Raw genomic sequence first — 144179 nt, forward strand, 5'->3', positions numbered from 1 at the left:
GAGGCTCCTTGTCCATCTCCTGCAAGGTCCAGGGAGAAGAGAGGGGACTGGGCAGTACAAAGGAAGAAACTCACTCTTGTTGAATGTTTACTGTTCCAGGCCTCCAGATGCTTCATATTTGTTATCTTGCCGAGTCAAATAATATGAAGATGGCACTAATGACTGTGAGGTTCGGAAAGATTAAGTATAACGTTATCAGCTAAAAAGGCCTTCTCCATAGTGGATGCTCCATAAATACCTGTTTCTGAAATAAATGGATGCCAGAGACAGGGTTCGAACCCAGTTTTAATTCAACTCCAAAGCCTGTGTGTTTTTCACGCTGCATCTTCAAGCCCAGCTTGGAAAGGAAGATGGTGATTGAACTTCTTCAAATGCTGCCCATCTCTGGCAAGCTTTGTCCAAAATGTCATTCAGGAGAAACTCTTTTGAGGCCATGCACCAAATAATCAGTGATGACCTCACTTTCCCTCTCCACTGACGAAGGATTCTGCAAGGCACGTTGGTTGATTCAAACAGAAGGAAATTTAAAAAGCAAGTATGTTGTGGCACTTGTGGTTGTGTTACAGTAGGTAATTAGTGAGACATGAGCAGGGCAGAAGAGGACCCCCCACTCCGCCGCCCCGACCACCAGGAATGTCAGGCGACCATCAGGTGTTGGTCAGGCGGTTGTTAAACTGTCTCTTTAAAATAATAATTGACCTCAGCCAGCACAAGGAAAAGGCCAGTCTCCCAATAGATAAAAACATCTGAAACTGGTGATGAGCAGCTTCTCTATGCGATCTCAGGAGATGGGCAAGTGGGCTCGAGCATGTGCACTAAGAGGCAAAATGGTGGCATTTAATTGGCATATGACCTTCTAGGAACATTTGACTAGTAAGGGAAGAAGGCCTCAAGTGAACAGGCATACAACTTCAGAGAACACTGACAGTGCGGCTCCTCCCAAGTTGCAAGAGATAGAAGCCTACTCAAACTAGCCTTAAAAAAAGGTGGGGCGGGTGAGGGTAACTATAACGCTAGATATTGTTCAGAATTCAAGGGAAGCGCAACAGTTATTCAGGAAGGGCAAGAATCAAGGAAATCCAAGGACTTTGAAGGATTGCAAAGACATGTACGAACCTGCTATTCACTCCTCCACTGACTCATTTTGTCCCTCTGTGATTTTTGGTGGTGGTGTTTTGTTTGTTTGTTTGTTTTTTGTTTTTTTGAGACAATGTTTCGCTCTTGTTCCCCAGGCTGGAGTGCAGTGGAGCAGTCTCGGCTCACCGCACCCTCCGCCTCCTGGGTTCAAGGGATTCTTCTGCCTCAGTCTCCCAAATAGCTGGGATTACAGGCACCCGCCAGCTAATTTTTTGTATTTTTTTGAGATCAAGTTTTGCTCTTGTTGCCTAGGTCATGCAATGGCGTGATCTCGGCTCACTGCAACCTCCACCTCCTGGGTTCAAGTGATTCTCCTGCCTCAGCCTCCCAAGTAGCTGGGATTACAGGCGCCTGCCACCACACCCAGCTAATTTTTGTATATTTAGTAGAGACGGGGTTTCACCATGTTGACCAGGCTGGTCTTGAACTTCTGACCTCAGGTGGTCTAACCGCCTTCGCCTCCCAAAGTGCTGGGATTACAGGCGTGAGCCCCTGTACTCTGTGTTGTTTAGGGGAGAACTTTGCAATCTTCAGTGTGCATAGGAATCATCTGGAGATCTTGTTAAACTAGAGATTGTGATTCAGGAGTCTAAGACAGGACCAAAGAGGCTACGCTCCTGAAAAGCTTCCAGTTGATGCTGATGTTGCTAATTTGTGGACCACATTTGGAGAAGAACTTTGATCATGAGTTCACAAGCTCCAAGTGTAATCACCTGGGAAAAAAATTTTAAACTATGCCTGAGTTCCACCCCTACCCCATTCCCACCCCTCCCATTTTGACTCAGTTGAATGCAAGTATGACCTGGGATTCGCATTGTTAAAGTTTCCCAGGTGATTCTAATGAGCAGTAAAGTTTGAGAGCCACTATCTTAGACTTCAGTTGATGCAGTGGAGTGGCTCCTCTGGGCCCAGGTGTCCCTCCTAGTCAGGCAGCTGTGGATGGAGGTAGTGCTCAAATTATAAACACATCAGCCACACTCAGGAATATATAGGACAGGTGGTCAAACAGGAAGCAGGAGTGGGCAGGCAGGCAAAGATCAGCACATCTAGAACAGGAAGGGGCTTGGAGTTCAAATAACTTGGGTTCAAATCCTGGCATTACCGTTTCCCTAGTTACATGCTTTGCTCCAGGAATTCTGATTTCAGAACCCTTTGAACTTTGGTTTCTTTAATGGAAAGATGAAAGCTACAATTCCTGACCCATATTCCTCTCAACCAGTGAGTGCAGAGTAGAATGAACCGAGAGAGCTTTCTAAGGAAAATGGGCCGGCGTTCCACACCAGAGTCTGCAAATTCAACAAGTCGCAGGCTGATGCCAGGCATGAGTGTTTTTGCAAACTCCTGAGAGGATCCTTATGCGCATCCCTGACAGTGAACCATGGATCGACTGAGATCATGGAACTTAGAGCTGTCCTTGACTCCTTCTACTAAACCCTGCAGGCTCAACCTTCCTAGATAGCTCTTGAATCTATGCATCCACCTCATCCCTAGAGACTTACTCAGAGACTAAAGTAGAAATCTCCCTCACTCTTCCTAATTCTGTGCAATCCGTCTTCCTCATAATTGCCAGTATAACCTTTCTAACATAGACACCTGCTCATGTCATTCTCCTGGTCAGGCTAAAGTCCAAAGGTCTTAGAGCAGCATGCAAGGAAATTCATGGTCTGGTCATACTTCATTTTTTACCACTCATCTTATACCCTTTGCACCAACCATGCTGTTGCCTGTAGGAGTGTTCTGGTCTCTTCTCTTACCTCTGTGCTGCCACCTGGGATATCCCTCTCCATCTCTCCTGACAAGATCCGGCTCATATTCACTCACCTCAACCATCACCTTCTTTCTGGGGACTCTCCAGACCCATCCTGTGCCCCATCAGAGCTTATGGGAGGCATGGGGTCAATTCTATTTTAGGGGCTATAAGAGACATTTCAAAACATATAGAAATGCCAGAAGAAAGTTACAAAAAAAGTTGTTATTCTATCTTTAGGAATATGTATATTCACTTGGAAACAAATCAAACATTCTAATTTGAGCCCCTTCAAAAATGTTAGAACTGGCCAAATAACCCTTCTGCTCTTTCACCTCCATCAGCCCCACTCTAATGCCCTGCCTTAAGCCAGCAGGACACACATCTAGTGGTGCATAAAGTATATCCAAGGGATATGTTTGCATAGGCAAATCTTAAGGGAATTTCTAGGTCCTCAAATTCTATATGTATTTTTTCTTAAAATTGACCTACCTGAGATAGTGGTTGCTGATGAGGCCTCATGCTGGTTGGTTTTTTCCTTTCTTCTCCTTTTGCAATCACATTTCCCCTCGTTTTACAAAACATAGGCATACTTCCTACCTATCCTAAACCTTACTGTAGCTCTGGGCTCCAGTTCCAGGCATAAAAATGTCCGGGGCAACAGACAAAGGGACAACAAGGAAGTTTGTTGTCTGTGAAGTCTTTTTCTTTATCTGTTATCCAGCACCACTCCCATCCATCTTCCTAGATTTGTAGTTCTGTTAAAGTTTTGTTTTTCATGGATAATAATTATTTAAAAATTTACCATAGATGTGGTTTTGATCATGCATATGCTAGCAATGAAGGTAACCATAAGTCATACCTAAAGAAAAAAAATTTTTGTTTTATGAGCCTTGTTTTATTTTCTCTGAAAATAATAAGAATCTCAGTCTACAGTTGTTGTTTTACGACTGAGAAATATGATGGGGGGCAATATAAGACTTTCAGGCATAAAAATATATTACATAAGAAACAAACTCAGTGAGGAAACAGAATGTAAATAATGATTTCAACAAAAAAAGTGGTATACAAATTCCAACTCTACTTTTCAAATGGATGTTGGTTGGTATTAAATCACTAGGGTTTTAATAGTTCATCAGATATATTAAAAAGAGTCATGAAGTAGCTTATTTTTAAATGCCAGTACTTAGAGCAGCTATTACATCCTTTGCAACTATTTAAACTTGTGATAAAAAAATTTTAGTTGTCAACTTTATAATGTGCAGTGTGGATGCATGGGTTAAAGAGAATTTTAGGGAGCATGTGAACAAAAAAACTGAAAGACCGGTGCTCTAAAAAATGGTAGGCCTCATCTTGAAGTGAGTATCTGAATAACTGGGGCTGGGGATGAAGGGGGCACGAGTGGCCAGGGAGAGAATTTGGACTCAGGAGAGTATAATGAGTAGAAAAGCTGATCTGGAAGTAGAGGCTAGTTCCCCTGTGATATGGTTTGGCTGTGTCCCCACCCAAATCTCATCTTGAATTGTAGCTTTCACAATCCCATGTCATGGGAGGGACCTGGTGGGAGGTAACTGAATCATGGGGGCAGGTTTTTCCCATGCTGTTCTTGTGATAGTGAATAAGTATCACAAGATCTGATAGTTTTATAAAGGGCAGTTCCCCTACACATGCTCTCTCTTGCCTGCTGCCATGTAAGATGTGCCTTTACTCCTCCTTCACCTTCCACTAGGATTGTGAGGCCTCCCCAGCCATGTGGAACTGTGAGTCCATCAAACCTCTTTTTCTTTATACATGACCTAGTCTCAGGTATATCTTCATAGCAGCATGAAAATGGACTAATACACCCTGAGAGCAACTGAACAATTCTGGACAGTGTTCAAATGCAGGATAAATGGAGGGAAGAAGTAGGCAGTGATGTTCTGAAGGTCCAACCCAGCAGGCTTAGCCTAACCGGGGTGGGAGGTCTGTCCAGAAGGTGGAAAAACCTCAAAGTCATGTATGTGAGGGGTGATGAGCCTAGGTTGCAGTTGGGAACCTGGCAAAGATGTCAAGACCTCAAATTAAGGACACTGGGCTTCAGAAGAAGGTTCTCATATTAGCGTTAGGCTAAACAGCAGTTAGGCCATGCAACAAGCAACCCCAGTATCTCAATGGTTTAATACAGAGAAGCTTTTTCCTCCCTTGTGTAACAGTTTGATGACTCAGTGTCATGCCAGACCCCTATTAATCTCAACAAGCAAGGTACCATGTTTGAGAGGCAGAAGAAGAAACCCAGAGCTACCAAATGAGACATAAATTATTATCAGAGGAAATTTACACACAGGGATGGTCCAGTGGCAGTGGGCCAGACAGGAGAACCACAACCACTTGCAAATAGCATGTAGTTTAGAATATAGCATTTCCACTTCGCACCCTCCCCTTAACAATCTCCACCTGACAACCTTCATTTAACGCAAAACAAAGGGCTTTGATCCCCTGTATGGCTCGTGGTCCTTGGGACAGGCTGGGGGTTCAGATGTTCATCATAGATAAAAAATGAACCTCCAGGCTGGCCACTCCCAGATTCCTGAGCTTGGAACTCTGAGCACATATTCCGCTGTGTCTGCCCTACAGGGTCATTCTCAGAGTATGCTTAAGCTGTTGCTGTCAGGTGTGTTTGCCATACACTCAGGATCAGGGTCCTGTCCTTCTTAGTCTCCATCTTCTCCAGGAGCCAGAAAAAAGGAGAGAGAGGTGATCAGGTGGCACTGTTTATGGGCCTTTCATGGAAGTGACACCTGTGGTTACTTCTGCCTATGTTCCTTTGGACAGAATTCAGTTGAATGGTCATACTGGAGGCAAGGGAGCCTGGAAAAAGTGGTCTAGTTGAATGTCCAGAAGGTGAATAAAGAGGTTTGGTCAACTCCTGATGTTTCCCACCCCTGTCAAACTCTGGAGTCAGGCTTTGGTCTGGGCTAAAATGCTGATTACTGGCCAGGTGTGGTGGCTCATGCCTGTAATCCAGCACTTTGGGAGGCCAAGACGGGCGGATCACAAGGTCAGGAGATCGAGACCATCCTGGCTAACACGGTGAAACCCCATCTCTACTAAAAAATACAAAAAACTAGCTGGGCGAGGTGGCGGGCACCTGTAGTCCCAGCTACTTGGGAGGCTGAGGCAGGAGAATGGCATAAACCTCGGAGGCGGAGCTTGCAGTGAGCTGAGATCCGGCCACTGCACTCCAGTCTGGGTGACAGAGCAAGACTCCGTCTCAAAAAAAAAAAAAAAAAAATGCTGATTACCTAATTTCCATAAGCCTATTTCTTTATCTGCAAAACAGGGATAATAATAGTACCTGTTTTGTAGTGTGAGGATTAAATGAGATGTGGAAGGCACAGGTTTAGGACTCAATAACTGTTATCTCTCTGTACCGTTTCCAGGCATCGTGCCAGGCTTTGCAGGATAAAAAGAAGTTAGAGACAGGGACTTTGGATCCAAGTCCTCCCTGACTCAAAACCCAGAGAGGCAGAGGATGCTTGCCACCTTTGACTAGTCCTATCTCCTCTAAAGGGTCTTTTTGATTTATTACCAAGAAGCTATCTTCTGACCACAAAGACAAGATTTCAATAATTCTCACCCGGTTCCTAGCTGAAGATGTCCGAAGAGACTTCTAGGCCAATGATTTTCTTTTTTTTTTTTTCTTTTTTTTTTTTTTGAGACAGAGTCTCGCTCTGTCACCCAGGCTGGAGTGCAGTGGCCGGATCTCAGCTCACTGCAAGCTCCGCCTCCCGGGTTCACGCCATTCTCCTGCCTCAGCCTCCCGAGTAGCTGGGACTACAGGCGCCTGCCACCTCGCCCGGCTAAGTTTTTGTATTTTTAGTAGAGACGGGGTTTCACTGTGTTAGCCAGGATGGTCTCGATCTCCCGACCTCGTGATCCGCCCGTCTCAGCCTCCCAAAGTGCTGGGATTACAGGCTTGAGCCACCGCGCCCGGCCAATGATTTTCAATGAGGAAGTTGAATTTGTATGCTTTGAAGAGAGTTGAATTTGTATGCTTTGAACATGCCAAATATAAAATCGGTTGTCCCAGAAGAATCTTAAGCTAAGGTCACTATTCTTATTCCTCTGAGAAAGGTGACAGGTGGGCTGGGTGCGGTGGCTCACACCTCTAATCCCAGCACTTTATGAGGCTGAGGCGGGCGGATCACGAGGTCAAGAGATGGAGACCATCCTGGCCAACATGGTGAAACCCTGCCTCTACTAAAAACACAAAACTTAGCTGGGCGTGGTGGCACACACCTGTAGTCCCAGCTACTCGGGAGGCTGAGGCAGGAGAGTTGTTTGAATCCAGGAGGCAGAGGTTGCAGTGAGCCGAGATCACGCCAGTGCACTCCAGTCTGGTGACAGAGTGAGACACCACCTCAACAACAACAAAAAGGTGAAAGGTGTTTGATGGGTGAAAATAGAGCTGAACCTAACTTGTAACCACTCAGTTTTAACTGGAGGTTGTCACCAAGTAAGAGATGCCCATCGACCTTGTGCACAAAGCTGCTGCTAGTCTATGAACTGTTGATGAAGTCATACTACGAAAGAACATTTCTAATGGTGTACCATCCGTTCTCACACCATCAGCCATCCTGCTCCAGCATGTGAGCAGGGGAATGGTTTTCTGTTCTCTTTGAAGGAACAAATGGTCTGAAATATTGAATAGGAAAAATGCTCAAGGCATACATTCTACTCCCGTGGGCCCCATGCAGTTATCTATTGAAGGCCTCGGATGTGCCAGAGACAATTCATTTGTTGTCATTAGTTCCCCCCACTACCCTCAGAAGTGAGTATACCTTCATTTTACAGATGAGATTTACGTTCGAAACTGTTTAGAAGCTGCTCAAGGTTGCATACCCACTAGGTGACAGATTTGAATCCAGAATTCTACTCCTCAACACAGAGTCCCCTTCTCACTATGCCAGAGATGCTGAGTTTCTTGGCCTGGGCTGCAGCCCCACGCAGCTGGTTTTGAGCTCCCCAGGTGAATCTATGGGCTTCGTGGCTGAGAACCACTGCTCCACGTCAGCCTTCTTATAGGAATCGGGGGTTTTACTCCCCCTTGCATCACAGGTTCCTTCAGGGAAGTTAAAAAAAAAAAAAAAAAAAAAAGCGACGTCTTCTCTACAGCAAAATAAATGTGTTTATACACCAAAAAGTTGCATACAATTTCAGATAATTATGGAATCTCTGAAGCTTCTGCATGGATCCCGTAAGGGTCATGAACTTGAATTAAGAGCCAAGTCTATAAATCCTTAACACCAATTATTTGGCTGCACATGGGAGTTGGCTGGGATCACTTTAAAAATTCAGATTTCCGGGCCCCATCCAAGAACTACTGACTGAGAATCTCTGGATTTATACTCCCAGATGTTTGCTGAATTTTTTAATATATATTAGAGAACGAGACACTCTGTGGACTGGCTTTTGGGAACCACCCCTCTAAATGATGCTCATTCCAGGGATCAGAATTCATCTCAGCCGCTTTTACCTCTGTAACATTAGGTAAGCTACTTAACTCCCCTTTCAATTTTGTCTTCTGTAAATGGGGATAGTAATTGTCCCTACCTCATAGAGCTAATATGGAATAAAATACTCCATCTAAGTGTTTAGCACAGTGACTGGCACATAACTACCCAAAAAATGTTAATTTATTACTAATTATATAGTATTATCATTTTATTATCTAGGTAATAATCTATAAATGGTCTCTTTGCTACTGAGGTGAGAACAGAATACCATTGCTAGCCAACTGTTAATAAAAATACATGAAAGAAAGGAAAAAATTCAAAGTTTATTCAACATTAAGAATAACAGACAGATAAAGGTTTGGACTTAACAGCATAAATACCACCAATATCATGGTGTACAATTAAACTAACCTCATGTCAACTTGTACCTGTTTAACAGATGCAATCTTTGTGGTGTTGCCAAAAGGATAATGGATTATCGTTATGTTTGGTAAGGTGCTTAAAATTAAAGACTTTATGTCGACTTATTCACACACACACACACACACACACACACGCACACACGCACACTTACACTTGGCCTCCTGCAAAATGTATTGACTTTAGTTGCTATATCCGATTCGGATAAGGCTTTGCTCATTTTTTAAATGACATTAATAATTGCAGAAAAAACCTGGAGGAGACCTTGGCCTTGCCAGTGGGAGTACCTAGACGCAGAAGGTGATCGCCACCTGGACGGTAGAACACTTAGTCTCAGACATCTGCAGGGTGCCGAGACCCCAGTGCTAAATCCAGATCTCCAACTGCCATCACACACAGGCAAGCAGGCCCGGTCCCCTGCCTTGGGATCGCTCTAATTAACTGTGATAAAGATTAAGTTTTCCTTAAAGGAAGATTAGGGTAAAATGAGATAAACTACTAGAAAAACCAAAGTATAGCTTTGCATTTCACAGAATGTCTATTGTTTTACCCTGCGACAGTGGGGAAGGTGCCACTGATGATTATTCTTGCTTCTTCCGAAAACAGACCCTAGACCTTCGAATGTACATTTGGAATTACCGTGAGTTCCCCACCAACCCAGTGGGTCAGAAGGAACCTCTGGGTTATCTAGTACAGGTTCCCACCCACCCCGCTGTGGAATCCCATCTGTATTCTCCTCAAACAAAGGGTCCTTCTGCTTCGAGGGATGGGTCCATGGAGGCCTGTAGTATTTGAAGACAAAAGGCCTATCACAGTCTTGCCAATAATGTGATAGTTGAGCGGTTCCAAGTGGCCACTTTCTGAAGAGAAAGAAGTAATGATTTACAGCCCTCCCCTCCACTAACTACCTCCTTAAGGCAGCACCAGCAGAAAGACAGGCTGGTCAATATTTGCCTCTCTTTGCCAAGTCTAGTCAAAAGAAACAACAATGTGACCTCATCATGAGGTCCTAAGCTGCTCCTTCCAAATCATCTCTAGATGATGTCAGTGTGATATGATTTGGATTCACGGTTAATGGCCAAATAATTAATCTCTGAAAGATGCTTAGGATGAAAAGGTGAAAAATGACAAAGGGACTCTCATAATAGCTGCAGTGTGCAGACATGTGTCTAACCCTGGTTGACCCAAATCACTCGGAGTCAAGCCATGAGCCCCCTGCTCCATGGAGCAGATCTGCCTTGTTTGCTAGTTAACTGCCCTGGATGGAGAGGCAGCCAGTCCAGAGGGAGTGTTCGTGTGTGTGTGTCGTGACAATGACTTACATATAAGGCACCTGTACAGACTCCAAACTGTTTAAATGTTTAAGACGAGGTAGGTTTCTGAAACCTCTCCTGGCACACAAGAGAATACATTTGATTAGAATCTTTTTATTTTTTTTCTGCAGAAAACATTTCAGATGCTCATTTGAGATAAACATCTAATTCCAAGAAAGACCAGTGCTCAAATATAGTTTTTTCAGCTACCATTTGATATGGCCATAAATTTGGATGGTTCATGTTGCAATCCTTCCACAATTCTCCACTTAAAGACATCATGTTTCTTTGTTTTTAATGACTATTGCCATCTAACAATTCTACAATTTGCCTCTTTGCCTGTAAAAAGGCCAACTCTACGTCCACTTGTGTCTCATATTGATATCTTTTATTTAGCTCTGCTTAAGATTGCAAAGGTTTTTGATTTTATTATTCACCTGAACAATGTATTGCAACTCCAATTGTACTGCAATTCTGATACACCCTCACCTCTTGCTGTTATCTATAGCTTGTGGCAAAATGAACACCTAGTGGAAATATCCTACTGGTTGGGTTTCCCAAGTCTACGACACTATGAGAGAAGCATTGCTGATGGACTGACAGGAAGACCACCAGATCATTAAAGAATTAGATATTCTGAAGGCAGGAAACTAGAAAATCCCATTGATGAAAGGATATTTTAATCTAGCATAAAATGTTTCTTTGTCGTAACAGCAGAATTTCTTGACATTTTACAACTTAATGAAACAAAAGAACAATCGTCTTTAAAGTCAAACATCTATCAAATTATAAACCAAACACATAGCACCGATATCGACCTCATAAAACGTGCGGGCCCGCAGGGTAGAACAGAACTGTCTGGGGCACTGGTAGCAACGTGCCATTCCAGGAACTCAGAATTTCGAAGTGAACATTTTTGTGGCAGATGCTTTTCCTAAAAAACACTGTATCATCCAATAAATATTTGACTAAAATCCATTTTGTGCTTTTGGGTGACGTTAACTGACTTCTTTCTGAGGCCTAATAAGAAACAAGAAAGCTCCTTGTGTATTTGAGAGCAGGATTCGTCATCACAAGCCTCGATACTGTCATACAATTTTAATTTAAAGCAGAAAATGTGCTGATGTGTCAGTGATAGGGCTTAAAATATTAAAGACTTCAAAAACCCCCAAGCGCTTCTTCTCTGTACAACATTGGTGAATATATATCTTTGCTATATAATTTTAAAACATGGAATAGTTTTCCTCTCCTCTTTTCTATATATAATATATGTCTTCCAAAATACATTGTCAGTATTTATATCTGAAAAATACTGTACAAAAAAGAACTTCCTATAATTACTCTGTATAAACATTAAACGATTTAATAATCTCTCCTTTTGGTCTATAGTAAACATTTAAATTGATTGGATTAACCACAGTTTGTGACAACACCATCCCCTTCTGAGATACACCAGTGTCTTTTACATTCATTTTTCAGAAGTCCACTTTATAAGAGCACATACGTTCAAAAGCAAACAGAGAATAAGAAACATAAGCTTCAGAATCATTAATTTATGAGGCATTCAAAAAGGACACCACTGGGAAAAAGGGCCTTAGAAAACATCAACTTATTAACTTAATCAACTGATTTTCTTTTTAAAAACAGCAAAGTATAATTCACAAAAATATATATATTACCAAAAAATGGGAAAACTGAATCTTAAGTAACTGTTTTGAATATCAAGAGGGATATGGAAAAAGTTAACTAGAAAATCGGGGGGCGAGGCAGCGTGTCAGGGAAGGGAAACAACAAAACCGAACACATCAATGTCAAAGGCTAATCCAAGACGCAGTTTTTGGCTCGTGTACTGATAAATTAACCCCTCATCCTTAGACCTCCCATTTCCCTCTGCTTCCTTGTCCTAGGGAATAGTCTGGCCATGCTCAAATGCATTACTTTACTTTTTGTGTTTTAAAAGACAGTGAAATTCTTAGGTAGGGAAAATATCCTACGTCCACTAGTAATACTCAGGCAGCATGCTCTAGCGTACAATAGGATTATTGCTTTAGGTACAGACAGTGCAAAAACACACTCTGTGTTCTATTAATAGTACTCTTACTTATCTGGGGTTGGTAGAATGAAAAGGAAACTTAGTAGATAGCGGGAAGTAAATATGGGATCTAATAAATCTAAACAGCACTTTCATTTGAAGACGATTATCACCAAAACTGAAAGTAAGAGAAAAGCAACCTGTGAAGGACTAGAGCTGCGGTGTAGTGCTAAGTTATTGTGTGCACCTCATTAGCATGGTAACTTATGGACTAAACAGAAACAAGAGCTTGTACTCTTAAAAAAACTGAGATCCACTATTTTACCAGGGCCCTTTTTAGTGAATCCAAGCAGAGAGTCCTGGAAGAGTAGGTAAGCTCGAACATGAAGCAACGCTGAACAGGCAGGAGTGAAGGAGGGAGGGGATGGGAGACCCGCGAGAGGGCTCCTCAGTCTAGTAAAAACATGGCACCTTTCTTTGTTGGAACTAAAAGACGATGAGAGGGCTATCTTAAAATGGCAAGAGCAAAGGAACACGCACACGCACATACCGCTGACCACACGCATAAGCACAAGCACATATACACGCACACACACACAGATGCACACCAAAATGGGAGCCAGTTGTGTTTATGCCTCTGGTAAAGTGCTGATGTCAGAAAGGTTGGTTTGGGTGTGGTGCTATCAGACAGGAAACAAACCGTCCATCTATTCCAAAGCCAGCCTGCAAAAATGCCATCCTACAGGGGCCCGTGCCTGGCCTCATACTTGGCAAGTATGTTCTTGCATTTGCCCAGCTCCTTCCTCAAGTCAGCCACCTCCTGGCGGAGGGCCGAGTTCTCCTTCTCCAGGAACGAGGCCCGGATGGCGATCTGGTTCTCCTTCAGCCTCCGGGCGTCGCGGGAGCGCTTGGCTGCCATGTTGTTCTTTCTGCGCCTTGCCCAGTACTTGTCATCCTGCTCATTAGTTACAGAAGGGAAAAAAAAACAAGATATTAGATTTCAGCAAAGTCCAGTGCCAGCCAGGGCACGGGCAGGCTCCAGGACTGTGCAGAGGCGCCAACCCGGGTTTCTTAGCTTGTGTCTCCTTCCTTGACAGTTTCTGCATGTCTGAGAGCGTGGCCCACGAGCCACACTTCCTTCCTGGAGCAAGGACCCACTAATCTGTCCCAACAGGCTCCTACTCTTTGCCCAGCAGAGGTGTGCTCAATGAAGCAGAGATCAGAGGCTGAATGGAAAGCAGGTGGCTCACCTCACCCTTAAATGACCTTCCAACTTTCTTTACTCTCCCTGCTTAACATTTTATTTTAAGAACCCTTTTCCTCCATGGGCACTCATATGCTTTTCTGGGTATGAGTTGGCGCAAAAATTTTAGAAGGCAATTTGGCAATATCGATCAACTATTTAAACGCATATACTATTGATCTAGCAACTCCACCTCCAGGATTTTGTCCTGTAGCAATCTTCATACATGTGCATATACACACAAGCATACACTGTTCACTGCAGCATTATGTGCAGTAGAAAAAATGAGGAAAAACTACGCCTAGGAGATTTAATAACCATGTTATGATAGAGTCATACAAAGGAATACTTGGCAGCTGTTACAAACAATGACCCACCTGCACCAGAAAGATGTTCATGATATGCCACTGTGTGACTATGTGGGTGGAAACAATGACAGTTTACACACAAATATGTATGGTCTCATCCCAGTCTGATTAAAAATCATATAACATATCCATAGAAAGAGGCGCAGAACGATTTATACTAATCTATAAAAGCAGGGCCTCTAGAAGGGGGATTGGCAGAAGCAAAGGAAAGAGGTAAGACTTTCTACTTTTTATATTATTCTGAACCATTACGATATCATATAATGGATACATACACTTTGGTAATTAAAAATAGAAATTAAAAAAAAAGGCTTCAACCTGCCACTAATCAAAGTACTCATATTGGCGGCCAGAATTTACATAATTTACTCTAATTTCCTGTTTAACTGTTCTCCAGGCCCTAATTAGCCTGAGTAATATTTTACTGTGGTCAGTGAAAAAACAATCCCTCCTTCCCTGCCCTCCACCCCGGCTGCTACCTCCCTGACAGAAAGGAAAACTTCTTAAGAAGACTCAGAAACAGGGATCTTCTTTTAGATCTTCCCAATTCATTGATGGTGCCACCTGGTGAATTTTGCAACTCCCCTTTTTCAGCAACTTGCAACAGCAAATCCCTCAGTCCTAGCAATTCTACTACCTGCAGTTACATGACACCCAGAATAAGTGGATCAGGCCAGTGCTTGCCCCCTCAGAATTCCAAGGGGCAGCTGGCATTGGGGGAGGTCACATGGGTTGGGGCCAAGGCTGCAAGGAAAGTCTAAGGTCAGCGGTCCACCCCCAAAACTGCCCATTACCCTCAACAGGCATTTGCCCTGCACAAATACAGAAAATGTGGGATAGGAACTGTGTAGATACCTCCTATCTGCCGGATGGCAGATCATCATCAAACCAGTACTATCATCTTAAATAAAGCACCCCCAGCTTTTTATACACTTCATAACTATATGTAACAGGGTAAAAAAAAAACAATTTTCATAATAGATGATACCAGAATTCTTCTGGGTAGAGGGAGACGGCTGCTCTTTGAAGAATACCTGGCTAAGCAAGCTAGGGCAGGTGTGCAATGGCTGTTGGCCATATTTGTTGTCTGTGCTTCTGAAAGCGAGCAGGGGAGCTGGAGGCAGGGGAGAGGCTGGGAGGGGCCAGGAGAGTCCATGACATCATGGTGGTGAGGGGGCCCAAAGGCATATTAACAATAGTGGTGAAGCCTCCAGTTCTGACGGAAGTTATTTGTGTTTTGATGGAAGCCTGGGTTCTACTCCCTTCACAGTATCAGTAAATCTATACCCAACAATGTGCCCGGGAGTGTGGTTTCCAAAAACATTCAAAAGAGGACTTGATTTAGGATGTATCAGAGTCTGCACACAGGGGAACAGCAGCCCAGGAAGCGAAGGAGTGCATAAGAATGAGCGCCTGGAAGACTGTAGAAACTGCATGTATGTGATGGGGGAGGAATGAGGAGGTCACACCATAGGCCACAGGCTTGGTGTGGTCTAAGATAATTCTGACCAGGTCTTAAAGCCCAGGGAGTCACCAGCTGACTTCAGGGTAACAACCAACTTCTCTCTAACTTATTAGTGCTCTTCTCACTTCTAAAGTGCTTTCGTTTCCCAGCCTCACCTGTCCACACATGCAGATGAGCCAGCCAAGGTGCGGAATGCAAAACAAACCTTTCAGGTGGGAGGGAGGGGAGCTGGGAACCGAGTCAAGAAGAGGATACAGAAGGCAGGAATGACAAAAGGAGTGTCCTGGACTAGAAAAACCAGCTCGCCTCCCTTTGTTATCGCAGAATGGTTGTGGGCAGGGGGAAGAGGGATTTTAAGCAGGGCTGATAAACTAAACTTGTCACTCCATCCCCTGCCCCCTTTCCCTCTATCTCCCAGGTGCTGATGCCATCTGGCTACTCAGTTACCTCCATGCAACAAGGGACCCACTTAGCCCTGCCGCAGCCAACAGGTCAACACTCCCTGTTTGTCACCAGTCTAGAAGTTCCATGAAAGCAGGAACAGTATCAGTATTGGCTCACCTCAGTATTCCCAGCCCCTGATACCGGGTTAGAGGGTTGGCACACACTAGCATTTGGAAAATATTCATCGAGTGAATGAATGGACCCTTAAAAGCATCAAGAAATCCAGGTGATTAAATGGATTTTCAGCTAGGTACCCCAGCATGTCAACCTCAATTCTCCCTTCATTCTCCAGGGTATGCATGCTAACCCTAATGACTGGCTCAAGAGAGGAAGTTCAGGCAGCTGCAGGGAAGATCATTTTTGGTGGGGGCCATTTCATTAAATTGGTTTCCTTGCCCAATGCTGGGGGCCAGAAACACCTTCTCCCCCACCTACCCTTAGCTCAGACCTTTCTGCCAGAAGGAGAAACATGCTACAGCTCTGCTTCCTGCTTTCTATTAGCTCATGGTCTTTAGCTTGAGACTTCATCCACAACTAAAAAATATCCAAGGACACCGGGCAGGACAATGTGCCAGCCCATTCCCCCGCTGCTATGTGAAAAGGTCAGGCCTGACCATGACAGCAGCAATATGTGTAATTCCAGCACAGATAGTTTTTGCCTGGCCTCCTGTTGCCAAGGTTACCTGGGTTATTAACTAATCTTGCTCTTTGGTGAATGTGGAGACCTTGTGAAGGTCTAGCTAGAAGTTCTATCTATCACTCATAGCAGCATCCTTTCAAACTACCCTCCATTCAAGAGGAAATCCGTGTAGAACAGGATCCCTAGCTTTAGTTTAAGAGGCTTTAAAATACACAAAAAATTGGATCACTAAGAAGACAAGACTAGGAAAGGCATCTCATTGAAATAAGGTACCTAACTGCCCAAGACCTGAGCCCATGGTGCCCCTTTCTTACCCCATCTCGGTCTAACCATCAATGTCCTGACTACTTTAGATCTTCTGGTGTTTTTACCATGTGATTTCCTTTTTTGATTCTCAGGGTGACAGCCACTGATTTGTCACCCACGGGCCCCTGTTATAGCCCTTGTCAGGGCCAACATGCTGCTGTGATCTTTTGTGAAGCTACATAACCTGGGAGCCAGGCTAAGCCTTCCTCTAATAGGTAGTGATCTGCTGACCTCAGCTTTCCATTTTCTGTGTTTTCTCAACTGCAAGGTGATAACTTTAGACAAATGAATCTCTAAGGTCCCCTTCAGCCCTGACGTTTTCCTATTCTGCATTAATTAAGGTAATCTCAGGAATGTGGATGGCAGCAGTGATTTAAATTGGCCAGGTACTTCTGCTTCCAGCATTTTTTCTAGATATGTAAAGCAGGAACAACTGGTCTAAGCCAGTTCAGATGATGTCTCAAATTCCTATTTCCCAGCCTACGAGTGTCTCTACACAGGAACCCTAGTTAGGTTTGAGAGATGGGGGGCAGACAGTAAAAAAGGGCTAATTATGTCTGGTTCCAAGGCCCTGACTATGTAATACTCATATCTCTAGTACCCATATGATTGGAAAGAAGCATGAAAGTTCTAAGCAATGGTTAATAAGAAATGGTTCTTTTTTGGCATTAGCAGACATGGCATAATTTTGGAAAGAATTTTCATCCTAAGGTATCGTTAAGTGTGTCTGGTTAATTTTCCTTTAAGCTGTATTTGACTTCCAAGGTAAATCTATTTCCCTTTACAGATAATGTGTCCCTTCAACACTTCAGAGAAAACCTACTCAGAATTAACCTAGCAGTGAGATATTCAAGTGATCATTACTTAAGATACAAAGTGAACAGTACATATAAATGGTGTCAGGGAATTACCAGTTTCCTTCACAAAATCCGACCCTGGTCATCCAAGGTTGGCAATATGGAGGAAGGACCTGTCTCTGGCTGTTATTCCCCGCAGCCTACAGGGAAATGGCAGCACCAAATTATCACAAATTCCCTAAAAGGAAGGTAACCCTTGGAGGGAGATGAGGTTCAGATGCCCTTCTCAAATGATTTCCTTTCTCTTTCCAACCTTGAAAGATTTGGGGTTTGATTGTATTAGACTTTTATGGGTTTGCATGCAGACAAGAGCACATTTGCTTCCTTTGTGGGCTTAAAATCACTCCATTGTGGACTTTAAATCCATTTTACCACTTCTCATTGTTTCTGTTCAGCATCAAGACATAAAAGTGTATTTCAAAAAATACCCAGACAGGAAACAACTTGCCTAGAAGTCACATGCCAAGAAACAGGAAAATAAATCAGAAATCCTTCATGCATTAGCTTCTGGGATCTTCCTGGGGTCACCCTTTTAATTTGTCTGCAGATACCACTCTCCATTTGCCCAAAGACTGATTACCAGTTCCAATTTACCTTCAGGTCATCAGGGATGAAGACTTTGCGAGCTTTCTTGATCATGGGCTGCGGCTTCAGTTCTTCCTCAGAGAACTTGCGTTTGCGAGGGTCAAACATTTCCTGGCCAGGGATGCTGGAGAGGGCAAGATCTGCTGGGTCTGGTTCATAACCCACTGGGACCTGGATGGTGTCAGGATCAATGGGACTCGGTGTATTGCGGTTTGCTGGCAACAGCTGACCTGGAACAACACAGGAGTTTTAATTCATGAACACCCTAGAGAGTCCCAGTAGGCAGCTACTTAATGATGGTCTGAGATGAGTGGTAAGAGTCTTCAGCTCACTTATATATGGTCCTAACATGATTTATCTTACTCATCCTCACTGCATTTCTGAGAACACAGCAGGTTGAGTATGACTTGACTCACGTCACATCAGGCAAAACAGAAACCCACATACACATGTTCAAAAACTAGAGAGGGAGAAGCCCAATTTAAAGATACACGTTCATTCTTTCCTATCACACATTTGCCAGGCACTCTGCAAGATGCAATGAACAGAACTACGGATTTTTCACCTTAAGGGTGTTTTCCAGGTGAGTTAGGGGGACAGATCAATAACTAGTCAGTTAGCGGAGAGTGTAGATGTTGGGATGGAAGTAAATCTCATGTGCTTCCACAGTGTGAGGAAATGGTACGTAACACAAAGGAGGTTAGGCAGCATTTCCTAGAGATGACACTTGGTACAGCTGCATCTTGAGACAAAGAGTAATTAGTCAAAAAAAAAAAAAAAAAAAAGGGTTTTCTAGGCTCCAAGACAAGACAGAGGTTTGCATTTTTGCAGAACCACATAAAGTCTTGGGTAGCTGTCACATTGAATCAGAAGAAACCATGGAGTAGGGAGAGGTGCGAGCACAAGAGACGTGGCCAAGAAGGTGGGCAGTGGGGATATAATTTTTAAAAATCCAAATGTCACTGAGGGATGCTGAGCAATGAAGTGACAAACAGCTGATGTTTGGAAGGAAGACTCAGGCAGCATGATGAACGGATTGCATGGGGCACGGCTGCGGATTGATCAGATACAAGGCTGTTGTGATAAACAGTGCACATATTGACAGTAGCAATGGAGATAGTGAGAAGGGGATTAGTTCAAGAAATATTTAACAAATTAGAAAGAACATAATAGAGACCATCTAACTTCCACTTGAGGGTCCTATAGGCAAGACCACTGAAATGCACGAACATCCACAGAACAATGGATTTCTTGTGTTTCTCAATGTGTCTTACTGGTGAAAGTGAACTTCATACCAGACCCAAATGTGTATGCTGGGAGCTCTGAATTTTAACTTCTAGTTTTCATCTGAATTTTACAATCGCTCCTCTCGCACCCCATGAATAAATAAGAGGATGTAGTTCAGCTGTGTTTGGCGCATCTCCTCCTCTTCCTCACTGCCAATGGTAGGTCAATGTGTGAAGTATTCTTTAGGTTTCATTAAAACCTACCCCAGGTTGAAGCATGAAGCCACTGGCTTGCATTCTAGCAAAACTGTAAAACTGTGCTCATCTGCCTTCTGGAAAGGCCTGGTGGGGAGTTTGCAAAATGAATGCTCTGGGTGACCTTCTAGGTCCCCACTCTGCTTTGCGCTCTCTTTGTATCCTGCTTGCCAAAGAGGAAGAGATGGGCCCTGAGGCACTGGCAGAGGATGGAGATTTCTCATTAGCCAATCTGTCGCTCAGCTCCAGCTTCTAGAGACTGCTGAGTTCTGTACTGGATGGTGTCAAGCTAGATTTGATCTTGTGCCTCTTGAGATTACCTCAGAAAATGAACCACATGTGATTCAAATGGGGATTGTATTTTCCCTTTAGAAACTCTTTGAACTTAATAACAAAGCTACCCAGTGCCATCACTGCAACGTCCCCACCTCCCCATACTTACACAGGCATATGCACCCATCTCCTATCATCATGAAACACCTCTTAATACTTCCCAAATCTAATTGCTCCAAGATCCTCCTTAGTACTCCAATATTGTTTATTATGCTGTATCAAAATGTTCTCCTTTATTGCTTTATAAATGTTCTTAAGCTGTACACACACACACACACACACCTCCTCTACCATACCACATGGTCTTTTACATTTTATTCATGTATCCCCACCTGACTCCTCACCATGACGCATACTTCAGAGTTCAGCTTCTACAAAGAGTACTCCTCATTTAATGGTGGCCTCTGAGATGCTGGACTCTGACATTCATTCGTGGACATTCTAACAATAACACTTTCCATTCAGGTGGAACCTTTCTTGGCATTCTTTCTCTCTAGGATTTTCCTCCAATGGAAGTAGGTCAGCCCTACCTGCAGAGTGGAGGAAACCTAACTGGACCACAGACAAGGTACGTGGCTTCCTCAGTATCAAACAGCAAATGGCAAAGGACCTGAGAAACAAAACCAGGTCCCGTTTCTCCCCAGAGATACCTTAGTGCCATCTTATTTATTTATATTTTCTGCTGAATTAACTCAGCTAAACTCATCTTTTCCTTTCATTTCAAAATGTCAATAGCATCACGAGTAAGGGGTATTTTTTTCTATCTCCTGTGGGATTTTCAAAATTTTAGTATAAGAATTGTCAATATAAGAATGCATGATTAATTTTTTAAATGATCAAAGATGTTCACTGCGAAATGTCAACAAATACAGAAAAGCGTCAAGAAAGTGAAAGTCCTGGTTCTTGCTACTCTCCTCTTCCCCCCAGTCCCACTCACTGTCTTCCCAGAGGTGATCACTCTTAACATCTTGATGTGAACCTCTTATATGTTGGTTTTTACACATAAGTGATTTAACCCAAATGGTATTATACTACCCACATATCTTAAATTACTTTTTAAATCTATCAATATACCAAATGCAATTTCCAATGTTAGTACAAATAAAACTACTTTTTAAAGGGTCAAGAGTATCCCATAGTTTGGATATATAACAATGTATAATTCCTCAACTGATGGATTTTTAGGTATATATTTTTGTAGAAGTGATTTCTAGAAGTGAGACTGCTCACACGAAAGGCATGTACATTTTTTATTTTTAAACATACTGCCAGGATGGCTATTAAAAAGTCAAAAAATAACAGATGTTGGTGAGGTTGCAGAGAAAAGGGAACATTCTTATACTGTTGGTGGGAATATAAATTAGTTCAGCCCCTGTGGAAAGCAGTTTGGAGAGTTCTCAAGGAACTAAAAATAGAATTACCACTTGGCCCAGCAATCCCATTACTGGGTTTACACCCAAAGGAATATAAATCCTTCAACCAAAAAGACACCTGCATTCGCATGTTCATCGCAGCGCTATTCACAATAGCAAAGACACGGAATCAACCTAGGTGCCACCTACAGTGGGTTGGATAAAGAAAATGTGATACATCTACACCATGGAATACTATGTATCCGTTAAAAAGAATCAAATCATGTCCCCTGCAGCAACACAGATGCAGCTGGAGGCCGTCATCCTAAATGAATTAACACAGAAAACCAAATACTGCATGTTTTCACTTGTAAGTAGGAGCCAAACACAGACATAATGCTGGGAACAATAGACACTGAGGGCTCTAAAAAGGTGGACGGAGTGGGGCAAGGTTGGAAAATGATCTATTAGGTACTATGTTCACTATCTGCATGGAGGGTTCAATCAAAGCCCAAATCTCAGCATCACATAGTATATTCATGTAACAAACCTGCACACGTACCCACTGAATCTAAAATTAAAAAAAAAGAAAAAAACATTTTAAAAACCTACTGCCAAACTGTCCTCCAAAAAATGTCATATTTACACTTGCACCACCATTTGTAAGAATGCACATGTCCCACAATTTGACTTTTTAAATGTTGCCAATCTGATATGCACAACTATTACTATTGTTTTGTTTTGTTTTGTTTTGTTGAGACAGAGTCTTGCTCTGTCACCCAGGCTGGAGTGTAGTGGCGCAACCTTGGCTCACTGCAACCTCTGCCTCCTCGGTTCAAACGACTCTCCTGCCTCAGCCTCCTGAGTAGCTGGGTCTACAGGCGCCCAGCACCACACACAAGTAATTTTTTGGATTTTAAGTAGAGACGAAAATTGTTTTGTATTTTTTAGTAGAGGCTATTTTTAGGAGAGGGTTTCACCATGTTGGCCAGGCTGGTCTTACTATTGTTTTAATTTCCATTTCCCTGGTTACTGGTGACACTGAACATCTCGCATGTTTATTGGTTATTTGTTCTTTTTAGAAAATTTTCTAAGGTATTTTTATACATATACTCTTCTAGGTGAGTTTCAGAATACATTGGTTAAGTTATATTTGAAGTTATCATTTTAAATATAACAATATTTGGCATTTCATAGGTTAATTTGAGGACAACTATCTTCAAAATATTGAATACACCCAGAGTATGCTCTCCATTTTTATTTTTTGTGGGCTTTCGTAAAAACATGTATCAGTTCAGTTATAGTTTTCTTTATTTTAGCCTCTCACATTTCAGTTTATTCCTTAAATGTCTTATGAGTTGTTACTAGCGTAAATTACCCTATTATATTTCCTAAGTGGCTACTGCTGCTATATAGTAAGCTACTAGTTTTAAAAGCTATTGGTTTATATCCAGCCACTTTACTTTCTTATCAGTTCTAATAGTTCTAACAGTTCTAACTTCTCTTAGTTTTTAGGTGAACAATCTCATCTTCTGCCTCTATAGACAGAGGTGGCATCCTTTCTATGTTTATAATTCCTACTTTCTTTTAAATAATTTTCAATTTCACTGCATTAGCCGGGTTCTACAAGACAATGAGAAGAGAGACTGAGACGAATGATCACTGCTTGTCCCAGACTTTAAAGGAATATATGCTTTTAATTCTTCAGGTCCTTCAATATAAAGGCTTGTTCTAGTATCTTAGTAGATACAACCTGACAAGGTAAGGCAGTTCCAACTCTTTCAACCTTTGTTAATAATTTTTAAAATCAGAAATAATGTATTAAGTTCCCTTAAATGCCTTTTGGTATTTATTTATTGAGATAATCATGCCATTTTTCTCCTGTATTTGTTAAGTCTGAGCTTGGTATTTCCAAAGCTTTATTTAAAAGATCCATAGTGGACAAGATCAACCCCATTACGTAGCCTCTGCAGTTACAGGAACATTGTTTTTTTTTTTCTTTTTCTTTCTAAAAGCATCTTGCTGAAACTCACTTCCAGAAGAACCAAGGAGGCTTTCTAGAGGAAAGGGTGGAACAAAGGGCTTAAAGAAATCTGGAAAGAGAATAGAAGTGACCTTCAAACCCAAAGTTGGCCTCTACTTTTGTCACAGACTGGGCATGGCTAAACCTCCAAATAGTATAACTGGAAATAGGATATTTCATATTCTTACATATTTTAGCAAGAATTTAGCAGCTTGTGTTTAATTAGCTGATTAGCAAGCAGTCGTCAGTGAAGGGAACAGCAGCACTCTATGTCCTTATCTCTTCTCTAGTCAATGGTCTATTTTTTAAATTTATGACTGCATCAAAGTTACAAATCATAGTGTTTGTGTTACTTATTATTTAATCCTCAAGGCTAATTGCAACACCTGCAATCTTTCTGATGTGCTCCTCATTCAGGCAGTTAAGTAAATAAAGCAGGAGATTTGCAGCAGTAACATCAAAACACAATAGTCTAATGTTGATCACTGATGAGCATTAGCCAGCTGATAACATTATCCTCTATCAATTAAGGCTGAGGAAAGAGAAGACAATTTTTATTTTGGCCAAAGTGTTTCCTTTAGAGCAGATGGGTGAAACTCCTAGTGATTCAAAATTTGGTGCCAAATCTTTCCCTCCTGCTCACCTCTGCCCTCCTCCTCATCACCAGTTTAGGGTCTGTTCACTTGTCGAATTCCTGGATCCCATGTGGTCATAACCTGAAATAGCATCTTTTACCCTCTTGCCATCCCCTGATGATGATACCATCATCAGGGATTACAGCTGACTTTGCTACAAACCATGCCTGCCTCTGAAAATCCTTTTAGATACGGGGAGCCAATTGACTTAGGAGACGATAGCAACACTGTAAGGCCAACGAAGAGTGCTCACAATATATACAGAGATTAAATTAAAACCTCACAAATACAGCCTAAGGATACAGGCTTTCTGGACTCTGAGGCCACAGTAGCTGGTCTCCATTCCCACAGCAAGAATCTGTTATTTGTCCAACAAGTCCTCTCTGCAAAAGCACTCATGTCCTAATGGCCAAAGGCTCATTCCCAACCCATTCATGTCCTATTCCATGTGACTTGCACTTCCAGGCAGAGCCTATTTCCCTACCCCTCACACCTGGGCTGGTCTCCGACTTGCACTGGCCAACAGAATGTGGCAGAAATGACAGGGTTAGTTCTGATGCTGGGCCTGAAGAGGCTTTGCATGTTTCTGCCCCTTTTCTGTAGCACTTCTGTCATCACCGTAAACATGCCCAGTCTAGTCTGCCGGAAAATGAAAGAACAGGCCAGCCTAGGTCAGCTTAAATCACCTGAACTCTAGATATGTGAGTCCAGCCAAGATCAGCAGAGCCACCTACCAACCCATAGCAATTACAGATGAGTGAACAACAAGCCTTTGTTTGTGTACGGTGAGTTTTTGTGGTTGTCTGGTAAACATTCTCATGGCAATGGAGACTCACCGGCAAGCTGAGTTATTGTGTAGGCAGAGAGTGTTTACACCCACATTAACATTATAGCAGGATTTAAATTTGTACAGGACAGTGGTTAGACCTGAGTCAGACCTGGGTTTGAATGCTGATTCTGTCACCTGTATGTTATAAACTTGAGCCTTTGTAAATAAATGACCCCCCAAAATGCCCCTCTAAATCCTAATAAGATCTGTACTGGGGAAAGGGACTACTGTTGACTTTTGCCCCCTTCTTTTTTTAACCTACCTGAGTTTCAATTTCCTCATGTGCAAAAGGAGATTACTATGCCTGATTCTCAGGGGTATGTGAAAAATGAATTAGATAACATACACAAACAAAGTGCTTAGCACAATCTGTAGTACCTGGAAAGTGTGCAATAAATGATCTGCATATAAACACATATACAAAACACAGACAATAGATCACAGATACTTGAAAGTAAATCAAATAAACAGACTATTTCCCCTGTCTAAGCCAGCACTGTCTGTCCCCTGAACTACTGCAACTTTTAACCTTCTCCCTTTTCTATCTCCCATGTCCCCACAGTGGTACACAGCACCAGAAAATAACTCTAAACATGCAGACCCATGCAGGTCACATCCCCGTATCAAACCTTCCCAAGGCTTCCCATTGCCACATATGATCAGATCCACGGCTCTACCTTACTCATATACTTGGCCACACCGGCCTTCCTTCTGCTCCGTGTGTACCCTGAATGTGATTCTACCCAGGCCTTTGTATTTAGTTTCCTCTCTACCTAAAACATTCTTCCTCTGCTCTCTGCCTGCCTAGTCCTCTTGCATCATTTAGACATTAGCACGAATGCCAATTCCTCGAACCCTCTGACTTTCCTCTACCCCTGCTCGATATCCATTAAACCACCCTATTTGATTTTTTTTTTTACAATATTTATCTCCATCTCAAACGATCTTTTCTATTTGTTTGATGTTCCCTCCACTCCCATGTAAGCCCCACGGAACAGTGACCTGGCCTTAACTGCTGCTGCCCCAGATTCTAGATGGAACCTGCATGCAGGAGATAGCACAAGCTACCGAGCAACTGGACATAATGCCCCCCTCAGATACTAACAGGGACTTTTGGAAGGAACAGGGGCTAATTTTAATTCTTATTTTCAATATTTTGCAAATGGTCTATAATGAGTATCTTCACTTTCAAAATCAGAAATTAAAAATGTTATTTTTTTCACTTTGTGCATGTATGTTCCAGGAGTCTGTGTTAAATGCTACTGAGAGAAGGCTGGGCATGGTGGCTCATGCTTGTAATGTCAGCACTTTGGGAGGCCAAGGAAGGTAGATTGCTTGAGGCCAGGAGTTCAAGACCACCCTGGGTAACATGGTGAATCCCTGTATCTACTAAATAATAATAATAATAACAAATAATTAGCTGGGCATGGTGACACACGCTTATAATCCCAGCTACTTGGGAGGCTGAGGCAGGAGAATCACCTGAACCTGTGAGGCGGAGGCTACACTGAGCCGAGATTGTGCCACTGCACTCCATCCTGGGTGACAGAACCAGACTCCGTCTCAAGAAAAAAAAAAAAAAAAAAAACCACTGAGAGGAGATCATTCAACCCCCTAGAAAGGAAGAAGAAACCAAAGAGAGGGAGGAAATGTGATGAGGAAAAAAAAAAAAAAAACAGAAGAGGTAAAAGCATGTTGCTCTGCTGCAGGCTGTTTTACCAAATCGAGGAATATATTATGGTTGATAAACCAACCTAGCTAAGACCTAGAGGGTTCCCATCCAAAAGGCCACAGCAGCAGATGCCCTTCAATGCATCTACGACCTGAGGGCAGAAGTGTACTAGGAAAGGAAGAGAAAGAAAGAGAAATTAAGAAACCAAGGAATAAATACAAGAATGACTCAAAGAAGAAATAAAGAAAGAATAAAGAAAGGTAATATGGAAGGTAAGAAAGGCATCAAAAGGGAGGGGGAGAAATAAAGAAGAAGAACAAAGAGAATGTCCTGGATCCCAGTAGCTGGGAACCTGTCATGGCTCTGACGTTTTTTAAATGTCCTGCACATTACACAGTTGATGTACTAATTTTAAGGTAAAAACAAATCATGCATACACACACACATACGCATACAAAACAAATCATGCATACACATACACATACGCACACACACACACACACACACACACACACACACACACACACACACTTCCTTTTTGCCTCATTCAGACAGCAAGTGCTCAGTAAGTTTTCAGTCCATGATTATAGAACAAATATACTGAAAGGTCCACTGTAAAGATCCTTTGATCTTAGTGGCTCTTATCCAGCAATTCTCTCCACATAGTAACAGGCTGTCAACAGAAATATGGGTAAAGCATGATGCTAAAAAGCCAGTTCAATCCATTATGTGTAAACATTAGGAAGAGAGTCTGTCTGTTACCATTTACCGAGCAGGCGAACACGACGACGTCCTGCAGGCTGGTAGACAGGCTTCCCTGGCCTACTGAATAATCAATATCAGTAATTTTTTTTAAAACAGGGTCCTGCTCTGTCTCCCAGGCTGCAGTGTAGTGGCGTGATCATAGTTCACTGCAACCTTGAACTCTTGGGCTCAAACAATGCTCCCACCTTGGCCTCCCACAGTGCTGGGATTACAAACATGAGCCACCTCTCTGGTAATATCAGTAATACAGATAGTGAGGTTCTTCACAGGTATTATTTCATTTAGTCCTCATAATAGCTACATGAAGGTAGAATGGTTCAGATACTCATTTTCCAGATGTGAAAATAAAGGAATAGAAAACAGAAAGTTTAAGACAAGCTCAGATATGCTAAATAATTTGCCCTTGCAAATGGAAAAACAGAGACTCACTTCCCCATCCTTCTCACTCTAAAACCCATGTTCTTTTTCATGCAAATGCCCCAGGAATGTAGCCAGGAAGCCTAACCATGCCCCAAGGAGAGCCAGGCACCTGGCCTTCCAGAATGAGAGTCCTGCATCAGGACCTGGGCCTCTGCAAGGAGGGCACTGTGTCCCACATTTTAAGGAGGAAAAAGTGGAGAGGCAGAGGGGTTGAAACCACCTGCTTAAAGTCACACAGCTAGAAAGCCAGGGGGAGGCCGGGTAGAGTACAGACTCCAGTGGGCTCAAACCATAGCCCATGCTCTTTCTGCTCCACTTCACTTCCTCCTCATGGGGGCAGAAGAGAAAAAAAGGGGAGACTGCAGTTTCCCTCCTCTCTAGCCCAACAGGTTCCTGGACAAGAGTTGGCAAACCCCAAAGAGGTAGGTATGGCTGTCTCTCATGGACAAGAGCCCAAGGAAGCTCCAGGCAGCCAGGCATCCTGCTTCCTTTCCCTCTCTTCTTCTTTTACCTCCCTCTCTCTCGTCCACTCCCTCATCCTCCTGAATGGCGAGCTGTGCCAAGAGCAAGATTGCATTTGACAAAGCAACTGCCGTCCCACAGGCCAGGGCTCCTGTCAATGTCACATCTCATGCACTGTATTTGTAAAGAGCTTCTGGATAGGCCAGAGAGCATGGCTCACTAGGAGAAGGGTAAGGATTCCCAGCAGACAGGGTGTCTGATGTATTCCGTCACATGAAGAAGAAGTTGGCTTCAAAGGTCACTTCTTGGGGGAGGTCTGTATTATATCTATGCCCTTAAACTATTAGTATGCAAATTAACGTTTGGTTTGGGCAAAGACGGACAGTTTGAACCCTGTTTCAATGCTCCCACTCTGGCCTGAGCCCCTTCCCTTGGGCCTGTCCTGCACGAGGTAGCTCAGTTCATCAGAAGTTGTAGATAAACAGATTCATCATGCCTCTGACACTACATAGTTGTGTAAGGCCTGGGGCCAGTTACTCTGCCTCAGGGTCTGGTTCACTCATCTATCAAGTGGGAGAAATGATGCCCACCTCAGGGCGCTGGATGGGATGGACAGTATGTGGGAAGGCCCCTTGGTAGGTGGAGAGTCCACACTTCCCTCCTGTCACACTCCCCAGCTCCCATTTCCCTCTCACTGCAGCCCAAGCAAAGCCTGTGAGATGTCACCCAGTGTGATCCTGTGCCCAGGACAGCACATTGCCCTGCGATCATGCATCAGTACTCAAAGTGGCCCTGACTAGACTCGTCAGTTTCTAACTTGGCAGGAGCTTAGGCTGGATTAACAAGGCCTCTCATTCCAGTGGTGTTTATCATCACGCTTCCTTGCTTATGATGTCAGCAAAACCTGCCTCCTTGAACCAACTGAGAGGTGAGACCAGTGGAACTCATAACCACAGCCTGTTAGAAGTCAGTTAAGTTGGCGTACAACAGACATGACAACTAGTGGCCAAGGCATGTGGCCCACGAGCCTTCTCGCCATTGCCCCCCATGATGGTATGACATAGCAACTTCCACCTCCTCTTCCCTGGGCCGGGAGCCTCTCCCCAGACATGTGGGGTCACCATGTGGCAGAAGGTGAGGCAGGAATGGCTCTGTGCCTTCTATCTTGGCCTCCTCCTACCTGATAGCTGTGCCAGCCCCTTAGGGCAAGGAAATATCATAGGGTGACCAGAAATGAACCCATGGTACCAGAGACAAACATCCGCATGAGGTATATTTCAGGTCTGGGCCCACTGAAGTGGGTAGGGATGGTCACGAATGGGAAACGAGAGACAACAACCTCTCCCTTCCCACATTCATATTGAAACCATGCCCCAAAGACTTAAACCAGTGACTCAAGAATTAAATAGAAATTCTTGAGCTTACCGAATGGCAGATAAAAAGAAGAAGAAGAAAAAAAGAAGCTTGTGGAAACACTAAAACTCCCTCTACTTGAAAGATGGTAAAGCTGGCTAAAATTGGTTGGGACCAATATGGCCAACTGGAGTCTGTGCAGAACGAGCTTACTGACGTCACAGCCAGAATTTCCACCACACGTTTCACATTCACCCCCCTCGCTGAATTTGCACAAACCATCCATGAGGATGCAGAGAGAGATAACTGTGCATGCCCAAGGACTTTCCAGACCTCACCCTTCCTGCCACCAATCACCTGTTAATCCCAAAATCCATCCCCTAAGCCTTTTCTACTACAAATGCTGCCTGAAAGCCAGCAAGCACAGGGAGACAGATTTGAGTTGGATCCTGTCTCCTTACTGGTCGATATGAAATAAAAGCTTTTCTTTTCTTAAAAACCCAGTGCCATAGTACTGGCTTCTAGTGCCCTGGACAATGAGCCCTATCACCTGGTAACAATGCCATGCTTCTCACTCCATCCCAAAGTTACGGAACTATGGTGGGAGAAGGGTAGCTTTCTAATTTCCTCTGTACTTGTAGGGAATGGATGGTAGGTTAAGATCTGGAAAACGGGAGGTTAGGTCAGCTGGTCAGCTGCTGGCTAGCTCAAAATCTGCAGTGTTTTGTGCAACAGTTATCCCTTCTTGAGAGAGTAGCAGTCAGTCCCTCCTCCCAGGGCTGCCATGGTGATGGTCGGTGTGATGACCATTTCAAGCCACACTGCAACTCTACACACTAGAGGACAGGCAACAAGAGACAGCTGGAGGAGCCCCCAGTCCAATGCTCACCTCAGCCCCTTCTCATATCCCTGCTATGGTGTGCAGAGTGGCGATGCTGGTCAAGGCCACCAGCTTTCCTCAGAGGAGTCTGAGGGGAGGGGACTTGGGCTTTTGTCAATATTCTACATCTGGTAGAACTAGCCCAATGACGTGCTGCCTACCTATAGCCTCATTCTGCCCTCCTAACAACTCTGTGAAGTAGGTAGGGCCAAATGGACCCATTTTAACTATGTAGAAATTGAGCCACTAAGCAATTTATCTCGGTCCCCCTAGGATGGGCTACCGAGGGGGCAGAGAAACAAGTTCTCCCATACCTGGAGTCTATTTTCAGAAACAGACTTTCCATTTTAAATGACAATATGCACCACTTGAATCAGCGCCACCTAGGTCCCTGGAGTCTCTTTAATTGTCTCACTTGGTGAAAATGTGCAGGCCTAGTTATTTGAAACCTGCAGTTTCCAAAGAGCTGCCATGGCTAGTTACTAAACTGACTATTCTCCTTTGGGCTACATTAAATTTTTTGTTTTGATTTAGAAGAGAGAGTGAAGCAGGAGATGAAATCAGCGACAATATTCGCTGATGTTCACTGAGAAACCATGTGAACTGCAAACAAATGACCCATATGCTTCCCAGGTGACACCCTCCCCTCCCCTCCAACCCCCTAAAATCAAGCTAAACAAAACAAAGGAAGAAAAACAAGGTTGTTCTAAAGTCTGCATTTCTGGATGAACATGAATAGGATTCAGGTGTGTCTGTGGTTCTGCAACTTCTCAAAGAGATCCACAGATTCTTTCCCACATGAGTCTGTAAGTTAAGCACTCAAAAGTAAACATGCCTTTCCAAAGCCTTCTTGCCTTGGCTCCTACCCAGTGTTCTCTGTAATCTCTTCTACTAAAGTTCACAGAGTCCTAAACTGATCTGTGGACTGCTGGTCATTGCCTCCAATCCCTCTGTTATTTCTAAATCAACATGTTTAAGCCAAACTCATCCATCAATCTCCTATAGACCATCAGCCTCTCCTGCAGGTCACCTCATGCCTGTGAACTATTTCCTCTGTTCTTCCAGGCTTTAAACTTTAACCACCCATTTCCCAGACAGGTTGGGAAAATGAGCCAAGGATTGGAATCCAAAGACCCCATCAATTATGGCAACCTTGAGATTAGTCCTCAGTTTGCCCACCTGTTAAATAATAGGATGAGACGTTTGGGATGATAGCAAAGGCTCCTTCCAAATCTAGCAATAAATTATTCTTGGAGTGCAGTGGAAGCTTTCCTTTGTGTTTCAGATCCCTGTCACAAGACAGGTGCAGTCATGAGGGACTTGGACAACTGCAAAATCTTCCTAACTGGTCTTTGCCACCTGCAATCCCATCTGCCAACACAGCCACTAGATTACTCTTCCTAGAGTATCTCCACCATGATCAAAGGAAGCCAATGGCTTCCCGTTGACTCCTACTCTGAAATCTTTGTCTGTTGGGGAGAGACCTCCACAGCCAGGCATATTGTTCCTATCTCGTGCTCTCTGCTCAAGCCACTGGTCTGCTTTGTTTCTAGACACTCTTGCTTCATATCTTCTCCACTTCTACTTGTCCTAACATCCATATCAAGGTCTAATTCAAGCCCTCTGACTCCTGACTATACCAGTGTTGGTGACAGTTCCTCCTAACTTCTTTCACAATGTCTATACTGAGAATTTCTTTTATCAGATCAAGTGACTCTATAATTTTTAATCAACGAGATTGAAAATCTTTCCAGGCAAATGACATGCCACTGCCTTACACAGAAAATGATAAACTATGTCTTTGTTGATTAAGACACTCATTTGCTGAAAACACTTTCACTGAGCATCTACTATGGGCCAGGCTTTGAGAATATATAAATAAAACCCAAACTTTAAAAGCATGCAGTCTGGAGGTGCAGACAGGTAAGTAAAAAGGTTATTATATTGCACAATAATATGTGCTATAAAAGGGCTTTGCCCAGGGAGTCACAGGTTGGAGTTCAAAGGTTGATCAGAAATCCCTATCTTTGGAGGGAGTGCAGGGACAACAGGAAGTGTCCTTCAGAGGGAGTTGCCATCCTGGCCAAGTCTTGAAATTGGCCAGACAAGTAAATGGGATAAAGGGTAACCAAGGCAGAAGGAACAAAATATGTGAAGGCACGAAGATATGAGAGAATTCACGGGCCAGTCGGGGAACTGAGAGTAGCTGGTGTAACTGGAGCTCGGGGGGTAAGAAGAGTGGTAAAGGCTGAGACAGACAGAGAAGGGTCTTAGATGATCAGGTTCTGTCTTCAAGGGAACGGGGAACTATCGATGCAATTAGAGCAAAGGACTCCCTTGTCTGGATGACTCGTTCCAGAAAGATTGTTGTGGCAACCTGGCAGAGCTTGGATTACAGGGGAACCCGGAATGGTGACAGCTCCCCTACATCAACAGCCGAGAACTAGGTGGATGCAAGAGTTATTAATGAGATGGGAGCAACATGAATTGTGGCCAACTGAACATGGGGAAAGAGAAGGAGAGAGCAAGATTCACTTTTAGGTTTCTGGCCTGGACACCTGGAAAGGAGGTGTTGACATTCACTGAAATAGGGAATATTGTGGAGTGAGCACATTTAAGGGAAAATAAAATGTCTCATTGCGGATCCATTGAGTTTCAGGTGCCCAGATGAAGAAGCCTAGAGCACATGGATCTCAGCTTCATATACCAATGTAGGCTATAGAAAAGCAATGTAAATTGGAGATACAGATGTTATAATCTTGATATCTCCCCAGACAAGAATACAGAGCAAGAAAACCAAAGAAAAAGTCCTGGGGAACACTGACAGTTTAGGTACAGCTGGAAGAGGAGGACTCTGTAAAAGGTACTTAGGAAAAGTCACACAGGTAGGAGGTAAACCAGTTCCTGAACAGGCTAGTGAAATGGGACTGACCAGAGATGTTTCCCTAGTTACACTGTTGATCCCTCAAGAGCAATCACTGTGCCTCCTAATCAAGTGGCTGCATTATTATATTGGTTAAACAAGTGAGGAAGGCCAAGCACTCACACCTGTAGTCCCAGCACTTTGGGAGGCTGAGGAGGGATGATAATCTGAAGCTTGGACTTCAAGACCAGCCTGGGCAATGTAGCAAGATCTTATCTCTAAAACATATTTTTCAAAAATTAGCTGGGCCTGGTGGTGGCATGTGCCTGTAGTCCTAGCTACTTGGGAAACTGAGGCAGGAAGATTGCTTGAGCCCAGGAGTTCGAGGCTGCAGTGAGCTAGATGGTGCCACCACACTCCAGCCTAGGCAACAGGACAAGACCCTGTCTCTTAACAAAGAAGAAGAAGAAAACAAAGCAAATGAGGAACAATATGACTAGGAGTTCAAAACCAGCCTGGGCAACACAGCAAAATCTCATCTCTAAAAAATATTTTTCAAAAAATTAGCGAGCCATGGTGGCACATGCTTGTAGTCCTGGCTACTTGGGAGGCTGAGGTGGGAGGATCGCTTGGGACCAGGAGTTCAAGGCTGCAGTGCGCTAGACGTGTGGCAGGCATGCTGAGGTGATGACATGCATCTTGGATGTTAGGTGTCTCCCTTCTATTCTCCTTGGGAACATTTTGTTAGAAGTGTTTGTAAGAGCACCTTGGTATGTTAAGAACCACGGCTAACATAGGTGCTTCCTTTTGCTGTCTATTGCATCTAGTGTCTGAAGTTCCTGCATCAACTTTCATTATTTTTAGATTTCATGTCTGGAGAATGTATGTTTTGGGGGGCATGGGTTACGGAAGTAGGAAGGATAGCAGGCAAAATAGCCTCAACAGTCTACGATTGGCACCACAGGCTGTCTTCCTATTAGTTAATGATCATTCTGAGAGGTTACTAAGTAAGTGTTGCTAAGCAATAAGAGTTGCCTGAAAGTGTATGCTAAAGAATATGGATTATTGGGCACAAATCAGCTAATTCCACAGAGTCATCTGGTACCTAAATGAAATGGACTTTATGCCTCTGGCATCTCATTTGGGGTACGGTGAGCAATCACCTAATACCGTCAGCCTTTGCAGTTCTTGCTGGGCACTTCAGCGTCTGCTTCATGTAAGTATTCACTGCACAAGTCCTGTTATTGACCAACTGATATATACCTTTGTGATGAGGTATTCTGGGAAGAACTAGATTAGAAGGAGGTGACAGTTTGATCTTCAGTCACGCAGGCAGAGGGAAAGAAAAGACCACAGAGCAGCCTATATAGTTTACAGCTATCTATAATCTGAATTAACATTCATTGAGCATGCATCTGATTTTTACATTCAGATGCAAGCCAAGACTTGGAAAAAGGCATACACTCAGGTTTTCTCATATAAATTCAAGTCCCACATAGGAGAAAAATGGCCGAACAGCCACTGATTTACACACGTAATAAAAACGGGGTTTATTAAACCTACTTCTTTCCACCTCCATGTTGGTAGGGAGAAGTAGGTAAATTTTCACACATATTTATAGGCCTGCAGTAATTCAGCCTTGCTTTATAGTCATACAGCTCCCTAACATACACTAGAATAATATTCTAGACCAGACAATTTCTTAGAAATATGTTGTTTCGGAAAAACTGAAATTTTCCAGCTTGCACTAAGATTAGCCAAGCTAAACCCATCTGTCTCCTGCTTAATGTAGTCTATGGAGAAAACTTCATGGGACAAAAATCTGCCTTTATATTTCACAGGCATAAGGTAAAATTTGTGTGCCTCTTGGGTAAACAGACCATAGATATGAAGTCATCATCAAAAGATCAGATTCTGAGTTCCATGCGTTTTCTTTCAGCTTCTCAACCCCGAGCCCACCAGGACCTATGTAAGAAGGAAATTCCACCGTGATCTGCAACCTTTGGGTAGACCAAGAATATTCCAACATCTCTGAAGTCCTTTGTCATTCGAGTATGTTGACAAACTCCCATCCCAAGCAGTATGTAGTTCCCCACATAAACCCCCTTAACAGGGGACCTAATCTGACCTCATCATGGGAGTCAGTTGGTTGATAAGGAGATCACCCGTGAAGATATGCCAGGCAAACGCTGGGTGGGAGTAGACAGGACTCAGTTTCTTCAAACAGGAAAAGAAAGAAGTGCTGGCCAGGCACAGTGGGTCATGCCTGTAATCCCAGCACTCTGGGAGGCCAAGGCGCGCAGATCACCTGAGGTCAGGAGTTCGAGACCAGCCCAACCAACATGGCAAAACCCCATCTCTCCTAAAAACACAAAGAGTAGCCGGGCATGGTGGGGGGCACCTGTAATCTCAACTACTTGGGAGGCTGAGACAGGAGAATCACTTGAACCCAGGAGGCGGAGGTTGCAGTGAGCCGAGATTGCGCCATTGCACTCCAGCTTGGGTGACAGAGTGAGACTCCGTATCAAAAAAAAAAAAAAAAAAAAAAAAAAAAAGAAAGAAATGCTGTTAGATGAAGACACATGGTCTTCAGGTTGGTAGGAGTGTAAAGGGGTGAGAGTAGGTGCCTCTCACCCCTTAGAGCTGCTCAGGGGACAGAGGAACACAGCAGAGGGTGACAAGTCATGACCTCAAAGGAAAGGATCAAATAAATGAGGGCTGGGAAATTTTTTTCAGGCAGGCAGTAAAGAAGAGCAATAACCAAAGTAGTGTCCTAAGATGGATAATTCTTAGAACAGGTTTTCTGAAGAAGAGATGTCCATTTTCTTTCAATCTATTGAGGCTACCTAAGCAAGGGAAAAGAGACACTTCCAGTTCCCAAAGCTATGTGATAACCTGGGGACATTTCAAACTGAAATAAGAGAAAGACTTTCAGTATCTACAAACTCTACCTACTGCTAATGAAATCTGAGGCCACACCAAAAGCAATTAGATAATTCTTCCTTGAAAGCCTATAAAAAGAAAAAATGGTTTATGAACACATAACTATAGAATAACAAGAAAAGGATCAGACAGAACCTAGGTGGTACCTCTCTGGCTCTTGTTGCTTTAATCATACATTATCTTAATAAAGATGGATTAATGTTTACATTTGTCAAAATAAAGAATTCCAGTTTAACAGAAATTTCAGAGGAAGTGGGTCATTCAGTTTCTCCCAATTAACCACATTAAAGGAGATCTCGCAGTTTGGATCCGAAAGGACATGACCCAGGCATCATCAGGAGGAACCGCGTCTCCTAATTTTACACCCTCTATCTAAGACCATAGATGAGAACATATATAAGTTCTCAACCTCAGTTACAGATCAGCCTCACCTGTCGAGCTCTGTAAAAGTACAGATACTCAGCTCCCCTCCCACCTCACCCAGAAGATCTGAAAATGGGGCCTGGGCTCTGTAAAAAAAAAATTTTTTTTTGAATGAAAGAGGAAACAGCTTTCTCACACACTTTTAGTGGGAGTGTGAACTAGTTCAATTCTTTTGGAGCCTACACACTTTGATCCAGCAATTCCACATCTAGGAATGAAAACTTTAGATATACCACAGAAGTGTACGAAGACTGGAATCCAAGGATGAAAACAATCTAAATCCCTAGAGGCATTGTTAAGTAAATTATGGCATATCCAGACCATAGGCTCTATGCAGCCAGCAGATTTATATGAATTAATATGGAAAAATCTCCAAAAAATATCAAATGAAAAAGGCAAGATGCACAACACTATGTATTGTATGCATATACATATATTTCCATATTCCCATACACACAATATACACCCACCCACCCACATATATGTATATTAATGCTTATAAACACAAAGGGAACGTCTGGAAGAGTATGCAGAAACTGTGGACAGTTAAATCTGGAAATGGAATATGGGAACTCAAGGTACACTTTGTACAGTCTTATTTTACAACAATCGTATATTACTTTTGTAATAAAATGTCCAATTTCTTTAAAAAAAAATCACTGGTTATTATCATGTGAGGCCAAGATTGAGAACCACTGGTCCAGAGGAAAACAGTCCCTGTGGATGTTAAGGAGCTTGCAAACCCTACCTTGTAAGGAAACCAACCACCCACACCTCAGGAATATTTGCACCATGTCATACCCATGACTCACCAGAAGGTGGTGCTCCAGAGGCAACCACTCAGGCCTCCAACCAAAACCTGTCCAACCAATTTTGCATTAACCTGTCTTTTTGCTACTCTAAGGACTATTTATGCCCCAAAGCATTCTACACTACTGCTTCTATAAAGGGCATTTTAGAAACACAGATGTCATATGCATTTTTCCCCCATAAAAATCTACCAGTTAGTCAAAACATTCTAATATAACTCTAGGAAACGTTGACCTGAAAGGAGCTGACACTGCTTGCTCTGGCCTCCCCCTCCTCCTCCACACTATTTCCCTGTTGTCTTTTCTCTGATTTACTCATCTTCTTATCTTATTCCAGGGTCAGTTCCACAAAGGCAGGCAGCCATCAGCTATGTGAGGCATTTGTCCTTTTGAATTTGTTCATACCTTTGGCGTAGAACAGGTGGTACGGGACATAGGGCAACCCAGGGCAAGTACCACGAGTTTGCCTCCCCTCCCACTAACACTCATGTTCTGGAAGTGGGTGTGTTGCCACAGCAACTGTCAAATCCCATCCATTACACCGCCTCTAACCTCCCAACGTCTTCTTTAAACACGTTTGAGACGTGTAGTTCTGTTGCCCTGGCAGTGCGCAGCCGCAGGTCCCTTGCCAGGTGGCAAAGTTCTCCTTATCTGGGCAGGAGGGATTTAGCCCCGCTGAGTATTAGCCATCATATACATACATTTTAAATTTTCTCTTTTTTCCCCCTCTCATTATATCTCAAACCCATGTCCCGTAACATTCTGACCTGATCATTTCCTGTGAATTACTGGTGCATATTTAATGAAAATTCATTCTTAATATCAGCCAAGAAAAACTCAACAAGTCACTTATATTGTATCCTTTCTTTCCATGAATATAATTTTTGCTCATTCTTCAAGACACAATTCAAGGATCATCTCCGATCTTCCCTCCTCACTCTATTCAGAGCTGGCCATTCTTGCCTTCCTGATTCTACCTCATATATAATCTGACGCCATCTACCACACCCCATTCACAATTAATTATATCTCTTTGCCATTTATAAGCTTCTCAAGTTTAAAGGATGACATCTTCCTTATCTCTGAATTACCAGCACCTTGCCAGGCCCTCAGTAAATGATTAAAAATAATCGTAAATAATGATGAATAAATGCACTCCAAAAAAAAATCCATGGGCTTGTGGTTTTCCATAAATTTTTATTATGTTATTAAATCACTGAATAACAGATGACAGCTGTGTATCCGACTTGACAGCAAGACCTAAAAAACATACACACAAATGCTTTTTAAAAGGGAGAATACAGAAAGGTCCATTTCCTGAGACTTTAGAGCCATCCTCTTTCTTGTTCTTGTTTTTCAGATCCAGGAAGTGCATGGAAAGGGAGCCTTCTCCATATGGAGAGAAGCAGTGAAGTCCTGAAGAAGGAAGCCGTAACATTCCTTGAGTACTCACAAGGCGGCCTGACATCTGGTCCACACTTGGGGAAAAGAGGCCACATCCCCACATGGAGATCTATTTTTGCATTCTGAGCTGCTGATGCTTTGCTCGTACAACTTGCCTTACACACAGAAAGGGGAAGGAAACTAATATTTACCAAGTGCCAGCTACATGCCCTGTGCTGCTTCACGTGCGTATCTCTCCCCCTATATTGTGTATCTTCAGAGAGCTCACCAGGTATGTCTCTGAAAAGCACATGGAAGTGAACACTGAATACTTCCAACTTTCTCCACTCACCCGGCTGATGGCCACATGCACAGCTGATGCCCAACACATCCATATATTCATGTATACTTCTTTATAAGGACTTCTCACCATGGTCGAAGGAGAAAATCTATTCGTGAAAGACAGATTCTCTTGACCATATGCGTCTCCCTGTTGCACTGGGGCAGATCAGCTTAATGTGGGCACAAGGAGAATGAAGCTTTGACTTATATGGACTGTGCTGTGGGTTTAGAACCAGCACCCTCAGGGACACAGCCAGACTCAGTGTTTCCAATCCTCCTCTACTAGGCTGTCCCTAAATCTTCCTGGGCTGCTGTGTTTATCACTTCATGGTGCTTCTTTTTTAAGATCATATCAGAAGGAACTGTAGCTTAGAAAGTCATCCCTCGTGACTTAAAAGTAAAACCTGCATTAAAAACTACCCTCTCTGTGTCCTTTAAAGTTAAATTCCCTAGGAATTGGCTGAGGAGACCTCAGGGCCTCCCCAGAGGTGCATACATTGCTCCTTTCCTCCTCACTCCCTCCACGTCTAGGTCCCTGGTACATATCTGCCACCGCATTGTGCCATCCACACAGGTGTTCTGATGGTTTTAGACATTCTACTACCTTGCACAAGGCAAAGTCTTCTACTGAGAAGTAGACCATTGAATTGGGGCTCCATGAACGGGCTCTGGTGCCAGACTGCAGCTTCATGTTCCAGCCCTGCCACCTATTAATTGCCCCCAGCACCATTTTGCTCGCTTTCTCTGGGCCTCAGTTTTCTCATCTGTAAAATGACAATAATAATAGTATACCTACCGAGTACTAACAGTCGTTCCCAGAGATTGAGTTTTAATGATATAACACATATAAACCACTCAGCCCAGTGCCCAGACTATAAGCAGCACTAAAGAAGGGTTAGCTATTATTACACTATTCTTTTTCTACCCATTCATTTGATAGGAGCTCTGTAGTCAGAGAAAACCTGGTGCATAGTTGACTGCCCAGTTCTCAGGATTTCACCAGCCAGGAGATAGAGGGGGAAGCTCTGCCTTCTCTCCTCAGAGCACAATGGCAATCGGCCGCTGCCCTGTCCAGCTGCCACATGTAATGGTCATTCCACCGGCATCCCCTATAACTCCTCAGGCACACACAGCACCTCAAATCTTAATACATAATAAATGTACATATTAATATAGTACATGTGATCTTTTGATACATGCGTATAATGTGTAATGATCAAATCAGGATAACTGGGATCATTGATCATTTCTTTGTGATGGGACCATTTCAAATCTTCCATTATTTTGAAATATACAATAAATCCTTGTTAACCATAGTCACCCTACTATTAGTAGGGTGCGTATCTGTGTGTACAAATAAGTTCGAGATACAAATCTGTGTTTTAGTACCTCTTAACTAACCTCTCTAAATCCCACCTCCCAGCCCCCGCTAACCTTCCCAGCCTTTCTACCTCCACGAGATCAACCTTTTTAGCTCCACATTTGAATAAGAACATACAATAGTTGTCTTCCTGTGAATGGCTTATTTCACTTAACATAAATGACCTCCAATTCCATCTATGTTGCTGCAAGTGACAGAATTTCATTCTTTTTTTTATGGTGGAATAGTATTCCATTGTGTATGTATGCCATATTTTCTTTGTCCATTCACCCACTGATGGACACTTAGGTTGATTCCATTCCTCGGCTACCATGAATAGTGCTGCAATAAACATGGGAATGCTGGTATCTCTTTGATATACTGATTTCCATTCCTTTGGATATAAAGGCGTACCTCAGAGATATTGCAGGACCAGTTCTAGACCACTGCAATAAAGCTAAGAATCCAATAAAGCAAGTCACATGAATTTTTTTGGTTTCCCAGTGGATGTAAGTTATGTTTATGTTATATTGTAATCTATCAAGTGTGCAATACCATTGTAACTAAAAACAATGTACATGCCTTAAGAACACTTTATTGCTAAACAATGGTAATGATCCCCTGAGCCTTTAGTGAGTCATTTTTACTGGTGATGGGCCTTGCCTTAATGTTGATGGCTACTAATTGATCAGGGTAGTGTTTGCTGAAGGTTAGGGTGGTTGTGGCAGTTTCTTAAAATAAGACAATAATGAAGTTTGCCCCATCAATTGACTCTTCCTTTCAGGAAACATTTTTCTGTAGCACACGGTGTTATTTGATAGCATTTTACTCACAGTAGAACTGATTTCAAAATTGGAGTCAATCCTCTCAAACCCTGCCACTGCTATACCAACTAAGTTTATGTAATATTCTAAATTCTTTGCTGGCATTTCAACAATGTTCACAGCATCATCACTAGGAGTAGATTCCATCTCAGGAAAGCACTTCCTTTGTTCATCTGCAAGAAACAATCCCTCATCCATTCAAGTTTTATCATGAGATTGCAGCAATTCAGTCGCATCTTCAAGTTCTACTTCTAATTCTAGGTCTCTCGCTATTTCCGCCACATCTAAAGTTATTTCCTCCACTGAAATCTTGAAGTCCTCCAAGTCATCTACCATAAGGGTTGCAATCAACTTCTACTAACTCAATTAATGTTGGAGTTAGTTAATGTCCCTTCCCAAGAACCATGAATGTTTTTAATGGCATCTAGAGTGGTGAATCCTTTCAGAAGGCTTTTGATTTACTTTGCCTAGATCTATCAAAGGAATCACTATCAATGGCAGCTATAGTCTTATAAAGTAAATTTCTTAAGTAATGAGATTTGACAGTCAAAATTATTCCTTGATCCATAGGCTGAAGAATAAATGTGTTAGCTGGCATGAAAATAACATTAATCTTCTTGTACATCTCCATCAGAGTTTTTGGATAACCAAGTAAACTGCCAATGAGTGGTAATATTTTGTTTATTATTATTTTTTTTTTGAGACGGAGTCTCACGCTGTTGCCCAGGCTGGAGTGCAGTGGCGCGATCTCGGCTCACTGCAAGCTCCGCCTCCCGGGTTCCCGCCATTCTCCTGCCTCAGCCTCCTGAGTAGCTGGGACTACAGGCGCCCGCCACCGCGCCCGGCTAATTTTTTGTATTTTTAGTAGAGACGGGGTTTCACTGTGGTCTTGATCTCCTGACCTTGTGATCCGCCCGCCTCGGCCTCCCAAAGTGCTGGGATTACAGGCTTGAGCCACCGCGCCCGGCCGAGCGGTAATATTTTGAAAGAGCTTTTTTTTTTCCTTTTTTTCTGAGCAGTAGGTCTTAACAGTGGGCTCAAAATATTCAGTAAACCATGCTGTAAACAGATGTGCTCTTATCCAGGCTTTGCTATTCCATTTATAGAGCACAGGAAGAGTAGATTTAGTATAATTCTCAAAGACCCTAGGATTTTTGGAATGGTGAATGAGCACTAGCTTCAATTTAAAGTCACCCACTACATTGCCCACTAACAAAAGTCAGCCTGTCCTTTGATGCCAGGTGTGGATTTCTCTCTAGCTATGTTTTACATGGTGTCTTCTTTCAATACAAGGCTGTTTAGTCTATACTGAAACTCTGTTGTTTAGTACAGTCACCTTCATCAATGAGCTGAGCTAGATCTTTTGGATAATTTGCTGCAGTGTCTACACCATCTCTTGCTGCTTTGCCTTGTACTTTTTTGTTATGGAGATGGCTTCTTTCCTTAAACCTCATGAACCAACCTCTGCTAGCTTCAGAATTTTCTTCTACAGCTTCCTTACCTCTCTCAGCCTTCTTAGAATTGAAGAGAGTTAGGCCCTTGCTCTGGATTAGGCTTTGGCTTAAGGGAATGTTGTGGATGGTTTAATCTTCTATCCAGGACACTCAAACTTTCTTTGTAACAGCAATACGGCTGTTTTACTACTTTCTAATCATTTGTGTGTTCACTGGGGTAGTGCTTTGAATTTCCTTCAAGAACTTTTCCTTTGCATTCACAACATAGCTAACTGTTTGGCTCAAGAAGCCTAGCTTTTGGCCTGTCTTGGCTTTTGACCTACCTTCCAAATTAAGCTTACTCATTTCTAGCTTTTGACTTAAAGTCAGAGATCTGCAACTCTTCTGTTCACTTGAGTGCTTAGAGGCCATTGTAGGGTTATTAACTGGCCTACTTTCATCCTTAGTGTTGTGTCTCAGGGAACAGGAATCCCAAGGAGAGGGAGAGAAATGGGGGAACGGCCAGTTGGTGAAGCAGCCAGAAGAACATACGTAACATGTATTAAGTTCACCATCTTATATGGGTGTGGCTCACGGTGCCCCCAAACAATAACAATAGTAACATCAAAGATCACTAACCACAGATCACCATAACAAATGTAATAATAATGGAAAACTTGAAATATTGCTAGAACCACCACAATATGACAGAGACATCAAGTGAACACATGCTGTTGGAAAAATGGTGCCAACAGGCTTGTGCAATGCAGGGTTACCACAAACCTTCCATTTTTAATAAACACACTATCGGCAAAGTGCAATACAGTGAAGTCCAATAAAATGAAGTACGGCTGTATACCCAGCAGTGGCACTGCCGGGTCATATGGTAGATCTATTTCTAGTTTTCTGAGGAACCTCCACACTGTTTTCCATAGAGTACAGCACTTTAATTCTTGAGGCTGCACCAAGGCCTTCTGTTAATGTTAGTTGTGCTTATTTGTCTGGTTTTCTTTTTCAGCACTGAGGAAGAAAGATCATTTTGAGGCAGGTTCTCCTTGGGTTGTCAAGAGAGACTCCTTTCACATTCCAAAGCAAAATATCTTGGAATTCTGTACCAGTGAGCCCCCTGCTCTCCAACAAAGAATAACCAAAGGGAATGCAGAATTCTAATGAATGAGGCTGGCCTTTTTTTTTTTTCCTAACTAGGCTCAAAACAGGCTTATTTATTAATACAATGAATGCAAAGTGCTAGGAAAGATTAAGAGCTGAGCAAACAGACTTAGAATTAACTCAATCAGGCCTTATGAACGAAATGCATTTCTCTTTATAAAAAGTTCCCTGAGACCCCCAAGTGAATCTGCAATATCTAGAATCACATATGAATATATAGGTAAATTTATATATGAATATATGGCAACTATACTGAATTGTTAATTCTGGGTGATAAGAATAAGGATGTTTGCCACATTTTAAAAAAATTGTTCTATATTTTAAGTCATTCTCAAAGTAATTTTTCAAATGCCTCGTCATATGAATAACTTTATGCACTATTTTATGCAGAGAACTTTGCTATCTCATCTTGGCAAAAGGGGTGTTACTTTCCCCAGCATATTAGTAAACTGAGGCACACTAAACTGAACAGAAGCAGCAAATGTGAGGAGGCTCAGGCAACTCTGGATATTGCCAGAGGCTCACACTGTATTTCCTGCTGTGGGCACACAGGGTCTGGGGTACACAGAATGAATTCTGTGCAGGGATCCTGAGGGCACTGCAAGTCCAGGGATCACTCTGTTCTAACTCTTGAGTCAGTGAACCAGAAGGGCAGCTTCCTGCCAGCTGCACATACCTCTGTAGTGGGGTCAACTACTCATGGCCTGGTGCTTGGAAGCCTTTAGCAAGGCCAAGCCTGTTTTAGCGCCACTTATCACTGGCTGGCATAGGGAGACATGCCATTCTGTAAACCAATCAAATCCTGTGCTCAAAGAAGCTATACCCTGACATACCACATGGAGAGGAGGGGCATTCTCCTGCATCTATCAACCAAAGAAACATAAGTTGATGTTTTTTCAAAATATTTATATCCATCTGCATCCTCCCTTCCCCACACCCAACATGGAGCTTCTCTACTTACCCAGTTAAAAATCCCAATTAAGAACCTGTGGGATGAGTTTTAAGAACTCTTACAGGTGATCTGGGAACATGCAGGCTGGAGCTGCTGACTTCCAATCATGTCTCTGTGATTAAAGGGTGGAAAATTGGGGGGTCAATATCCACTTTTATTTGTAAGCATCTAAATCCTCTTCTCTGAAAACACTCTTCATTCTTGAATCTTTTTTTTTTAATTTAAATTTATTTATTTATTTATTTTTTTGAGACAGGGTGTGGCTCTGCTGCCCAGGCTGGAGTGCAGTGGTGCAATCTCAGCTCACTGCAACCTCTGCCTCCTGGGCTCAAGCAATCCTCCCACCTCAGCCTCCCTAGTAGTTGGGACTACAGGTGAGCACACCACACCTGGCTAATTTTTTTCTATTTTTGGTAGAGATGGGGTTTCATTACATTGCTCAGGCTGGTCTCAAACTCCTGAGCTCAAGCGATCCACCTGCCTTGGCCTCCCAAAGTGTTGGGATTACAGGTGTGAGCCATGGCATCTGGCCTTGAATGTTTACCAATCAGAAAACAGTGAAACTTGCCAGGTGTGGTATGTTTACCGATCAGAAAACAGTGAAACTGGATGGGTGCGGTTTGTTTACCAATCAGAAAACAGTAAAACTGGCCGGGCACGGCGGCTCATACCTGCAATCCCAGCACTTTGGGAGGCCAAGGAGGGCGGATCACTTGAGGTCAGGAGTTCGAGACCGGCCTAGCCACCATGGTGAAACCCCCTCTCTTCTAAAAATACAAAAATTAGATGGGCACTGTGGTGCATGTCTGTAATCCCAACTACTCGGGAGGCTGAGGCAGGAGAATCCCTTGAGCCCAGGAGGCAGAGGTTGCCGTGAGCTGAGATTGCGTCACTGCACTCCAGCCTGGGTGACAGAGTAAGATTCCATCTCAGAAAAAAAAAGAAAAGAAAAGAAAAGAAAAGAAAATAGTGAAATCTTCATGAGAAAAACAGCTCACTGAAGTATTATGAGGAGGCTATCAGCAGGGGTGTATCTGCACTTCGCCTCCTCCAAGACCATCCTGAGTCATGTCTGGCCCACAGGCATGCATCATGCTATCATGACCCTTTGCAAAGACCCACCATGTTGAACAAAATTCTGCCAACATACGCACTCATTTCAAACCACTTCCAATGAAATTAGTGTATCCGTTACTTCATTCATTCAACAAATGTTTCCTGTATATCACCTCTGGGACAAAGCAGCTGCCTAGGTGCCGGAGATAAAAGCCAGTCCCCACCTCTGGGAAACTTGCAAGTCAACTACAGGGAGTCCACAGGGACCTACCAAGGTATCTAGAGTGCTTTGGGAGTTGGGAAGATGGACTTCAAAAAACCTTCACCTGTTTTATGCAAAATGAGAAAATCTTGCAGGATTAAAGTATTTACACTGGTATGAGGATAGGCCAAACACAGGTCCAACAACTTAAATTACTGATTCTCAAAGTAGTCCAGACACAGTCCTTTCTGAGTAACAATTGTCCTGCTGTTAGAATGCACCACGGAAATGCACGGTGCATTGTTTCAATTAATTATAAAATGAAATTACATTCCCTGAACACTTCCCAAGTGCGGGCAGAGGGTAGATGCCTTATGGTGTGTTGTTTTGCTGGGTGGCAAATGGCAACTGGCCAGGGCTTACACATTGACTATGGCTAGTACACCAAAGAGATAATCTACACATGAGTAATGCAGAACTGACTCTTGATACTGGCTGTAGATGACTCTCAATCATCAACTATGAGAGCGTTCATCGATCAAAAAAAGAAAACGTGGCTTTTAAAAAATACCAGTCTTATTTATAAAGGGAAGGGGGAGATAGCTCCAAATAAATGTCTCAACTTCAACTCTTTCTCAACACTTTCAGAAGACCTCTTTCAATGTACAGGGTGACTTCACCTTTTCAATAACCTTATCTAACCTCCCCTGGAATGACTAATATGATTGCAACAGTATTACTCTTTGAAGCAGCATGCTTCTCCCCTGCCTCCCCTCTGATTGAGCTAATGCATCTACCAGCCATGTGAGAACTTGGCATTATTTTTAAAGTTAATTACCAGCAGGTTTTTGAGACAGGTGGAATGGGTTTCTGTCACCTCCCTTCTGCAGAGTAAGTAAAGACTGCACCCGCGGACTGGCAGGAGGCTGTATCCCAGTCCCTGAGATTTGGGGCATCCTCTGTGACAAGGGAGGCCTTCCAACATGGTAGGAAGCAGCAACCTGGCACGTGCATCTAGCTGGACAAGTTTCTGTAAGTCTTGATTGGTTGTTGCTTGGCTGGATGATACTGATGGCAAAAGCAACATTCCAAAGCAGTAAATATAAGACTCTGAATAAGGCTTGGCGCTTGGGAAATCCTTATGGAATTTCTGGCTTCGTGTGATGGGGAAAAAGAGTTTATTTTGAAGCATTTGTTATGAGAGGGGTCTATTCCATTGAGAAGAGAAACGTCAGTTATTATTCCAATAAATCTTTGTTTTCTAACCATTCAGATCTTTCCTAAGGAAGGTTTAAAATTCTAAAACCAACTTTATTTTCAAACACAGTCAAGCTTCAGGTGGCCACTTATAAGAACAAACAATAGAGGAGCTTGGGGAAGCGAGATTACCCCAAAAATGAATTATACCACCTTTCTCCTAATTCCTCTCTTTGAAATTAGATACTTGTTTTACTGAAGGCAAAATAGCCAGCTTGGCCCCTGAGAAAAGTGAGATGAGAATGGCAGTAGGGGTGGAAAAAGGAGGGTACTATCGAGAGGTAAAGTACAAGGGTGGGTAAAAGAAATAAAAATAGACAAGTCAGGGAAAACCAAATGGCAAAGGTCCATTTGTTTGTTTTAACAGTGTTTGCCATTCCAGGCGGCTTGCTGAAGTTCCTTCCTTCCATGGCTGGCCTTGGACCAACATTAGAAAAGTCTTAGATCTTTGGAAAGAAGGTTTGGACAACAAAGTTGTTTTATCTGGGAGGGTAACTAGCTTACTCAAGAGTTCCAGGACTTTGGTTTTGATGTTATTACCTTGGCCTCAGTTTCTGTGTCCCAGGCGGTCCTGGCTCTGTTTACTCATTTTGCAAGAGAAAAGGGTGGCCCGAGGAAGGAAGGGGCTTCTCACAGGCACCACTGCCACATTTAGCTGGATCACCTTAGTACCTGGGCACCGCGAAGAAGATGAAGGCGGGGGAAAAGTAAAACATTTTCTAAAGGTCCTATCTCTCGACACTCATAAGAGGGAAACAACACTTCTCTAACTTACTCCCCAAATAGACACCGCCGTGGATGTTCTGCCAAGGAGTGATGTGAAAGTGTGTTCCGAAGTGAAATGTAAGCTTGGCCCCGTGCCCAGCTCTCTGCTGTATTTTGCACAGAGTGCTGCAGGCTGAAGGACCAAAGGAACACATTTCTCTCCACGTGACTGCAAGAGCCAGGCAGCCCAAGCAGATTTCTTTGTGTTAATAAAATGTGATCTCTAGACTGTACACACCAACAGCCCTGGAAAACGTGAGCCAGAGAGAAGGACCCAAGGAAACCCATGGCCCTGGCTGAAAAGGGACTGCAGCTGCCGGCACACTGTGTTGTATCAAGGCAGGGGCATTGCAGGCCTGGCAAATGCAAGTGAGAACACAGCCAGAGATGGAAAGACATGTCAAAGGCTCAGGGGAATGCTGCTTAAGAAATGAAAACAATCCATGGAATCCCATCAAATAGGATCCTGCGCAAATGTTTACTCTTTCTTGGTGGGCTACAGACCAAAGTCCTCAATGGACACTCTCAAGACTTTGGATATACCTGGGATCCAAGGTACCATGTCTCAAAACTGAGATCATTCCAAATATGGCAGGAGCTTGACTCCTAGATTAAACTGTGTATATTCTGGTCTGGTGTAAGGTGTGACAAATACACATATTTCCATACTCTCACCCCACAGGGACCCAGGCAAATGCGGTCAACTCTCTATGAACCTGGGCAGCCATGGGAGGCAATCACAAGGATCCCAAACAATCACGATTGGGTGGCCTGGACTCTAGGGAGCTTTGCTGTTGTGGGCAGCCCCTGACTCCTTGCTTCAGTGGTCTTGGTCTCCACTGGCCAAGAGACCATTGCTCAGGGTCTCAATCTATTCTATATTTATCTATATCTTGGGAAGGGAGGAGGTTCCTAGGCTGAGGAAGAAAGGGGATTAGTGGCCCCTGCTCACTGGGTCCCTTTCAACATATTACTTAATCTTTGGACTTTCAAATTCACTGTGCCCTGTGGTCAACTTGTTCCCAATTTGAACAAGGTGTTGGGGGCAGGAGCTGAAAGGTAGCAGGAGCAGAGCACCAGGACCCAGAGAATTTCTGAACCTCTCAGGTACTACACTGGAGAATGCAGAAGTTTATAGGGCTAGAGGGCACCTCTGGTTGGAGAGAGTAGAAGGTCCTGGAAGAAGTCATCCCTTGGTCCCCCTCCCCTGCAGTCACCCAGTGCCCAAGTTTCCTAACCCTGGGGCAGGCAATTAGCCATCACCAGCTAATTATGGAGCAGCTGAGTTGATGAGCGACTCCCAGGCCCAGGTGAGCTTTCACCTTGGTTAATCTGCAAACCAGTTAATCAGCCTCAGGATAATTGAAAGTTAATCGTATGCAGAGCTCAAGTGCAGTTACTGGAAACAACAGGAAACAGCAGTAGCAGAGGAAGTCAGGCCCACTCTCAGTGAACTCTTTTGCAAATCCCTATAGCCAATGTTTAACCTGCAGCCCACTTCACCCTATTGCCCAACACACTCTTGGATCAAGTCCTTGTCACACAACCTCCCAAAGTGCTGGGATTACAGGCGTGAGCCACCGCGCCTGGCTGCGACTCAGAGATATTTGATGGGATACAAAATATGCTGAGGGAGCTTTAGCTGAAATTGAACATCCCTCTCAAGAGGCTAAAATCTTGCCTAGTTTCATGCCGACGTACTTTGTAATCCCTCAAGACTGCTGTACCTGGATCCCAGGGAGCACATAGTAAGTGCTCAACAAACTACAGCTAGTTGATTATTTCCCTGGTGCAGTTCATGGATTTAAAGTTAGGAGGCTGGGAGGGCTCAGAGACATTTGGCTGGCTATGTTAGAAACATACTGGGGGAGCTGCAAAAAGCACTACACTCCCCCTCAACCGTTCTTTATAGAAAGAAAAATCTGAAGAGTTCAAACCTTACCAGGAAAGCAGATCAACAGCACAAAAACATAAAGCACGTTCCACAGCTGAGGAGAAATGAACTTCAGTTTATCTGTTCCATCAGCATGGATAACTGAGAATCACCTTCAATCCTAAACAGACTGGCAAGTTCTCTAAAGCTTCCTTAAAGAAAAGTGGCTGCACTTTGATTTCAAATATCAAGAATCGCAAGTATGGAGTGCATGGTTGACTGCCTACCAAGGATGCAGTTCCCCTGGCATTTGCAGCCATGACCTCTGGCCACAGGCAGCTTACCAGGGCCTGCGGTTTGTGGCTGCCTCTGCTGGATCAGTGACACCTACGCCTGTGCTTTATCGGAGTATCCACGGAATTACATGTTGGAATTCCAGCTTCCCTCCACCTTGCAATTCCTGTCTCGTGACCAAGGAGCTGAATCAATAGACTTCCTTTCTTCCATTCTCTCTGTTAAGCTAATCAGAATAAGCCTCCTTCAGAGAGTAAAACATTATGTGCTGGAGGCTCGGAAAACACTTTTCCAGTACATCGGAAGCAACACTGGCCCGAGTCCTTGATCTGCTGCCCAGTAGAAGGACAAGTACTAAAGGATCTTCCCAACCTGCTCTGGCAGGACAGCAAACACCAGGCACCAGTACTGCCCCACCCAAGCCAACGACAGACATCACTAGTTAATCACAGAACTCTTCACTGAGCCCAGACCAAGCCTCGGAATCTTTCAAAATGACTTTCCAGGTACCTACTAATCCATCAGAGTCAGCTGCAAGATGAAACCTACTATCACAGGCAGGTCCTACAAACCTGACTCCAGCCACCCAGAAAAGCCAAAGGCCCCCTCTGGCCACTGCCCTTCTAGAAAAGTTGTCATCAAAAGAGCTAGCAGTGGGCCCTGGGGTTTTTCCTTCTGCGGGCTTTCCTTTTTTTTCTTTTTCTTTATAAAAAAATTATTTTGTCTGGCTAATAAACTACTGCTAAGAAATCCAACTGTTGGAGCAACGATTCCAGCTGGATAATTTATTTTCAGGGTTGCTCTGGAATGCTGAACACCAGAGAGAATCTGGTGGTTCCCATTCCGCATGAAGACCATTTTTTAAGGAAGTCACTAGCTTCACTGTTGTTGTTGTTTTTTCTCCAAAAGGTGTCAAATGTCTTCTGCTTTTCAGCTTTAGTTTTTAAACTCTGTCATCCTTTATGGGTGGCAGAATGTCAGATTCTTAATCCATCTACTACTTGGCTCGGGAGCAGCTCCATTACCCCCAAGGGGCTTTAAATTTTTTTAGACATTCACCAAAATGTGAATGTTAGTCGTCTTCCAGCACATAGTAGTCTTTGAACATGGGAGTCACAAAGCTAGAAACAGCGCCTACATTTTATAGACAAGAAAAATTAGGTTTTGAGAGATGTGGTGACCTGTCCAGAGACACCTAATGCTGACAGATTGGCTTTAGAACCTAGATTGGCTGACTCCAAGTTCAGTGCTCTTTGGAACTGGCCTACCTTTGAAATTGTTGCTATGTGTTTTCCATCTCTTGCCACCTAAAACCCAACGGAAATAATAATGGACATTGATGTAAACTGTTCGGTCAGTTTTCTATTATGACATACTTGTAAGTTAGAAGGACGCAGATTATTCCCATTTTACAGATGAAAAAGTAAAAGCCAGAGAAGCTGAACACCTAAGGTTATATTCGCAATTAAGAGCATAGCCAGGACTACAGATTAAATCTCCTGTGTTCCCAAAGCAGCATCACGGAGCTTACAAAGACCCAGTCCAGCAACTCAAAATCCTGGAAGCAAGACTCCAAAGACATTAACTACAAGTGCATTTTAGAACGTGGTCTTTAAATACCAGATTTGGACTCTGAATTAAAACTCGCTGGGTGACAATCCGAGTAGGCACAGTCCCACATCCTTTTACTGATAGCTTGTTTAATGTAATTTAACGTGCATGACAATCCTACAAAATAGGCCACCATGTTCCGGATGAGGAAATGGGGGCTCAGAATTCAAGTGACTTGCTCAAAGTTTCCTGGCTTTTCAGCAGACCCCTGATTCCAAATTGAATTTAGCTTGGTGACTAAAGGGCTCCACAGTCACGTGCTGATGCTATTAGGACTGTGTTTCTCTGAATATCTTTATCAACGCTTGTTATTTCTGCCTTGAAAATGATTTCATCCTGATCTCCATGGTTTTTGGCCACCGAGATATGCCCAAATTTATTTTTAAGCTGCCTGTAGTCAGAATGGAAGGGCTGATGGAGAAAAAAAGAAAACATACTTTGGCAATGTATTCACAACATTCAGTCCTCTTGGGAACAGACTAAATTCCAGGGACCAATATCATTTCTAATATGAGTTGATTTCCTACAACCACTTACAGTAAGTATTTAGGACAATCCTGGTTTTAACACATAATGGCTATTGCTATGATTTCATACTGAATTGACCTGATTTAAACTTAGGAGCATTGTGTCCACTCTTTTATAAAAGCAGGGAGGGACTCAGAGATATTTTTTGTTTTGTTTTGTTTTGTTTGAGATGGAGTTTCACTCCTGTTGCCCAGGCTGGAGTGCAATGGCATGATCTTGGCTCACTGCAACCTCCACCTCCAGGGTTCAAGTGATTCTCCTGCCTCAGCCTCCTAAGTAGCTGGGATTACAGGCACCCACCACCACACCTGGCTAATTTTGTATTTTTCGTAGAGACAGGGTTTCACCGTGTTGGTCAGGCTGGTCTCAAGCTCCTGACCTCAAGTGATCCACCCTCCTCAACCTCCCAAAGTTCTGGGATTACAGGCGTGAGCCACCACGCCTGGCCGCGACTCAGAGATATTTGATGGGATACAAAAATATGCTGAGGGAGCTTTAGCTGAAATTGAACATCCCTCTCAAGAGGCTAAAATCTTGCCTAGTTTCATGCTGATGTACTTTGCAATCTCTCGAGACTGCTGTACCTTTAAAAGTCTTATCCTGCCACACCCACATGTATAGTGCACAACCTACTGTGAGCGAGACGCATGTCAAAGGCCAAGAACCCCACAGCTGTAATCTAGTTGGAAACCAAAGTCATACCAGGTTAAACTCAATTCTTAAATCAACCAACTTCTAGTTGTCCCCTTTGTGTAAAAACTGTTTTTAGACGTTTCTTCCAAATAATCTACTTTTGTTTTTACAATTTCCTTATATTTCCATTCCACTTCAGAAAAGCCCATTCTTTCCTAGCTGGACCCCTCCCTGCCATGTTTCCCTCTGGCACAGAGAAAGGAGAGTTAAGAAGTGTGTATTTGAGAGACTCACACTAAGGAAAGCAGAAGGTCAGGGAGTTTTGTGACCATTGAAAACCCATTTTCCTGCCTCCACGTCACTCAAGAGCCCATCAACAACAACTAGAGGACAGCCGGTTCACTACTTTATGGCCCAGAAGTGCCACCAAGGGCAAAAAGAAGAAACAGAAAACACAGATCTGGCAGCATGTTGGAAAGGCTCTAGAGCACCAAAGGAAATGTATTCTAAATTCCCTTTCACCCTTACCCACTCAAGATCTTCCAGGCATAGCACCAGAAGACATATGCAGGCACAGCAGGGCATATGGAGATGGAAGACGCAGACTAGTTGGAAACCAAAGTTTCTGCAGAGCATACATCTATTACAAGAGCTATCCAAGAAAGCAGGCAGTTACACTGTGACATGCTAGGGTGATAGGACCACAAATGGGGTTTGAGGTGGGATGTATCTTCTCACAGGTGTAAATACACAGGGTGCTCACCTGCTTTATTATCTCTTCACGATCCTTTCTTCCCTGCAACAACTCAAAAGCAGTTTCCAGGCCATCACTGCTATAGCATTGCTGTAACACAAGATGTGTTCCCACTTAAGCGTCCATAAAATAGCCATGGAGGTGGAAGAAGAGAAGGAATAGTAATTGTAGAATAAAAATAAAACTGCTGAAAGCTGCCATTTATATACTGAGCACTGTTCTAAGTGCTGTACATGTATCATCTCATTTACTTCTCCAGGAATCCTCTGAAGCAGGTATTAGCACCCTCACTTACAATGGAGGGAACAAATGCAGAAGAGTTATATGGCTGGTAGATCCCACACCATCTTTGGGGGTTGGCCGATGACATCCTCTCTGATGGCAGGTAAATGAATGAAAATAATATTTTGGTTCCATATACTTATATGAAAATTTAAAGATATGAAAATTTAGTGGTGGGGGGAATGGAGAAGGGGACAGATGGAGATAACTGGCAACAATTTGGTGGGAATGCTAATCTCAATTACTGAAATGTCTGAATGACAAAAATTATTTTGCTATTCACTAATATGCACTTGTCGTTCAGAATATTAATTTATATATACACAGTTAAAATCTTTAAAAACTCTTTTGTACTCAAGTTAACTCTGTGTCCCAAAATTATGTTTGCATAATTAATCTGTTTGGTAATATTTTTGCTTTTTAAATTAAAAAAATATATAATGTAGAGATGGGGTCTCATCAGGTTGGTCTTGAACTCTTGGCCTCAAGTGATCTTCCCACCTTGGCCACCCAAAGCATTGGGATTACAGGCATGAGCCACTGTGCCCAGCTAGTAATATATTTCTTTATAAAGAAGACAAAGATATAAATTTTAGTTTAAGCAATTCAAGATAAAATGATCATAAAATCTGAATCAATGCAATGTTACTGCCACGCAAGTGAGAGGGTCAAAGAAGAAATAAAATAAGCAGACCTAAATTGCTTCTTTATACCTAGTTTGTGTAATACTGAATCTTCCTGTCATTAGTTGTTTAGGAAGTCAATAACTAAATATCATTATCTGGCCTACTATGTTTAGATAAATTTCACTTATAATGTTAAAAATAACTTCTTTGACATGAATATAAATATTATTTTAAAATCATTTAGTTGCCACTGCCCATTTGAAACAAACATGCTTTAGATTCTATGAGGAAAAAAGATATTCACTTCCCCAGGAAGGTGTATTAATACAAAGAAATCAATCATAATGAAATGAATTTTATGCAATTCTTACGAGGCCAGTTCTGCAAATTTCTCTCTTCTTGTCTTCAGAGACTCTTTCAAGGCTTTATTTCCATCTTTACAGTTTGTATTACCTACTATTTCCTCTATAAATCTTTCAATGGCCTTTGACCTTTTAAAAGCAATACTATTTTGATTGGATCTGAGATCTCTGTCCTGTTTTCATAGTTCTCTAGTAAAAGCCTGCATGGTCTCCTTCAGTGATACTAATTCAGCCCACATCATAATGACTCCATCCTAAGGTGAATTAAGTCTTCTGTTCAATCTTCAGAGCAAGTTGAGTTTAACTGTTTGCCACTATCCTTAAAATAACCCTTCATATCTTGGGGTATTGAGATTTCTGTTCTGGGTAATCTGATTACTGCGTATCTAGATGATCTTGTTCATCTGGTTTGCCGCATTGACTCCCACTGGTCAAGGCCTGGTGGCATCCGTCCCCCAAACAAACCTTTGCTTTTCCCATTCAATTCAATTCAATTCAATTCAAGTGGCATTTCTTGTGTATGAACGGACAGGCGTGCTTAACTCTTTCCATTAAGTGGAGAAGCACTTAGAGAGCAGTGATGAGACTTTCCTGCTCCACTGTCCATGCCTGGGTTCCACAGCAAAGACATCACAGCAGACTGTTACCCAGAGCTAATTAGAAAAGAAAGCATTGCTCTTCCCCACTCAAGGAATTTCTGCCAAAGCATTTATTTCTGCTGATCCGTTTATGCAATTCTACTTTCTAAGAGAACATTTTGTCACAGATGATTTAGTGTTGTAGCTCCCTGAAGCATCTTTCTGTAGCATGCACTCATTGTTTTTAGGAATATAGGGTCTCCCAGGCAAAATTTGAGAGGCAACAGGGTTTAACAGCCACAAGCCACGTCTCATGATAAGACCTCAAATTCCAAAGCATTCTTCCAAAGATCATTAAGGAAACAAATCCCAGATTAAACGTCTAAAAACAAAACTTTTACGAACCCTGTGTGACAGGGGAGCTGCGTAGTTTTTCAGGAAAGAAAATGAGATTGGATAGGTAGTGAGTTAAGAGAGTAACATCAGTTTGTTAAAGTCAGAAAAGAAGAAAAACTAACATTTTAGGAATTTCCACATTCAGTCATGGCGTCTGTACCCACCACACAAGCCAATTTAACAGAAACAAATACTATAGTTTCTCCCCCAGCAGACACTCGATTCTGCCAACACTCCTGTAATTATCCCAACTGTATGTAGCTGGAGGTGAAATGCCCACATTGACAGCTATTTTCTATGTAAGTGAACTAGATTGGGTTATGCAACTCTTTGAGCCTTCTGAAATCTTGGCTTGATATCAGGGTACACTTTAGAGGGTGCTTGAGCAAGTCATTTCATGCACGTGACATTCAGCCGTCCAACCCCCTACAATCCGATCCCCTCCCACAATGTATGTCCCTTTCCTTTACTAGTACTCCCAATGTGAAACACACACACACATCCCATATCTAAGCATGATGTACAATTCTGTTTTCAGGAAAGAAGGGAGCCACAAATACAAGGTCAGGATTCAAGAATGCAAAACTGTAATAATGACTCCTTTGTTTCCCAGGAGTAAAATTAATAAGCTAGCCAGAAACTTGGCTTAGTATTTTTAGCTTGATATTACTGCTCCAGGTAATCCTTATAATCAGGTACCACTTGTATCACTGAGACATTAACCTTCCCACCCCCACCCACAAACCCAAACGCACGCATGTCCACGCACACGCACACACAAACATATACATAACATCTGGTTCAATACACTTATTTGCAAACCTAGTGAGCTGTATAAAATAGAGGTATTTAAAAGTGATGAACGTTAATGAGTCGGGTTTATTAAAATCTATTTTTCTACTCCTATGAGACCAGGCCTGCTTTTGGACTTTTAAATTCTGAACCAGTCAAATCCCTCAAACTATTTCCTTGCCAAACAGTGTTTCCCCCAATCACCAAAATTATGGGTTTTATAAATGAAACCTAAACCCTGTGTTTTTGAATTACTTTCTCTAGATCATTAGAACATCGTATTTTTGAAAAGCTGTTTGATGTTCAAGGGAGAGTATTTATTTTCAAAATAATAAAAATAAGGAAATCCTGGTTTGCCAGAGGAAACTATTGTCAAGTTTCTAAAAATGTTTCCAATCCAACCTTGAACTCAAGTGGAAATGTTTACATGCCACTTCCCTGCTCAAAAACCTTCAATGGCTCCCTATTGCCTACTGGATAAAGTTCAAGCGCTGCAGCCTGGTACTCATGAAGCTGTCAGCCTGACTGGCACCAACCTCTCTGACTCATCTCCTTGACTCCTTGATATGAGTTTTCTGCACCAGCCAAACTGGATCTACACCCTGTTGCTTAAAACACCCTGTGGGCATTCCTGCCCCTGTAACTTTGTGGGGCACGAACCTCTCCAATCTGGCTCTCTCACCCCTCCTTCCGGGCCCATCACAGGCTACAACTCTTCTAAGAAGCTTCCCCCAGCACCTTTGCCTTGAGCAAAGGCTGCTTCCTGTGAGGTCTGGCAGCTCTTATTGGCTATACTGCTCTGTTATTTATTTTTAAAATTTTTATTCATTTTCTTGATTAATCTTTCAACCTCCTCTTTTCAACAGATATTGGAAGCCTCTATATACCAATCATTTGACACTGAGAACATGCTCGTTTGTCCTGTCACTCATCACTTTGCCTAAAAGTCTTATCTTCCCTACTAAATCACTGTCTCTGGAAACGAGCAGCCAAATTGTACTCTTGTCTCTCTTCCTCAGGGTGCACAAATCAAAACACCAAAGCACAAAACAAAAACAGATGCTATTTCTGGGACCGTGCACATTGCTCTTCGCCTCCTAAAACCTCCTCTGTTGCTTTCTCTTTTATTTTTCATTTTAGATACAGGTTCTCACTCTGTCACCCAGGTTGGAGTGCAGCGATGCAATCAAGGCTCACTGCAGCCTCGAACTCCTAGGCTCAGGTGATCCTCTTGCCTCAGCCTCCCAAGTAGCCAAGACTACAGGCACGTGCCACCATATCCAGCTAATATTTTAAAAAATATATTCTGTAGAGATGGGTCTTGCTATGTTGCCCAGGCTGCTCTCAAACTCCTGGTTTCAAGCGATCCTCCCGCCTCAGCCTCCCAAAGTCCTCTGTGGTTTTCTAATCACTGTATCACTTCGTAGAGAAAAGTAACTGAACTGACTCATGGTAAAGGCTTGTCTACTATGTACAGGGCACCAAGCTGGATCTTTCCTACATGGTAGCTTTAGAAAGCTCACAGAAACCCAACAAGGATGTTGCTTTGCAGAAAAGACTATCAAGGTTCAGAAAGATTAAGAATTTACTCATCAAAGAACCCCTTGGGTAGAGGAGGAATTATTATTCTGGAATGCTTGTGTAAAGTCTTGCTTGCAAGCAGGAGAATAAACTGAACCCTTCTCCTTTGGAAACACCATAACATACCTTTATGGCTTCCTTACCCCCAAGGTCACTATATTGCCTTTAAATATAAGTATTAATGTCTATCGTTAAACATTCAATGGTAGCAGTAACTGATTGACCTATTACCAAATATGACACGGAAGAAATCTATTATCAAGAACTTCTTTGGGCAGGGCACAGTGGTTTCCACCTGTAATCCCAGCACTTTGGGAGGCCAAGATAGGTGGATCGCTTAAGCTCAGAGTTCAAGACCAGCCTGGGCAACATGATAAAACCTTGTATCTATAGAAAATACAAAAAGTAGCCAGGTGTGGTGGTGCATGCCTGTAGTCCCAGCTACTTGGGAGGCTGAGGTAGGAGGATCTCTTGAGCCTGGGAGGTTGAGGTTGTGGTGAGCCATGATCATGCCACTGCTTTCTAACCTGGACAACAGAGCATGACCCTGTCTCAAAAAACAAACAGACAAACAAAAAAACTTCTTCAAAATGCATTTTGTTTATTTAATCCCGTGAGCCAGGAAGAATGAGTAAAGGGTACAGTCAGCTACTCAAGGTCACCTAAAATTCAGAGGCTAAGAGAAGGGCAAGCAAGACTTGGCAGAGAAGCAGGAGAGAAATCCAAATTTCTTGACCAGTGTTCCTTAATTAGCTAGGAAGGGAAAAGTATCAAGACTCTCTCTGAGCCCCATGCTTGGTCCTCCCACGGGAAATGCGATTCGATGGTGGTGAAGGTGCTGCTTGCAGCAGCTGTTATTAAGCATTTGCTGTGTGCGACGCAGGGTGACAATTACTCTGCATGCATTGGCTCATATGACCTTCAACAGTGCTATGAGGCAGGTCCAACGATTGTTCCAAAGTTCCAGATGAGAAGCTGAAAGCTCAGAGCATTTAAATGACTTGCCTGAGATCGTGAGCAGCTAATGAGTGGCAAAGTCAGGATTCACACTCAGGTTGGTTTGTTTACTGGATTCTGTGCTCTAAAAAACATTACTGCTATATTGCCCATATAGACTGGTGTCTCAAACACAGGACATTCTGACAGACATTGTGCCTGGTGAGACAGAGGCACCTAAATCTGAGGGAAATTGAAATTTATAGGAAAACGGTGGTGTAGTATCTTTAGGACAAGACATTTGCTGGGGGAGGGCCTATTATTATAATCACTATTAGCTGTGACCAATATTCTCACCCACTACCGTTACAGAATCAAACACAGGCCCTGTACCTCTCTAATATATTATTTTCTAATTTTTTTCATCTTATTACTTTCTCTACTACCTCCCCTCTTCCCTCCATTTTCATTGCTGAGACATAAAAAATGATTCCTGGGTAAAAGTGATTAGTGCTAGTTGGAAGAGAGGTTTCTGAGAAACCTAATAAATCACGGCTGTCTTCCCCTTCTCTGGCTTTCTACATGAGAATGTTAACAAGGGTTTTTTCTTCCCACCTCCCCCACCCCCTTTCCTTCTCCTCCACCTAATTCTGTCTTTATACTGCTATTTTTCTAGTCTGGTAGGCACAGTGCTGAACTGGAAAGACTCTGCCAAGACCCTTGGCAGGAGCTGGCCTCCAGGAATCTTGCCCACCACAGCAGCGCAGAGAAGACAGGGCCTCTGGGCAGACAGGCAGGAGAGAGGGCCGGGTTTGGGGTCTGGCTAGAATGTTGGACAGAACAGGTTTCCCTGGCATCTGAGCTGCCCTCCAGAGCTCAGCTTTCTCATGCCAGGGTCAGGATTACAATTGCTTGCTGGCACTTGCTGTCATTCTCCTGGGAAGGGAAGCAAGAGGGAGGAGGGAAAGGAAAAAAAAAAAAAAAAAGCAAGCCAGCACACCACACAGCGTTGGGCAAGCTCCACAGGGCACAGCCACGTGTCTGGAGCACACGGTCATGCAGGCAGGCAGCCAGGGTTGCCAGGGCTCACACGAGAGCTCGGGGGCTGGGCACCTAGACAGTGGCTGTTTCCACATTGGCAGAACAGGAGTTGGTAACCCAGAAGCCATGCTGCTGGGTTAACATCAGGGAAGTGACTTGTCCTAACCCAGAAGGAAGAGAAAGGTCAGGCTGGCTGCACAGAGTAAGTGTTGGACATGATGGGAAAGAAAAAAAAAATGCATGAAAGTATGTCCTATTTTTGCAGAGGGAAGGGGACTGGGTAAATAAACCCCGAAATAGAAAACAGGGGTTGGGAATCCAGTCATTCCTTTCTGTACCTCCATGCCACTGACACCATAACGGCTGAATGCACTGAGTACTCATGCAGTACACACCGGCCGGACTTGTCAAGTGCGATCTTATTTAAACCTGCCAAAACTCCAAGGGAGAGGGGCCATTTGTAATTTCCAATCTACTGATGAGTAAACTGAGGCTTAAAGAGGTTAAGAAATTGACACAAAGTTACATGGCAAGCCAGGGGTGGGTCCGGGATGTAAACGCAAGCCCCTGAGCCCACAGCCTACACTCCTAACCACCAAGTTGCCTTGCTTTCCAGACATACCCCAAAATACCTCTTGCCACAGACTTGGGATTACTATCCTGTGAATGTCAGCAAGCCCGTCCTCTACAGGGCTCCGTGGAGAAGATAAACTCTCCAAGAAACAGAGCAATGACTCCCTCCCCTTCAGGATCCCCTAGCCCCTGATGAATGAACAGCACTTTCAAGATGCTTGAGACACCGGGCACAGCCACTATCAGTCATGGCGCTCCCAACCTGCAGATGTTATCAGTCTGCCGGATTAGAAAGATATGTGAACTGCACGCCCTTAAGGGGAGCTTCACTATTGAGAAAAGAAAGAGAATCCTCCGACCTTCCATAAACGCAGAAATCACCTGCGCAGAACTTCCCTCCATCATTATTCAGATTCCCAGGCCAGCATTTTCTTTCCATACCCAAACCTTCTCACAAGGAAGGTCGGCAGAAACAGAACACAAACTCCATATTGCAAAGGTACAATGGGTTCTCCCCCACCCCCGCTCCTTTTGTGCCACCCACTTATGCCATCCTTTTCCCACACACGACCACATGGAAGGGTTTTCACTGTACTCTGTAACCAGCCTTCATCATAACCCGGTCTCCATGCTCAGAACTAGAAAGACAGCCTTCTTAATTCTCAGCGGAATATGGGCCTAACAGTGGTAGGACACCCCCCAGCTATTCAAAGAAAAACCACCAGAGGAAACAATTTCAAATCTGGCTTTACAAGCATGTGATATAAAAATAACTCTGCCTTTGTCTGCTATAGATGACTTTCCCTAAAGGGATGGCTGTCCTTAAAGCTATCGCTCAATTCTCAGGGCAAACAGATTCTTCTTTTTCAGTACCCGGCATATATTCATGCCTCCAGGAGAGCACCCCCACATCCCACCTCTGAAAGTATCTACAATGCAAACATTGAAGTCATCAGAATGACTCCTGCCATCTCTGCTGGCCTAGGAACATTCAGGACACTGCACCTTGGATGACCGAGGAGCCCCTGCAGTTAGCTCCAGCCTCCAAGAACCACTACTCTTCCCTTCATTAAGATGTCAGCCCAGAAAGCCTGGTGACCATACAATAGCCACAACAGGTTTTAATGAATCCCTGGATTGTTTCTTGAAAGAAAACTGGATTTCTTCAGATATTTCATTCATTCTTTGGTCAGTTAGACTAATAGAGATGGGGTGCCCAAGATAAGAAAGGGGGTGGGGCAGTCATGGTAAATAGTATGAGAATTCACAAGAATGGGCCAGGTGTGGTGGCTCACACCTGTAATCCCAGCACTTTGGGAGGCCGAGGTGGGTGGATCACTTGAGGTCAAGAGTTTGAGACCAGCCTGGCCAACAGACCCCATCTCTACTAAAAATACAAAAATCAGCCGGGCGTGGTGGTGCATGCCTGTAATTCCACCTACTAGGGAGGCTGAGGCAGGAGAAGAGCTTGGACCTGGAAGGTGGAGGTTGCAGTGAGCCAAGACTGTGCCACTGCACTCCAGCCTGGGTGACAGAGCGAGACTCCATCTCAAATAAATAAATAAATAAATATTCACAAGACTGCTCACCTTGTCATTCCAAGAAATCCTTGGGGTAGACCTAGAAATGCAGACTTTATCAGCTCATGGTTTCATTGCCCTTCAACCAAACAGGTAGCACTAACACCACAACAGAGCATAGCTCAAAAGATGCATGCTGAGTGAACAGCCAGAAACAACGGTTTGATAAACTACTCTGCAGTTATCTCCTGATTAGCCTGATGGCTTAGTTTTATCAACTAAGTGTATAATTATGCTCTTATTAATATTCTATTTCTTCTTGGCAACCCAACGTCCCCTGACCTTCTTAAAAGTTTTGCCAAAAGCATTGCAGGTGGTTTATCCATTCGTGTGACAGGATCCTAAAGTAAGCCTAGATTTTGCTGTCCAAGTTGAAGTTCTAGACCAGTGGTTCTCCACCGGGAGTGATTTTATTATGCCCAGGGGACATTTGGCAGTGATTGAAGACCATTTTTACTAGTCACATCCGGAGCAATGAGGGTCCTACTTGCAACTAAGAGGTAGGGGCAGGGATGCTGCCAAGCATTCTAGAAAGCATAGGACACAAGATTTACCCAAAACGTTAACAGTGCCAACGCTGACAAACACCAATCAAGACTGAAATTATACAATTCCCAGAATGCCCGAGGCTACATCTGCACTCTTCCCTTCTGAGGACTTATTTTCCTTAAGAGTAACTTGGTACTTTTATTCTGGTCACTCCTGTGAGCCACAGAGAATAATCAAGAACTTTCTCCTGTTTCTGGTTTGCTTGCAATATCCATCCATCAAGCCAACATCTCTTAGAATTTTATTTTGCGTTGTAATCTTTATCATGATCAAGAATCTATGAGCAGCAGAGCGTTATTTTACCTGAGTTTGGTATTTGAAGACAAGGTTTAACTTTTTTCCTTTTCTGTGAGGACTACTGAGTTTTCAATTCCAAGAAGGAAATGGTTAAAATGTGTTTCCATTATTTAAAATAAGACATTTAAATGGAGAACTTATTTCTAGATCCTCAGTGTTCCCTTTGATCCCAGTGTCTTTTCACCAGAACCTTACGAAATGATATCCCCTGAAACTCAGGAGTTCTTTGCTATGGATTGCAACTCCGACTGGGCATTCCAAGCTTCTGAGAGTCACTGATCAATACTGACTCCAATGAGCTCTGACAAATGAGTTTTCAAGCTGCTTCAATTTCCAAAACCCCAATTTTTGACTCTCAGTAGGAACCAAGGTGTGAACACCCAACATGTGCAGGTCTCCTGGGAAAAAATACAGTATTCCTAACATGGTACACATCCTAAATTTGGTAGGGGACTGAGAAATACTTGTCAATTGATTACAAGTGTTAGGGTCAAAATACCCCAATCCAGTAACTACTGGGCAAAATCTCCTGACATTTCTCTCCAGAGGAAGGGTTATGTACAGTACCTAGTTACCTTAAGAAGATATTTCCAAAGACAGGGATTGAAGAAAGTAACAACAGTTGACACATATAACAATGATCACAATTGCTTCCGCAAATAGAACACTCATTGCTAATCCTTTGACCCTTTATACATATTACCTCTAATTTTCACAACAACTCAATCAAATAGAAATTGTATCCTTCTACAAAAAGGGAAACTGAGGCTCCAAGAAATGATGTGGCTTTCTAAGGTCACACAGCTACAAAGTGGTGATTCTCAGTCTACAGAGCACAATGACCGAGGCACAATTGTGTCTCTCACCGGAGCTCTGTTCCCTTGTCTCCTCGCTGTTTTCCCACTTTGAAGGGTTATTCATTTTGTTGGCTGTTCCTACAAATAAACTGAAGACAGTGGCACCGCACATTCTAAGTAGCAGGGGCTCAGGATCCCATAAAGGAGTGTTTTCTCAAGCCCCCGCAGCCTCCAGGGGTGGCTGGAGACTAAGAATTAATTCCATTCCAGCCAGTGGCCTTGAGCTATAATTCAAAGTGAATTTTGGAGAAGGGGCCAGCATGCAGAGATTTGAAAGGAAGAACTTTAACTCTAATATGAATATATCAAGGCAGGGGTATTCTCTTCCTCCTTTGCATCATTTCCTTCCATTTAAATCTTGCTCTGTGTGCCACAGAAACTTCTACAAGGGTCGAGGACACGGAGTTCAGTAACAATCTCTAGCACAAGTTTCGCATTGTCCTGCTTTCTGTCTTCCCCCACAGCTAAGGCCCTCAGCTCTGTGACCTTCCGGACGATTTATCTGGATGAATCTTTGTTCCTGGTTACCTGTGCACATGAAATTGTCTTTCTTCCTGTTCATTTTGTACTACAGGGTGCTAAAGGCATGAATTCAAAGCTGCTTCAATCTGTGTTTATATCTGAGCATTAGCAGTGGGTTTTGAAGTACTGGTCATTTCAGGTGATATTTTTGTGTACTATTTCAAGATCATTTACAGCTGACCTCGCAGCCTTGTGGGCTCTGATACAGGTAGATTGAGTGTGATGGACAGATGAAAATGAAAAAAAAAAAAAAAAGAAAGTAAGAACAGTTGGGTTTATGGGAATAGCAACGAGAGAGATGGAGTCTGGTCCTGAAGAAGCCTCAGAAGCACAACATGAGAGCCTGGATTTAGATTCTATATCTCAGCTAATGACAAAACAAGATGAAAAGGATGGAAAAAATATACCTGCCCCACATCCCTACTCATATTTTTTTTTCCTTCAGGACAGAGAAGAGTGAATGTAGGTAAACCAACCCCTATTGAGAGGCTACCTATTATCTATGTGTTTAGGGAATGAGGAAAAGAGATAGGAGATGTGATGGAGGTTTAACTTAGCCAAATCATTAACTGTAAGTTGTTACTTCTTAAACCTGCAACCCTTGGATCGGCCGCGTCACAATCCCATGGGGGAGCTGGTTAAAATGCATATGCCCGGGCCCTCACTCCAGACTTGCAAAAACTCAGAATTTCTAGGGGTAGACACAAAGAGTCTGTATTTACCAGACCCTCCGGATGAGTGACATGGACGCTCATTAAAGTGGGAGAGCCTCTGCCAGGAGTGGAGCCGAAGAAGGTTCCTCTCTTAGGATATTTGCCAAAACCTGAGTGTGAAGATGTTTACGCTAACTCTACCTCGCCTGTCCCGTTCACCCTCCTCCTCCCTTTCTGAAGGGAGCATCTTCAGGGCACTTACCTGGTCTGATGGGGCTCTGCATACAGTTCGGAGATGGGATGCCAGGGTGAAGGGGTGCAGAGGCCCGGCTGCTGAGGTCCATGACCGAGGGGGCAGCCGAGGAAGCTGGCTGCAGCCCGGGAGGGTGAGGGCTGTGGTCATGCTGAGATGGGCTGGGGGGAATGCCATTTTCTGACAAAAACTCCTCCAGGTCCATGTATTCCAACTGGAAAGTATCTCCGTCATAGGGAAGGGTTTTGTCCCATAAGGTAGGCCCCAGGAATGCCGACTGGGGGACCGTCGGGCTGTTACTCTCATCATCCAGCTTCTTTTCCTTGTCTTTATCTTTACTAAATGCTGCAGAAGAAGGGAAAGTTGGACTTAAAAAAAAAAAAAAGAAAGAAAGAAAGAAAGAAAAGAAAAACAATACCGCTCTTTTACCACTCTTCCTGGCCTGTTATAAAACTACTTCTCACTAATGGCAGGATCCTTCTCTGGCTGCTGTCTTTTGTAGATCTAGAGTTAAAAGTTCAGGCAGGACGTGGATCTCTGCCTGTTTTTCAACATCTTCCTATTTACTTTGGAAAGAAGGCACTAGCCCTTGGGGCAGGGCTACAGGCTGATCTAGGATAAAAACCAGCGAACAGCCTCAGCACCTTATTTGAGAAGAGTAATAACTTAAATTTAAAATAGTAAAATAACACCTGCGATTATATGCAACTGCTGTCATTTTTAACAAAACAACAGCCAATAACCAGGCTTGAATTATCTTCCAGAAATTCAACACAGCAACAATACGAGGTCATTTAGACTTACAAAGCCAGTGGGTTAGTGGTCTTAATTTTGGTAAGGCAGGGACCTTCCACCCTTCTTTAATATCATGTTTAGAGCACCTACTGGATATCTGGTTATTTCCATATATTATCTCAAAAATCTCACAATAAACTTGCAAAATAGCAATTACCTCCATTTACAACAAAGACTTGGAGGCTCTGAGACTTGAAGGAACTTGACCAATGCCTCATGTTGGCAGAGGAGAAAAATGAGAACTTTCTGAGCTCACATGTCTTAGCTTCTAAAGCCACTGGGGCACACTGATTTTTACGAAAGGAGTTTAAAAAAATACAAAGTGTTTTCTTCCTTCTCTTCCCCAAACATTTGAGTGTGATCCAATTTACAAACAGTATGCATTTACAAAACCTTTCAAAAGCACAGATATTGGAAAAGGTGAGTTATTCTATACACTTATGTTGGAAGTATGCAGCTATTTTCTACCTGGAAATACTGCTCGCCCATTAGGTCTTTAACAAGCATTCTGGATCTTGCCAATTCTAGTATTCAGTCGTGGGTGGAATCTGGGATTAAGGAATTTGCTTCTGAGTTTCATCTTCAGAGAAACACAGCCTCCACTGCCATCCATTCTAACCCTCTACCGTCTCATCTGAAAATCTGACTTAAAACACCCACATATGCAAAAGCCTGCAGCAGGCAGCCCCTTCCTCCCAAATGCTCTTCCTTAAAGCATAGTTAAGGAGGGGTCCGTGGCTATCATCTGCAGATTGCAAACTCTTGCAATGCAACAGGTTGTCCTCTCCTAGGAAAGAAGGTGCAAGTACTCCCAAGCTATTTGTAGCCAAATAACCTTTCAAGACTTTACGCTGTGAGTCGCACGGTTCGCATTTGCTACTGTGATACCGAAGGCATGAAACCGCATCAACCCAAATCCGTGGTATCACTAGCTGGGTTTGGGGCCTCATCACACGTACCCCTCCTCTACCGCTATGGCCAAGGTTGTCTTGGGAAGGTTTGGGACTTACCAAGAAAGGGCTCAAGCCAGAGGAGGCTCCTGCGCGATTACACGTGAGCCTGCTCCGCTCTCCCCTCCCACCAGAAAAAGTGCACCGGGAAAGTGTCAGCGCTGGAGGCGTGCACCGCTTCCCGCCGAGAGACCACTCCCCCCACCGGCCCCAGCCCCCACCCCGCTTTCTCGGCTACCCTTCACCAGGAGAAAAGGCGTCTTCTCTCACACCTCGTGGGTTACAAATACTAACCAGTAACAGAAGCTGTAACACAACCCCAAAACCCAGGCTACGCAGTGAGACCCCCTCCCTCAAGCCGACCCCCGCCCCCTGCCCCGCACAGAACCAGGCCCCAGGGTTTCTTCTCTCCAGCCCGGGAGGCTCTGCCCTCCGCAGGCGGGCTCGCTCTGCGTGCGAGTGTACCTCGTTCTAGGGAACGATCCTGACCTGTCAAGTTACACCTCCCACCCGCGCCGCAGGAGCGGGACCCAGGGAGGCCGGGTGCCCGAAGCTCTTTAAATGTAGCTCAGGAGGGGTTCCTCCCCTTTCATGGAGGAGGAGGAGGAGGAAGGGGAGGAAGGGTGCTGGGTGAGCTCCTCAATTTCATCAGAGCGGGGCCGGGGCGCCGCGGGACAGGGCGGGAGCGGGGTGGGGGGATGCTCCAGCGGGCGTGCCCGGCCGCGGAGGGGGACCCCCGGAGCGTCGTCCCTTCCCGGAGCGGGGCCGCGGCAGCGCTCACCGTCTTCGTGGTGAAGGGGGAGCTTCAGCGGGTTCTCCAGCAGGGACCTGAGCACGCCGTAGGGAGGCGGGATAAAGGTGGGATTCAGGGGGAGCGGTCGGGACATTTTCTCCATCGCGATGCACTCAAAATTTTTCCCCTTAAAAAAAGAAATAAGAAAGAAAGAAACAACCGCCCCCTAAAATGTTGCTGAGCTTTTCCTCCGTCCTTTGCCAAAAGTACTCGCTCTCAAGGCGGTGGAGAAAAGGGAAGAAAAAAATTACTTATATTTTTATAAATACATCTGCATAAAAATATATATTAAAAAAAAACTTTCGGGTTTCCAGTGCAGACGGTCCCAGGAGAGCGCGCCAAGTGCCCGCGGGCTCCCCGGCGACGCGCAGGATGCTCTCACCTGCCTCGAACCCCTCGTCTTGCAAAATGTTCAAAACTGAAAAAAAAGAAAGAAAAAAAATATGTCGACGGCTGCAGAAGGGCAGAAGGCACCGCGCCGACCCCAGCCCCTAGTGCCAGCACCGGAGGCGGCGCGCCGTCCCACCCCACCCCCCTCCCCGCGCCGGCGGCCGCTGCTCCCCAGCGCTCCGCGGCCCCGCAGCGCCGGGCTCAGCGCATCCGGCCACCCATGTGCCGCGGCCCTGACAAGAGTGACGTCAGGGCCCGCACCTCGCGCCCATAGGCGTGCGGGGGCGGGGCCACGCGCGGCCCCGCCCGCCTGGCCCGCTTGCCCCGCCACCGTGTGTTTAGCGTCGCCGCGCGCGCCGATTTTCCGGGACTTTGCAGCGCTGGATGGTTACAGGGGAGTAGGTGCCAGATTCCCTGGGCCATCAACTTACGCTCCGGTATTTTTATTTTATTTTATTTTATTTTGGGGTCTGGATGGGAAGAGGAATGAGAAATTTATATCCATAGTTTTCAGGCTGGGAATAACCTGAGGAGTTTAAAAAAAATCCCGATGCCCAGGCCACATCCCAGATCAATTAGAACAGAACCTCTGGGGTGCTATCCGGGCGTCCATAGTTTTTAAAGCTCCCCAGGTGGTTCCAAAGAGTAGCCAAGTTTGAGATGATTGGTTTAGATCGGATTGAAGGTAATGACTCTTCTCAATATTTCTCCTGGCCCCAGCCAAGCTTAGCGTCTTCTTTCTTGCCCGGTTTCCACCGCCACCAAAAAATAACTACTTCCTACGAGTCCGAATGGGATGCGAAAAGCAGAATGGGGAGCAGAGGGCTGAGCTGCTGGGCACTGTTGCCCACGCTGCCCAGAGGTGTTAACGGTGGGGGGCGAGAGGGGTAGACATTTGCCTGAAACGGAAAGAGGCGGGAGAGACACAGACACACTGAATGGGATTTTAGGAATATTTACTCTGGGTGAGTACAGGTGACTGTGCTTGGGTCAAGTTATTAGGTCTGCACGGTGATTAAAATAATTTTGTAAAGTATCCCCTACGGGGGTTTCGGCTTTCCTTGCTGTCACAGCAGCTGCGACGTCTCCCTCAGCCAGTTTGACCCCGCGGCGCCCACGGTCCCCGAGAGCTGCGTGCGACCCCTGTGTGGTAGCTCCGTTCCCGCGTGGGGTGGTGCGGGCGCTGGCGTGGCGTGCAGTCGCGGCGCCCCCTGGAGAGCTCCGCGGGGGTCCAGGCAGCTTCTCCCCCTCCCTCCTTACCTCTGCTTACTAAGACTAGGGTAGTTCGATCTGGGGAAGGGGCTGCAAGAACGAATGGGCACGAATTAAAGAAAACCGGTTTTCAGTGAGACGTAAAGGCCTCTGTGACCCCAGGCTGAGTTGCTGGGGAAGGATGTGGTGGAGTCTTGATGGGGTTTACTTCCCCAGGAAGGGGTTGTAAGAGAGGAGGCGCCTGAAACCCCAGAGATCAGGAGCGGCGGCGCAAGGGGATTCAGGGTACCCTGGCAGGATGATTGTGGCAAGTGCCTTTCTGCCCTGAGCTGTAGGTTCCTCATAAAAGGACACGTAATCCAGTGACCTCAACCTCCTCACTCTAAAATTATGGCAAAAGGGTAAGGCGACGTTCTAAGTGAGACGTTGTTGCAGTGTTTCAGGTTTCAGACAAATTCCAGAAACAGCAAACTTTTAGTTAATGCCACATGCATTTATTGAGCACCACGGTATGTATGCCAGCGACTATGCGGGAGCTAGTGAAAAAAGATGAAAAAGACATAATTTTAACCTTCAAGAACTCGTCGTTTAGGGTTTGGCATATAAACAAACAATGTAAAATAGTATTAAAAGAACAAAAATGGAAAGATGGAGGTGGCAGGGGCACTTACATTATTAGGAGAGGGATTCTAGAGAAGGTGCCTGAGCTGGGCGTGGAGCTAATAGTCTTTCGTGAATGGTCTGAATCCATTAATTCTATTTTATATATATATATATATTTTAATAAAAAAGGGAATCCATCTCCACTATCCTTTTGGAGAGAGAGGCTATTTCCCTGTCTTGAGTTCCTTACATCCCTGTAAGTTCATAAACTGGGAGGACTGAGAGCATCCGCTCAGCCTGGTTAGAAATCTGTTAGATTGCAGATTCCAGGTGCACAAAAGATGCGTTACCTAAGCTTTGTGTAACAGTCCACTGACATTACTCAGTACACCCAAAGCGCTCCACCTGCTCATGGTTCTCTGCATGTCCTCACTTCCCCATGTTTGCAGACATGAAACTCTTATCAGGTCAAGTAATCTGGTTTCCCAGAGTAATCTTCTCCTTACCACCTGACAGAGCTAAATACTGTGGCTTGGAAATTGCATTTCTCATTGCACGTGGATGAACTGGCATTGGTTGATCAAGCAGTTTCTTGGGAAATCGGTTCATTTAATTTAATTCCCCTGAGCCTGATCAACTTGTCACAGACCAGATTGAGGACCAGCCCTTTAGACCATGGTGACTCCCTCTCACTTCTCTCCATCCTTCTCTAACTTCAAAGGTATTTCTTAGAGTCTTAAAAATTATAAGCACTGGCTAATCTTCAATCTAGCCCCATTCCTTAACAAGATAAATGAAATTGATGCATCTTTTCTGCTCTGGCCATTTGTAAATGTTATTTTCTTTTATTTTTTTAACACTTTATTTTAACCATGAATATTTTATTCATGGTTATTTTGACCATGAATAACTTTCTTTCTCTTTCTCTCTCTCTCTCTTCCCCAGAAGCAGTTGCGGACGGCTGCTCAAGAGAAACGAACAGGATAGAAGAAATCAAAGGTTATATTGGTTGGGTAGTAAGACCCTCTGAATTCTACAGGCTAATTCTCAAATGGACATATCCCTAATGAACACTAACCCCAATCTGCACATATGCCCAGAGATGGCTGCCGCTCACAAGTGCTTAGCACTTGTCCACTTACAGAGCCCTTCCATGAGTGTCATATCATGTAGTCTGACAATTCCATGAGGAAAGCAATGATTCTGATTTTTGATTGCTGTATAACAGATCACTCCAAAACCTAGTGGCTTAAAACAACCACCATTTTATTATTTCTCATTATTCTGCAATCTGTGTTAGTCTCAGCTGGGACACTGGGGTGGCTGGTCTTCTCTTTCTCTTCACCTGGCCTCCTTATATTATAGATTCATTTTGCTTGTTTTACAATTTCATGCAAGTGAAATCATACTGTATGTACTCTCTTGTGTGTAGCTTCTTTCACTCTGCACAATATTTTTGACATTCACCAATGTTGCATGTAGTTCATTTCTTTGTATTCGTGAGTAGTATTCCGTTGTATGAATATACAAAAGTTCATCTGTTGTATTGGTGGACATCTGGGTTGTTTCCAGTTTTTAGGCACGAATAAAATGTTTATGAGTATTCTTGTCTGAGTTCTTTTGTGAACACATGCTTTCATTTCTCTTGGATAAACCAATAGGAGCAGGATTGCTGAATCATAGAAGAGATGTGTGTTTTACTTTAGAAGAAGCTCTTCCATAGTCTTCTGAAGCAGGTAAATTGTCCTGCATTTCCAGCAACAGTATATGTGAGTTCTGGTTGTTCTAGCTCCTCATCAATATTTGGTGGTGTCAGTTTCTCTTAAAACTTGTAGCCATTCTAGTGGATGGATAGTCAGTTCTCAATGGACCTTTCATCTGAATTTTCCTGATGACAAATGATGGCATCTGCTACTTCGTGTGCTTCTTAGCAACTTGCACATCTTCCTGTTCAAGTCTCTTGCCCATTTTTGAATTTGGTTATCTTTTGATTACTGAATTTTAGGAGTTCTTTTATATACTTTGGTTATAATCTCTTTGTCAGATGTTTGTGTGTTGTGAATATTTTCTTCCCATCTGTGGCTTGCTGATTAGTTTTTATAATAACGTCTTTCCATGAGCAGTTTTTAATTTTGACAAAGTTCAATTTGTTAATTTGTTTTTCATGATTATTACTTACTGTGAACTAGGAAACTTTTGACTACTCCTGAGTCCTGGAGATATTCTCCTATACTTTCCTTTATAACTTTTATAGTTTAAGCTTTTTCATTTAGGCCTATGACCCATTTCAAATTAATTTTTGTGTATACTATGAGGTAAGAATTAAGGTTGGTTTTACTCATGGGGATAGCCAATTGTTTTAGACTTTCATTTCCCCCTTGAATTTTTTTTTCTTTTTTTTTTTTTTTTTTTGAGTTGGAGTCTCACTCTTGTTGCCCAGGCTGGAGTGCAATGGCATGATCTCGGCTCACTGCAACCTCCGCCTCCTGGGTTCAAGTGATTCTCCCGCCTCAGCCTCCTGAGTAGCTGGCATTACAGGCACGAGCCACCACATCCGGCTAATTTTTGTATTTTTAGTAAGAGACGGGGTTTCTCCATGTTGGCCAGGCTGGTCTCGAACTCCCGACCTCAGGTGAGCCACAGGCCTCGGCCTCCCAGAATGCTGGGATTACAGACATGAGCCACTGCACCCAGCCCCCTCTTGAATTGTTTTGATGTTATTGCTGACAATTATTTGACTGTGTATTTGCAGGTGACCCAAACTTTTGACCCCAAGGAAAAATAGGTGTTTTATCACTAAGGACAGAATAATGCTTTTTCTATGTTCTTTCTAAGTTTCCTGGGGTCTGATTCATATCTAGCAACAGAAAAAAGTTCATCAAAGTTTACGGCTAAAATGAATGCCTCACTTTCCGTGGCTCATTCAGTTTGTTGACAAGACATCTGCAAAGTTGTCCACATTAAGTTAGATAAGAGCCAAAAGCAGAGGCATTATCCAATTTGCTTTTTTGTGTATGAGCAAATAATTAAGCCTATTGGCTAGCAATGCCTCAGTGCTCCTGTCTTAACCTGCATGAGCTTAAACAGTAAGTCAAAACTAAACCTCTTTGTTAGAGACATTCAAACAAATACTAGATAAAGAACATTTGACAAGCCACTGAAAAACCCTTCAGTTGGCCCTTCAAGGAGAAACGGATAGCAGAGGCTCTGGAGGTTTAAAACTGTCCTAAAAATAGGAATGACCATAGAAGAAACGTTCCTCAGAATCAACTTCTTAAAAGATGCCAGCACAGCTCTCCTCTGAAGTTCTGGAAATTAGCCTTTTGCCCAGCCAGCGGTTGCCACCTGTCCTGTCATTTCAGAAGTTTTGATAGTGAGGTTGGGTGGGGAGTCCTTTGTGCAGCCCGGTGGGGGCAGACATGAGGCAGCCATTTTGGCACCAGCCTTGCGGGTCTGCAGAGAGAGCTTTGCAGTGTAAGCAGTGTTTATGTTTCAGATCCCCAGTGGGTGTGAAACGTTGTTGAGCACACAATGCCTGCCACTGTAGCCTACTTGGGGCTAGGAACCTGGGGTGGATGGAGACAAGCACTGTGGTTACGAAGGGCTTTATACTCCAGTGAGCCAAACCTCTAGATGAACCTGTTTATCTCGTTGTCAGAAGGGCACTTTATCCAGGGAATTAATTCAGAAGTGAAAGGCATCACGTGGGAGTTAGGCTAGATATGCCTAACCCAGGCTTGTTCCTTCTCTCCTTCCCAAAACCTCTAACTCAGCTAAAGCACCAAAAAGGAAAATTATATCTAATTAGCTTAACTACTGGAGACCCCCAAAGCTCTTTACTTGGTGTAGGATCATGGAAATCAAAACAATAAAACATTTGTTGGGAATGCCAAGCTCTCCTCTGAGGCTGACTCATGTAAAGGAGCATGAGTCCTTCCCTATCCTTTCCTTGAGGCTTCCCCGTCCTTTCCCTGAGCCCTGTATTGTTTGAGTAAATCTGAGTAGGAAAGACTAAGATAGGTAGATAGATAGAAGAGATACTAAATCAGGCATGTGTGTGTATGTGTGTTTCACATCAGAGGACGGTAGGATTTCTATACATGTGATGGGAAGGAGGATGAAAGAAAATTGTATAAAAGAGAAAGAAAAGAATGTATGTGGCAAAAGGAGAAGAAAAAAAATCAATGCAGTGTATTGCATAGAATGAACACAGGATTTGGGGCTAGATATACATTCACACCTGCCACTATTACTTCTTCTACTACTACAACAAATGCCAACAACAGCATAAAGAAGGCATAAATTATTGTGTGTTTGTGTTCTGGAGCAACGTTAGACCTGTTAAATATATTATCTCATGTATTACTTGTGACAATGATATATATTTCATTATTCCCATTTTTCAGATGATGACACTGAGGCCCAGAGAAATGAGTGACTGGTCATGATCCTACGGCTAGCTAATACATGGAGAAGCTATGAGTTGAAAATAGGTCTGCTTGACTCCAATGCCTGCACTCTTAACCTTGCTCCAGTAAATAAATGACAAACACTCATTCAATAAACTTACTCCGTTTTTACTGGTTCAAGTTCTGCCTCTGTCCTGTGACCTTGGATAACCTCTCTGATCTTAAGTTTCTTTGTGTGAAATATGAACTAATGCCTGTGCCTCCCAGCTTGCAGAGTTGCTAGGAGGATTAAATGAGATAATTTATGTGGAGGTGCTTGGTACATTGTGAAGCGCTAAACAAATGTGAGGGCTTGCTATTTGGGGCTTTTTTTGCATTTTCTGGTTTCTCTGCTCCTTTGCAGAGATGCTCCCACTTATGAATCTGCAAAACTGTTGATGTAGTCCATGATATTAGAAGCTACTTTTCATCCAAACACACATCCCTTTTTCTTCTCACCCTTTTCTCCCTCTCACCAGGGGCAGCTAAATTCTATTGCTCCCAGTCTCCAAAAGAGACACAAGTTTGAAGTTCAATAAAAAAATCAAATATAGCAGATTCCAAATAGCCACTCAGCCAGAGTCGGGAAAGAATAGCTATTTCCTATATCTTCGTAAGGGGTGAAGGAATAGAAGTTTGTGGATTAACTTAAACACTTTAAAATTATTTCAAGTCTAGTAAATGCAACTGAAGGTAGAGACGGTTGAGCTGTAGAGGCAGAAAATCACCATGACTCAGAAGCTAGTCTTTAATTTGCTCAGTATCCAGTGTCAATTAGACTGAGTGAAATTGACTGACATCGACCACATTCTAAAATATAACTTGAAAATCAAAAAAAAAAATTATATATAATTTCTAAGCTGCACTTCGGGCTCTTTTATGTGCATGGAAAATATAAGACCAGGTATCCTCAGGTGATCAGAGTTTATTTTTAAGCTAAATAAGTGGAGAGCAAGACTACAAAACTGTGCTGAGTGTATGCATGCTCTGGTGGACCAAGTATTTTCATGACCAATGCAACCTGAAAACCTGCGGAGAACTTGAACAACGGCCTATCATCATGTAGGGTATCAGGACCAACTTCCCTCCCTTTATTGCATATTAATCCCAAAACAAAGGTTCTGATTCATAGACGTCACCATCTTCTTTGAAGTTTCTGCACCGGGTGGAGTCTCACGTGAGCCATCTCATAAGTGATTGGCTAACCTTACACCTATAAATGAGTGTCTCTGTTGGGACATTGGTAATTGGTCCAATTATAGAGCCCAAGGCAGCTGGTTTAACTCAGACCATGTGCAGCCAGATTAGCCTGGCATAGCTTTCCTTTAAAAAGGAGCTCTTTCTAGGGAGCATGCCAGGTGTGTTGAACTTCAAGCAATACTTAAAAATTTGTGTCAGCTGGAAAATGTGTTCCCTGCCCTGTAGGGATACTTTCCATGGGAGCTTTCTTGCTGAGCATGGAATCGGAGCAAGGGGAGTGAATTGGATGACCTTAATGACATCAGGCAGTGCCAGCCGGGTGCGCACAGCCTTGCCGAGTACTTCTTTCCAATTGAGCATGTGGATATGAATGTTTCCATCCCAGGGACTTGGAGCCAGGGTGAGAGAAGCAGGAGGAAGCATCCTGAAGGGTCTTGCTTGGCCCGCTGTGGTTTTAGATCTTACACATCAATAGACACATTCTAGGGTTACTTTCTTCCTACTCATTATGCCTCAAAGGCATTGCATCTGCTGGTCTTTGTACAGCGCTGGAGGCAGCATTCCTGACTCTTTGGACTTCACTTTTACTAGGTTCCAAGCACACCATTCCCCATCTGTTAATGCACTTTTGGTGTCAGGCAGGGAACATTAAGATTGATGAGCTTTCAGCAGGTCTGCTTTCCTGAGACGACAACTTAGTCTTCTGCTCCTCGATGCACACAACACTGGTAGAGGGCTCTCCTAGGCCAGGTACTGTGCTGGGCACTGAGGACTAAAGCAAGGAGGAGAAATGTGGTCACAAAGGCCTTACAGTCGGGTGGGGATATAGCAGCTTAACCAAATACCTATCTCGGTGTGACAGGTATCATTGATAAATAAGGAAAAAGGGAGTATGAGTGGGAAAGTGATTAACTCTGTCTGAAGGGCTCAAGGCAGTCTTTATAGATGAGCTTCAAGTAAGGTTTTGTAGATAGAATAAGAGTACATCAGGGAGGCAGGGAATGGGAGAGGAATGCCAGTACGGTCTACACAGGCAGGAATACCACAGTCTGAATACAAGCTGTTCAGTTTTCTGGAATGCAAAGCTTACTAGAGGAAGAATGACACTGATTATTTTAACAGTAAGAACTATTATTTGCTGACCACTGACTGGGCTAGGCATTGTGCTAAATTCTTTGCATGCATCATGGTAACCCATCTTTAAAACAACCCTAGGAAATGGGTACTACTATTTCTTACTGATGAAATTTCTTGCCTATGTCATAAACCTAAGTCAAACTGGCTTAGGCAAATGGAGGGGTTTTGAAAACCTTTTCAGTCTCTTCCTTCTCTTTTTGTGTTGTTTTTATTCTCTGCAAACTTAACCTCTACCACACACTGGAGCATGTGATTTCCAGTAGTTCAGGAGTTTTACATATTTGCCTTTCCTCCACCAGAGAGGAACCAATTTTCTTTCTCAATTTTAGTTTAAAAAATCCCAGAGAGGCCAGGCACGGTGACTCACACCTATAATCCCAGCACTTTGGGAGGCAGAGGTGGACAGATCACTTGAGGCTGAATTTGAGACCAGTCTGGCCAACATGGCAAACGCCTGTCTCTACTGAAAATACCAAAATTATCCAAGTGTAGTGGTGCACACCTGTAATCACAGCTACTCAGGAGGCCAAGGCACAAGAATCTCTTGAATCTGGGAGGCGGAGGTTGCAGTGAGCCAAGATTGCACCATTGCACTTCAGCCTGGGGGAAAAAAAATTCTCAGAGAAGGGTTTAGATAGGCCCAGCTTAGATCAGCTGTCCATTCTTGGATTAATTAGTAATGGGACTGTTAAGAACGTGACCATTCCAACCGGCACTGATGGTTAGAGGGAAAGGAGGAGCAATTTCCAAGAGGAAGGAATCCCAGGCAGATGGAAGTACATATGCCCACTGAATTCTTCATTTTGTAGATGAGCATATTGAAGCTTTGAGAGGTTGAGTAACATGTTGAGGTCACACAGCTAGTAAGGAGCAGAAACTAAAATTCAGTCTATCTCAGTGGTTCTCAAAAAGGAGCTCTGGAATAAGACCACCGGAGCTCAGTGCTGGTTCCACCATGAATTAGCTGGGTGGGTGACTCTGGGTACGTCACTGAGCTTCTGGGTGCTTCAGTTTTCCCAGCTGTAAAATGAGCAGAGTAATTGTACCAAGCTCACAGATGAGGATTAGATGCATTAATACCTAGGGAGAACTTAGACTAGTGCCTGGCACAAAGGATAAGCTCAATAAATATGAGCTGGCATGCTCTCATGCTTCACGCTAGCTTTCTTGTCCTGGTTGGATGAATGGCTGTTTCAATCTTCAGGGTTCCGCTCAGCTGCCTCCCTTGGTGAAACCTTCCTGATGCCCCCAGAAAAAGTTAGTTCTCCTTTGTGCTCCTGACACTTTTGCTTTCATGCCCATCTTCCCAACTGCTCCTTGAGGATGTGGTTCTTTCCTCCTGACATGTGTCATTCCACCAAACAGTGTACCCACTACATAGAAGACATTCAGTAACTGTTCGAAGGCATAAATATACAGATTTCACCGGGGCAACACCAACATCGTGGGTCATGGAAAGGTGGGTCATCTGAACTGATCAGTTTGCCAAGCATTGTTTTTTCCAGCTCTCACATTTCAACTCTTCTTATTTGCCTGCCCCTGAAGGAGTGAAAAATATCATTTACAGAGTTCAGGAAAGTGGTTCTTCCTCCTTTGCTGTCAGCTTTTATCCAAATCTGAATGTCGGTCGTGTTTGTTATCAATGCTTCCCAGAGTCTCCATTACCTCCCCAGCATGGGTTTCTGTTTACCTACTGTGACTTAACCCTAACCACTCAGCTGTCCTTCCTTATGAGCTTCTGTACACCCTGAGTCAGAATGGCTGCCTGTCCAAGTGAGACCTACTGTCAGGTTTGTAGGCTTGTGGGTCCAGTTGCTACTCAGTCAGTGCTTAAGAGTTACAAGCCGCCGATAACTAGTAATCTGGGTATCTCATACCATTGCCTAATCATTCTGGTTCTTTGTTAAGAAGATGGCAGGCAGCCTGTGGGATTTTCTTTCTTTCTTTTCCTTTTTCCTTTTTTTTTTTTCTTTTTTTGAGACAGAGTTTCACTCTTGTTGCCCAGCCTAGAGTCCAATGGTGCGATCTCAGCTCACGGCAACCCCGCCTCCTGGGTTCAATTGATTATCCTGCCTCAGTCTCCCGAGTAGCTGGGATTACGGGCATGCGCCACCACCACGCCAGGCTAATTTTTGTATATTTAGTAGAGACAGGGTTTCTCCATGTTGGTTAGGCTGGTCTCAAACTCCCAACCTCAGGTGATCCTCCTGCCTTGGCCTCCCAAAGTGCTGGGATTACAGGCACGAGCCACCGCGCCCAGCCTGGATTTTCTTTTTTTTTCTTATTTTAAAATTAAAAAAACATAAACCTTACAATTCAGGGTCATTACAGCACTGAAAGACAAAAGCCACACTCAGTTGTTCTTTATCAGTAGCTGTCAAACTTTATAATACCACAGTTTAGAGGAGCTGGCTAGAATGCAGATTCTTGGTCCTGCTGCTAAAGATTCCTGTTGAATAGTCTGGAATGGGGTTGAAGTATCTGCCTTTTTAACAAGATAGGTAGTTTTCTATGGCTGCCCTAACAAATTACCATAAACTCAGTGTCTGAAAACAACAGAAACTTTTCTGTCACAGTTCTGGAGGCCAGAAGTGTGAAGTTGAAGTGTCAGCAAGGCCACGCTCCCTCCAAAGGCACCAGGGCAGAATCTTCCCTTGCCTCTTGCAGCTTCTGTTGGCTGCAGGCATTCGTTGGCTTGTGGCTGCATCACTCCAGTCTCTGCACATGGCCCTTTTCTCTGTGTCTGTGTGTCTGAAATATCCCTCTCCTTTCTCTTATGGAAAAACACCAGTCACTGGATTTATGGTATACCCTAAATACAAGATGATTTCATCTTGACATCCTTAACTTAATTACACCTACAAAGATCCTATTTCCAAATAAGGTCACATTCATAGGCACTAGGGGTTAGGATTTGGACATATCTTTTTGAAGGGACACAACCCACTACAAAAGGTTATTCCGACATATGCGGTTCTGGCATCATACTGCAAAAACACTGTCCTAGTTTCTAGATGAGTATTAGAGATTATCCTGACTAGTTCTCATGCAATCTAGACAGTTCTACAGCTGAGTACTAGTCAGTTGAAAAAATTAGAAATGGACCAGGCCCAGTGGCTCATGCCTGTAATCCTAGCACTTTGGGAGGCCAAGGCGGATGGATCACTGGAGCTCAGGAGTTCGAGACCAGCCTGGGCAATATGGTGAAAACCCGTCTCTACAAAAAAAATTAGCTGAGCATGGTGGCTTGCACCTGTACTCCCAGTTACTTGGGGGGCTGAGGCAGGAGGATTGCTTGAGTCCAGGAGGTGGAGGTTGCAGTGAGCTGAGATCACACCACTGCAGATCATACCACTGCACTCTAGCCTGAGTGACAGAGTGAAACCCTGTCTCAAAAAAGAAGAAAGAGAGACAGAGAGACAGAAAGAAAGAAAGAGAGAGAGAGAGAATGAGAGAGAAAGAAAGAAAGAAAGAAAGAAAGAAAGAAAGAAAGAAAGAAAGAAAGAAAGAAAGAAAGAAAGAAAGAAAGAAAGAAAAAGTATGCTTTTCCCTGGCGCATCTTCCTGCCAGTGCTTGCTGAGGTGGTTGGCAGGGAGGGCAGGGGAGGAAAACCAGAGGGGCTAGCTTCTTTCCCCGGCTCCATGTTTCTCTCTGTCTCTCTCTGGCTCTCTCTCTATCTGTCTCTCAACTCCCCCACCTGCCTCTGCTCTGAAATGCCTGGTCTTTTCCTCTCCAGCTACCACTTTTAGAGACGTTGGCTGCAAAAGCAAAATTCTAGACTCAGACATTGCCTCTTGGTCAATTGCACTGAGTTTGAATGAGTCCGAAACATAAATATCAAATATATAAATGAATAAACACACACACACACACACACACACACACACACACACACACACACAAGAATGGAAGCATTTTCTCTTCTTTTAATTCATTCAGGATTTTGTATATTGAACCTTGAAAAAAATCAACTCCTTTATCCCCTATAATCCTCAACCTGGTTTTCCCCTCCCAATATTTTATCAGTATAATTTTACCATTGAGATAAGATTCCTCCTCTTTCTCTTCCTGTGTGTTAATCATGTTTCTCATTCAATTTCAAACCAAAGAAGGCTTTGAAACCAAGGACCTACAATAATGCCTGTTTTTCTGCAAAAGTATAGGCATCTTAATATCATGGCTGCAATCTGCCTTGTCTACAAGAGCCTCATCTCCTTTACCACGTGTTCATTTCCTGAACACCTAATCCTCCAATGATCAGTTACAAATCCTGTAGCCAGTGCCCCCTCCTAAGACCAGACATAGTTCACCTTTTATACAGTCCTCAGTCTTTTCTCCTCCAAAGCGATACCAGGTCCTAGAACCCTTCCCAGAAGCTGTAACTCCTCTTTGACATCAGAAATCTGGTCCATTTGCCTTGGGTTCCAGCCCAAAGCTGTCCCTCCCCCTGCATTATCAGGTATTTACTGCATTATCAGGTATTTTCCTGGTAGCAGAATCTAGCTAAATGAACCTCTTGACTGAGATCCACCTGTTTCATTTTTGTAGCCCTGCTATTCGTTTAACCCTCAGTGAATCCACCTCGCACAACAACACGGCTGATGAATCCCACAAATGTAATGTGGAGAGGGCCAAAGAAACTAGATGTAAAAGGGTATGTGCTGTACATAAATTTCCTATGGGATTAGAAGCCATCATACTCTTCAGGGTGGGTGGGGGCCTGATAAACATTTAATGACTGGCTCTCCTCCGAGCAAGAAAACCATAATTGAAGTGCTGGCTAATGTCCATGGTGTAAATACTCCTAACCATTGCCAATTCAACCTACTAACATGATGTCACTTAACATGGAGCAGGAGAAGTGTGTGCTATAGCATAGCATTATGTGGTATTTCCACTAGACAGATACAATAGATAAATAACCTTAAGAGCATAAATAAGTGTATAACATAGTGAAATAAATAGGAAGTAATGAATTTTGAATATTTATTACCTATTACGGTGTGCCAAATGATCTTTCTAGCATCTCACTCTCCTACGAATGTAAAATCCCTACAGCTAATGTCACCTGAGATCACAGGACTAAAATGACTGCAAATATCCATGATACTCTCGATTTCCACCATCTTTGAACACTCCTAATCTAGTCTATATTTATTTGTCTTTTCAACAAATGCTTACCCAGCTATATTTCAGGCACTTTTTTCTCTTTGATAGTTTTATTGAGGTATAATTGACATACAACAAACTATACATGATTAAGTACACAATTTGATAGATTTTGAAGCCATTACCTATGAAGCCATTACCATAATCAAGCTAATGTCCATATTTATGATAACTGGCACTCAAAAGCCACAGGAGCTAGCTTCAGCACAGGACTGGGTTGGGTAAGTGAACAGAATGGAACATGATGGGAGATTCTGGAGTTGGGATAATGTTCTATTTCTCGATCTCCGTGATAGTTAAATAGGGATCTCTGCGTGCTTAAAATGTATTGAGCTGAACACTTACAATGTGTGGACTTTTCCCAATGTGTGTTAAACATCAATAAATTTCACTCCAAAAATGGAGTAGGATTAAAGAGGGAAAAGGGTCAATTACTTCTTCTGAACTTTAAATTCTCTGGTTTTCTGTTGCATTTCAGTTAAAATGTCAGCTCCTTCCCACAGCTTTCAAGCCTTGCCCTGCAGCTTCTAACCCCTAACTATATTTCCAGCTTGACTAGCTTAGGCCTTAGTTTCTCAAAGCTATCAAGTTCCTTCCAGCCTCAGGGCCTTTACATATGCTGTTCCTTCTGCCTCAAGCTCTTTCTGCCACTGTGTTAGTCCACTTTTGCACTGCTATAGAGGAATACCTGAGACTGTGTAATTTATAAAGCGGTTTGTTTTAGCTTACAGTTCTGCAGGCTGTGCAGGAAGTGTGGTGCCAGGATCTATTTCTAGTGAAGGCCTCAGGGAGCTTACAATTATGGTGAAAGGCAAAGGGGGAGCCAGCGCATCTCACGGCAAGAGAGGAAGCAAGAGACAGAGAGAAAGAGAGAGAGAGAGAACGAGGGTGGGGGGAGAGAGAGAGAGAGAGAGAGAGAGAAAGAGGTTGCCAGGCTCTTTTAAACAACCATATCTCCTGTGAACTCATAGAGTAAGAACTTACTGATTATAGCAAGAACAGCTCCAAGCCATTCATGAGGGATCTGCCCCCATGACTCAAACACCTCCCACCAGGCCCCACCTCCAGCATTGGGGATCACATTTCAACATGAGATTTGGAGGGGACAAATACATACACAAACCATATCGGCCACTTTTCCTAAAGCAGCTACTTCCTTCTCATCCTTTAGAGCTCAGCCTAATCATCACCTTCCCAAGTGGCTGCCTTCTCTAAAGTAGTGTTACTCTTTTTCTCAAAGCCTTATTGGTTTCTTTCTGCAGGCTTTTTAAAGTGTGTAACTGTTTCTTCATCTGTTTGCTTTTGACCTTTGGCCTACTTAACTGTAAACTCCATGAGGTCAGGGATCACAGGTTGTGTCTTGTTTACCAGTGTAACCCAGACACAATGTAAGGGGCCCAGGAAATCTTTAATAAAAATGTAATGAATGGGCCCGGGTGCCGAGGCTGTAATCCCAGCACTTTGGGAGGCCGAGGTGGGCAGATCATGAAGTCAGGAGATCGAGACTGTCCTGGCTAGCACAGTGAAATCCTGTCTCTACTAAAAATAACAAAAAATTTAGCCAGGCGTGGTTGCAGGCGCCTGTAGTCCCAGCTTGTCGGGAGGCTGAGGCAAGAGAATCGCTTGAACCCTGGAGGCGGAGGTTGCAGTAAGCCGAGAGCGCACCATTGCACTCCAGCCTTGGTGACAGAGTAAGACTCCATCTCAAACAAAACAAAACAAAACAAAACAAATATAATGAACAAAGCAGTTAATTCTTGGTTGTCTTGGGGAATGCAAGGAAGCTGTGCCCCAGAGGATGTGTGTAGATGTAAGGAGTGGGAGCAGAGGAGTCAGTCTACTATGCTGATTACAAAGCCGCTTAGGTCACTCCTTATCAACTGCAGATTCCATGTCCTGCTTCCTGCAAGAGTCTGAAGGTTCACATCAGATGAGGAGACTGAAGCCCTGAGTGCCTAACGTCATGAGCAGCGGTGGAACTGGAATTGCCATCTCCTGATTCCCAAACTAGAGTTCGCCTCTCTTTGTCATATTTTCAGATGCTGGAATTGGGGAGTGGGGAAGGAATGAGGAAGGGGGAGAGAAGGAGCATGAGCTTTAATACATGCAGACATGGAAGAGAATCTGGCTTTATAACTGCCTGGTTCAGCATTCTTAGGCAAATAGCCAAGTCTCCCAAGCCTCAGTTGTCTCATCACTAAAACAGGGATCATAATGACCATTTTATAAGAATCTTGCAAGAAATGGAGGAAACAATATATATAAAGTGCCTATCTCATCCTTGGTGTTTTGTGAAAGCCCAGTTGGTTTCTTTTGTTTCCTGTAGTAGCAGAAGCCTCTAGGGGCTGGGCAAGATGAGGCCTCCCCTCGCTGTTCCACGAATGTCTTAATCATGGCTTTGATTGTTGCCCAATTTAATTAATGCCCTAGCAGTGGGTTGACATTCTCAGGCTTTAACTGTCTAACAAAAGCACTGGTACCACAATGCTATGCTAACACATCAAGCTTCTCCTCTTGAATGTCTAATGAATTCATTCCTGTAGGCACTCTGAGAAGAGTGAGAAAATTAAGGCATAGATTGGATGTAAAACGATGACAGTTGTGAGGCATAAAATCAATAATGTCCCACTTTCCCAAAAACCTGGAACCTCTGTCATGTCGAAAATATAGTGAGACATCTTCTGACATACTTGTATAGTGATGCTATTCTTCTAAGAACAATCTTTTTTAATTACAGGTATTTAACTTCTCATTAAAACTTGGTTACACTGATTTTAGGGTTCCAGGCATTAAAATGATGTATGGAGTGAAGTGCGTGCAGAGGAAGGAAAGTGATATATTTTTAGTATTTACTTTCTTGCAGACACTATGCTAGCTGTTCACCTCCCTATCAGATAGGCATACCCTTCTTCATGTTAAGAACTTCAGATTTCACTTAATTTGAATGTAAAATATGCCAGTTGGGTAGAATTTAAGATGCTGTAGCAGAGACTGGGAAAGCAGAGGGGTTCCAATAGGTTAGAAGTTTGTTTCTTTCTCATATAACTGTCCAGAGATAGGCAGCCCGGGATTATAGGGTTGCTCTGTTCTCCTTCAAGATGGTGCTTCCATTTCTGAAACTAAGATGGTGGCCCCCTGCTGTCATTGTGTTTGCATCCCACACAGCAGAGACAGGGAAGGGCAAGGCAATCTTTTCTTTCAAGGGCATGATTCGGAAGTGCCAGACATCATCATTGTTCACGTCCCTAAAGAGCTTAGATGATTTAAATAATACAGAAGTTCATTCCTCTCACATGTGACAGTCTAAGGGTAAGCAGTCTGAGGGCTTCCACAGTATCAGGAGCCACATTTCTTGTTTTTCCACCATCCCCCAGGGTTTGTCATCTATACAACAGAGGGCAGCTTACCACCACATGGGTCCACGTCCCAGCCAAAAGAACTGAGAGAAAGAAAGAGAGGACAATCCTTTTCCTCTTGAAGGCACAACCTGGAAATTGTTCACTTCACTTCTGCTCATACCCCATTGGCCAGAATATGGTCACATGGCCAAAACTAGCTGCAAGGGAAGCTGGGAAATGTGCCTAGCTAAAACGGGATAATTTTGTTACTAAAGGAAGAAAGAATAAATGGTTTCTGCCAGAAAATAACTCCTCTGCCATAGGAAACCATTATAGGGATTTGTCCACATGATACAATTTATTTGTCAGAAATTGCATGACTGTTGGATATAAAGTGCACTGTGGAGGGTAGGCACAAGCATGGAAGCAGGAAGAGTAGCTGAGGAATAAAGTGGCCTGGTCTAGGGTGTAGCAGCTGAGATGATAAGTGGTCTGATTCAAGATATATTTTGAAATGTACTTTCAAATGCCCTCAGGACACACACACACAATAATAATAGTATTAACACAAATATTTAAAATAAAAAAAAAAACCTAAGCAGGATTTTCTGTGGGGTGGATATGGACTGTGATGGAGAAAGAGGGGATTAGGATCTTTGGATGAAAGGCTTCTTCAAGTCACTCAGGGTTCAGCTCAATGAAGTTTCCTTAATCCACTGGTTCATGGCAGTCATGCTATCACATCATCCTGGTTTTTCTTGCTAAACCATATCTCTATCTGAAATTATCTTGCTTAGTTTTCTGTTTGCTTATTTTCTCTTCCCACTAAAAGATATGCTCCACGGAGTAGAAATGCTTTCTATCCTGTTCATTATTCCAGTGTTGGCACCTAGAACAATGCCTGGCACATAGTAATATTAAGAGCCAACATTTGTAAGCCAACATTTACTTAACACTTGTTGAAGGGATGAATCAGTTAGATAACAGTTGGTGTTTCTGAAGATGATAAATGAATAGAAAGAAAAATTAAATGATATAATAAGGAAATAGAATGACAGGAGCCAGAAATCTACACATTGAAGAGGCTACAATGTTCTTTAAAAATGGTTAAATATTGACCAATGCTGTCATATTAGTGATGTTGGTTATCTAAAGTTTACAGTCCTAGTAAAAAAAAGTCAGGTTACTTTAAAAGAAGAAATGATCAGGCTGCTCTCAAATATCTCAACTCTCTCTTTAGCCCAGTAGATTTTTTTTAAAGGAATCCCTAGAGATTTAGAGGGAAAAGAGTATGACTCAAGAATTCTAAAAGCAATCAAATTGTCATTCAAGCATGTAAGAACTGTGGAAACATATCACCTGTCCATTCTTCCTGGAATGGAAAGATATCATTAGGGGCCCTGCGCATGATTATGATGTTGAGGCATGTAAGCATTATTGGTGAGCATTAAAATACATTCAACATAAAGTCTGAGTGTTTTTAATAATTACAGTTGTAAAACATAATGTAAATGTTACATTTCTTGTCAGAAAAGCTACACAATGTAAAATAATAACTGAAGATTAATTTGGCTGCTTTAATAGGTACCAAATTAACACAGTTTAAACAAGATGAAGTTTATTTCTCCCTCTACAACGGTCTGATGATAAACAGTCCACAGCTGCTCTGGGGCTCCATGATACTAGGCACACAAGTTTACTCTCTTGTTAGTCTGCATTCCCTGAAGGGTGGCTGTCTTCAGCTTTGATGAACAGGGTTCATGACCAGTTCATTGGGTTCATGTTCTAGCAGCAAGAAAGGTTAAAAGGTGGAGAGGGAGCAGAAATTGAACACATCTCTTTTACTCACATCCAATTAATCATCCTATGACCACACTTAGCAGCAAGGAAGGCTGGGAAATGTGGTCTTCAACTGGGTTGTACATGTCCACCTAAATCCTCTATGATTATAGAAGTAGTAGAGAAAAGACATGTGTGGGGAGGGAAACTGTCAATCTTTGACATTCTACTTCAGGGGTTGTTGTGAGAATGAAATGAATTATATCAGTACACATGCTTAATATTTGCCCCTAAACGTAGTAAGTGTTCAGGAATAGCAGGTATTCTTTTTAAATGAAAAGAACCTTATTTTTCCTTATAGAAATGATAATGTTGGTTATAAAATATTCAAACTATATAAAGGAATACAAAAAAGTCAAGATCACTCTGAACCTCATCTTCAGAGTCAACCACTGCTAACACTATGCCCATATATGATAATTTACCAAATGTGTATTTGAGTCCCAATATGTGATATTAGGGACATAATAAGACAAAGAGGTAAATATGAGCCTTCCAAATTTAGTCGATTTCCTTTTGAATTTATCTCATTGATATAAAACTATGAAAAAAAGATGAACTCTTATAAATGTTTCAGCACTTAAACAAAATGTATTCTCTATAGAGTAAATAACTGGTATATATACCTATTATTTCAACTATATTAGTTGCGTTATGTGTTTATGTTATGTTATTTGGTGCAAAAAAATTATGATCGTTTTATCTTCTTTGGGGACCGGACCATTCATAATTATAAGGTCTCCCCTTGAGTTTGAACATCTGATCTTAATATCACAGCCCATCCTTCCTTTCTTCTTCCACTTGTCTGGATTCTTAGGTTGATATATGAGTTTGTCCCCAAGCAGGTTCAGAACCCGAATAGGTTAATCTTTTTAAGGACTCAATTTTCTTCTCCCATTCCCTTACAACAACTAGGGTATAGTTTACAGCCACCTGCTTTGTACTTACTAATCTTAGGTTCTATAAGAACTTGAGATATTTTAAACACTGCATATCCTATTTGGATACATTTCCCCCACATTGAAAAAGACTGTGCCAAGTTGTAGCAGCAACTCAAATCTAGAGTTTGAGTTTTCATTAGATTTCAAGTGAAGCCATCAATTCACAGCTAATGTGTAGTTCAAAGGCGTTGTACAGGGTTCCTTTGATGCCTTTGAAAATGTCACACATACCTTAACATTTTGTGCTTCATCTATAGAGAAGGAACCACTTCAGAGCTGGCATCTCTATTTACAAAGAGGCAAATATGAACCTTCCAAATTTAGTCAAATTCCTTTTGAATTTATCTCATTAATATAAAACCCTGAAAAAAAAAAAAAAGGGTAAATCCTGGCTTGTTTGTGCCTATTTTTTTCCTAAGAAAATAATAAAATTGATGCCTGCAACTATTTGAGGGTACCCATTACATGCCAAGCATTTCACATGTATCGTCTTTACTCTGATCTTCATGGCCACTTGCCATATGAGTGTGATTACCACCATTGCGCAGGTAAGAGTACTGAAGGGAAAGTCACAAGTACAGCTGCACATGTAGACTACCAGTGGCAAGAGGGAGCTGGGGGTCAAGCCTGTTCTGTTTAACGGCAAAACCTCTGTTTGTTCCATTGCTTTAAGAGCTGGACTTCTGAAGCAAATGGGCAATTCTTTGTTTTTCTATGTTTTGTGTTCTGATTAATGTTTCCTCTTTTTCTCTCTCTGGACGCTCTTTACTAGAGTCTAATAAGAACAAATTCCATATGCAGCTACAGAAATGCAAGTCTGAAGGAATGGGAGGCTAGAACCTGTTTTATTTACAGTTCAGCAAACAAATACAATTTGCTTAAAAAAACCCACCAGGAGGGTTGGTGGAATCAAGTCTCTTGTTATTTTAGTGCTGTAATTCCAGAATGTACCTCAGTGATTTAACAAAGAACACTGATACCAAATATTACTCTCTATTTATTGCAAATACCACACGAAGATTTTGTTCCTGTTTACAATATGTAAGCTCTGTAGCAGAACATTATATCTAGTTTCAGAAATGCTAACTGCATTTGGATCGCAAAACAGGTAAAATTTTCTGGGGTACTTATTTGTGCTTCTTACAACCAACTAAAACAGTTAACATGTAACTTGGGGAAAGAAAGAGTTGTTTTTGTTTGTTTCCTTTTGTTTTCTTTATTGAGATGGAGTCTCACTCTGTCGCCCAGGCTGGAGTGCAGTGGCATGATCTTGGCTCACTGCAACCTCCACCTCCTGGGTTCAAGCAATTCTGGTCTCTTAGCCTCCCGAGCAGCTGGGATTACAGGCACCTGCCACCACGCCCAACTAATTTTTGTATTTTTAGTAGAGATGGGGTTTCACCATGTTGACCAGGCTGGTCTTGAACTCCTGACCTCAGGTGATCCACCCACCTCGGCCTCCCAAAGTGCTGGGATTACAGGCGTGAGCCACTGCACCCAGCCGAATTGTTCCTTTTAAATGCAGGTATATTTCCAATAATATGAAATACAAGGTGTTTTGGTATGACTGACTAAAAGGACCTGGGAATGATTTAATGAAATGAGGAAATGATTAGACCAAACCCATAGCATTATAGTTGTAGGTCTTTTCCACAGATTCAGGCCCTTCTTCAGACTTATTGATTCAAAATTTTGAGAAGTAGAGTTACAGACATGTGCTTTTAGAAATTTCATGGGTAATTTTGATGTGCATCCTGGTTATAGACCTCTGGGCTGGAGCCAGGTGTGTATCTTTAGTACACTGAGTAGCAACAATAAAATATTTTCTTGCCAATGCTGGCTGCTACTACAAACAGTTATTCTTCCCTGTCCCTTTCCTCACTCCAAGAGAAAGGAATTTATGCAGTGAAATAAAGATGGGCAGATGTTCTCAACAAAGGGCAATATGGATCATCTCATTCTCAAAGAAATCTACCTTACTTGTCTGCCATGAATACCTGACACAGATGGAATTTAATAGACACTTGCATACTAGGAAAGGGTTTTGGGAATGATAAAGTTTCAGGAATGATAAATGCAGTGGTTTTTTTTTTTTTTTTTTTTTTTTTTTTTTTTTTTGCGGGGCGGGGTGGGGGGACAGAGTCTCACTCCGTCACCCAGGCTGGAGTGCAGTGGCGTGGTCTTCGCTCACTGCAACCTCTGCTTCCCAGGTTCAATCAGTTCTCATGCCTCAGCCTCCCAAACAGCTGGGATTACAGGCGTGTGCCACCACACCCAGCTAATTTTTGTATTTTTAGTAGAGATGGGGTTTCACCACATTGGCCAGGCTGGTCTCGAACTCCTGACCTCAGGTGATCCACCCCCCTTTGCCTTCCAAATTACTGAGATTACAGGCGTGAGCCACTGTGCCTGGCCTCAGTTTTTACTAACAAAGAAACAAAATACTTTTTTCCATTCAATCATATGGTGAATAGATGGACACAACACTGGAAATCACGGAGTCCAACTGTCTTATTTTATATTAAGAGAAACTGAGCCCAAAGTGGGGAAGTGACTTCTATGTCACACAGCTTTTTCCTACAGTACAAACCATTCAATTCAATGGCCAACCTAAGAATGCAAACCAAGCTTTCTGTTCGTTTTTGGAACCTTGCCTCACTGAAATTAGAAAGAACACAGAAACAGCTGTTCAACCATGTCCAGAAATGAGATTCCATTCTTCAATAAAGCACCAAAACTTTAGCTAAGAAGTGTTAACGGAGAAAAAAAGATCAGCCTGAAACAGATTCTTGAGCAAAGTTGCCCATCCTCACAGAGGCTCACAAAGAGTGAAATAACCAAACTTACTTTTCTATTAGATTTCCTCTCATCAATGTGAATTATCCTTCCAGGACATATATTTGAGAGTGGGCTTAGCCAAATCTTCATTACATGCTGTTTTTCTGGATCTATTCTCAGAGAGGAGCTTTCCTATTCTCAATCTATCTTCCTTTCCTAGCACCTAAACAAAAACCTGGAGAAGAGCATTTGTAGCAGTGTAAAGATCTGGTATCAAGTAATCCATATAATATTATTAATGCCTTGTTGGATGTTATGGACCGAATTGTGTGCCCTCCCCTACCCCATTCATATGTTGAAGTCCTAGCTCCCAGTACTCAGAATGTGGTTATATTTGGAAATAAGGTCATTGAAGAGATAATTTAGTTAAAATGAGGTCATTGGGGCAGGCTGTAATCCAATATGACTGGTATCCTCACAAGAAAAGGAAATTAGGACAAAGACACGTGAAGAGGGAAGACCATGTGAAGAAACAGGAAGAAGATAGCCGTCTACAAGGCCAGGAGAGACTCAGAAGAAACCTACCCTGCTGACACATTGATCTTGGACTTCTAGACTCCAGAACTGTAAGACTATAAATTTCTGTTTAAACCACCCAGTCAGTGGGATTTTGTTATGTCAGCTCTAGCAAACTAATACATTGGATGTTTTATTCATTTGTTATGGATGTGAAATTTAATTCCATTCTTTAACAAGTGCATGCTCAAAATGGAGTGTCTGTACCACCATTTTGATCCTCTAGTTAAAATGAAAACCTGGGCTAGGCATGGTGGCACATGCCTATAATCCCAGCACTTTGGGAGGCCAAGGTGGGTGAACTGCTTGAGCCCAGGAGTTCAAGACCCACTTGGGCAAGACGGCAAAACTCCATCTACAAAAAAACTTAACTGGGTGTGGTGGTACACGCCTGTAGTCCCAGCTACTTGGGAGGCTGAGGTAAGAGGATTGCTTTAGCCTGGGAGATCAAGGCTGCAGTGGGCCGAGATCATGCCATTTCACTCTATCCTGGGTGACAGAGTGACACCCTGTCTAAAACTAAATAAATAAAATAAAATGAAGACCTAGACATGGTGTCAGGATGTTTGCATTGACAAACACCCGAAAACCCAATTATGATGATTAAAGTAACAACGGGATGCATTTAGCTCAAACAGCTCAAAGGTCAAGAAGTAGTGCAGGCTTCAAGTGTAGTTTGATCAGGGTGTGGCTTCCTCTGCTTCTCCCTATTTATCAGGTGTGTGGTTGGGTTTGTTCCTCTCAAGGTGGAAAGATGGCATCAGTAGTTATACATGCTCCTCCGTTCCTATCCCAGAAGAAAGGATGGCATCGAGTAACTATAACAAGTTAAGGCTTTCCTCTGATTGAACCGGTCATTGTTACACTGATAATAACAACAGTAACAACAACTAATACTTAATGTATTCTTAATATGTGCCAGGCACTTTTCTAAGTGCATCTGCTGCATGAACTTTTTCAATCCTTATAAAAAGAGGAATGGTGGAAGCAAACTACATGTCCATCAGCAGATGAATGGATAAAGCAAATATGGTATAGACGTACAATGGAATTCTATTCAACCATAATAAGAAGGCAATTCTGCAATATAAAACAAGATAGATGAACCTTGCATACGTTATGCTAAGTGAAATAAGCCAGTCACAGAAAGACAAACACTGCATGATTCCACTTATCTGAGGAATTTAAAATAGTCCAATTCAAAGACTCAAAGAGTGGAATGGTGGTTTCCAGGGGCTGGGAAGAGGAGGAAATGGGAAGTTACCAATTAGTGGGCATAAAGTTTCAGTCAAGCAAGATGAATAAGTTCTAGAGATCTGCTGTACAACATTGTACCTATGACCAACAATAATGTTTTACACTTAAAAAAATTTTAGAAGAGTAGATCTCATGTTAAATGTTATTATAATACAACTTTAAAGCAAATAAATAAACATAAAACCCAAGCAAAATGAAACAAAAAACAATGGGATCACCCTGATCTGTTAATCTGGTCAAGCCCATCCCCTGAACTGAGAGAGGAGGTAAGGCCCCCCACCAGCCGAAATTGGAAGATTGATACACAAGGTGAAGGCTAGATATTAGGAAAATAACCACAGTATGAACTACAACCATGTGTTTGAAAAGTTATAACTCTGTTCCATGCTTCAGATTTCCTTAGTGACCTAGCTTAACACAGGCAAAAACAAGATATGTTCTCTTGTCATTGTCCACATTACTTACATTACCTTTTGTCACAAAAGTTCTTTCTAATGTCACAGTATTGTTTTCTCCTTGCAGATACAGATGCCAACAGAAATTGAGTTAGGAAGCTTGCAGGCTTCCAGAAATTCACCAACACCTGACCAGCTTTTCTCTTGCAAGTTAAAGTGACCTCTTAAAAGGGTCAAACCCTGGGTCCCTTTGATTCTGCTACTGTTCTGACATTTGCAGAGGGGTGTGAAAACCTCTTTGCTTGTTCTGGCTTGTGTGAGCTGCTTTCTCTTTTACCCTAGATGTACAGTAAGAAAGGAGCAATCAGAGACAGGCATTTGGTGAGGCTTTAGTTTGTCCCACTTTCACTCTTGCCCCCAACTCCTACCTTGTCCATGTTAGATGTTCCCTGTAAGAATGAAATGTACTGATCTGATATTTTCCCATTTTTAAACTTGAATTCAATTAGACTTTTATCATGGGTCGTATAAAGCAGAAATGCATGTGTATTATGATTTCTGGCATTCTAGTGAATCTAGTGTTAATTTCATAAGGCTTCATTGATTTGAAATAAATAATGGGCAATTTACTGACTGAAGGCTAAATATTTGTACAAATTAGTACGACCTTTTTTGAAAATAATTTGACAATACTTTATCAAAAGTTACAAACTATTTGTATCTTTTATATAGCAATCCCACTCCTAGGGGTTATTAAAAGTGGAGGGGGGAAGCCTCATGCACAACAATGTTCATTCAAGACTGTCTTAGAAAAATATAAATGTAAACAATACATATTCCAACCATATGCATGGCTAAGACAATTATAGTAAAAACTTCTTATGGGAAAATATTATGTAACTATTAGTAATTTCCTTTGTTTGGAACACTTTCCACCCCCTCTGCCTTATTTCTCTGCCAGCTAACTCCCACTTAGTCTTCAAGCCTCAGGGTACCCACCACTGTGCTTATATAACACCTGGGCACACCCCTATTAAAACATGTGTAGCCCACTGCATTGTAACCCATTGATTTTGCCTGTTAGTGTCCCCCACTGGATTGCAACTCACTGAGGCAGAGTCTGTCATTTGTGCAACAAGTTAAAAATCAGAAAGCAATGGGGCAAGAAATAAAATTATTTCTGATATATAGAATTTAGCTTCAGCTAATTCAGACCTGCCTTCATTCCCTGCTCCCAACCCCCTCCAGCCTCCAGCAGCAGCAGCAGCAGCAGCAGCAGCAGCAGCCCCAGCAGCAGCAGTGGCAGCAGCAGCGCCCCTCAAGTCTCTTGTGGAAGGTGAGAAATCTGCCGATAAGCTTTCTAGTAGGAGTGTCTTTGGGGAGGGAGTGAGTGGGAGATTAGAAATGGGGCCGGTGGAATATTCCTGCAAAACTCCAGGAACCATTAGCATTCCACTTCTTACAAAGTTTGTTTTCATGTCTGAGTTGCTCTACGTAGTGCACAAATTGGGAATGCAAACGTGCAAACGATCGGTGTGATATACTGAAAGACGATGCGCGTTCCCTTCTTGCAGGCAGAACTGCCTTAGGAAGCATGAAAGTGGACGCAGCCCTGTGCCAGGTGTCAACTATTTGAGCTCGCTTCCCCCGGCCCCATTGATTTCCAGCTCCGCTCCCAGATACTTCGCGAGGCGCTCCCTTTTGCCCGCCCGACTTCTGAGCGGAGCGCTCGGGTGGGAGGAGAACCGGCAAATCCTCGCGGGCGCCGGGCGCTCGCGGAGCCGCCCGCGCCCAGCCCCGTCACGTTGGCTGCCGAGCGCATCCCGGCTGCGCCCCGGCGGGGAGGCGCAGAGGGTAGCTAAGGGGAGCAGGTCACGTGAGAGGAGGAGTCTGACCTACTTTCCAGGCGGCAGGCGCATGCGCACTTCCTATCTGCGCGCTGGCCGGGAGGCTCACGTGGAATCGCACGTGCCTGGTTCTCCAGCTAGGGGCTCCTGGCCGGGCGCGCGCAGTGGTAGGTCCGCGGTGGGACCGGCGGAGGAGGGCGCGGCAGGGTGGAGCGCTTGGAGACTTAATCTGCGGGTCCCGCAATCATCATCCGTGACAACCGCAGCCTCTGGAGAGCTGCTTAGGCGCCCTGCGGGGCTTCCCACGAATTCATCACATTCAACATTCGTGAATTCAGAAATTAAGACACAGACTGCCCCTCTGCCCTGTAAATCACCAGTTCTGCAACTCAGAATTTATCCTGCAATGGGCTTCTGCTCCTGTGAAATTAAGTCCCTGAAAGTATAATCATTACATCATTGTTGGACATCACAGACGGCCGAACCAGTCAAAATGTCCAACGATAAAACCGGTTAAATTCGTAGAAACATAAATTATGGTTGGACCACACTTGAGGTTGTCTGCAGCTCTTAAAAACAAATAGACTCTGCTCTCTAGACACTAATATGGAAAGACCTTCAAGATACATTATGTGATTTGTAAAAAATGATGCAGAACAGTGTATGGGATGCTGACATTTGTGAGGAAAAAAAGTATATATGTATATATGTTATGAACAGACTAGTTCTGAAAAAATATATTGGATGACTGGGGGTGGGGGTCAGGGAAGACGCAAAACTCCACACTTATGTAACTTTTAAATTTTGTAGCATGGATGATTAATCTTTTTTTTTTTCAAATAACATTTAAAAACAGAGTTATTTAGCACTTACCCTGTGCTGGGTACCAGCTTTTATGTAAATCATTTCCTTCTAGAAAGTTTGTCATGTACAGTATCTGCCGCATTTCCTGTTCTGTTCGGCTTGAATCTTAATGTCTTGAGCTTTCTGATAAACTGTTGAGACATTTTTTTAAAAATCCCGATATGAACAACCCGAGTCCTCCACATCTTTAAGATTCTTTTCAAGTTCTGTCTCTTGAGGGAAGGTATCTTAACCAAGAGGCTCTCAGCAACAAATACTTGCATAATAAAGCCGACACAGCAGTTTTACACATGTGATTAGCTTTTACTCTCCCGATTACTCTGTGAGTTTGTAGTGCAGATATTATTATCGTTGTGGTTATTACGTATGTGCCGGTTATATTTGGTTGCAAGTTAACTAAAAGTCCAACTCTAAGAGGCTTGAATGGTACAGCTTATTTAACTTTAGGTTGGATGTTGGATTTCAGGGATACATCGATGTGCCTGCTAAACAATGCCATCAGGAACTTGTTTCTTTCTAATCTTCTACCAAGGTTTCCATAGTGTCAGCTTCATCTAAAGCACGGTTGCTCACGCCTGGAGTCCTAGCACTTAGGGACCCCCAGGCTGGCAGATTGCCTGAGCTCAGGAGTTCGAGACCAGCCTAGGCAACATGGCGAAACCCGATCTCTACTAAAAAATACAAAAATTAGCCGGGCGTGGTGGCTCACGCCTGTAGTCCCAGCTACTCGGGAGGGAGGCTGAGGCACGAAAATCACTTGAGCCTGGGAGGCAGGGGTTGCAGTAAGCTGGGATCCCGACACTATACTCAAGCTTTGGGGATAGTGTGAGACCCTGTCTCAAAAAAAAAAAAAAAAAAAAAAAAAGAAAGAAACAAAAACAAAAACAAAACCAGTAAAGCTTTGGGAAAGTCTCATTAATAAAAATGCTTCTTCCCAGTAGCAGCCAGCAAACATCCTCCCTATACTCCTTGGCCTCAAGTTGGGGCAAGTGCCCAGACTTGAACTAGTAACAGTAGCCAATTCAACTAACACAAATGAATTGTTAGTCCATGTGCTTTGAGGGGAGCTAAAGAAAAAAAAAAAAAAACAGACAAACAGCCTATGGATGGTGCGAAGGGACCACAATGCCTCTTAATCATTACTATCACTCCTACTGCTATTATTTCTCTCTTTCTGGTGTGGCAAACTGGATGAAGTGATAGCTCTTGACTTCCTGAAGATTATGTAGGCAGTATACTTGCATTTCCCTGCTACTGTATACCTTCTCAGTGATGGAGTGAGAGCATGAACACATCAGAAAAGTTTATCTCCAATCTAGCAAAACAACTTGAGTTGTAATGAGAAATCAGTGATACCATTATGGCAGAATTATATATAAGGAAGTGTGCAAACACCACATTTACATTCTAGCTCCTCATCCACCCATCCAATAAGTATCAAACTTCTACTGTATGTGGAAGCATAAAGGCTCATACAGAAAAAACAGCCCATATTCATGACCAAGCCCCTGAACTCAGAGGGAAGACAATCAAGTTAGGCAGGCAAGATAAATACTTGGGAAACGCTGAAATAATGATATGAGACAGCGTGCAATTAAATGTCTAAGTGGATGATAATACACTGTGGCAGATGTTGAGAGCAGAGGCAGGGATTGGTTGAAAGAAATATAGCAAATAGGAGTGAGCCTTGAAGGATTGCTAAGGTAAGATACAGTAAGCATCGGAGAAGGGAAGGGTGTATAGATAGTTGGACAATATGAGCAAAAGAATACAGGTGGAGGCTGGGTGTGGTGGCTCATGCCTGTAATTCCAGCACTTTGGGAGGCCGAGGTGGGTGGATCACGAGGTCAGGAGCTGGAGACCAGTCTGGCCAACATGGTGAAACCCTATCTCTACTAAAAATACAAAAATTAGCCAGGCGTGGTGGCGTGCACCTGTAATCTCAGCTCCTTGAGGAGGCTGAGGCAGGAGAATTGCTTGAACCGGGGAGGCGGAGGTTGCAGTGAGCCGAGACCGCACCACTTCACTCCAGCCTGGGTGACAGAGCAAGACTCCATCTCGGGGGCTGGGGTGGGGGGGAAGAGTACAGGTGGAAATGAATAGTGTGTTCTCAAGATTAAAGACCTATCGGCATGGCGGGGGGTGTTTGTGTTGGAGGAGTGAGAAATGATGCTGAAAATGTAAGCAACCAGGTGCCCCAGGCCCCACCATCCTGTGGATATAGATGCGTTGTAAGTATTTAAATTGCCCTGGCTCTATTCCTACCTGCTCTTTGTTTCCAAGTCTCAACCAGTTGTATCAGAGTACCCGAGGGTCTTTCACATGTGTTCACAGATCAATCAGCCAGTTACTGTCACCCCACAGCATCTGCCGTGCTCTCCCTCTCCTGTTCTGCTCCCTCTAACTTCACCTTTTCCTAGAAAAGCAGGATGGAGGATGTCTCACCACCACTTGGCTAGTTACATGAGAGGAGGGGGAAGAGTCAAGAGTGATTCCAAGCATATCCACATTGGCTGCCTGGTATGTCAAAATGAAACACATTACGCACAGAGCACGCCTGTAATTGGCATGGTCAGACCAGACAGAGGAGGGACCTCATCGAACACATTAGGTTTTAAAATATTTAAGTAGTTAACAACGATCAATTCAAGATTGAGACATTCTCTCAAGGGCAGCCTGAGGCCAGTGCAGCTGCCAGGGCGGAAAATTTAAGGAGGCGCTCACTTTTGGGGTGGTGCAAGGGTGAACTCACAGGAATAATGTGCCATCGTATTTGTCTTGTGGTCTGGACAGGCCAAAAGTAGAGACTTTAAAGTGTCCATCTGAAACTCTAAGGCCCACAGCTTATCAGTCTTAACAGCAGGCAGAGATAGATTCATACCCCAATATTTATTTGTCTGTGCTTCTCCTTTTTTCCTTGTAAAAGTCTTTCTTAGTTATCCTTCTTACTATAGCTCAAATCATACTTTAAACTTTGAGTTTTTAACTAGATGTATGGATTTATGTGGACATATGTGCTGTATATTCATTTGACAATTGAACAAACATACATTAAGGATCTGAAAGGATAGACCAGGAGATTCATTAGTTGTTGGGTCTCTGAAGAAAATAAACAAAAATCAACAAAAGTCCTACTTTCCAGGAGATCCCAGCCTAGTAGGGGAGGTAGTCTATAAGGAGAAGACAGCCAGGTATGAATGTTTATCAGGATGGGTGGGGGTTGAGGACCTGAAAGAGTGAATGGCTGTCTTTACTATAGTTGGTGGTAGATGGGAGGTAGCATCCTACCTTCGTTAGCATGTGATACCTGAACTGGGTCTTCAGAGGTGAGACCCCATAAGTCAAGCATTGTACAGGCATTTGGGGTGGAGAAAGGAGGAGTATTTAAATTCCAGATATTAAAAAACCTCTCACAGTAGGAGACAGGCCTGAAGATAGAAAAATGGTGAAGGTACTGAGAAATGGTCAATAAAAGATTCTACTCACTGTTATGAAGGGACAGGAGAACGGTCAAGGTGCCTGATGTGTGGAACTAGGAGAAAGTTTTGGGCGTGACGAAGCCATCCATTCCATAACTCTTGTTATAGGAAATGTAAACATTACCAGGCAGAGTGGAGCATATTTGCATAAGGAGACAAGTTTTTACAGGCCTGGAAACTCCCTTTCTCTTTCCCTTTTGATGCTCAACATTATTTGAAAATCTCTGATGATGGAGATAGTATGCACTGAGACCAGTAGGTAGAAAAAGATACCAAAATGTCATAATGATAGAGGAAGGGTGTGATTGGTATCAGGTTCTCAACTGTCAATTGAGGATGAAGCATGTGTTTGATGGTGGGACCATTTTATCATCAAGGGAGTATTGGCCAGAAATGTCCATAACATTGGGAGCTCATAGATGAGCATAAGGGACCCTTCCTTGTTTTCCCTTCCCCCACATTTTCTGGAAAACAAAACTTTGTGAAATGCTGTGGCAGGAACATCCACTGGTGAAGAATCTTTTGGAATATCAGCCCAGGCCTCCTGCTTTGGCAGTGCACTTGTAATGCAGTAGCTTGTTCTTAGATAACCAAGCTACTGGTATGTATCAGTCAGCATAGACTGGCGTGGGTCATTGTAACAAAAAAATCCAAATACCAGTGACTTGAAAGGGTAAAGATTTTATTTCTTTTTAAAGTTAAATTATTTATTTTGAAGCGGGTTCTTGCTCTGTGGCCCAGGCTGGAATGCAGTGGCATGATCATGGCTCACTGCAGCCTCAAACTCCTGGGCTCAAGTGATCCTCCTGTCTCAGCCTCCCAAGTAGCTGGGACTACAGGCATGCACCACCACACCTGGCTACTTTTTAAGATTTTTTGTAGATATGGAGGTTGTATTAGTCTGTTTTCATACTGCTATGAAAAATACCTGAGACTGGGTAATTTATAAAGGAAAGAGGTTTAATTGACTCACAGTTCCTCATGGCTAGGGAGGCCTCAGGAAACTTACAATCATGGTGGAAGGCAAAGGGGAAACAAGGCACATCTTACATGGCAGCAAGCAAGAGAGAGAGCATGTGAAGGAGGAACTGTCAAACATAAAACCATCAGATTTCTCACACAGTGAGTGTGAGAACTCACTATCACAAGAACTGCATGGGGGAAACTTCCCCCATGATCCAATTACCTCCCACCAGGTCCCTCCCTTGACACCTGGAGATTATGGGGCTTATAATTCGAGATGAGATTTTGGTGGGGACAGAGAGCCAAACCATATCAGGGGTCTCACAGTGTTGCCCAGGTTGGTCTTGAACTCCTGACCTCAAGCAGTCCTCCCTCCTCAGCCTCCCAAGGTGCTGGGATTACAGGCATGAGCCACCACACCTGGCCAAAGGTTTGTTTCTTCATACTCATACCCATTGCAGGTTGGTGCTCCATCTCATCGTTGTTCTTACTTGAGGACTGAGATACAAGCTACAACCATTATCTGAGACATTGCTGGTCTCTTTGGCAGAGTGAAAATAGAGCACTGGAGGGTCCTACATTAGTGCTTGGAGGTAACACTCATTGCTTCCACTCACAACCCATTGGCTAGAACTTGTCACGTAGTTCTTCCACACAACCACGGTGGTTGTGTAAGTCAGTTCTCCCGATGCCAGGAAGGAAAAGGTGCTGGAATATTTGTGAGCAGCTTCAACAACTACTATGCACGTGGCATCTTTGGCCTCAGGTTGGCTCACCAAATTCTGAGTCCAACAGGCAAGTTGAAATACCAGGAATGATATTGATGGTAGGAATACTAATAATAAATAATTTTTATTGAGGGCTTTCTATTCTATTAGAATAAAGCTAGACATTAGTCTAAGCATTTTCTCTATAGAAGCTTCTTTAATTTTCGCAACCATTTTGGAGACAGAGGTGATCACAGAAAAGATCATTCTGGCATAGGGAGGAATGTAGTCTCTCAATAGGGAGTGTAGCCTTAGAGTCAGATTTCATTAACAGAAAAATAAACTTATTTTATATAAACCAGGAGTAGGAAGTGGGAGCTATCAGTTTCATATATATTTCCACTTTCACTGCATAAAGAATTGATTCAGTGTGTAACAAAATCACGAAAATATAAATTCAGGGGCATGAATAAATTAACTAGGACATTGTTTCTTGTACTTCACTTCCACAGTAATAATAGTTACTTTATTAATTGTTGCACATTTTATTACAGGCTTTCTTCATTCCAAGCAACCACAGGTTTTTCAAAGAATGTAGTGAGTACAGTATCTTCCTCCACATTGGCACAGAGATCATCCCTGGAGGAAATACATTAGGAGTGTGCTTACCAGGACATATTGTTTGCAAAGCTCTAGCTGAGGGGTATCTGGAAAAGAGGTTGTGTGTGTGTGTGTGTGTGTGTGTGTGTGTGTGTGTGTGTGTGTGTGAGAGAGAGAGAGAGAGAGATGTGAAAAGAAGTCCGGGGATGGAGGAGAGAATAGGCGTGTCTGTGTATCCCTAAGTGTGTTTTTCTGTTTACATCTGTATACCTTGCCCCACTATTCATTAGCAGCTTATTGAGTCTTTCTTTCGTAGCTGTTTCACAGCCTCCAGGGAGAATCACCTACCAAATGTTTCTGAGCAATCGGTGCTGATTTGGAAAAATGTTTTCTGAATTGCACACAAAAATAGCGAAATGATATTAAGCAACATTTGAGACTTCATAACCAAGCACCTTGTTAACTCCTCTATGTGCATTATGTTATTCATCCTCAAAATAACCAGTGATGAGGTGAGTACTATCATCTGCTCAAGTTGACGCAAGACAAAACTGAGGCACTGAGAAGTGACACTGCTGTTCAACAGAGCAAACAGCTTACTGACTTCGGAGCCCACACTTGGGACCTCTGCAGGATCTTGCCCTCTGGAGCCTTCCTATGGCCCAACTGAGTCTGGCATTCTGTGTTCTAACTCCAACCCACCTTTACAAGCTTACTGTCCTCCACTCATTTAAACTTTCTGCTGCTGGCTGTTTGGCTGTTCCCTGAACTCCCCTAAGCTTATTAACTCAACTTTTCACCCACAGCGCATTCTGCCCTCTTCTGGAATGTCCTTTTTCTCTACCTGCCAGAGTCCCGCCGTACCTTCAGGCTCATATCAAGAAATGCCTTCTTCGTAAGTGCCGTCTCATCTTCCTAACCATGTCTAACTACTGCCCTCTTTTTTCATCTTTCCTGTGGGTTTCACCTCTGTCCACCCTGCGCTGGAAGAGCATGGTATGTCATATGCCTAAGTTTATTCTTCAAGAACCTAGCTGACCAAGTGGTACACATGATAAGTGCTTGATGAATGAACAAAGGGGACAGTTCTATAGGCCTGAGAAAATGTTAAATGGCTACACTGCAAAATGAGAGCATTATCTTCCCTCCTCTGGTATTTAAGGAAAGACCCATTGTGAAACAGAAACTAATGAAAATAAAGCTTAGTTGACTTGAATATTCTTTGATCAAACCATGTTCTTCAGAACTTACTGATGTTCTAAAGGAAGTTTGATATAATCTGGTCATTCATCCCCATATTATTTATTAAGTGACTACCATGAAAACAAGTGCTGTTCTAGAGTCTAGGGATCCAGCAATAACCCAACAGATAATAAACAAATAAGTAAGGAAATATATAGCTTGTCAGATGGTAATAAGTGCTCTTGGGGTAGAAGAAAATAAAACAGTATGAACAGGAAAACCTGGGGCTGGAGGGAGCGATGTAATTGTGTTTGCAGTGGTCAGATAAGCTCTAAGCAAGGAGATGACATTTGAGAAAAGAGCTGAAGTAAGTGAGGGAGTGAACTATGCAGATATCTGGTAAGAGGGCATTCTAGGAAAGGGAACAGCAAGGGCAAAGGTCCCGAAGCAGGAGTGTGCTTTGTGTTCAGGAACAACAAGAAGACCGGGGCGGGGGTTGGCGGGGGTTGCAGTTCAAGGAACAAGGAGGAGAGAGATAGAAAAGGAGATCATGGAGGTCCTATGTAGTGGGGCCGGTGCAGATTAAGCAGGGTTTTTTAAGCTATTGAAGGACTTTGGCTTCTAGTGAGTGAGATAGAAGTCATGGAGCATGGTGAGCAGAAGAGTGGCATGATCCAACCTCCGTATCAGAAGAGCCCCTCTGGCTGCTGCACTGAGAACAGACTGTAATGGGGCAAGGAGATGGGAAGACCAAGTAGTTAGCTATTGCAATAAACCAGAGGAAAGCTGGACAATGGCTTAATCTAGAGCAGTGGTTCTCAACAAAGGGCAATGTTGCCCCCCAGGGGACATTTGCCAATGTCTGGAGAGGTTTGGTTTGTCACAGCTCAGGGGCTGGTAGGAAGCGGGTGCTGCTGGCATCTAGCGGGTGGAGGCCAGGGATGCTGCTAAACATCCTCCAGTGCACAGAGCTGCCTCCTCCCACAAAGACTTATCCAGCCCTAATGTCAGTAGAGCTGAGGGAGAGAAACTGGTTTAGAGTGGTAGCGAGTGGTGATGGTGAGAAACGATCAGCTTCTGGATGTATTTGGAAGGCAGTGCCAGTGGGATTTGCTGATGAACTGCAGATGGAGTGTAAGAGGAAGAAAGGAGCCAAGGGTGACTTAAAGTTTGTTGCTGGAGCAATGGAGAAAGTGGAGTTTCCATTAACCCAGAAGGGGAGGAGGCTGGGAGGAGCAGATCTTGGAAGCACAGCCAGGAATTTGGTTTTGGACATGTCAAATTCCATCAGGGCATTGCTCCCATCCCCAGTGGTAAACAGGGCTCTCATTATATATTGCCAGTGAAAAATGCACAGATAATCCAAAGCAGATAGCTCCTCAATTATTTATATTTTGCTGGACTGCATTATATGACATTCTCCCAGCAAGTTCATTATCCTATTTATATTTTGCTTATGTGAGTATTCACCTGGGTTTACAATTCTGGAATGTGGTCTGCCTGAGAAGAGCAGATGAGAAAGCTTAGGAAGCAGGAGACCAGGAGAGAGCTAATAATAGCTTAGCATTAGGGTCTTGTCTTTACCAGGGGGTGGGGATCAATCTCTCCGTTCATGGTCATCGGTAGAAAGACTGGGATATGATCACCTATCCTTTTTTCAGTGTGACACCTGGTACAGATGCCACAATATCTACAGTGAAGTATCATGTGAAGAGTGTCCATGTCCTGAAGTGGATAGGTGCTCACTGGAGCCGGGGCGGGGGGGCCACATTCCAGCTTTGCCACTGACTGTATCCTTGTTATGTGTGAGTTATATGAATTCTCTGAGCTTCAGTCTTATCATCTGTAGAACTGGCACTACAGTAGTTCACTCAAAAGGTGATGCAAGGATTAAACGAGCGAATACACGTAAAGTGCTTAGACTGCTGTTAGACACAGAGTAAGTGCTCAGTAAACATTTGCTTACTATTGCTGTGAAGATTGCTGGTTAGGGGTGGGAAAGATCCAAGTTCAAGTTCCAATTTTGTGGTCATGAACTTTCTCTGACCCTCAGTTGCCTTATCTTCAAAATGGCTATGATAAAAATTATCTATATCCAAGAGATACGAACACTGCATGAAACAGACTACATAAAGCAGGCAGCAGATGGCCTGAGTTACAGGAAGCACTCAGAGAACAGATCTAAATCATGAGCAAATGAAACCAAAAATCTCATAGGGTGACCTGAACAGACCCATATCTTGAAACACTGTGGAGACCCTTTGCATACTTCCAGAGGCTGATGAAGAGCCAGAGCCCCAGAGAACCTGATGCCACCAGCCAGAATTCTGATTTCTAGGCAAGCAGTCCTAGGATGGAAGGGACAAGCCCAGGACTGGATGCAACATGCTTATGCTATGCTATGTTATATTATGTTATGTTATGCTATGTTATGTTATTATTTCAAAGGAAGAAGACAAAGGAAGAAATGATAGTAGTTTGAAACACGTGAAGAAAAAATAAACCCCAAATGAAACCCTCAGGACTCCATTGTGCCTGAGAAAGGACAGAGCAGACTCCATAGAGAGTAGATACTTGGATGGGCTTGCATTGGGAATGGAACTCTTGACACCCTTCCAACTAGGTCCAGAATGTGGTATGGGGCAAAGCAGGGGATTTACACGTAAGTCATGGGAGGAGGTGCATGTTTTGTATTTTTCAGGCCAGGACAGCAGCATTCTGAATCTGTATGGTCCCAGTCATTCAGTTCACCCACATTTACTGAGTGCTCGCCATGGGCCAGGAGCTGTGGTAGCTATTGGTATACAGAGGTGGATGAGATACCATCTGTACCTTCAACTGTCTTACAGGACAGTAACAAGACATGCATATACACAGCTAGCTCACATGCCACGCCAGGTAGAATTTAATGCTTTATCAGAGGAGGTGTGGGAAGCAGCTCAAACTTACCAAGAGTCATCAAAGATGATAGAGAAAGGACAGCTTTGATCCAGCCACAGTGCAAAGAGGTGAGAATGCAGGAATTAATAGAATGCAGTTCCTGTCCTAAAGCAGCCCCACAGCCAGTAAGGCCCAGGATTGTTAGTGTGTGGCTCATCTGCCACGTGTAGGCAGCCAATCTTATCCCGCAGGAGAGCTCAGCCTCTCCTTGGCAACCACCTTTTGCTTCCCTTGACCTACCTCCACATTGAGCTATCACCAGCTTTGACGTTATGGGATCAGAAACTCACACTAGAAGGACTCCTCAGTGATGATCTATTCAATGTTTTTCAAACGTCCTGTAGGGATGAAGTGTTTTGGACTTTATCCCAAAAGTTCCAAGGGGCTCTCATCAGGGCAGCTGGAGGTAAGGAAATAAAAGGAAAGAGAAATGAAGCCACCTCCTCTTTAATTTCAACCAGAGCAGTTCTATTTTTATTTATTTTAATGGTCTTCGTTTTCATATAAGATTTCACTTAAAGGGTTATGCAGCTGGAAAAGGTTTGGGAGGCACTAATTTTGTTTTTGTAGAGACGAGATCTGGAAGAGAAATGGCTGTTCAAGATATCAGAGTCAGAGAAAGCTGAGAGCCTGGGTTTCCAACTTGTGGGCCACTGAGCTTTCCACTGTGCCCACTGGCTCCGCTGTGAAGTGGGAGCACATCTGCAGGGGAACCTCAAGCTTCTCCCTAAAGTGAGCGGAGCAAGGTCATGTGATGGGTTTACACTGGGGAGGGAATGGAGGAGCGTGGAAGAGCTGTCGTTTGTGGGCACTGCTTGGCACCTCCCCCTGCCTGCAGGTCATGGTGGTGTTGGGTGGGCACGTAGAACATAGGTCTGTGCTGGGAAAGAACCCAGGGGCCTCTCCCTGATTCTGGAAAATAGAGCTCCGTCGGGAGCTTCCTGGAGTGAGAATTTGAAGGTGGCAGGAAGTAAATGTGTTTTGAAAGAGGGACAGCTTAGGAAGTTCCCCCAGAAGACACAGAAATAAGCAGCTTTTCCCTGGGCACCAGAAACTCGGGCAGCTTTTAGGCTAAGGGTTCATTTGCTGAATGCCTATGGGGGAAACAAAAGTGAATGGTAGGTTTGTGTTCTGTAACATAAAGAAACCCATAGCCCAGTGGGGGAAGTTAGAACAAGTACATTTGTAACACAGGGGTGAAAGAAAGAAGGCCAGAAGAAATAAGGAGACACATGCCACGGGAGCTAGACCATTGTGAAGGGGAGACCATTGGCACTGCCTGGTGAAGGACGCTTTGAGGTGGAGGTTGAAGCCATGTAAGCCAGCAGGAGATGGGAAAGGACACTGCATACAGAGGGCACAGGGGGAACAGGGACAGAGACAGGTCCTCTCTGGCTCTGAATGGGAAGAGGGATACTCTGGTCTGGCTTGAGTATACAGTCTCTGAAAGGCTATTTTGGACTGAATCACATTCTTCCCAGAATCTGAGATGAAGCCCTTGGGGGTCCTTCTTCTCTGAAATACCAAGCAGGCCATTGCTGATGTACGTAGTTTTGGGAATTTGGTTTTGCTGCCTAGGGAGAGGGAGCCAGGTTCAGACAGAGATGGTAGGAGGCTTCCAAATGAAGTAACATTTCACCTCTTCTTCTGTTCCTTCCCGGGGGAGAAGGTAAGAGCTGATGACCTATGGGGCCCTGTAAGCTATGGGTCTGGGAAGGTGGTACGTGGATGGCATTCACTTGGAAATCTGTCTTCCTCTCCTAACTTGAAAACTCTGTCTTCCTCTCCTAAAACAGCTTGGAAACCAGCCAGAGGTCAAGGGAAATTAGCAGCCTCCCCAAACCAGGATGAAAACGTAGTTATTATTTCTTTGGCACTTCCCCAGGTTAGCCACCTGACACAAGTCAGGGAGAGGAGAGGGCATGGATCACAATGAACCAAGGGCAGCTCCTCTCCCCTGGCAAGAGAGTAGAAAAATGCCAGAAGTGGGGAGTGGGAAGGAGACAGTAGAGCCAGCCTTGAATGACATGGCTGGATCTGATGAATTTCAGTGCTTACAAAATTAAGTCATTATCAAAGAAAACTTGGGGATAATGAAATGCTTTCCAAGCTATCTGGTTGCCCTTGATAAAATAATTACATGTCCCACTATGGATGTATGACCAGGTGAATAAGGGTTACTGCTCAGAGTTGCAGGCTAGGGAGCCAGCAAGTGAACATCCTTTTGAACTGATTTTGAATATTTATGTTTTCCTTTAAAAAAAAAATCAAAATTAGCATAGAAGTATGCTCGCTGTGTTCTCAAAGTTAAAAGACAAAAATTCATCTCTGAACTTTTGTAAATTTTTAACATGCACTCTCTAAAAAACCTGCAGTAGAATAACATGAAAGAAAAACCATGAAGATACATGTTTCTTTTTTCTTTTCTTTTCTTTCTTTTTCTTTTTTTTTTTTTTTTTTGAGACAGAGCCTGGCTGTGTCACCCAAGCTGGAGTCCAGTGGCCCGATCTCAGCTCACCGCAATCTCCACCTCCCAGGTTCAAGCAGTTCTCCTGTCTCAGCCTCCCCAGCTGGGACTACAGGCATGTGCCATCACGCCCAGCTAATTTTGTATTTTTAGTAGAGACAGGGTTTTGCCATGTTGGCCAGGCTGGTCTCGAACTTCTGACCTCAGGTGATCCACCCGCGTCAGCCTCTCAAAGTGCTGGGTTTACAGGCGTGAACCACCGCGCCTGCTCTTACATACATATACTTCTGTGCTTCTTTGTCCTCTCCAAATTTCTTCATTGAGTATACCTTTGTAATTTGCTTTTTTTTTTTTTTTTTTTTTTTAAAGAAACAAGGGGATTCCTTGTTTCCTTCTTCTCTGGGAATAAAGGGGAGACATTCAATTGTAGAATCTGGTTTCAAATCCCCTCACCTTTAATTCTTGACTTACACAGCATATGTGGTATGCAGAGGCAGGTCCCAGCTCAAGATGTGGTCTGACTCCCACAGAGTGGACAGGGAGAAGCAACAACCTTTCTGCCCTTAGTGACCTGAATACAGCAATGTGGCTCAAGTCTACACTGGTGTTTTTAGGATGTCTCATGGTTAGACTGTTTGCATCGTACTTCTAGCAGGCTAAGGACCTGCATTTTCTTTTTGTGTGCCAAGATTGGTCAATGCTTCAAGCATTCTGTCCCTGAGCTATCTGTGGCCAGAGAAGGTGCCAGTATGGGTCCCAGAGAATGGGCTCACAGGGCAGGGAGTATAAGCCAGAAGTCAAGGCAAGAACAAGAGGATCATAGTGGCAGAGGAGACCCCATAGTCAGAGCCAAAGGGTAAGTGTTTAGTCAGAGTCAAAGAATGGAACAAAAAATCAGGAACTGAGGTACCCAATGGGTTAAGAAATGAGTTAGGCTGGGCACAGTGGCTCATGCCGGTAATCCCAGTGTTTTGGGAGGCCAATGCAGGAGGATCACATGAGGCCAGGAGTTTGAGACCAGTCTGGGCAACATAGTGAGGCCCCATTAAAAAAAAAATTAGCTGGTGCGTGCACCTGCAGTCCTAGCTACTCAGGAGGCTGAAGTGGAAAGGTAGCTTGAGCCCAGGAAGTTGAGGCTGTAGTCAGCTATGAATGTACCACTGCACTCCAGCCTGGGCGACAGAGTGAAATCTTGTCTCTAAAATAAAAATAAAGAAGTTAGCTGATTACCCGGGTGACCTTGGGCAGTAGGGCTCTAGTGCTCTAGACTTGGGCTGTGTAAGGTGTCTGAGACAGAGTTTTTCAGGGTATTGGCCGTGTAGCTTGGGAATGGCACCATCGATTTTCAAGAATTTAGCTAGCCAGTTGTGTGATTGATTTGTTGAACCTGAGTGCATGCTTTGACATGTATCTCTATTAAATTCAGTCTTGCTATATTCAGCCCATTGTTACAGCTCAATAAGATATTTCTGGGACATGATTCTGTCACCCATGTGTTTACTTTCATTCCTAGCTAGATGATCCGGATTTGATCAGAATGTATTCCAGGTATTCATACCAATCTGTTGAAGTTCATAACCAAAGACCCCGGCTGCATCTTCCAGAGATGGTTATTCAATCATATATCAGTTCACTCACCTTTTACCTTCTTATTTGTGAAAATAACCTGAGAGACTCTGCAAAATCCTTTGTTGTAGAGCGTTCCTCACATACATCAGTTTAATGACCTTAACCAAAAAGACTTCAGGTGAATTTAACAAGACTTGTACTTGGCAGATTATATCTCTTCTCAGCATTTTCTCCTCTAAGCTAAGTATCTCAAGGGCTGTAATTTTTTTTGACACCAGAAATGGGAATAATGAATTACAATGTAATCGAGTGACAATAAGCCAGATGCATTTACATAGAGGTAGTGTCCAAATTTGCTTTCATTCCTAAAACATCGTTATGGCTGTGCAGTCACATTGACTGAAGATTCCAGCTGTCTGGATACCCAGATACTCACAAGGTAACCTGACCTTGGTACTAGATTTGGCCTGGGTCTGAGCAATTAGCTCTGTTTGTCTAGAGACGTTTTGATCAGTTCCCCAGAACTGAACAAATTCAGGAAAATCCACCCATGACAAATATCTACACATTCGATAAATTCATTTGGAAAAAAAATGCTTCTTGGGTGTCTACGTTGTGACTGGCACTGTTCTGGATCCTGGGATACAGCAGCAAATAAGATAAAGTTTATTCCCTCATAGAGCTTACATCAGAGCAAAAAGGCACATAATAGACAATTAAGCAAATAAACAAATAATATGATTTTAGGTAGTCGTAAACGTCATGAAAAAATTACGCAAGATAGGGGATAGACAGTGACTGGTGCATGGCTGCATGGTAACTGATGATGTCTATATAATCGAAATATATATACTGAGTATGTTTATATAATCAAAATAGAATTTGTAATACGAATTTCTGTCCCATGGCAGATGTTTGTGTCCTTACTGCAGGACATAATTTTTTTTCAGTTACAGAGGGCAGGAAAGCTAAATTGAAATACATATCAGTTTGGAAAGTGAACACTTTGTATGAAGGGAGAAAGATGGTAGGATGTGGTAGGTTATGGACTGTCCTATTGCACTGAAACCTACAGTGGGCACAGTGAAATGGTAAGAAATGGAATATGAAAGTAAGAACATTACATAACTGTGGTTCAACAAGAAAATATATACTCAAACCTAGATGACATCTTAGAGAGTACATCTGATACAGCCTTTTTCTCCCCTCACCTCCCCAGCCAAAATTAAAAGGCATAAAGACAATGAGTGTGCAGTTCTGGGCTTTTCTGACTTGACAAGCCCCTCACCCTGTTTGGGCTGCTAGGCCAATGCCATCTTGGGTGCATCACTTGAGAGAGGCATTGGATACCTGCTCACTCATGCCAGTATGTATTTTACTGGTTTATAGTCTGTGTGGTGCCTAGTAGTCAATAGGGCCATTTAAAAAAGTCAACAAAACCACTGCTGAGTCTGACTTATCAATTTTGCCATCCTCAGACCTGCATCAGCCTCAAAGAAGGGTGGTCTAGTTCAGAATAAGAATAATCACTACACATTTTAAGCACTTTCTATGTGCCAGGCACTATCTCGTATGTTTTACATGGACTCATCTCTTTCACCTCTTACAACAAAACGAGTAGTATATCACATGCTTATAGCAGCACAATTTGCAGTTGCAGAAATGTGGAACCATCCCAAATGCCCCTAATCAATGTATAAGGAAAATGTATATATATATATACACCATAGAACACTACTCAGTCATAAAAATGAATGAAATAATGGCATTTGCAGCAACCTGGATGGAATTGGAAACCATTATTCTAAGTGAAGTAACTCAGGAATGGAAAACCAAACATCATATGTTCTCACACGTAAGTGGGAACTAAGCTATGAGGATGCAGAAGCATAAGAATAATACAATGGACTTTGGGGACTCAGTGGAAAGGGTGGGAGAGGGGTGAGGGATAAAAGACTACACATTGGATACAGTGTACACTGCTCCAGTGATGGGTGCACCAAAATTTCAGAAATTACCACTAAAGAACTTATTCATGTGACCAAACACCACCTGGTTCCCAAAAACCTATTGAAATCAATCAATCAATTAATTAAAATAATTAGATAGTGTACGAATCAAGATGGCTAACTGCTATATCAAATAAGTCCTCAAATGAAAGGTGATTCCAGGTTGGCAAAGGGGCTCTGCTCCACACGTTCATTCAGCTACCAGGGATGCTGGCGGCTCTGCAACATCTAGCCAGTGGAAAAGTAAAGAGGAAGGAAAATTGCATATAGGAAGTTTTTATGGCTCAGGTCTGGAAAGGTTGAACAACACTTCTGCTCATATTCCACTGGCTAGAAATAAGTCACATGGCCACTCTCAAAACTGCAGGAGAAGCTGGGAAACATGCTCTCACTGTGTGCCCAGGAAGAAGAAGCAACAAGGAACTGTTGTAATTATCTTGAATTTTTAGATGAAGAAACCAAGGCTCTGATAATTTAAATATCTTGTCTAAGATAGTAATTAATTAATTAATTAATTCAGTCAGGATGCTGCTGTTGAAACCAGGCTAGTCTGACTATCCTAGAGACACTCTTAACCAATACGTTATATGGCCTCTTGAAGGGAAATGCACACCGGCTTTGGCGATTCTCCCAGATTTCCCCTGGAAAAGAACTGAGCACACAATGCCAAATTTTGCCTCTGCAATCCCCATTTTTCTACGCATTTTTGGCTAAACAACCCTCTTCTATTGCCATAGACTTTCTTCGGTTAGGTTAATTTTTATTAAGCTGGGACAAAGTTGCTTTTTCCTTCATCCAGGAAAATTTTTCATATCATACTTATGCATTAATTTTGCTGTCAAACTCTCAGAATTCTTGAGTGCATTTCATCATTTCTCCCACTTAGATGATTCTGCTATTAGTCAATAAAATCACTATACTTTCTAGGCATCACTTTTACACCTGTGCATTCAAAACAGTTAAGCCAGCACTCTCTTTTGTTGTTGTTACCAGGATGTCTTCTTACTGCTCTGAATTCCCTGGATAACACAGTTCTGCTATCTTTAGTCAATTTTACTGACCTCATGAATATACTGTCACTGTGGGAGCAGGCAAATCAATGAGAGCACAGAGGTTTAAACTTTCGTGAAGGTTTATAATTGTTCAGGTCCTGCCCTGTCCATCTTGCAACATCAACATTTTTCTCAGTTCCCTCTCAGTTCTGCAAACATGCTTCCCTCACCATAAATTCCACACCTCATAATATGCAAAAGAGAGGAATATTTTCAAGATAGATGGGAGAAATTAGCCTGTCTTTTGACCCCAATTCAGTTGTGTTCGTCATCAGGGGTTTCATCTGGTGATGGAGTGGTCCATGATACTCACTGATAGAAAACCTGCCCCTCATCCCAACTTGAAAGCAGACATTCCAGCCTCCTCATCCCAGAGAATGATGCTCAGAACCACAAATGTCCTTTTCAGTATGAACAGAATATGCAACTATGAGCAAGGTAAAATTATGATTTTGACTATCTATCTAGATTTTGACCAGGAAAACCACATCGTTCCCTAAGAAGAAAGGGAATGCTGGTTGTCCCTGTAGTATAGGATTTGGGGGAAGAATAAAAGAACTATCCTGAATTTAAAGGATAAAGAAATTAATTGTTTATCATAATGTTTTATTAATTGTTTATCATTAATTGTTTTCATAATGACCCTATGGGCCCCTTGGGAAAAATAATGAGAAATGTAATGGAGAGCTGGTGATACTGGATGTGTGTCTTATCCAGATATCATGTTGAAATGTAATTCCCAGTGTTGGAGGTGGGGCCTGTTAGGGACTGTTTGGGTCATGAGGGTGGATCTCTCATGAATGGCTTGGTGCCTTCCCTATTGTGATAAGTGAGATCTCACTCTCTTAGTTCACATGACAGCTGGTTGTTTAAAGGAGCCTGCCTTCTCCTTCTCTTCTCTTGCTCACCATCTCTTGGTCCCACCCTTGTCATGTGACCCAAGGGCTTTCCCTTCACCTTCTGCCATGATTGTAAGCTTCCTGAAACCCTCACCAGAAGCAGATACCAGCATTCTGCTTTGTACATCGCCTGCAGAACCACGAGCCAAATAAACCTCTTTTCTTTATTAATTACCCAGTCTCAGGTATTCCTTTATAGTAATGCAAAAACATACTAACAGCTGGTTTCTGGGACCTGGCGATAAAAATCTCTGAGAAAGGTAGTAGAAAAAGCCATTTGAGGAAAAGTGCCTGAGTGAGCAGGAAATTCATTCCAAGGTGGAGAGATGAGAAAGTCGTAAGATGCTGGATGGGAATGAACACTTTCGGCCCAGGAAGTGACACCCCTTGTTTCTCTGCACCTGAGGAACTTATCTGAGGTGTAGTGGGAAAGGGCGGCAATAAAAATACTAGATTGTGTGCTCCACGAGGTCAGTGACCATCATTGCCTTCTTCTCCACTGTGCCCCCAGTTCCAAGCCCAGTGTTTGGCATGTCATAGCTGCTAATTTAGTATTTGTTGAACACATGTTGCACGAGTGAATGAAAATGACAAGAGCCAGGCTTTTTTGGGATTGCTTGTAAAGAAATTACCATATTAACGGGGGTAAAAACTTTCCCCCATCAGGCTAGGGTAATGATCGCTCCAAGGCCAGGGATGCAGCAGAAGGGTAAAAAAGAAGCCCTGATGTTAGAAGCCACCAAGCGGCAAGTGAGGTCACAATATGACAGAGTGGCAAGAAATGAATGCATGAACTCCCACCCGACAGAGTCTGCCCAGGGAAGGGCGTGGACAGGAGAATGTTGGGGTCAATATGTTTACTGGGGATGTGATCTCAACCCACTGTCATTGTTCTCTGTGCCTTAGCAGTGCCGTGACCTCTTTCCTTTTATGTTTTCTTGCTTCTCATCCTGCTTGAAAGATGCTAATTGTGATTTGGGAGCAATAAGCCTATTTTTTTTTTTATATTCCTCCCTGAAACTTAAACCTAATTCTGCCTTGTGGAGGAAGATGTCCAAATGAGTCTAATTTCTTTTCCGCAGGTTAGTCCTTCAAATAGAGAAAGACAGGCTAGAAAAGAATGCCATTTTCCTTTTATTGGAGAAAGATCAAAAGGTTGTTTCCTTCTGCTTACATCCCAGTTGTGGTTGTTGGAGAATTTTGCTCAAGTCCTACCTTCTAGGCCCTCCTCACCTTCTTGAGGCTCAGGGGAGAATTTAATTAATACATCTCCTCAGTTCACTTTTTGGACAATTCCAAAGTCATTTCATGTTGGCGGTATATTGACATCTCTTTGTGACAAAGTTAAAAATATGTTCACTGTTCAATATGTAGGACCCATTGGGAATTTCTTCGTCATTTATCTCACATTGTCAAATTTATAAAATTAAAATTGCATGTAAACAGATGATTTTCTGAGTGCTCAAAGCTGTTACTGATCAATAATTCCCTTCAGGTAAGAATGTCTTTATTTCTGCCTTTTGCTTCCAGGGATGCTTCTGGTGTAGGAGAGCAAAGATTTGGAAGAAATCTGTCATGGTTGATCTCCATCACTTCAGTTTGCTTTGAAGTGTACTTTTTGGCAATTAATGAGCATGTACATGTCTCTCTCCCTACCCTTAGGCTCAGGAAACTAGAATAGAGAGGAATTGGGTGTACATGTGGTGAGTAATATTAGATGGTCAGATGTTTGAAACGTAAGTATTATAGAATAAATTTTAGAAATATTAAATAAAGTTTGGTTCCTTCTTTCATACCATGACCTGTTTCCTTTGACTCAGTGGCATTAATTGCCTCAGAGAGCATGAAAGGAAGGCATAAGGAAATTAGAATAGAGGCAAATTCTTTTTCCTTATTTTATTTGAATTCCAAATGGACTCTTGAAACTCAGAGCAGAGGCATTAGTTTTGAAATCTAAAGCTTTTATTTTTGTGCAGAAGGCAAAAGATGAGTTGGTTTCTTTTTTCTTTCTTTTTTTTAATTTTCAAAGGCTAAAACTCTGCAGAAAGCCAGGTATACAGTTAATTCCCTCAATATATTGGGGGTGGAAAGTGACAGCCTGGGTAAAGAGAAGCTTCAGAGAAGGATAAGGGAGCTTAGCTGCCAGTCAGACCCAGAGGCAGGTCTGGTCCCTTCTGCCTGCCTGTGAATAAGCCTGAAAGGGATAGATGATAGCAGACTAGAGCCCAGATAGGGAGGGCAACCCAAGAATAGAGGAGCTGTGTAGCTTCCTCCCCAGATAAAGCCTGAGGGGGTGGCAATGCTTTACAGAAGTCCCCTAGCCCTGCTTCGGAGAGTAGCTGTACAGCACAAATGGAAATTAGGCAGGGAGGGCTTGAGATAGCATCACCCCACCCAATAGGCTCTTATAACACCTGAGAGGCAAGGGGCACCGTCCAAAATTTCTACATGCCCCTTAGAGGGACTTAGAGTGGCTGACAGTATGATAGCAGTGGCACATCTGAGGGGTCTGCAGGAAACTTGATACTTGCCTCCTTGGAGGAAGGAATTTGGCTGAGGGGCATACGTCAGAGTGAGAGACCGAGGAAAGTTTAAGAGCAGGAGTGATTTACATTAGTTAAACTTGTATACATATGTAACAAACCTGCACATTGTGCACATGTACCCTAGAACATATAGTATAAGACTAATAATAATAATAATAAAAAGCGCAGGAGTGGGAGTTTATTTAAAAGTTTTAGAGCAGGAATGAAAGGAAGTAAAGTACTCATGGAAGAGGGTCAAGTGGTTGACTTGAGAGATCCAAGTGTGCTGTTTGGCTTTTAACTTGGGGTTCTATACATTGGCATGGTTCTGGGGTTTCTGTTTCTCCTCTCTTCATTTTTCCCCTGGATCAGACTGTCTGCATGCACAGTGGCCTGCCAGCACCTATGAGAGGCTGCAGTGTGTTTACTGATGTTGTGTGCATAGTCACTTGAGGTATTTTTCCCTTACCAGTCAAGTGTTCCTAGCGGAAAGGTCATATACTGGTCAAAGTCTGCCATTTTGCCTCTTAGTGCACATGCTTGAACCCACTCGCCAAACTCCTGGGATCTTACGGGAAGCTGCTGATCACCAGCTTCAGGTGTTGTCTATCTACTGGGAGACTGCCTTTCCCAGGTGCCAGATGCAACCAATTATTATTTCAGCTAGACAAGTTTGTTTGTTTGTTTGTTTGTTTTTTGAGATAGGGCCTCACTCTGTCACCCACGCTGGAGTGCAAGGTGCAATCTCGGCTCAGTGCAACCTCTGCCTCCCAGGCTCGGGTGATCCTCCTGCTTCAGCCTCCCAAGTGACTGGGACTACAGGAACATGCCACCATAACTAGCTAATTTTTGTGTTTTTAGTAGAGGCAGAATTTCATCATGTTGGCCAGGCAGGTCTCAAATTCCTGACCTCGAGTGATCCGCCCACCTTGGCCTCCCAAAGTGCTGGGATTACAGGCATGAGCCAACGTGCCCGGTCTCACCGTCACTGGACGGTTGCCTAATGTTCTTGGAAGTGGGTGGCAGTGGCAGTTGGTGGGGAGTGGGCTGGGGGGCTCTCCTGCCCTGCTCATATCTGCCTAATTACCTACTCTAATAAGAAGATTTGCTAACCCAAGAAGAACTTGGCCATCAGAACAAGAAGGATGGCCTCTATGCACCTGCCAGCGGAAGGTAAGGCAGGACAGAGAATATGCCAGTGTAAGGGTTCCCAGCCTCCAGGCTGTGGACCAGTACTGGTCCGTGGTCTGTTAGGAACTAGGCTGAACAGCAGGAAGTGAGCAGTGGGTGAGTGAGCAAGCAAGTATTACTGCCTGAGCTCTGCCTCCTGTTAGATCAGTGGCGGCATTAGACTCTCATAGAAGCGCAAACCCTATTGTGAACTGTGCATGCGAGAGATCTAGGTTGCATGCTCCTTATGAGAATCTAATGCCTGATGATCTAAGGTGGAATAGTTTCATCCCAAAAGCATCTTCCCCTGCCCATCCCCGTCCATGGAAAAATTGTCTTCCCTGAAACCAGTCCCTGATGCCAAAAAGGTTGGGGACCACTGTGCTAGCAGATACAGCAGGGACCCAAGGCAATGACCAGAGTTTATATGAGGGGAATTACATCCCAGCAGATTTTATCAGATATAGGTGGAAAGCTGCAGACCAGATACCCCATCCCACCAAAACTCTCCCCATAGTTAGATGCTACTTTGGGGTGGGTGGGCAGAACACTAAGTCTTAGCTTGTACTTCCTGGAAAGAAGATCAACCAATTGACTGAATTTATCTGCCTGGAATAGATGGTTTTCTACAATCCATTCAGATAGAATGAAGGCCCTGGCTAGTCATGAAGGTGAGCTAGAGAACAATTTTGCAAAGTTATGTTCTTTGCGTTCGTGAGTTTTATGGCCTGATAATTAATGTCCAGTCTTTCAATTAGGGGTCCTCCCTCCCTGGCAAAGGCCCTGCTCAGAAACCATCTGAGTTTACTCAATTTAAGCTCCTTTACAGGTTTCTTAAACAGGGGAGTTTCATCTGACATGGATGCTTTAGTTGTAACTCAGTCCATAGATGGAACAATGGAGCAGATAACCTTAAGGGTACATCCCTTGGTTTACCGGTTTGATCTTTGGGCAGTTTTACAAATATCTACTGCTATGTAAACTTTCTATGATTAATTAATTGGATTTCAGCTTCCTAAACTGCTTGACACTCTTCATGATTTCTTTTCTTATTTATTATTATAAAAATATTAAAAAGTAAACAAATGCAACTGTCATGTTGAACATAGGAACTTGAAGGATATAGCAGACAACAACCTGATTCCATTCTTCCCACTGCATTGCATGGTCATTTGGGAGGGCACATTCTTTCTTACCCTTTTGGATACATTCCGGGAAGGGCCCTATAATATTTCAGGCCTCTTTGAGATAATTAAAAAGTCTTTGGGTCACTTTAATCCTGTAAACATTATCAGTCCAGTTCGAAGTCCAAACTGCAAATTTCAATGAAAAGTTCCCATTTTCTAGCTTTGGGTGAGCGTTTCTGTTCCTTCACCCACTCATATCATTGCTAATTCTTCCAGAGTCAAAATGGGTAGGGATGAGGGTGGGAGAAAGGAGGAGGCAAGTGGGCAGGGAATGTCTTCTTTGATTGATATTGTACGTTGCCACTCTCTGGGCTCTGAGATGTTTTAAGGGGACTTTCTCTTGAAATGCTTTGGGGGTACTTTGCAGAGCCCCTAACACTAAGGAGGTTCTCTGGTTTTCTCACTTCCAGTTTCCTTACCTGGAGGATGTACTCCTGGACTTTTCACACTTTGAAACAGAGTCTCACTCTGTCACCCAGGCTGGAGTGCAGTGGCCTGACACAGCTCACTGCAGCCTCCAACTCCCTGGGCTCAAGTGATCCTCTTGCCTCAGCCTCCCAAGTAGCTGGAACTACAGACATGTGACACCACAGCCAGCTAATTTTTTAAATTAAATTAAATTTTTAAAATTAAAATTAAAATTATTAGTTTGTAGAGATAGGGTTTTGTTGTGTTGCCCAGGCTGAGTCTTGACCTGCTGGCCTCAAACGATTCTCCTGTCTGGGCTTCCCAAAGTGCTGGGATGACAGGCATGAGCCACACACCTGACCTGATCAAGTCTTCTTGTGCTGCCAGATAGCCTTACTGGTTCTTACCTGGTCCCAGGAAAAACAGATTTCTTAGATCTGCTGTCGATGGGGGGGCAGTTTCTTCCCAATCACCATGTCTACTCTCTGCTGGAGGCCGCTGTGGCCTCTGTCCTGTAGATGCCTCAGGCATGAATGGGATTCTACACCACGGTGTCCCCAGCTCAGGACACACACAACCAGTTTTCTGAGTGGCCCCAGTGGAGCTACTTTCACTTGACTTGAGAAGCAGGCATCCTGCACTCTTCCTTAGGGTTCATGGGTGTCCTGCGTGTGTGGGTGGGTTGCGGTGGAGGGGCTGGATGAGATGAAGCATGCACACTGCTCTCTCTTCTACAAAGTCTCTGATTTGCAAACTCTCCCCACCCCTCCAGTTTTAATCTCGATAGATGCTCAAGAGGATAATAGGATGAGCATTATAAAAATGATTTTCAGTTGTCTCCTTTGATGGATCACCTCCTTTGATCCTAGAAGGTGAAGTACCCCTCACTTCGAATAAAGTACCTCTCACTTTGGAATAAAGAATGAATTGACACCTATGGATTTAGGGTTTCAGCCATTTTAACAAACAGTGAGAAGATGTAATAAAAAATATTTTTAAAAGCATAGCAAATACCTAGGAATAAGTAAACACGTATGGTATTAATGATAGAAGTGTACTGAGATACACAAAAGAGAATGCGAATAAATCGAGACATTCCATATTCCCAGATGACTAAACATCATAAATACAATAATTATGATAATAACCATGTATTGAACACTAAACGTGTATCTGCCACTATGCTAGGCATTTTTAATTTTTAGCTCTTATAATCTACAACCTAAGAATTATTATCCTCATATTTCTGGAAGGAATGTAAATGTATTCATTCAATAATTTATTCATTCTTAACAGTTAAGTATTTATTGAGTGCCCGTTTTTCATCACACTGGAAAGAGACTATGAATGATGATACCACGACCCTGCCCTGATAGAGTTTATAGTCCAGGGAAGAAAACTGAAGCTAGGGGAGGATCAAGTAATTTGCCCAGGGTCACATAACTTGAAAATAGCAAACAGTAGATTTGAACTCTTACTTTAGACACTTATGTTCCCAAGTACTAAGTACAGAAACAGCATTCCCCGGCGGGGCGTGGTGGCTCATGCCTGTAATCCCAGCACTTTGGGAGGCTGAGGTGGGTGGATAATTTGAGTTCAGGAGTTCGAGACCAGCCTGACCAACATGATGAATCCCCGTTTCTACTGAAAAAAAAAAGTACAAAAATTAGCCGGGTGTGGTGGCGGGCGCCTGTAGTCCCAGCTACTTGGGAGGCTGAGGCAGGAGAACGCCTTGAACCCAGGAGGCAGAGGTTGCAGTGAGCGGAGATCACACCACTGCACTGCAGGCTGGCAACAGAGCAAGACACCGTTAAAAAAAAAAAAAAGAAAGAAAGAAAAAAAAGAAACAAGAAACAGCATTCCCCAAACTAGTTGATAGGTTCAGCATGATTTCAGTAGGACATTAAATTGGTGGGGAAGCTTGTCAAATGGATTCTGAATTTCATCTGAAAGGATAAACATGAAGATACAGTTAAGAAAATGTAGAAAAAATTTAAAACGAATGCAAAGCATCAGATATCAAAATAAATTACCCAACTACCTTGACTTTTAGGTAAGCTGCAAAAAATAATAGGAAAATAAGTGGAACAGAATGGAAAGCTGTAGAATCATAAATAATGTATGATGAAAGAACATTTACAAATAACAGGAAAGGGAATATTCAAAAACTAGTATTGAAGTGATTGCATATTTGAAAAATTCAAGTGAGAGTCTTACTTTACAATTCCCAGGAGATAAATTTCATGCAGTGAAATGTAAATATATATATATATATATATATTTTAAAAACTAGAAGAGAACATCGGCAGATAGTGAACTAATTAGGGATGAATGAGGACTTTTAAGCCCCAAAGCCATGGGAGAGGTCATAAAGAAAAAGATTGTTATATCTGATTATCTAAAACTAAGTATTTTGTTACCAATACAAGAAACAAAAGTAAAAGGTATATGACAAACTAGAAATCATATTTACAAATCAACAAAATGAAGGGCCAATTGCCTTACTTGAAAAAAAAAATCTAATTATACTAACATTACTGACACTGGCATAAAAATGTGCAAAGGTGCCGGGCGCGGTGGCTCACGCCTGTAATCCCAGCACTTTGGGAGGCCGAGGCGGGTGGATCACCTGAGGCCAGGAGTCCGAGACCAACCTGGCCAACATGGTGAAACCCCATCTCTACTAAAAAAAAATTTAAAAATTAGCTGGGTGTGGTGGCAGGCACCTGTAATCCCAGCTCCTCGGGAGGCTGAGGCAGGAGAATCACTTGAACCCGGGAGGTAGAGGTTGCAGTGAGCCCAGATCTCGCCACTGCACTCCAGCCTGGGTGACAGAGCGAGACTCCATCTCACAAAACAAATAAACATAAAAACAAAAAATAAAAAAAATTGCAGTGGACTGACATAAATCAGCATGATTGAAACGAATGATGCTCAAGGTTGTTGTGGGTGGAGTGAGATCTCGGCCTACCTCCCCTCTAGTGGGAGCCACACAGTGACAAATTTCATGGGGGAGGCATTTCACAATAAAAGTCCTAAAAGCTTCAAAATGAGCACCTCTTTGAATGTGAAAACTCCATTTATTTATTTATTTATTTATTTTTGAGACGGAGTCTTGCTCTGCCGCCCAGGCTGGAGTGCAGTGGCCGGATCTCAGCTCACTGCAAGCTCCGCCTCCCGGGTTTACGCCATTCTCCTGCCTCAGCCTCCCGAGTAGCTGGGACTACAGGCGCCCGCCACCTCGCCCGGCTAGTTTTTTGTATTTTTTAGTAGAGACGGGGTTTCACCGTGTTAGCCAGGATGGTCTTGATCTCCTGACCTCGTGATCCGCCCGTCTCGTCCTCCCAAAGTGCTGGGATTACAGGCTTGAGCCACCGCGCCCGGCCGAAAACTCCATTTCTAAGAGTTTAAAGACATAGCTGGTCTCAAGTTTATATTTAAACAATGACTACTTCTCAGACCTACTTAAAATGGTGATTAATTAGACATAATCTTTACAAACAATGATAGGGAACTGTTCATGATGATTTATGCCTAACTATGGTGGGATATTATGTAGCCATTTAAAGAAATCTTATTTTCAAATAATAGTGGCAGAAGCAATGATAACAATATAAGATCAAATGAAAAGAGCAGGACACATATTTATGCATAATGCAAGACACCAGTTTTACAACACATGTGTGTTCTTGGGTTTGTGTATATATATCTTTATTTAAAGATATTAGAAGGAAATACACATAGTATACACAATATCTGTGTATATTTTAAGTGAGGAAAGATCTACCTGTCAAGAATCAGTTTCTTCATCTTTCTAATTTTATGATTTTATAATCTAACGAAAACATTTTAAATTGGCACACCGAGTAAAACCATCCTCTTATTTTTGGCATTTGTTATTTCTCTTTTGAACTTTATCAAGAGAAGTAATACAGGCCTCTCAGATGGCAACCCGCCAACATCACAGATCAGGATTTTAATGAATTCCCTCCTTCTGAGCCCTAATTTAAGCCCAATTTAAAGTAAACAAAACAAACATATTACTCCATAAAGGGGAATGAGCGCTTCTTTGTTGTGCAGACTTTGAATTTGAATCTCTTTAGAAAAAGAAAAATAGAGCAAAAAATGAGCTTAATAAGCTAGACTCCTCTTCTGCTCAGGCTTTTCTCATTAGGGTTTAATAACATAAAATGCCATTAAAAATTTAAATTGATAATATGGTGTATCTGTGAATTAGTTTTCTTCTCCCTGCATGTTGGGAACAAGTGAATATTCCAGATGCAGGGGATCCTGCCTGGGAGATAATCTGTGGTACATCAGCGGGCTCCGTCCCTTCCATCCTCCTTCTTTCTCTCCCACTAAAGATATATGCACACACAGATACGAACATGTCTGCACGCACACATGCACATGTGTGTGCACACACACGAACACGCTCACATAGACACATTCTTGCCCTAACTTGTGTTGTAAACACAAGTTATAATGTTAGTATAACCAGGGATGCCCAACCTTGTACACTCAGCCTGCCTCTTGGTGAAGCTCCAAATTCCACGGAATGAAGAGCCTGATTCCAAGAGGATAATCATCTTGGAAGAGGGGAATAAATGGTGGGATGGAGAGCTGTGTTCTCGGCAAGCCAAAGCTATCTTTCAGCCCATGATGTGACCTAGGAGACAACAGTGACATGAAGTCCTCTGTCGTCCACAGCATCAGCATCAGATGTGAAACAGCATTGACTAGTTGAGCACAGGTCCCCAGCTGCTCTCCCTTATCCAGAACAGGTGGACTGTACTTTAAAGACAATGGCCGTGATAAGGGAGGTACATGTCTGCTACATTGTGTTTCTTTGAATATAAGCAAATTCCACCTTATTCTGTAAAGTGGCTATTTTCATCTCAGATGGACAGATGAGGAAAGTGAGGCACAACTTGCCCAAGTAGTGTGTCTAGGGCTTGACTCTGACTCCCCAGCTCTGGCCCTTCCTTCATGCCCAGCTCCTCCCAGCTGAGAGGACAGATTTGGATGAGCCTCAGCTGGGCCTGCGTATGAACTGGCATCTCTGCTGCCTCTGACCTGGTTCTAGCACAATCCTTAACAGATAAGACCTACTCTTCTCTCAGCTCGTTTCCTACCCCAGATGAATTGTTAGAAAGAACTTTGTTCATAGGGCATTTTCATTTGGATGCATCATTGGGTTTCCTAACACAGTCACTATCTATTCCACTGTCTGTCAAGAGTGGAAAATAAAGTTATTTTTTTTTGAAATCTTCAGACTCCTCTTTCAGCCTTCTCTTCCAGATTACTTTCCATCCCTCCTCTTTTATAATATATTTAATTATTTTTTTAACTTTTGAGAGGGAGTCTCGCTCTGTTGCACAGGCTGGAGAGCAGGTGCATGATCTTGGCTGACTGCAGCTTCCAACTCCCAGGTTCAGGTGATTCTCCTGCCTCAGCCTCCTTTGTAGCTGGGATTATAGGTGCCCACCACTATGCCCTGCTATTTTTTTTTTTTTTTTTTGTAGAGACAGAGTTTTACCATGTTGGCCAGGCTGGTCTTGAACTCCTGACTTCAAGTGACTCACTCACCTCAGCATCCCAAAGTGCTGGAATAACAGACGTGAGTCACCGTGCCCAGCCTTAAAATGTCTAATTTATAATAACTAAAACTTGTTTACACAAATATACCATCTCCACACAGGTCTGTTTTATTTTCAAGATTCTTGCCTTTAATTGTGGAAGAATAAGCTTTATTCACTACTCAAAGATTTGCAGGATCATAAAACAACATGGATGTATTCTTCCTCCTTCTCTCCTTTCATTCCCTCCCTCCCTCCCTTTTTCCTTCCTTCCTTATTTCTTTCCTTCCTCTCTCCTTCCTTCCTCCCTTCCTTCCTTCCTTCCTTCCTCCCTCACTCCCTCCCTCTCCCTCCGTCCTCCCTCCTTCCTTCCTTCCTCCCTCCCTCCATCCTCCCTCCCTCCTTCCCTCCTTCCTTCCTTCCTTCCTTCCTTCCCTCCTCCCTCCCTCCCTCCCCTCTCTCCCTCCCTTCCTCCCTCCCTCCTTCCTCCCTTCCTCCCTCCCTCCCTCCCTCCCTCCCTCCCTCCCTCCCTCCCTCCTTCCTTCCTTCCTTCCTTCCTTCATTCCTTCCTTCCTTCCTTCCTTCCTTCCACCAACAGGGTGACCTTTGTGCAACTCCTTTGTGCAGAACAGTACTGATTTTTCACGTTGTACCTATGTAACTATGAGTAGCACCCACTGTCACTATCAGAAGTGTCCTGATTTGAATGATAAATTATATGATCTCCCAACCCACCCAACAAGCATTTATTGAACATCTTATAAACACCTACACAGCACACCGTACCAGGTGCAACAGGTGCACAAAAGCAGTTCACAGTCTGTAGTCAAGTCAACAACAATGTTTCTCTGCCTGTCTCCTGGGCAGTGCTACGAAGTGCTATGAAAGATTAGAACATACTGGAAGAATTGCCATGGATTTCTGGAGGCAGACTTCCTTGTTTTCTAAGCCAAGCCCAGATTAGAACTTGGAGTAAATTGACCAAAGAATTTCAGTTTCCTCATCTGTCAAAAGGCTGTAATTATGAAGCTGTGGGGAGGATTAAAACAGATTATGTTAATAAAGGCATCTAGTACAGCCTGGTACCTTGAGACTTAAAAATGCCAGCATTTATCAATATTTTATTATTATTACTACCATTACTATTTTATTGTTTTCTTAATTACAAAAGAATTGCATGGTTATTATAAGCAAATTCAATAATACAGAAATAGAGTGAAAAGTAAAAGTCACCCTTCCCACTGGTCTGCAATTCTACTGCAGAGATCATCAGCGTTAACACTTTGTGGGTAGCCTAGATCTTGTTCCATTCAACAAACTATAAGTGTTTGCAAACGTGCACATGTGCGTGCATGAGGTTGTGTGTGGCGTGAATGGGACAGAGTGCTAAATGGGATATTTCCTATTGTTTCAGATTTGCAGTCAATGCATTACATTTGAAAACAATTGGCGATAAGGGTCCCTGTATTCTAAAGAGAAGCACAAAATACACCCCATCGGATTTGCTAAAACAAAGCAAATAGAGACCAGTGACATAAATACTAACAGCCTAGTAAAAGTAGACTAGAAATCAATTTGAAATAAGAGTATTTGAAGGGGATTTGTAGGAGTAGAGAGGACGTTAGCTTTTCTCTCCTCCTCTGTTTCAGGCCCAGTTAGGGGACTGCCTATGTGAATGGCTCATTCCTGTGTGGGAGGAAAAGGGCGCTCTATTCCCTGGCTAAATACCTGCTGGGCCGGGGTTTTGGAAGCCCATCCTGCTCAGGGCACTGAGGTGGACTGAGACTGGAGGGTTCTAAGCGGGAGCCTCGAGTATGTCTGTGGGAGTTGGGGTGTACATGCATGGAGTGACAGGTGACTGTTTTCCTGCAGGTGAAGACTGAGGGCAGGAGTCTGGCTAGGGCTGCCCGGGATGGCACATCCTGGGGACAGTCAGCAGTTTGACAAGTTGTATATGGTGGAGAAAGAATGTGTGAGCTTCATGCATAGAGATTCACTGGACTTTAGCCATCTTGACAGAAGCCTGCCCCAAAGAGTGGCCTGTTAGGGTGCAGGGACCCCAGAAGTATGGGCTTGTGGGGTGAACTGCTGTGAGAAGTTGCAGGAGGGTAAGTGGAGAGTGCCTCCCTCAGTAATGTTGAAGTTTCCCATAAAGGTTTCCATGAAAGAGCCAGAATTTAGATGCGTGCCATGACAGAGGGCATGACCAGAACCCTGGTATTATCACAGCCAGCACTGGCTGAGTAAGACATTTTGCCCTTTTCCTTTGACACCTTTTTTTTTTTTTTCTTTCTGAGACGGAGTTTCCTCTGTTGCCCAGGCTGGAGTGCAGTAGTGTGATCTCGGCTCACTGCAACCTCCCCCTCCCGGGTTCAAGAAATTCTCCTGCCTCAGCCTCTTGAGTAGCTGGGACTATAGGCACCCACCACCACATCTGGCTAAATTTTTGCATTTTTAGTAGAGATGGGGTTTCACCATATTGGCCAGGCTGGTCTTGAACTCCTGATCTCAGGTGATCCACCTGCCTCAGCCTCCCAAAGTTCTGGGATTATGGCGTGAGCCACTGTACTCAGCTGACACCTCCTTTTTCAGGACTTGACCCTGTTGGAGTCATCAGCAACCGTAGGAGGAAAGAAAGGAAGAGTGTAAGAAAAGACATTCTCTCTACCCCACTAGGATTAGGCCTGGGCTGGCAAGAGAAGAGAAGTTTTCAATTGGATGTGAAGTTGAAGTTTTCATTTTACTGGCTAGATTTCTTAATAGCTGCAAGTGATCAGAAAAGACGCTTTGGGATTTGCCTGATATAACAGCACATGAATGGGGTTGGGGGGCATGTAAACAATCACCCCACAGCCATTTTCTGTTGGTTACTGGGTTCAGCTCTTTCAACAAGCCCCCTGCACACACATACACAGACACACACACACACACACACAATATATATATATATATAAAATAATTCACAATAGTACCTAGATACCTACACACGTAATGTATATGGAATAATTTACAGAGATTTTTCAAAGACATCATGCTATAAAAATTTTATAACTTGCTTTTCTCACTAATCAATATAGAGTCTATGATAATAAGTATAGACCGGCCTTATGCATTTTAATAGGTATATAATACACTATTTAATATATTCACAAACATTTAATTAACCATTCTTTTACTTAGGGACATTTAGGTAATTTCCAATTTATACTGCTAGAAATAATGCTTCAGTATATTTCTTTTATCCAAGTGCCCATATTTTTGTAGGAGGAAACTCCTAGAAGTGAAATAGTACAAATGTTTTAAAGTTTGATAAATATTGTTAAGTTGCTTTCCATAAAATTTGTACCAGTTTATCTTCCCACCAAGTGTATATGAGATCCTCTCTTTTCACAGCCTTACCAAAAATATATATAAATATTTGTCAATCTAAAAGATTAGAAAACTCTTATTTTGTTTCTCAGATTTTTTTAATACAATGAGGTTGAACATTTTTCTGTAGGTTTATTGGCTATCTCTAGTTCCTTTTATGTAAATTGTCTCTTCACCTGTACCACTTTTTGTATATGTGTGGGTGTGTTTGTGTGTGTGTGTGTGTGCATTTGTCTGCTGTTTATGTCTTTCCCAGTTTGTTGTTTATATGTTTACCTTTTAATACTGCTTATGGTATCTTTTGCCCTATACAAGTTTTATGTAATGTAGACAAATCTGTCATTTGTTTTTACTTTGTGTGCTAACCTGTGAAAGGCTTTTCTACTTCAATATTATGATTGTTTGACTCTTTAGATCTTTAATTCATCTGACATTCATTTTATATGATGGGAAATGCTTCCTTTTATATAATATTTTAAAAGTACTATAATAAATATATAATATAACCAACATCTCTTGATACCTTTTTCTGTTATACGGATCTATTTCTCTATCCTTGTCTCACCATCATGTGGTTTCATTACTAAAACTTTATAGTATAAAGACAAATCCTCTTGAATTAAACAAAAATTTCCTTGGCTATTCTCTTGCATTTACTCTTCCAGATATAGTGTAAGATTTATCCAGTCAAACTCCAACCTCTCATATAAACATTATAGTGGAATTTCACTTCTGGCCATGGCAGGCTAATTTGTTTAGAAAAACTTACCTGTTAAGAACTACTAAAAAGGGTGGACAACAATTATATATATTTATATATAATATAAAATAGTATGTTTGGTAGTTATTCAATACTGCTTGAAAGTATTGGAGAACTACCAAGACAGTAAGAAATATAGATATATATGTAGATGTAGCTATAGATAGATACCTTTTTGAAGGGGTGTGTATATGTGTGTGTGTGTGTGAGTGTTTGTGTTTAATCTTGAAGGCATTGAAGAGATACCAATGCAGCCAGTACTTGAGCAAGCAGAAACCCAGAGAAAAGTAAGTTCATATAGTTGAGCCCAACTGGTGTCAGTTGGTGCCTGAAAAACTAATTAGAGTTTTCTTTTTTATTCATATGGGAGAGACATTGCTAAAACTTGATATCAGGGCCCACCAAGGAGGACTAAGGAGGGATTAAGGTGAGTAAGTGATCTACTTTTATTGTGACTGTTGTCACAAGCAAAAGTAAATTCTTCCTGAGAAAGATAGTATCTTTTATAGCTCTGATTATCTGTGTAATTTTTTATACACAATATTTAGAGTTCAATTTTTAAAACCTGGCAGGCAAAAAAAGATAAGAATTAACCAAAAAGTACATAAAAAAGCAGATCACAGAAATAGACTCACAAGTAATCTACATATTAGAGTTTATCAGGAATAAACTTTAAACTGAGTATAATTAATACATTCAAGAAATTGGATGACAAAATGGAGAATTTAAGCAGAGAACTGAAGACTATGAAAAAGGGTCAAATAAAAACTATAGAACTAAACAATACAATAACTGAAATTAAGAACTAAATAGTTTAACACCAAATTAACCACAGCTAAAGAGACAATTAGTGAACTGGAAGATAGATCAGAAAAAAATACTCAGAATAATACAGGAAGAGAATAGCATTAAAAATAGAAGGACAGAGGAACATGATGAAAAGGTCATACAGACAGCTGAAGTTCAAAAAAAAAAAAAGAAAGAAAAAATGAAATAGAACAGAAGAATATCTAAAGAGATATTGGATGAGATTTTCCAAAAATGACCCAAAAAATCAAATCACATTTTCAAGAAGTGCTATAAACTCCAATAACAAGTAGCAAAGAAAAGTATCTCTGTATAGAACATACTAAAACTAAAAATACCAAAGATAAGGATAAAAATCTTAAAACCAGTGAAATGAAGTAAGAAAAATAAAGATCACCTTCAAAGGCACAAGAAAGACTGATGACCAGCTTCTTAACAGAAATAATGGAAGCCAGAAGATAATGAAATAATGACACCAAAATCTTGAAACATATAGCATTCTTTTCTTGAACACCTTTAGTCAGTTTGTGAAATAATCAGTTCTATTAGAGGATGTGTATGATTGGCAGAAATTTTCCTCTTATATTGTACTAAAATGTATCTGCTTATAATTTTCACTGGCTCTAGTTTCACTCATGTTAATTTCAGAGAATTTAGAATATCAGGACTTTTGGAGCTAAATTTTCCTCTGTTTGTGTTAGATAATTCTCAACAACTTCTGATGTTTGAGAAATATTTTTCAAACTCACCTTAGATCCCCTACCATCTATTCATTCTACAAACAATGAGCATGTATTAGGTACCTGTCGTTTTTTTAAATGACATCAATGCAATGATAACTATGACATGCTTACTCTTCATGAGGAGCTCTTCATAAAGAGGGTGGGAAAGACAATAGAGAGTAATTGCAATGCACTGTGATAACTTCAATTACAGGTATAAACATAAGATGCTATTAGAGTACAGGGCAGGAACATCTAACTCAGCGCGGGGGAAGAGGACCTAGTTCCTAAAGGAACTAAAACCTGATGGGATTAAGAGTTAGCTATATTTTCCTTTTTGGAGGGAAAAGCAAAACAGGTGTTCTAGGAATAGAGACCCATATGTGCAAAAGCATAAAGAAGTGAAAGAGCATGCCATCTGGTCTTTCTGCCTTTTTCTCAACTACAGCAGATGAGCTCCTTCCTGCAGCCAGGAAATATAACTTCCAGCAGCTCTAGAAAAATACTGCTCCAGTTTAGCAAACTCAGTGGAAAAATGAAGCTTTTTCCTACAGTCCAATGATCATTTTCTGGAGACATGAATGCTGAATGACCTTTCTTGGCTCTTATGCCCATCCTCCAGACTACTTAAAGTGGGAGAGGAATGTAGCACCAAGATTGAACAACCTTGAAGTATGTACCTAGCTTTTGGGGGAGAAGAAGAAATGATTAGAGAAAGATCAACAGTTTCCATCACCAGTGGAATCTCATAGAGTCAGGGAAGGTAGGGTTCCAAGGGATAAGATGTTGGTCAGAAATAAACCACGCCTATTAAACAATGCCTATTAAACCCTTTCAAGACTGTTAACTCCGCAGCCCAGATGTTTCCATGGCAGCGGTTAAGCTGTGGCTGCAGAAACAGCCTTCCCCTCCACAGTCACAAACCCATTCTCAAGAGCTTTTCTGTGTTCGCATAGAACGAGCATAGAATTTGCAGTCTGAATTCCTGGCCAGTTTTATTCCTGTTACTACCTGTGTTGCCCTGAGAAAGAAACCCTTTAAACCCAAACTTCTGTGTTTATAATAATACGTGCAATGTCATACTGGTTAGGTATTAAATTAAATTAAGTATTAAATTAAATGACATCATTTAATTTTGTGAAATTAATACCTGTAGTATTAATAATAAACTAATATCTGTGGTAACAGGTCCTGCCTGTTTAGTCCCACTCAATACCTGTTTATATTTCCTTTGCTTTTATCTTGGACTCTCAAGCATGTAAGAGATCAGGCCTGGGGGTGAGAAATATATATATGCGAATCAGGTATTCAAGACTGAGAGACCATAAGAGCAGACTGTGGAAAGGCTGAGTTGGTAGAGGAGGAGTAGAAATTTGAGTAATGGTGAACAAGAGGATATGAGTGTAGGGCACAAGGTGCCCTAGCTTGCAAATTGACTCTGGCACCATATGTGTGTGTGTGTGTATGTGTGTGTGTGTCCCATATCTACATATCTTGACTATATTGAACAAATTAAAGGTAAATTATTGATACAAATATAAATGACACTAAAGAATAAAGGACAAGAGAAAAGGAGAAACATTCGATTCCACCATGTAAATGTAATTCCATCTTTGTGAATTGTTTACTGTTTATGCTAATCACCCTGCAACATAATAAGAATTCTTAACATTATGAAATATGTTTCAGATTAAATTTGCTGCATGTTGCATTTGGTGACAAAAGTCAACCGTGTGCATTCATGCTCAGCTTTGCTGGGTTCTTGCTCTTGGAGCTTAGCTCTCTGCTCAAACATTTAAATGTGAAACTGCTGAGGAAGCAAATACGGATAGAGCAGATCTCCTAGTGAGACTTACCTTGGTCGTCCCTGTCTTTGCTGCAAACATTTCCTTTGCTACGACCTTAGCAGTAACATCTTGATTGGACTTCTTTCCTGGAATGTATTCAAATTTCCTAGGCATGCTGAGAAGAGAATTGGAAGCTGATGGGAATGAGAAATGCTGTAATTACTAAGTATCTTAGTATTGAAAAAGAAATTTGATCTTTGAATTTATTTTTATTAATAACACAAGACACTGGCATCCTGGAACATAGCTCTTCTCTTTTTGCTTCCCATCTCTCCCTTTCCCTCCCTTCCTCTCCTTCCCTCCCCTCCTCTCCCCTGCTTTCCTCTCCTCTCCTTCCTTCCTTTTCCTTTCTTAATTTTAATCTTTATTGTTTGAATAAAACATAATAATAAACTCACAATAACAAAATCATTTAAAAATGGACATTTATTATTTAAATAAAAACAGTGCAATCATTATATAAAAATACCAAAGCTTAGCTGACTTTAAACATTGCACTTGCAATTAGCATTTTAAATACCAGTGTGACTGTGGAGGGGAAGGCTGTTTCTGCAGCCACAGCTTACCCGCTGCCATGGAAACATCTGGGCTGCAGAGTTAACAGTGAAGCTTGTCAAAAAAATCAACTTTGGCATGGGGAAATGACAGTGAATGGGACATAATTTTGACCATGGGGAAATGTCCATTAAGCAAAGCGCGTGTAAAACTGTCTCCAGAGAGAGAGAGAGAGAGAGAGACAGAAATATGGATGAGTCTCCTCTCTGTAACCATCCTTAATAAGATGGAGAGCCATGGACTCCCAATTGGGTTAGAGAGAGAGAGAAAGGCCTGTTTGCTTCACCTCTTCCATTGCCTTTGTTTATGGTTTATTTTTTGTTTCTAATATATGCACCATATTTGTTAATTGTTAAAAATATACACTGAAAATAGATTTTCTCCAGCAAGTTAATTTAGCTGTACATCCAATCAAATTGGAAATCAAAGTATATTTCTCCTTCAGGGTACATTCCTCTGAAAATCATCTCCAGACTTTGGCAAGAGTAGCGTGACTGCAAGACAGGGAGAAGAATGAGGCAGGGAGGAGGGTAGGGCGAGGAAAGACCAGTGAATTAGATACCTGTGGACCTGGGTTTGAGTCCTACTTCTGCCCCTTATTAATGTGTGATCTTGAGCAACAAAGAAGGTACAGAAACTCTGAATTTACTTTTGTCTCCTGTAACATAGGAAACAAAAATGTAAAAGTACTATGAAGTACTTGCTTTGTGAGTTAGAATGTGCTACAGATTATGGCAGTTATTATTCTGGGATTTAATTCCCCTTGAAAGTTTCCACTTCCTTTTTATAGAAAAACAGTCATATCTGGGGAAGACCTCCTAAGACAGTTTCATTAGCTGTGACTAAGAAGAGAATGATGTCTGTTCCATTACAAAGCATGGTGTGGTCACATTGTGAATTAATATAGCTTTCATTCAGTCACCCTTAGAGAGATCTGATATTTATTGAGAGGTGATTAAGTAAAAAGCACTGTGCTAAGCAGTGGAGATACTCTGATGAACAAAGGTAACCTAAGCTCTACCTTTCTTCAGCTTTCCTCTTACTGGAAGACAAAGACAAAAAAAATCCATGCAAATAAAAATGTAAATTACAAACTGTGGTAAGTGCAACAAAGGAAATTTAAATAAGGGAATTTAAAAAGGCTTTACAACAGGAGGGAAGGTAGGGCTAGATAGATATGATCGAGGAAGTACTATCAAAAGAAATGAAGCTCTAAGGAACGTGAATAGGGGAAGTATTCAGGGCATGTGTCTAGGCCCTGGGGTGGAGAAGAAGTGGACTGGGAGAACTGAAAAGAGGCCAGTGTGTATGAGCTAAAGGAAAGAAGCACAAGGTAAGAATGGGGGACACAGCTAGAGGTTAGATCATGCCGGGCCTCAGTAATTTATTCTATGTGAAATGGAAAACCATTGAGTAGGCTTTAAACACTGGAGGAACACAAATTGCATCTTGGGTTATTCTACTGTGAATCTTCTTGCGTTAGAATTCTAGTTATTTTGCTGAGTACCTTAACATACTTGAACATATAAGTGTAAAATAAATTCTGGTTATTACCACTCAGGGAAATCTGAAGATTAGGATGAATTCATTTTCCTGTCACGTTAGAAGTTTAAATGGAAAACAGGAGATGGTTTTATTAGCAGAAGGTCACTCCATCTTCCATTTGTAGTGGATGGCAAATACGATGGGGATGGTCTTTCAGAACTGAGAAACAGGAAAGAACAGACCAAGGATTCTCATCAGGAAAGCATGCATATAATGAACCGAAATTCTTTGAACTTAACTGCATCTAGGAGAAAAACACATTGTTGGAGGACTTTGATCGCTTCCTATAATTTTTTTTTCTAAAACATTCAAGAATTCACAGAGTACTGTTTTCAGTAAGAATATGAATAAAACTCCATTCTGTTGTGCTTTCTGTTTTAAAATTTTTTGTTCTGAGCAGAATCCTGTCACTGAGTGAAAAATGCTAATTGGACATTTGATTCATCTGGACAGCTGTGAATGGAATTTTTGCTAACCAGCAGCAGATGTAGACCTAAAACAGCATGGCAAATAGCCATTGGCATGGATGTGATGTTAGCTGCATATGCCATGCTCTGATCCATCAGCATCTCAAAGTCTTTTTTTCTTGAAGTATTTTTTATTAAATATTTCTGTAAATTAATCTTAGTAATTGTAAATGGTCAACCCAATCCGTTGGCATAGAAAGACTGTGTCATAGCCTTTATAGTACTCCAAAGAGTGAATTGGTGGAGTTGGATGGGAAATACTTGCTTTCCAGTTGAAAACACAGAACAGATGCTGGCATTATTAACAGAACATTGCCTACTTGCAGTTCATGTTCTGGATGGAGTCGTACGCCACATTGGTCTCTGAGTAATACTCTTTAGTTTGTTTAGGAGTAAATGTCTTTGGAAGTGAACCATCTCAAAGTAAGAATTCTGTACATTGAGAAAAGGGTGCTGATGTTTCTCACGTAAGTTTGGTGAATTGGTGAATCGATTTTATACCAGATCTGCTTCATTTAAAGCAGTTATATTTAATGAGGAGTGAATCCCAAAAATTACTCATGGGGAATTTATGAGAAACAAAAAATCATGGGTTCTATCTCCAGAGAAATTTTGATTTCAGATTTCTATCTTGATGATTTTGATGTGCACCCCTGGTTGAGAATCTCTCATGAAAATAAAACTTTTTTTTTTTTTTTTTTTTTAAAGTTTAAGATCTCTTTCATTAGATCAATGTGGCATACGGGAGCAGCCACAGCCCACTCATGCATCCTATATTTCCCACTGAAGCAGGAGGATAGGGTCTGGAGGCAGGGAACCTGAGGCCAATTTACACTGACTTCCTGGAACTAAATCAAAAGGAAAACCCCAACATTCTACACCTAAGTAACAAAAGGACCAGAGGCTACTCCCTTTGCAAACCTGTCCCTCATTTCTGTGTGGTAGATGGAAAATTAAGAGTATCTCTGACTGGTTGCATAAAGCAACCAATCAGATGTTTGCATAGGAGTGTAACTTTGTAACTTCACTTCAGCCTCTGATTATGGGCCACTACTTCATTTGCATGGGGTGTATGCCAAGTGGCCAATGGGAAACCTCTAGAGGGTATTTGGACCCCAGAAGATTCTGTAAACCAGGCTCTTGAGCCCCTGCTTGGGCTGCTCCCACCCTGTGGAATGTACTTTCATTTTCAATAAATCTCTGCTTTCTTTCCTTGCTTTGCTGTGCGTTTTCTCCAATTCTTTGTTCAAAACTCCAAGAACCCAGACAACTTGCAGTCAAGACTGTCCACCGGTAACCCCACGCTGAGGGAAGAGTTGGGAGGAAATCCAACATTTAGTGTTTCCAAATTCAGTTAGCTTGTTCTCTTCCCAGCAATGCTTTGCTGTGTCTCAGCCAGAATTTCTTTTTTTTTTTTTTTAATTTATTGAGACTGAGTCTCGCTCTGTTGCCCAGGCTGGAGTGCAGTGGTGCAATCTTGACTCACTGTCACCTCCGCCTCCCGGGTTCACGCCATTCTCCTGCCTCAGCCTCCAGAGTAGCTGGCACTACAGGTGCCCGCCGCCACGCCCGGCTGAGTTTTTGTATTTTTAGTAGAAACAGGGTTTCACCATGTTAGCCAGGATGGCCTCGGTCTCTTGACCTTGTGATCTGCCCGCCTCGGCCTCCCAAAGTGCTGAGATTATAGGCGTGAGCCACTGCGCCCGGCCACTCAGCCTGAATTTCTAAAAGAAATCAGGATATTTCAACTGTACTTTGTCCAGGGAAAGCCATAGGCTTGGTGGCTTGGTTCCCATTGTGGGGAACTGTCCTGCTTTCCCTCCCATTCCAGGTAAAGTAGTAAATTTCCCATTGGTCACTTTCATGTTGAGGGGAATTGCATTTTCCTATGTCCACTCAAGTCTTTGGAGTGTTCCCTCTAAGCAGAACTAAGAAGATCCACAGAACAGTTCTCCATCTTGTCTGCACATTAGAATCACCTGGGGGGTTTGTTTTTAAATCATGCTTGCCTTCCCATTCCCCAGAGATTCTAATTTAATTGTTTACCGTTGAGATGCCTAATTGTTTTAATGTGTTAATAGTTTTCTGGGTGATTTTAATGTGCAACCAGATGTAAGAATGACTGACTGGCAGCATCCCAGTTTGGCTTCCATAGATCTAAGGATCTGGCTTATTATATTAAGGACCATCAATAAAGATAACGTGACTTTCATTCAAATGTTGGCTGGTTCTATTAGAAACATGTTGGAATGAATGCATGCTCTTCATCATGACATTGTTATGACTTGGCTATTTATATGTCATTCTGCAGATCCAACTGGTTTGTCCAACACCTGTGGGTTTAAACCTCAAACCTAAGAGAACTGTCATCAAGTCTATTCTAGGGTGAGGTAGGCTATTCTTAGAACATTCATCCATTCATTCATTATTTAAATATTCATTCATAAAACAGTTACTGAGTACTTCCTATGTGCTAGGAATGGTGATAGATGCTGGGGACACGTATATCTTAAAGGAGCCCACAGTCTAGTTGTGGGGAACAGATGTGTGAATAGTTGCAATATAATGTTATACAAATTATTTACCAGAGCACTGGACACAAGAGAAGATCATAGAAGAACACGTGATCAATTCTCTAGGGTGAGTAAGGGAATACATAAAAAGACAGACAAGTTCAACTGCGTGAATGAAAACTTAACAAGTTGATTCAGTGTAGGGTTGAATAGAAAATTTTACACAAAGGGAAGATGTTTTGCCAAGCTATGAGGATTCTGAATAATGCTGTACTTGGAAGTGGAATATAATTTGGTGGCGCTGGCTGGAGTACGGGGTGTTTGGCAGGGAATGGTACATGCTAGGCGGTTAGTGATCACGGAGGCCCTTGTCTGCTATCCTTAGGAGTATGAATTTTGATCTCTAGGCAATGGAGAGCCATTGCAGGGGAGAAAGAAGCAGATGAATCATGTAACATCTGAAAAACATGCATGTCATCCTGAATGACCAGCTCTCCTGAGACCACCAGTCAAGTCATTGCTGAGCCATCCCACATTGAGGGGATTCAGAGAAGAGGTAAAATACTTAAGAAAATACAAACCATTCATTCATCCACTCAGTCACTGAACAAACATTTATCAAACACCTACTATGTGACAAGCAGTAGGGATACAGCAGGATTTCTGAAGCTGGACACTGTTGGCATTTTGGACATACGGGATACTGGGGAGAGTGGGATGCCCTGTGAGTAACAGAATGTTCAGCAGCATCCTTGGGCTTTACCCACTGGACGCCAATAGCACCCCCTTCCTCTCTCGCCGACAGTGTGACAACCAAAAATCTCTGCTGGTTGAGAACCACTGGGATACAGGGATGAATAAGACATACCCCTTGCCCTCAACAATTTTACAGTCTAATCCAGAAAAGAAGAGATACGCATTTAAAAAGCCCAGTGGCTCACATTTGTAATCCCAACACTTTGAGAGACCAAGATGGGAAGATCGCTGGGGCTCAGGAGTTCAAGACCAGCCTGGGCAAAATAGTGAGACCCCCATTTCTACAAATAAAAATTAAAAAATTAGCTTGGCATGGTGGTACACATCTGTGGTTCCTGCTACTCAGTAAGTTGAGTTGGGAGAACCACTTGAGTCCGGGTGGTTGAGGCTGCAGTGAGCTCTGATCACACCACTGCACTTCAGCCTAGGCAACAGAGTGAGACCCTGTCTCAAAATAAATAAATAAAAAATTAAAAAAATTGACAGGCACAGTTCAAGGCTAAAGAGGGGAAATACATAAAAGAAATACAAACCGTTACAAAGGCTTATATAAAAGGGAAACAATGTTCCCATTTGGGGTAAGCAGGGACATCTTCATGGAGGTAGAGGCTTTTGAATTGGGCTTTAAAGTAGCTCTGGATGAAGGTGAACTGGAAGGATTGAACTTCATAAGATCTCTGGACTCCCCAGTTCCATCTAGGCACTCCTTCTGCATAAGTTGCCCCATGGATAGTAGCTATGAGCCATCTGGACTCTGCTGATTGGCCCAGGGGTGCTCACCTAACCAATGTACAGGCTGACTGTTGACCCATAAGGTGACCTAGATTTTAACATGTCTCACTCATTGCTTTAATAGGACTGTTTGTTTCAACAAAATCACCATCCCTCCCTTGCTTGTTCCAGATTGATATTTAGGTGGTATGCACAGGTATGAGTACTTGATGTCCAGGTTTCATTTTGATTGCTTGTTACTTGGGCCATGTCAACTCATTACCCCGGCTCTTTCACTCAAAGAGCACTGTTCAAATGATCTTCTGCGTAAATGGTGCCCCTAGAAACATGCAACTCACACTGCTCTCTCTCTCTACCTCTCTCCACCAGTGACATATAAAGTGAACTAGAATATAAAGGCCTGACATTTCTCCACTGGACAGGGTTCAGGTATGTCCATGCCTCTCAGCTTTTGTTCTCTTAACCTCTGACCTTCTGGAACCTATGATTGATGCCTGTGCCTTCTGTCTCTGCCTGCATCAGTAAAGTAAATTTAGTTAAGGGAGAAGGTGAGAGATCCCACAACATTTTCTTAATCTAGTCATTAACAGACAGGAGGAGAGGCTTTGCATGCAATCATGTTTAGACTGGTTCCATGCAACCAAATAGGTGGTTCCATTGCTTTAGAGGCAGCAATGTGGGACAGGGGACAGGCCAAATAGGGGGACCTCTAGATTCCTCTCTGCTACTTTGTTCCCTTGTTCCAGAATAGTGTATGTGTTGTGTATATGTATATTCATTCATATATATATATATACACACACACACAACACATACACACACAAATAAGAATGTCTACTATTTTAAAAATGTTTTAAAGTGCTGATGCAATATTTTTCACATTGCTCTAACTTCTCAGTCTGAGATCAGGAACTAATCTAAGAGCCAGCCTACCTGGGTTCACTCTATCACTTCTGGACTGTGTGATTCAGGGCAAGCTGTATGACCTTTTTCTGCCCATTCTGTACCTCTAGAATGAGGATTCTGATTTTTGCCTCATGGGGTTGTTACTAGGATTGAATGCAGGCATATGTGTAAGGTGCTCTGAGATGCCTGGAGCATCAGAAGCACCATGCAATAGGAGGCTTCACATGGCATCACTTCCCAAGTGTAGAAAGCCTTCCTTTCCCTGAAATTCTTCCTCTGTTGATTGATCATGCCTAGATTTCTCTAACTGAGATGATTGCAAAATGCCTTCCTTTAAATGTTAATGCTTCTTCCCCCTGAGATTGGTGATGCCTTAGTCCTTGCCTGTCATGGACACCTTGCTGTAGGAATCAGTTAGGTTCTTCCTCTGAGATCAGGTCTTGGTTAAGTAAGGTGAAGACAAATGGAGGAGGCAGCCCAGGAAGTAAATGATGGAAGGTTCCAAAAGCAAATTTCTAATTCTCCAAATTTTTGAAGTGATATTTTGAAGCCCCTTAGTTTAGAAACTGGTAGGGGTTTTTTGTTTTGTTTTGTTTTTACTTTTTTTCTCCTCTTCATCCCTGAAGCTATTCACCTCACCAAACTGCAGATAACTTCTCAGATTCACCACTTCCTTTCTGCTTGCATTTTACTGCCTAACTCAAGCCATCATCACCTTCCTTTTGGATGGCGGTCTCCTCCAAGCTTCTCCTGTGTTTTCATACTTCCTGGTGAGATCTTCTCCAAACCATGATGAGAATTGATGTCAGGTTCTGTGGTAGGTTGTTCTCTCTCAAACTGCGCTCAAGAATCCTACAACCCAAACTTTTTTGCCTGCTTTAAAATCCCCATAATCCGGTTCATTTCATCTGTTCACTTTTAATTTGATTCCCTTGCATGTGATCCTTTCATCTAATGTGGTTTTCACAGCTCTCCTCTTCTACTTGCTCTACCTCCCAGGTCTCTGTTTCCTCATCTTCCTCATGAACTCAATCTTTTCTAAGCTCACTTCCTGCTCAACAATCTAGAATTCATTCTAGTCCCTCAGATTGGAAAGTCTTCCTCAAAATATATCCCACCCATCTGCAAATATCAGGTCAAAACACCAGTCCTTTATGTAGCTTTCACGAGTGCTCCAATCCAAAGTCATGTTTCTCTTTTCTGAGTCTCCGTTGGCACTCAAGTTTTTATTAAATCTTTTGTGCGCTTGTGTAGTGGTTAACTGCATGGTATTTGCAGTCAGAAAGACATCACTGCAGGTTTGAAATCTGGCTCTACTAACTATTAGCTGTGTGAATTAACTTCTCACACTTTCAGTTTCCTTATCGGAGAGGCTCCTCTGGTTCAGCAACATAAGACAAAGATTTGGGGGTCTGTGTCTATTCAGGTTTGAATCCAGCCTTCACTACATACTAGCTGGATCCCCTGAAAGTTAGTTAACCTCTCTAAGCCTGAGAATCTTCATCAGTAAAATGGGCATACTAAGCGTAGAGATTTCAGAGGGTGACCGTGAGCCCTAAATGAAGTAATCCATATACAAAGTGTTTAGCAAATTCCTGGGACATAGTGATTATGAATGTGGGGGCTAATCATACATCTTGGAAAGAGTGATTTCTCCATTCTTCGGGTATTTCCTTTCATCCAGAAGGAACTCAATTCGTGTAGGAGTCCTAGTCTCTTTCCTCCATTTTACTCATTACACTTTGAAGGTGGCGCGTGTGTGTTTAGGGTGAAGTAACTAACTTGATAGGTTAATTTAGGAAGAACAACTTTCAAATTGAGCACATTCAATTGTCCCTCCCTTTCTTTCTCTTGACACCACGTTGCTCACATGAAGTAAGTCCTCTTCTCTGTCATGCCATACATTTTATACTGGATTGCCTTTCCACTAAGAGGTCTGCTGTGGTTCCAGGATACCTGTGTGAGTTTATTTACTTCTGGGGTGTAGTATTGGAAAAGCCATTCATCTGAAAATATACACTCTATCCTCCAACCTATATTTTATCAATAATAGAGATGATACATTTGGTCCCTTTGTCTTTTTATCAATTCACTCAGAACTCAGACAGACAGAATTTTTTATTGGATTCAATAGCACCTATTTCTTTTGGTTATGATTAAATTACATAATTCACAAACTTATACAGCACAATCCCAGCCCTATTCATCACTTCCATTTAGCTATTCTTGTGTTATATCCTTTATAATAAACTGCTAATAGTAAGTAAATCACTTTCCTGAGTTGGGTGAACTGTTCTAGCAAATTATCAAGCATGAGAAAGATGTTGTGGAAACGTACAATTTGTAACCAATCAGTCAGAAATACAGGGGGCCTGGGATTTTTGACTGGTGCCTGAAATTGGGGGCAGCCTCATTTGACTGAGCTCTTAAGCTGTGGGGTCTGCACTGTCTCTGAGCAATGTCAGAATTGAATCGAATTGCTGGATATCTTGAGTTAGTGTCTGGAGAATCAGAGAACTGACTGTTGGTATCAGAGAACACCTCCACTTGACACTGTACATTCAAGGACATAGTTTGGTGGTCAAGCATGAGTGACAGTAATAGAAAAAGAGAGTCAGAGACTGAGGTAGATGCAGAAAGAGACTGAGAGAGATGGGGATGAGAGAACGGAGACAGATGAACTATAACAGAAGATGTCTATGTCCCCAGAAGTGTCAGGGAAATAAGTATTTCTTCGGTTGAAGTTGTTAAGGGACCATTATTTGGTATTTTGAAAAAATAAGAAGGATCCTCCATTGTCATAACCGTTTGAAGGAATTTCATCTGGGAAACACAGACTATGATTATCTTTCATCATGAAGAATGCTTTTTCTCCAGCTGGCGTCACAGAGCTGGAAATGCAGAGTCTCAGGTCTCACCCCAGACTTATGATTCAGATTCTGCATGTTGGCTCCCAGGTGGTGCATATGCACATTGTAGTTTGAGAAGCCCTGTCCCTGTGGTATTAGATCAGTAAAGTGAAAATCAGACTTGGGTTCTAATAGTCCCTTCAGCACTCTCCAGCCACATGACTCTAGAAAAAACATATCTACCCTGAGTTTCAGCTTCCTCATCTGTATAATGGGAATAAAAGATCTGCACTTCTTGTTTTTAGGATTTGTTGGGAAGAACCAATAAAATTGGAAGATGAAGATACTTTGAAGACTGGAAAGGGCCCTGAAAATGGAAGCTCTTCAGTTGCTCAGTACATGAGGCTAGGGTGGGGACTGACCTTTCCCCTAACTATCACTTCTGAGTTTCACTTTACTGCTAGAGTCATCCTCTCTGGCTCGGAGTAAACCCCACCATGTGTGAAGGAAATGTGAGCAAGTCAGCAGATGCAGTGTGTATTTTTGAACACGTTAATTTCTTTATCAGCTCAATTTCTTTTCTGAGGGCATCACTGTATTACATTAATGCCTTGAGTTAACAATACCAGTTGGCACTGCAGGTCTCACTTATATACACAGTGTAAAAGCTCAGGGAGTAGCACGGAAATTGCCACCCAAATCACAATGCTGGATCCCCTCCTTGGCATGCTTATTATCTCCCTCGGGAGCAGATCCACTATTCCTTCCTTTGTTTTCAAAACCCTTTATTTATGATAGTATTTGGCATCTATGCAATTAATTTTGTTCTTCTGCAGGTTTTGAGGCCTTGGGAGATCACAGACTTTATATTTTATCTCTGCCTGTCCAGGGCTTGGCACATAGTAGGGATGTCAGACATATCTGTGGAATATGAATAGTGGTGGTGGGGAATGTGAAATTGACCATTGTATCCCTATTTATTCATTCATTATTAGCATCAATGAACCATTTTCCGATAAGGCCATCCTTGACAGTATACGTGAGGTCTTGTGCACCCCTATGCTTCCCTGGTACCCTTTCAAAATGCTCATCACACATGCAGACATTTAATGAAGGTCTTTCATGAGAGCTTGTGAGCTCTCTGAGGGCAGGGATTGTTCTGTTCCTTGCCATTTCTTTGGGCTCAGGACAATACCTGTCACTTTATGGTGTTCAATAAGTATTTGTAGAGTTAAAGCGATTCACTGGAGATTCCAATTCTTGAGGATTCCAACCTTCACTATTCCTTTCTAAAACCAAATTATCCCAACAGGAAAACTTCCCCAGTTGGAAATCTAGCCAATGTTTTCGCTGTTCAGAAAGTTACCCTATCAATTCTTTTCTCCAGTGGCCTACTGCCTGGAGGGAAGAAGAGTAACATTTACTGAATTGCCTACTTTCCACAATATATGATAAGTGTCATTTTCTCCACTC

At 42.7% G+C, this 144179-nt stretch overlaps 1 protein-coding gene and 2 long non-coding RNA genes across 9 annotated transcripts in view; 2 read left to right on the top strand and 1 right to left on the bottom strand.

Annotated features, from left to right (window-relative positions):
* Positions 1–8682: 8682 nt before the first annotated feature.
* LOC105476770 (HLF transcription factor, PAR bZIP family member) lies at positions 8683–68782 on the bottom strand. 3 transcript variants are annotated; one of them, XM_011732943.2, is made up of 4 exons: positions 68137–68782; positions 65620–65955; positions 18062–18282; positions 8683–13099 (listed from the first exon to the last, which is right to left on the bottom strand). In XM_011732943.2, the coding sequence occupies exons 1-4, from the start codon at positions 68249–68251 to the stop codon at positions 12884–12886; spliced, it is 888 nt and encodes a 295-aa protein (XP_011731245.1). In that variant the 5' UTR covers positions 68252–68782; the 3' UTR covers positions 8683–12883. The 3 variants fall into 3 exon arrangements, with proteins under 3 accessions (XP_011731245.1, XP_024647005.1, XP_011731244.1); XM_024791237.2 differs by lacking the exon at positions 68137–68782 and adding an exon at positions 67416–67509; XM_011732942.2 differs by having other exon boundaries at positions 12710–13102; positions 68137–68673.
* A 92-nt stretch (positions 68783–68874) lies between these two features.
* LOC105476771 (uncharacterized) lies at positions 68875–75057 on the top strand. The gene is made up of 4 exons (XR_984226.2): positions 68875–68975; positions 71299–71352; positions 72015–72089; positions 74760–75057. It is a non-coding gene; the product is annotated as an uncharacterized lncRNA (long non-coding RNA).
* Positions 75058–94715: 19658 nt separating this feature from the next.
* Positions 94716–144179, top strand: part of LOC105476764 (uncharacterized) — a 111627-nt gene continuing 62163 nt past the window's right edge. For all 5 annotated transcript variants that reach the window (XR_011615740.1, XR_011615739.1, XR_011615742.1 and 2 more), the window contains exon 1: positions 94716–94767. This is a non-coding gene — a long non-coding RNA (uncharacterized lncRNA). The remainder of the gene's footprint in view (positions 94768–144179) is intronic.

Source organism: Macaca nemestrina, chromosome 17 (genome assembly GCF_043159975.1).
Source record: "Macaca nemestrina isolate mMacNem1 chromosome 17, mMacNem.hap1, whole genome shotgun sequence".
Classification (NCBI taxonomy): domain Eukaryota; kingdom Metazoa; phylum Chordata; class Mammalia; order Primates; family Cercopithecidae; genus Macaca; species Macaca nemestrina.

Excerpts from the sequence above, each read along its gene's own strand:
- LOC105476770 (XM_011732942.2), bottom strand. The coding sequence starts at position 68,251 with ATGGAGAAAATGTCCCGACCGCTCCCCCTGAATCCCACCTTTATCCCG. Across the intron at positions 18,283-65,619 it reads GCAGAGCCCCATCAGACCAG|GTCAGCTGTTGCCAGCAAAC; the intron begins GTAAGTGCCCTG and ends GTGTTGTTCCAG. Across the intron at positions 13,103-18,061 it reads TCATCCCTGATGACCTGAAG|CAGGATGACAAGTACTGGGC; the intron begins GTAAATTGGAAC and ends GTAACTAATGAG.